This window comes from Ammospiza caudacuta, chromosome 9 (assembly GCF_027887145.1).
Source record: "Ammospiza caudacuta isolate bAmmCau1 chromosome 9, bAmmCau1.pri, whole genome shotgun sequence".
NCBI lineage: Eukaryota > Metazoa > Chordata > Aves > Passeriformes > Passerellidae > Ammospiza > Ammospiza caudacuta.
The window spans coordinates 14,015,298-14,142,506 of record NC_080601.1 but is presented as its reverse complement, the minus strand read 5'-3'; the positions used below and the strand labels follow the sequence as shown (position 1 = coordinate 14,142,506).

Sequence of the window (127,209 nt, the reverse complement as noted above, 5' to 3'; positions counted from 1 at the left end):
CTTTGAAGGGTCATGGAGGGCCTCCTTCAGTCTCCATTGGAGACTTCTGCTGAGAAACAGATGGGCTGATGTGTTTTGTACTTAGCCAGCACAAAGCTGGCCTGCAGTGTGCAGTGTAAGCACAGGCTGTGTTCCATACAGTGCAATATAATGTCCTGATGTGAGCAAGGAAGCGTAAATAGCAGAGCAGGAGACAGTGCATTCTGCATATCTTTTTGAACAAAGGAAGTTCTTGGAGGCTGCTAGCAGTGTGCCTTTTAATCTGATAAGGTTAGATCCCTGCAGACACTCAGTGAGCTGTAATTGCTTCCCAGGTTGAGCCTGCTGCCTGCCAACCACGTATACCCTGTTTGTAGCTGAAAGCCCAACCTGAAGAGCTTGATTACTGTTTTGTCAATGAAATATACTCCAATTGAATTAGATAGCACAATCCCAGGGAGAGGATGGTGAGTAACCAAGAACTCTGTTCTAGTTAACTGCAGTGTGTGGGAGTGTTCTGTTATCATCTTCTGCCCTTCCTCTGCAAAGTGTCTCTCTTCAGTGGCTGGCTTAGGAAACACTGGTTGTAGCCTTTTTAACATGTTTTCTCAGATCAACTCTGTCAAGGAACCTTGGCTTTTTTTCCCCGTTTGATTTATTTTACTCACTATCATTCTGAATTATTTTAATAGTGGATGCTTTATTCTTGAAAAATTATGATGGAACTTGCCAGCTTTTTGTTGTTGTCTTGCTATTGTTAGTGTATTAGTAGCAATAAACATCAAGTACATATTGTTCTACATACTTGTCAGACCTTTGTAATGCAGGTCAGAGTTTGGAATATCTATTATAAAATTGCAGAAAAATCAAAAGGACTGTCCTTTCCACTCAGGTTCCCAAATCTCTAATAAATTGTGCTGAACCTTGAAGGCATCACAGGTTCCAGTGTAATTGTGTGTGTGACAGCTGTGGCACGGAACACAAAGGCATAGCCCTAAAGTAATCTTGCTGGGTAGGATTGCCACAGTGCCAGGCAAAAATAATCACTGATGGGACTTCTTCTGAAGGGCAGGTGGTGTTGTAGAGTACAAAACTAACCTTGGGAGACTGGAGTAATGACAGATGGCTCTGCTCTCTGCAGCCCTGGACTGCAAATACTGCTTTCCCTGAGTTAGTGCCCATCCCTTTTCTTTCCTTACTGTCAGTGCTCTCTATAACTGTGATTGTCTGATTTCTGTGTGTAACTGAGGAATAACAGATTTGAATTAAAATAAAACCAAGCAAAACCCATCTATCTGATGAGACTCCTGCCACTGTAAATCTTCATTGCACTATTTAAATCCCCTGTTAGCATCGTTTCACTTGCAGCTGTAAGACTGACAGTACAAGATGTATTTTCTCATGGATTGGTTTGTAGCACTCTTGCTGCATTTAATTTTGTTAAGATGAGGTTTTAATCTATCTATTTAATTCTTATTTTGCTATGCATATCTTAATTTTTTAAATTTTCCTTTTCTTTGTCGTTAACATAGTGCCTTGCAGAAACAGCAATCTTAAATGAGTACAGAGAAGATGAAGAGCATGCAAAGCCTGCCCATGTTCCAAAACATACTGCAGTCTGATTTACTGATGCTGGAGCTCTATTGAAGAGGAAGGTCTAGAAAAACATACCCTCATCTTTGCTTTATGTGGTGCTTTGTAATGGAATAGCAGCTTCAGGAAAGCAATCATTCTGACCCAGCTGCAGATTGTGCTGCTGAGAAACTCATTTCAGCCCTTAGAGGGAGCCACAGACTTGACTATGGAAACCGAGGAAAACCAGGCAGGTTTTGTTGTGCCCATCTGTGATAGAGGAGGTGGGGAAGGGATGGCTCTCAATTGGTTTTTGGTTTTTTTCTAGCTTTTAATTAACAGCAACTTCAAATCAGACATAAGGCTAGTTCGTGGGGAATGCCAAAGCACATTTGCTTTTGTAGTGACAGATTTGTAGGGTTTTGGAGACCTCAACCAAATGTTAATTTTACCTTTCCTCTTTGCATGGTCAGCTCCCTCCTGCACCATTCTGTTCCAGGTTCTACTGTTCTTCTTCTGATGCTGACACAGCAGGGCTTGAAAAATTAGGATACTGCATGCTCCTTCCTCCTAAAAAATGAAAAATTTTAAGACACAAACAAGAAATTGATTAAGACCATGAAGTTCAGAGTCTGGAAAACATGACTGCCACATCTTTTTCTTTACTGGGTTTTTTTCTTAATCATATTAAGAAAATATTTTTTAAAATTAATATTTTCTTAATGACAAATCTTTAAGGAGAGAGATGCATTACTGCCATCTCTTCCTCTGTAATGTGTAGGTTATAGCACAATATTTTTATGTAAATTACATGACTAGATTATATGGCTGTGTCATAAAACACAAATGCTGCTCTCCTGGCTCAGCAATAATCAGCATTGCCAGTGAGCTGTTCAGTTCAGGGAATGGAAGATGCACATGCTCAGAGGAAAATGGATGAAGAGATTTGCAGCCCTTAGTCAATAAAGGACTTCCCCTTAAAAAATGAAATGAAAATGTTTTTCTGTACCTTTTCCTCTCCCTCCCTCCCCTTCCCCCAACAGATGATTCTAGTGGCAATGTTGAGAAGTGCTTAGCCAGAAAGATGCTACACCAGAGGTGGGGCAGAATGTGTCTAGTCCCAGAAGATGCCATTTAAGATGAAAGGAAACTCCAAGCTTAAATTTTAAACACCTCTGGGCTCCTTGCAGAGACTGCTACTAATTAGAGCATCAAGTTTGGGGCAATTATTGTAAGGTAATAACTGCCATTAATAGCCACTTTTATTTTGTGCTTAGGCTGTTGAGTTGTGATGTTTCTGTAATGATTTTAGCTTAGCTTGGGCCATGGAACTAGGGGTAACCAAGGTGGAAAAGCAATGGAGAGTTCATTGTCCTCCTAAACTATTCAAAATACTTCTCAGAAGGGTGGAAAGATGAGGGATGGCCAAAATCAGGAAACAGGCATCCTTAATATAAATTCCCCTGCTCTTCCTCAGTCATTAATTTATCTATATATTAATTTGGCCTGGGAAAGGAATGGGAGAGAGAATAATTATTTTGCAATAAAATGTTTATATTTTGTTTTGCCTGAGTTATTTCCTATCCCCGAGTTTTTTGAATCTACATGGGTTGGAGATGCAAAGCTCATCACTTTGCAAAATACGAGCTAATCCTAGAAATAGAAAGAGTTACAGTAGATTTGGTGTTTCCTCAAGGTTATTTTGGATTTCATAGATTTGCTTAATTTTCTGAGCAGTCAGGAGAGATCATGATAATTTCTTTGTGATAATTCCATCTATGTATTTGGAATATTTGTGGAAACATGAACTGCAATGAGAATCAGTGTCTAATAGGTTAAAAATTAATGGCAAAAGTTATGATGTTTGTTTCTACTTCTGTTGGATGTTGGCTTACATCAGGTGGCAAGTTTTTTTATCTTTCTTCTCCTTTATATTTCCAGTTTTTTATTTTGGGATTGCTGCAACCCAAAGAGAATCTATGAGAAGGAAGTTGATCAGGTTTGCTGCTGTGATTAGATGATAACTCTTCCACATGTGACTTTTTACTTTGTTAAAAAAAAATAATTCTCACACAGATGATTTCTACTTGATCATTTGGTTACCATCTTCAAATATTTTAGTTGAATAATCTTCAGGCAATGGGTTTTTCGTGAAGTGTCATTTCATCTATTTGCTCTTGCTGTTTTTCTTGTGTGGTTGCTCATTGAACATGACAATGTTCAACATTGAACATTGCCTATTTGTTTGCATTCTGTCTTGTATCTCCATCCCGAGCTGCTTCTGCAGCTGAATGCTGTTCAGAGAGGGTGCTACTTGTAATGCTCAGATACACATAATCCGTGATGAAGAGTTTGTTTTCTGCACCATGATAGCTTCTGATCAGGATTTAATTTCTGGTCTGTGAAGTCAAGCAAAATAAAATAAAGAATGATGACAAATGAGTAAAAGAGTGAAAGTGCTTGCCCTGAAGCCTTTGCAAAAGCGAGTCTTTTTCAATTAGTGCCAAAATGTGGAGGCACAGCTCTAATATAATCGAATAGAAGCAAAGAAAAAAAAGCCAACCCCCTCAGGGTCTCCCGTTTCTATACCTGACTAAGTAAAATAGAGAAGCACAATAAAATCTTTCTTACTCTAGGTTTTTTCTTTCCAAGCTGAATTTCTTAAAAAATAATAGTAATAATAAAAGCATTTTGTTTTAGGAGACAAAATCTGTCCATAGGACCAATACTGAATTTCAGAGTAGCATGTGGACTACACTCCTTACAGCCCATACATGACGGGTTCTGAAATCCTGTTTCAGCTGAAGGCCTCATTCCAGCATATTTGGCATTGTGGTTCCAGGTGATAAAATGTCTTCATCAGAATTTTGGTTTCTATCAGTTTGATTTTCCATCTAAATTAGGGCAATAGTATTTTACATTCCTCAAATGAAGGGCATGGGTGCATTAGCAAGATGTTTTTGAGTATGAGGTCTTGGAAGTCATACAGGGCTTTGATAGCTCCTTATCTGTAAAGCAGGTTTCTCGTGAGAAAACATAGACCTGCTCTTTCTCTTCCTTCTTGTATAAAAATCAAGCAGTGGGATGTGGCTCAGCCTGTGTTTTGTTGTGCCTTTTAGTGGCCACACTTTGGTTTGTCTCACAAAGCAGCCCCCTCCCACAGCGTGCCCTCCCTCCCCAGAGGACCTGAGCCCCTGCACAGTGGAAACAGGCTCCTGAATCCAGAGGAGGTTTGGGTTTTTTACATAATCAAGTGGCTGTTGGGCCTAGTGCTGAAATATTATTTTTGCTGGTTTTGATGAAACTGCGACATAGTGAAGAGCTATAATCTCCTGGAAGAGCAGCATTGTAACTTTCTCCAGTCACCAAGCGGAAAATGAATTAACATCAGGGCTTGCATAGCCTGCGTGAATTGCTGAGAACTTGGTCTTGTTTTAATTCATATTGATTTATTTATAAAGTGATAAAAAGATTCTTGTGGCATTTGTAACATCTGCTTTAATTTTAGAAGCATTTTAGTCAATTTACTGCATGACAGTATTTGTCAACACCAGATAACTATGACCTCTAACATGCTTTACTCTGTTGAGACTAGTTAACAGGCTAGACTGAGAAATAATATGCAAACTCCTCTCTTATCAGGGGAGATCAGTTCCCAAAGTGACATGGATATTGTTGGTGTAGGTGATACCTTTAACCATGACATCACTTTAAACCCCTGGGCAACACTCATGCCCTTGGGAGTGTATTGCTGCTGAAGGGAGCTGCTTGACCTGAAACTCTGAGACTCTCTATGTTGAATTTCCTTCTGCTCAAGGGAGCAAAGCTGCTGGGTTCAATCAAGAATCCCTTATTTTTACTGGCTTGCAGTCAGGAGCACTCAAGTGCCTTTTACTCTTTTTTTCCCAACCTTTTCATTTTATGTTTTTTCACTAGCCTTTTCTGTTCATTTTTCTTACATTCACTTGACACCTGTCCCTACATTTGGAGGATGAGATAAGAAAAGAACTTTGTCCCTGTCAAGCCAAGGAGCAGAATATGCCTGCACAAAAAGAGCCAGAGCTGGAATCAAACCTCTCCTGGGCAGGCAGGTGTGGGAGAGCTCCTTTGCTGCAGTTTGCCTTCTGGAGTGCCATCAGTGGGCTTTTGTCACTGTAGTGGGTATAATTGGAAGCAGGTTTCTCTCTCTTTTATTTTTCCTTATCTTTTTTATTTTTATATTTTTGGAGTCATCATGCTGCAGCAGATTTTGCGTGACATGTATATTGACCCTGAGCTGCTGGCAGAGCTGAACGAAGAGCAGAAGCAGATCTTATTCTACAAGATGAGAGAAGAGCAGCTGAGGCGCTGGAGGGAAAGGGAAGAAAAAGCCCGAATGGAGGAGGCTGTGCTGAGAAAGACAGCAAGGCGCAACCAGAGTAAGATTTCTGACCTCCTTCTCTGCTCCACAGCTGGGGATGGTGGGCTTGCAGCTGGCTGTGGTGCAGCAGGCATCTGGAAGAGATTGCAAGGATGAGTGCCAGCTGTCCCCATGGGCAAAATGACAGTCTGGCACTGCAAAAGCTACGTGTTCCTGCTCCTTGTATCTCCAGGCTGCTCCTTTGTTTTGGGAGTATCTTAATGATGGAGTAAGGGGAGTTGTTTTAAAGTGCCGGTTTCAGTCAGGAGTCACTGCTGATGTTCTGTCAGTGGTAACTGATGTATCATGACCAAGTTTCTCCTCCCCTACTCCTAAGGCTTTTCTTTTATCACCTGACATCCTCATTCTAGGTCAGGCAAAAGCCTGTGCTGTTGCAGTTTCTTCACTTGGCATTAAATATTTCCATCAGGCTGTAGTAGGAAATAATTTTGAATTTGAGCTTGTTATGAAAGGCTCTTTGTGAGTAAATGTAATACCAAAAGAGCCATACTATATGAGACTAAATTTCCAACTGTATTAGTAAATAGTCTCCAAGAGATTGTTTAGGGAATAGGACAATAGTGTGGCAAGCCAACAACCAAAACCAAAGAGAAGGAACCAGAAATGTGTTTGCATACAATATATAGTTAAAACACGGAGCTCTTCCCAGAGGCTGCTATGAATGCTGAATGTGTGTGTTGACTTGAAAAGTGAATAGGACAATGGTGGAAGAAACATCAGAAAATAACTTCTCCAAATGTCTTTTCCTATTGCCTGGCCTTGGGTCCAAGTGATTTCAAGTAAACAGAAATACTTAATTCCTTGCTCTTTTTGCTGAGTTAGTGCCTTTCCAGCTCTTTCCCCCATCCATAGGATGAAATTGATAGGCTGGTGTAAAATAGAAAACCTTTTCATCTTGGAAATGTAATTACAGTGATTCCTCACTCAACAAGATGTCACAGGGATATGTAAACCACCCATTTCCCTGCCAAAGATCTTATCACATCTTTAAATCTATTAAAGCTTGAATATTCAAAGTTTCTATTAACTTTTGGTAGCTGATTTTGAGAAAAGTCTGTAATGGTTATGGGACTGCAATCCCATTTCAAATGTTTCTTATTTGAACACAGCCATGGTAGAAACACCTCAATACAGAGATATTGTTGGATTCAGTTGTCAGACTTGAAATATCTAGAGCTTCTGAACCTCACAAAGTGCCCCTTAGATAGTTATAAATTCAAAGACTATTATTAGAAAAGTGCTTCAAATTAAAACTATTTTCCAAGACTCACTTGAAGCACAGACCTGCATGGAATGACTGGAACAAGTTACAACAGTAGCCTTAAAATGAGGAGGGAGCGACCAGAAGACCCTAGTCAGCCATAGAAGAGTTGAAAATGACCCCTCAGAGATGGCAAGGTGAATGTTGGAAAACGTCATTCTGTTAAATATTTATTTTTTTCATGTTAGTGCTCTCACTGTGAATGGCCCTCTTGAGAGGGATGGCATCAGAACAGCTTCTCTCATGCAGCACAAAAGCCTTGTTCATTTTGATTGATTTGTAGCTGAGGAAAAAAATTAAAAATGCAGTTCAGCTCCACATACCAAAACAACATCATATCATTGAGATAATCTGTATCATGCTCATTCTTTGAGGGAGACAGATACAGAAAACTCTAACTGCAAAAATATTTATCTGATGGATTGTCACAGTGTTGACACCTACCTTTCCATATATAAATTATACATTAAACCTGTTCAGCTTCCTACTGCAGGAGACCATTTTCTGGGTAAGTAATTTTCTGATTTGTAAGTAATAGGAGAAAGGAGAGCAGCAGAGTACCCTATAGATTATATTTGCTCTGACAAAGGTAGTCACAAATGCACATTGAGTTAAATTTCATAAAAACCCATTTTCATTTTACCTCCTTAAATTGCCAATTAAAGGTATTGCTTAGGTTTGACTTTTGCCCACTGTTAGGGAATTTCTACTTTCTTCAGAACTGTAGTGAAGAACTATTGGAATCAGATTTGCAAGTCAGGCATCTGGTTCTGCTGGAAATATATTTTTACTTTCATGAACTGATGTGCACCAGAGTTGGAAAATATAACTTCTTTCAGGTGTGCTGATCATTAACTGTACAGATACTTGTAATTGATTTCTACTGCATAGTTCCACAATGTGATGTTAAATGGTCTCTCAGTGAAGATGGTTTCTGGCTTAAAACAAAAAAGATAAAAAAGCCAACTGCAAGTTATGGATATAAAATAGTAATTACTGTGCAATAGTCTTGCCCATAGACTCAAGTAGAGTAGATGACAATAATATTTTTTAATCTTAAAATATTTTTTTCCTAGAAGACAATTGACATCATAATTTTTGGACCTTGAGGCTGCTTAATTTTAAGTTGCCCTTAATATATAAATGAATTTCCAGACCTTCTTCCCCTGCTACATAGTGTAGAATGTAGAGTGTTTTTGGTCGCGTTTTAAATTAATTAAATTAATTAAAGTGTCTGCCAAGAAATGCAAAGCTACCCCAATTACATGTTCTTTATTCCCTTGAAACTGAGGGATATGAGGTTTTTCACCTGTGGGTTTGATTTTGACTCTGCTGCATGACAAGTTTTATGTTCATGCTACCTTTTTTAGGCCAGGAGTTACTCTGAGTTTATAGATATTTTTGTAGCCTGAAAGAGTAAAATAGATATGAGACTTCAATATTGCTAATGTTGTGCTGAGTTTCTGAAAATGTGGATGTTGTTTGTGAATACAACATAGCATTTGTATAAAATAATTTTATTCTAATTTAAGTGGAATTATCTTTATAGCACTGCCTTTCAAATCCTTCTGCTTTCCTCAAAGTTTGAATAGCCACATAAGAAAACTTTTCTTCCCATCTCTTTGGGATGGATATAAGATTGAACAAAAGCTGCTAATGGACACTTCTCCAATTCAAATGCTCTGAAAAGTGCCTTCTGCTTGATCTAGAGTTCTATATCCCAGCTGCTGCAATTCCCCATGGATTCAGGAGCTTAGCTACCGTGGGATGTGTGCACTCAGCAGCACAGCAAAAGGATTGGATTTTTCAAAACAAAGCAGTGATTGTGAGTTCAAGTTTGATTTCCTATGGTGACTTAAGGATGAATTGGTCTTATGTTTTAAGTGTGCTGTCCTATGGAAACTACAAGTGCAGAGCTGGGGGCAAAAGGATTGGCATTTGCAGGTCAGAAAAGGCTAGACTTAAAATCATCCTCAGACTTAGGGAATGATCACTAACATGATCATTTTTTAATTGTTTGGAAGCTAACTACCAAAGGCCCCAAATCTGCATTTTTTAAAGCGGTGCCACTGAATGCAGGTTGTCCATAAATGTCCTATTCAGTACCATGAAATTTGCTGTTTAGAAAACAAGTCCAAACCATGAAAAAAGATGTAAGTTGTTGAGAGTGTTTAGCAATCCAAATAGTGCACCCATCTGTGTAGCCTTATTCCTAATTTCTAAAAAAAATATTAGTCACCCGCAAAATGTAATGCTAAATGGTGCCTGCTTCTTTATTTGGATTGTTTGGTTCCTTGTGTCTTGAGGAAAGGTTAAAATTGAAGTTAGTATCAGAATGAGTCAGTGTTGAAGGAATTATTTCATTTTGAGGGTGAATGAATTATGTTCAAATTATTGATCAATTCTAATTTCTTTGCCAATTAAAAACCACAGATTGATGTCTAAAGGGAAGCAATGTATAAACATCACTTCAGAATGAAGTATTTCCTTTATATTTATTCCTATACTGAATAAATTGCTCCTAATTTCTTTTTTTTTGCTATTTGTACCTTGCCTAAAATTATTAGTAGAATTTGGGCATTATATGGGTCCTACCAAAGCATTTAGTGAGCTTATTCAATGTAAAGGAAATCTTTTGTAGCTTTAATTGAATAATGACTGCTGGCTGGTGCTGGAATAGCATCACAGGTGAGCTGAATTCTTGGAGGTCCGCCTTCAATTCACTTACAAATTGCTCCTGGGCAGATGTTTCAGGAACATACTTCATTGTAATTAAACACTTTGCTTGTTCCTACTGTGCTAAAATCACTGAGAGAAGTCTCCTCAAAATGTCAAGATCCTTTGGGATTCTCTGAGATTTGAGTGACAGGCAGCTTTGCAATTTGCACAGAAACATATTTGTGTGATTAGGCAGGAGCTCTTTAGCCACTACAGCTGAGCTGGGAGGAAGCAGAGGGCCCTGCCAATTTTGGTTTTGACACTGATGCAGTATCCAGAGCTGCCAGCATTCCCAAAATGAGATCTCAAAAACTATGGAGCATTAGGTAGCTGAAGGACAGTCATGTGGGAGGGGAGACAATGCTGGTCTGCTGCTGTTATTTCTGCCATTTATTCATTGTGAACTGCAGCTGGTGGTGCTCAGATGGGAGCTATTTGTAAATGCTCTTATTTACCTGTCCTTAACAAGAGAAGCTGGGAGAAAATAGGGTAAGCTTATCACAGCATGGCTAGAAAATAATTTATCTATCTAAATGACATTTGTGTTAGAAAGGTCATTAGAGAATAGATGATGCTGTTTGGAAGCAAGTATCTCAAATATACCAAGTGGATGGCTGGAGAATACATCAGTGTCAGAGGAAGGCCAGTGAGTGAGCATGTGTTTCAGTGGGTGGACATGCAGTGACATTTTTCTGACTTTGAACTTGGAAATATATTCCTTATTTATGCTCAGGCCTCTACAGACCCTGGAAATACTTAGCTAAGATTTTATCTCCCATGGAGACAAGCTCCTGTCAGTGTTCAGTGTCTCTTTCTCTGTATCACTGGATATGGATCTAACCAGGGACGTCAGACCTCAGTATTTCTGAAATTTCTGGCATTATGTGATCTTGAACTCTGAACAGTCCTGTCCTTTGTTTCCAATTCAGATAGAGATGGAAAAGTAAAAAGAGAACAGGTGCAAGAATGTAAAAACAATTTTTGTTAGGGTACAGAGCCACCTAATTTGAAGTCATTGGACGAGTTTTAATGTAACACACCATGTAGAGCAGCTTGAGATGTGCTGCAGCTTTGTTATGCTCTGTACCTTGGGCCAGAACTGAGCTGCTCAGGGCCTGTGCCTGGTGTGGCTGAGTGCTGAGGTAGGGTTAGAGAGCAGCTTCTGAACTCAGTTCTCTGAACCTGGGGCTATCAAGAGACCTCCAGCTGCTGGATGACCTAGGTAGGTACCAGATGGAACAAATCCCGAGGGATTTCTCTCGCCTCCTATGATATGCAATAAGTCTGTGCTTTTCCGTTTTCTCTCTTGTCCTGCAGCTGATTTCTCTGTTTTGCAGAAAAGTGACAGCAGAATATTGCTGCCTACCTGGGGCCTTCTCCTGCAGACATGCAATCCTCAGTATTCCTGTTCCCTGAGACATCTGGCATTAGGCATTCTGTGAGAGGCTGCTGGGTTAGTGAGCCTCTGGCACAGAGGGCAGTGCTGTGTTTCTCTGCAGTGTCATGTTCCTCTGCCTGTCTGACACAGCAGTGCTGGACTTTCTCCCACATACTGTGCCTCAGTAATGATATGAGGTTGTGGCTGTCTGCAAACTCATGAATACTTGATATGGAAAGAGGGCAGAACTGTGGCCAAGGGAAGAATAGGATTTGCCCAAGCTAATTCAATATTTTCTTGCTGATTTTGCCATTTTTTTACATAAATGACTAAAACATTCAAGGACAAAGGAACCAGGTTTTGAGAGCAGGATTTGGAAGGTACAGGAAAACTCAATGTGTTTGAGTCAGCAGTGGATTTAGCCAGACATTGATGGCAGTTCAATAACCTTTGAGTCCACTTGTTCACTGTGGTGCTAAAAAGCCTCACTGTAGGGTAAAGTTCTCCCTGCTTCCCTGGTCCTGTGTGCCTGACAAAAGGAGTGAGTGCAAACCTGGCACGCTGCATTAATCAGGAGAGCCTGGTAGAGAAAATGATCCATAGCTCCCTGTTCATTCTGTGACACAGAACCCTTATCCTCCTGCTTTGAGTCTCCAGCAGACCCTGAAGCTGCCATGCAGACTTGGTTTTATTTTCTCAAAGGGAAAACCTGGAAGCTTTGTGATAGGTCTCTGAGAGAAACCAAGCCTTCTATATGGATTTTACACTTTACAAGATTCAGTTTGGATGAAGAATCAGAAAATATGGTTCTATGTTTTTGAAATTTTTTAATGAAGAAAAAAATCTCAAATGAGCAATACTGATGTGAATGATTTTAAAACCTTTAATTTTCCTCTGATGCTTACCTATATTTTTATGCTGTTTAGAGTGAGAAGGTCAGCCATTAAAATGGACAGACAAGAGGCTGCCTCTAGATTGTACAAGGAGTTAGAACAAGGTCTTTAAGAAAGAGTTTTGAATGTTATCTCCTAGTTGAAATTGGCCAATTACAAAATTGTTACATGTAACAGTGTGCCTTGGCCAGGGAGCGACAAAATTGTTTAGAACATACTGGGCAGATGCAGCTTAAATGGTATTTTATTTCTGTGTTTCTTTTTTCTTCTTTTTGGTTTCTAACATGCAAACCCCTGTGTGTGTGGTACATATATACATACCATGTCCTCATGCAAACCCACTTACCTTTGAGTGTTGTGTACAGTTATCCCTGCTACATTTCTTAATTACCAGAGTCCTGTGTGAGTAACTGCTTCCTCCCTTAATATTTGCTCTCTTCAGTCACTCTTGTTTTATTTGATGCTGCAGGGGTTTATTGCAGCATAATTATTTCCATGGTAACAGGCTGTAATTCCATAAACAGAAGATTGAGTTTGTTATATGATCAGGAAGCAGCTGGAGAGCCATAAAAGGCTGATTTTTCAGCAATGCTGAAATCCTGCAACCCTCATTGATATATTAATGTAATCAGCTGAATTTCTTTCTGCCTTTGCAAATCCTCCCCTCAATGGAAAGGCACATAACACAGTATTGAAATTCAAAGGTGTGTAAATTGAAATGTCAGGGACAGAATTTCCCCCCATTCTTCTAAGAATTGAAATGAAGGGGTTTTTTGAACGTGTTTTGGGAAGAGAGGGATTCTATGCTCCCTAGCATAGAATTAGCAGAGGCAGAGCACAAATTAATTGTAGATCTTCAGTTTATTGTGAGATGATGTTATTTTCATTACTTTCCTCATTACCATCTAGTTCTTCTCTGTATATTTGAATGGATTTACAGCAGTTATTGTTTTGAGAAGTGCATTCTGTCCTTTGAATAGCCTCTCAAAAACATTCACAGTAATTTCCTAGGTTTTCTCCTTAGAAAGAAGTGAAATTCTGTTCGTGTGTTTGTAAAAAAAAAAGCTAATTCAATTCTTATGTTGGCTAAGCTCAAGGAGTTGAGAACAGCCTAAAGCTCACATGCTCATTTTCATCCTAATCAATGAGCTTCTAACACATGTCCTCTAGCTAAATGAAACTCTGAATGGAAACTCATCTACCCTGCAGACTAGCAAAATTCATGCCTCTACTTTAAAGAAACCATAAAAACTAATTTGCTTGGAAAGCCAAGAAATCTCAAGTAAGGGACATTGTGCTTAGACCAGAGTATACCAGATATTTGAATTGCAGAAGAACAAAAAACCACAACCCTACAAACACAGGAAACTCCATGAGCTATGGTTTAGCTCTCCATGGCAAAAGCTGATCAGGCTGATCAGCTTTTAATGCACATGCAGCCAGTTTCAAATGCCTAATGAATTTCAGGAGTTTTTTTCTAACCCAGAGAAAGAATGGAGATGTTTTCTGTAGAGAGTCAAAAGACTGCAAAGCTTCCCAGCGGGTGAGGAAGGACAGTCAATTGCTATTGCAGAGATTTGTAGCTTCCAAGCAGGAGAATTATGGTGGAAAGCCCAGAGAAACAAAGCTGTTCATGGAAATAGCAGATTCTTTAGTACATCATTCAGCAGAATTTGAATGCTGTCCTGTGGTTCTGAGATTATAAATCAGTGATCACAGAATTTGCTGAATTTACGCCCTGTGGTGTTTCCTACCACAGAAAGGCAGGAGGGTGCTTGGTGCTCTCTGTCATTTTGCTGGACTAAGCCTACAGACTGGGGGATGGCACAGCTGGGAATCCTGACACCAAATCAGGCCTCTAGCCCCTTGGAATAGCTCCTGTGTAAACACTGGGGATGGATCACAAATGGAGACTGCTGGGGATTCTCTAACTGTTAAAGCAATGATGACCAAGCTTGGAGAAAGGAAGCTGACTCCAGCAGTATTGTATTTGCTCTAATTACCATTATTTCCAAAGCCATTTTATTTGGTGATGTTAAAAAGGAGGCCAAGAACCCATAAAACTCCTAAACCCAGTGAGTTGCTCAGCTCTTCTGCTCCAGCTGGCAGAGGCAGTGTGGGGCTCTGGTCTCCTGGTGTGTCTGTGTTTGTTCCAAGCCTCAGACACAGCGTGGAGGTCTGAGCTGATAGGATTGGAACCCAGTGAGCCTGAGGTGGGATTCCCTGGTGCTTCTCTCTGTCCCCAGGTGTCCAGGCAGTGTCAGTGCTCCCTGGCAATGTCATGGCAGTGACAAGGTGACAATGCCCTGCTGGCCCTGGGGCAGCTCAGAGGCCAGAGCAGCCTGTGGTGCCCCATGGCTCAGCTCTGGTAGCACTCCAGCACTCTGCGGGTGGGATCAGGCGTGCTGCTGGCAGAGCCTCGTAATTCTTATAGGTGAGAGCTCGACTTTCCAATTGCTCTCCAGGGCATTGTTTTACACTTTCATTGCTGTTATAGAATTGGCTGTGCAAATAACAGACAAATAGAAAACATGATTTGGTCTTATTTTTGATTGTGTGCATTTATATGTACAAACTTGAGTTGCTGTTGGTTCTGGCTTTAGGTCTCCGAGAAAGTTTTTGCTGTGGTCCCTTTGTGCTGCAAATTTGAAAGACCTGATTTTGCATTTTCTGACCTGGTATTTGTCTGGAGTAAGGAGCCAGAAGCCAGTTTATTGGTCTCAAAGCAGTATGAGTGTAGTTTTAGGGGACCTCCATGTGAGATACTAATTAATGGATGAGCTTCAGGTGAAAAGAACTTCAAAAGTTTATATTGTCTTTCTTTTGGTGCTACAAGGATATTTTAGGTGAAAAATGGCAGAAGACTAGGGATGGCAAAGACCTAGTAAATTATTCACTAAGTTTTCCTAATAAAACATTGCTTGTTTCTAAAGTACTTCCATTTCCACTCTCCAATCCAGACTAGCTTTGATGTCCGCTGCTTCCTAAAGGTTATTATTTGCAACTTGTCACAATCTCTCCAAGAAGAAAAAAGTACTTTTGTGGTCAAGGCACAAGACTGGGGCTCAAGAGGTTTAATTTTTATTTCTTGACTCTGCATTAGGCTCTGTGACTGGGCTCAGCAGCCTACTACTGACCAGGAAACATGAGCCTCTCTTGCCTCCTTCTCATCTACATTTCAAATTTGTTTAGTCAGGACTTGTCCCCTTTTACATTTAGTTGAATTTTTCTTTTTTTTGGTGTTTTTCATTTGGAAGTAAAGTGTATTAACAAAACATCTTATTTTGCAGAAAAAATTTAATACTCGAGAGGCATTTTAAAGCAGGAATTATTTTGTAATAATCAGCCCTAAATAGTAGTAATTCTCTGCTTGCAAAGCAGATAACACTAGTCTCCTGCAAGTACTAGGGGAAATTATTTTCTGGACTTTCTTGATCTTGCCATAGGTTCTGCAGTTTAAAATATCATTAGCCTAGAAGAGCTGACCCTCTCACTGTGAATGTGATTCTGCGGGCTGCAGAGGCTTTTTGTACGGCAGAAATTCTGCTTTCACAGTGCCAGATTTTCTCCCTGAGGTGCTCTTTTTTTTTCCTGCACAATCATTTTTGATGTTATTTTGTGCTAAGAATCTACTGAGTTTTATGATCAGATTGTACAGTAAAGCTCAGCTGCAGCTTTATAGGAGCAGAGGTTTAAGAAGGTTTGCATGGGAGTAATTTCTTGAAGCAAATTCAGTGGCTGGATGTGAAAAGGCCTTCTTTTCTTCTAGAGAAAGATCTGAATTAGACCATCTGTGCTCAAGCTGAATTATTTTAAAATTTTATATATATATATATATTTATATATATGGGGGTATGTCTGTTTAATGATGAAGGTTAAAATTGCCAGGTTGTTTAATACACAAATCTTTCAGTTTTGACTATATTTGAACATGTACTTTATGCAAATACAGTAGTACTATGTGTAGTACTGAACCAACAACACTGGTGGTTTCAAAGGAGTTTATACATCTACTGGCTAGAACTTTATAAAAAAGATCCATTGTTTTAAAAGAAGAAAGAACAATTTCTCAAGACACATTGACAAATCAGCTATTTCTTTTATTGGGCTGGGTTGCATTGGGTTAGTTGTGCCTCTGAGAAACACATTAATAAACCTTTGGCACAGAAAACCTTGAGAAAAGCAAAGATAAAATTTGTCTGCTTACCTGAAAAGTTATATATTTTTTTTTTCATTCCTGGTTCCCTCTGGCAAGCTCATAAATTAATAGAAATAGTGAAATTGTCTCAGAACTGGAGTAGTACTTTGTATCCACCAGTTATGGTACACATCAATTAATACAAGGGGTATTGTTGTCTTTTCCTTAATGTACTAAATGAAGGAGAGACACTAGGATATTCAGATTCCTCACAAGCAAGATGATGTGCTGTGATTTTAAAACAAACAATGCCTTTAGTTTTGTGGAATTAGTGTTCCTGGGAGTACTCATTCCATACTTCTCAAGATACTTTACCAGGAACTGCAGTAGGAGAAAACCTTGGAGTCAAGTAGTGATATGGCCAGTCAGGTCTCAGCAGATGGTATTCCAATGCTGTATCCGAAAATACAAGTTCAAAATAAATGTTGTGCTGACAGGAACACAATGTACAGAATAAGAACCACAATGAAATACATTCACATTTATAACCTGAGACATAATCTGATAGACTGTGAAAGAGAAAATGCTTTTGAGGGTTATTGAAGGAAAACACTATTAGCTTAAATTTCCACCCCTCTTTGAAGTTAGTACCGTTAGGCCAACGCTGGGGATTCGTATAAATTACATTTTCAAATTTGATATGGAATATCAGCTTTCATGGTGAGATCTGATCCATTCATTGCCTTCAGTCTGGATTGTCAACACTTGTGATTGGGGGCTGGTGCTGACACTGCTGCTGTCAACAACCCCTCCCCGCTGCCTCCTGCAGTTTTCTGCCTTCAGCCTGGGATGTCAGAAACACTTTATTGATTTTGCATTGGGAAACTTAATCCGGTTAAATGGATATGTCCTCACACAGAACAAGTGGTAGCTTAAGGTGAGAGTAGCTAAGCTGATGCTGCTAGAGAGAGATGGAGGAAAAGTGGAAGCAAAGCCTGCCTGTTATTTGGCAGGCCTGTTATAAATAGGATAAGTTTCTTTTGACTCTTGTGGGAACACTGGAGAAAAACTCCTTAGGAAAATGGTACTCTGTCCATTTCCTCATGTTTTCACATGAGACAAGGTTTCTTTTAGAAGATAAAGATTTAGATGTTTCCTTTTGTGATGCACAATTTTGTCATACCAGTGTTTGGGTAAGAGGATGAAATCTAGGGGACTAATATTCAGGGAATGATGAAAACTGCTGACCCTTTATGTCCTTGTAGTCTGAATTCTTTGAAATAAATCCAGTATTCATTTGGTAAACATCTTTGTGGCAGAATCTCCTTTTGTGGAGGACAGTTTCAAGAAATTTGCAAGAAATGAAACATAAAAATTGATGCATAAGAGGTGTTTCTACAAATTCCTTATTATGAACCTCTAAAATGCTTATAATATTTGACAGTTCTATTTATCGAAGCAGAAGGAAAAGACCAAACCACACTAAGTCAGGTAATGTAAATAACTATTGAAATGGGTTCAGGTAGGATCCAATCTAGTGTCCTTTGTAGTCCTACATTTGTACTTGATGGCTCACCAAATGCAGTCTGTTTTGTAAAGAGCTTTTCAGGCCTTTTGTGGTGTTCTTAAACTCACTCTGTCAACACAGTAACCATAGATTTTTGTGTAGTTTGTGTCATGAAAACTGAACCAGAAATTTAATCCCTTTCAATTGCCTCTGTGAGCAGAATAGGCTCTGCAGCACTGAGTGGTGTGCTCTGAGCATGCAGGCTCCCTGAAACTCCTGCTTCACACAGTGGGAACACGAAATTCCTGCATTCTTTGAAGATGTTCCCATGAAGTTTCTCTACCTGTTCAACACTGGACATTCTTTGTGCACAAAGCATTTTTAGTCACATAATATGACTGGTCATTGCCCATCTCTTTTTCCATGCTCTTCATTCATCCCTTGTTGAGTGAAGTGAGCAAATATAGCAATTAAAAAGGGATTATAATACTGGAATTCTGGGAAATGCATGCCTGAATTAATAATTTTTATTTTTGTGGGACAGTGAGTCTTTAAAGATTGGGTAATCCGCAGCATGAAAACCTTTTAATTTTTTTCCCCGGCTTTTGGCACAATTTGGTCAAATCTGAAGATTTCTTTGGACCTCTGAGCAATGTTTTCTTCTGAATTGTAAATGGCAAGCTTAATGTTTTCTAAGTTGCAGATTCCCCACCCTTTCCTGTGTCTGTGCAGGATTTGAGGCGGTGTTTACGTTGTGGTGTGTTCTCGGTGGTGTTGCAGGTAACGGCAAGCGCGTGCAGTGGCTGCGGGGCCAGGACGGTGAGGTCTGGGTCTGGGTGATGGGAGAAGCCCCGGGGGACAAACCCTACGAGCAGATCTCGGAGGAGCTCATAGCAGAGCGGGCCAGGCTGCAGGCACAGAAGGAGGCAGAGGAACTATGGTGAGGATTTAAGAGTCTGAGTTCAGGGTCCACTTGGCCTAATGGGGAGGCATGACCTTGTAGAAAGGTGGGAGGTAATGGTGGGTAAAACTGGTAAGTATGTTTTGTGAGCGTTTGCTTTCACTTGCTTTTTCAGGTTTTCAGCTTTTTAAAAATGTCATTTTGCTTTTATTGAATATTGAAAGCCAAAAACCCTATTTGCAAAAAAAGTGGTGCCAACTTTTTTCTCTGTTGGGAATTTAGCTAAACCATTGACCAGCCTGCAAATAAAGAAGAATGAAGCAGTCTGGTTTTGAGATGATTAAATTAGATATGTTTGTTATATCACAGTTCAGAGCCCACAATGGGGGTTTAGTACATAAAATCCTTTTTGAAATTGGTTTTATTTGCAATTTGCTTGTATTAATTTTTATTCCAGCAGTTCAAAACTCATTATACAAAGTGCCATGTGGTGCTTCTAGCAGGGCCTCTTCCAGGTTTGGGGGACATTCAAAAGTGTTTTGATGATTGATATTCTTAGAAATTAGGCCACCTGCCTCACACACTTCCCTTTGTAGTGCAGCACTGAAAAGTGACTCTTTAATATCAGGTTATTCTGTGTTATCCGTTTTCATATGAGATTATTCTTGCTTTGAGTGCTTGCATATTTAAGCAGGGATTGAAACCTTCAACCTGTCCTCTGAATTCCTTTTACATTGTCAGTATGAATAAACAATCTAGCATAAGAATTTGGAAGACATTTTTACTGGTATTTGAAAGATAGTAAATTCCCAACCATGCTTTGCTAGACCAATAGAAAAATATAAGGTTTGACTTAAAGACATCCAAGAAGTACTTGTCTAACTTAGAAGTGCCATTTTAATTAATAATTTATCAAAAATTGTAAATTGTCTGCTTTCTGGATGGTTTATTAAAATATGATTTGTGCGAGATCTCTTGTTAAATACATTTTAGTTCTTTGCTTGCATCTTTCCATGAAGGCTTATGCTAATTATCTATTGCAACCAGTGTGTAAGCATTGATCCTCAATTTAAGAAAATTAGTGCATTAAATTTTTGTTTTCACATCCTTTTCTGAAGGAGACAAAAGGAAGCTGAAATAACAAAGAAATTCCGTGATGCTATGGCTCAAGAAAAAGCCAGAATAGTGGCAGAAAAATGGAAAATAGAAATGGAGGATCGGAAAGCAGCCAAACTGGAGGAAGAAAAAATTCAGGAGGAACTAAAGGTTTGCATAGAGAAATTTAGGTGGTTTTTATAGTGTTTTCATATAGATTCACAGTTTCTGTCACCTTCAGTGCATGCTTATTAATAAGCTTTAAAATCCAGAGTTGTAATTTTTCATTCTGGAATATACAGATAGCTACATGGTGTTCAGCAGAACAGCTGGGTGAGCGATGAGAAAAAATTACAGGTCTCATTCAGAAGTGCCAGAACAATCAAACTGGTTATTCAGCTCACACATTAACAGAATTGTTCAGTCAGCTGTGCTGGATGAATCATCCGGGGGAAAAAATGTACAATTGGGAAAGATCTCATTTTAAGTTAGTTTGTTTGAATGTATTCTGTGTATCTTGGATGAGTTTGTTCACATAATGAACTTCAAAACTGTGCCACTACTTCCTTCAAAATAATAAGGGGTGGATCCTTCCCCTACTCCACATATGGGAAAAGTCCAGTTGGCTTTTCTAGGAGAAGTTAATTTGCTTGATTTTTATTGACTTTACAATGAACTTTTTATGAGCTCAGTTACGATATTTTAATATTTGTTGGAAATAATATTTTTCACATTTTCTAGTTGCAAATAGCAATTTCAAAACAAAATAGGAAACACATCTGTCCACCCTTTTCATATTACTTGATAAAGATAAAAACTTGTTTAAAAATGAGAAAGTAAATATAATGGGTTCATGTAGAGAAGTCATGACAGTCCTCTGAGAATGGGATGTGCATGCTGGGACTGCACATGGTTGGTGAGGCTGAGTTTCCATGAAGAAGGCTTTAGAAAATCTGACTCTGAGGATCCAGTAACTTCCATCCACCCTCCTCTCCCCTGCTGACAGCTTGCTGTGTCTCTTCTTCCTTTCCTGGTGCAGTTATTTAAGGTATGGAGAGAGGGGACAGATTTTTCCCTTTGGCCCTTTGTGATGGGAGGGATGCTGAAAACTTAGTGTTAAGTTTATGTGGTTTGATTGCAAATAGCAAATTTCTTGTCACTCTGCAGACTGTGGGCCTGGGATTTGAGGTGGTTGTGGAGCACAAAGCCAGGGCAGTTCCTGCAGAGGAGGCTGCATAGAGTTGCTGATTTACCTTTGCACAATTAATTTGAATTCACAGGAGAGAATGGGGCCTTTGAAATGTGATGTCAATGAGTAATGAAAGTATACCTTGCTGCTTTATTAATGTATGAATAATGAGCAGAGCAACTAATTAAACACTCTTTCCTCTGCTCTCTGGAAAGTAAAGCCCTCTTGAGCAAAGGCTGACAGTGTTCACTCACGTCTATGTGGCTGACTCACAGGACACTTGATGGGGAAAATGTCCACAAGCTCACTGCTACTGTTCTGTTTCAAAGAGACTTTTTCAAAGAGTAGAGTGAGCAACTTCTGAGACTTTCAGTGGCCAGTATTCATAGCTTTCTATTAAGGCAAACTAGTTGTTCAGTTGTTGATAAAATTAAAAGGAATGGCACTAAATTCTGTTCATGTTCATATTGATGGAAAGGCAATGTCACAGTGATCTGTGTTTCCACTGTTTCCCAGGACATGAGCAGGTGTCCTCCATCCAGCTGTGTGCCTTGTAGGAGCACTGCTGGAAGTGGGATGAGATTATGGTTCAGTTTCTGCTTTGAACTTCAGATACTTAACTTCATCTGGGATTTCTCTATCTTCCTAAAGTTGCCAACATATTTGTTCTGCTAAGGAAGTAGAAACCCTTTCTTTCCCAATGGTTTCTCTTAAATCAAGCATTTGAAGATACAATTTGCAAAAATTTAAATAAAAGGACCGAAGTTTTCAAGACAAGACCCAGCTGAAAGGAACTCCTGACTTAAAGAATTAGTTTGGAAACCAGATATGATGTAGTGATTGTTTCTTTAAATGCCCTTTATCAAGTGTTCCCCATAATTTCCTGTATTAATCCAACAATAGAGCCTAATTCCACTTTCAGCATAGGTTCTTCAATTAGGTCTATAATCTGAGATCTGCTGGGAGAGACTTGGTCTGGCATAGGGTTCCACCAGCAGAAATCCAAATGCAGGACTGATTCCTTTGACACTCTGCTGCTCAGAAAAGCAGCTTATCTGTTACATGCTCTTGAAAGATCAGATCTTGTACACTGTGCATGGTGCATAGACAGGGAAATAAAGTTGTGTTTCTGGCATCCACGTCCACCTAGAAGGAAGGAATACAACTAGGGTTCAGGGAAAAAGATGAATTAATGAATCTACTGATGTATGACAGAAGTAATTGATAAAATGAAGAAGAGGGTGTGGAATTTGATGTAGATCTGTAGGCAAGATTGCCGCAACAGATTTAAAATATTTAACACACTGGTAATCATCCCTCTGTGATGATGACCAGGCCATGTTTAAAGAGGTCTCCAGACTGAGGTATGGAAAGTCCAGTCTCTGCTAATGCTTCATCCTCGTGAAGCACTTAGACTTGGGAAATTGAAACTGTCTCCTTTCTGCTGGCATGTTTAATTTCTAACCAGATTGTGTCACAAAAACTCCTTTTTAAAATGCTTTTATTCCTCTTGACCAGTCATGGGACGTTAGGGCTGTCTGCACTAGATAAATGATATCTTACATATCGAAGTGAGTGATGATCCCTATTTCCTTTTCCAACACTACTCCAAAAGTATTGCTTTCCTTGGTGTTTCTAAGCAGAATTGACTTTAATTTACGATGCTAGAATGTAACATTGACTACTTTATTTTTGCAGTTTAAGGACAGCTATTCTTTTATGCACCTCTTGCAAAGGACAAATAAGAGAGCCAATTACTATCATTAATCTTTTTGCTAATTCACAAAGGCTAGGAGCTCATAGGCATAATTTTCTACGGTTATCAGTAGCTGTCATTAAGAGTCTGAACAATGTGCAGAGCTAAGGCAAATTGAAGATGTGAGTGTCATCCAGCCAGGGGTGGGTATCCTTCAGCTACATTTAGAAATAAAAGAGATCTCTCAGTTCAGTCTTCATGTGGTCTACATAAAGCAGGAGAATATTAATAGCAAAATACTCTCCTTATGACAACATCAGATACCTGCCAAATTTAATAATATAAGCACAGTTGACAGCAGAGCTAGATTGCCTCTTAAAAATTCCCTGGGAGATGAAATGTGTCTCATCAAAGAAGATAGGTTCAGAGAACAGAACAATTAGCACTTCTGTTCAGGAAATATCTAATTAACCTTATGCTTAGTAGAAAGAATACACTTTCCATTGAGCTTGGATAAGCTTTCAACACATGCCTGCATGCTTAACTGTGCCCCCAAGTGCTGTGGACCTGATTCTTCAGAAAATTGCTGCCAGATGTAAAGTTTAGGAATACAGTGAACTGTCACCATTGCCATTTGGAGTACTGTGGGCTTCTTATAATAGAGCAGTGAGCATTCTGTCTTGATCTGAAAAAACTCTTTTCTCCAAGTAAACGTCAACCACTGTTATCTCCAAGTGCAAATAAGCTGTAAGTTCAGCTCTGTGCTTTGCTGTGCCAAGAAATCATTGAACTCTTTCCCAAAACCAGCATATATATAATTTAGGAACATGACAACAGCTTCTTGCTGGGGTTCAGCACCCAATTCATTCTGGAAGTGCCTTAGTTTGGTTGTTTCAATGGCAATTACAATAATTCATTTTGCTTCCTTTTGGGTCACTACAATTCAGTAATTCTTTTTTCCTCCAATGCTGCTGTCTCTTGAACAATGTTGTAAATGAGGAAGTTGTTAGTTTTGGTTGGGAACTGAGTGTTCAGGTTCTATCTATCCTACTTGTAATTGATATTAATTTTAAAGGAAAATATCTTCCTCAGTGACATCAGTAATGATTGCACTTCTGAAGCCACTATCTTCAGTCTGGATTGCTGGCAAAAGCTAGCAAAGCTCAGGTGTTTTCCATGGGTTAATGGCAAAATCTGAACCACTAATGAGGGGAGCTTACATGTTAGGAATTCAAGCTGTGAAGAGTCTCTAAGCTCCAGAGACAAACTTTAAGTAGATGGTCACTGGATCTATAGTAAATTACTTGAGCAGAGCCTGTTCCAGCATGTGCAGCAAATGTCAGATCTCTCCAACCAGGAGCAGTCCTTGGCTTTGCTTTCCAGCTTATGGAACACAGGGTCTTTGTGATCAGAGTAGGCTGATACCTCCTTGTATGTGTGAATAGCATGTCCTGGGACACACCCATGGCAGAAATCTCGTAGCTTCTGCATAAAGCATGAGTGCAGTTCATATGTTTGTCTCTGTGCAAATACATGCACAGTGAAGTGATGCAAAGCCTGTGTTCCTTTTGACACACACTGGTAGTGGAGAAAAAAATAATGCCTCAGCAAACACTTTATTTTCTGATGCAAGTGAGAGAATTTTGTCAGAAGAAGTCTGGGAAGGAGTTGGACATATTTATGCCTTTACTCAGAGCTCTGTTGGCACCTGTCAGGTGGGTCTGGAGAGATGTCTCATCTCTGAACACAGCTGGCTGTGTCAGCCTTGCTGAGAGCAGCCTGTGCTGCAGCTGGTGACCCTGGGGTTCCAGATTTCCTTCCTCAGAGCAGGGTGTCCCTGAGGGCTCTCAGCTGTGTTTTAGGAGCCCTGACTCTCTTGCCTGGCCCAGGTGGTTGCTGAGTGGGCTCAGGAGGTTCAATGCAGCTGTAGTGCATCCGGCTGGCTGCAGCTTTCAGGGCTGCCAAAGACGCTGCCTGCCAGCCTGAAGCCCTGAGAGAATCCCCGGTAGTATTTGCTTCAGGGAGGGCTGTTGTAACAAGCACACCTTGTGGGTTTTGCCCTGATCAGCAGGAGGGTGGTCATTCAGCTGCCCTGCAACATGTAACACTCCCCAGAAAGACTCCAAGAGCTGTGGTAGCCAGAAACCCAGTTTTCCTCTGTAAAAACCCCCACTGCTCTATTTTACCTTTTCTTCAGTGTATTTTTTAAATCTTTCTGCAAAATTTAAATGATGACCTAACTCCTCTCATCTGCCTTGGACTAAAACATTAAAACTTAACCATGGCTAATATTAAATATTATTTAGAGCTGCTCATAGTAAAGCTGTCAAACATAGTGAGATACACATAGACAGAAACAAGTTGGTGGTAAATTCTCAACTGCCAGAGGATATATAAGATCATTTAGCATGTTCAAATTCTCCAATGGAGTAAAGGCTGGAGAGGATTACTGCTGCCTGTCGAATTGCCAGTGAGATTTGTTTCAGCAGCTTGGTATTTCACAACAATTTGCAACTCTGAACAGAATTGTCACTTCCTAATTATTTTGTCAGAGCTAAAAGGGTCAGGCAAAGAGTACAATCTCTCTCAACTGTCAGGCAGAAGATGGTGTTTGTAGATATTACAGCTCTTCACTCCCAGCTCTGATGTGCAGGATTAGATTCCTGGGGAGGAGCACACAAACTGCTCGATGTATTCTTTCAGTGTAGTAAATTAATTCAATTGTTGTTAATTTTAAATACAAACACACACTGTTTAGTTGTACTTGACAAAGGATGACTGTTCTTTTCCTGTGTCATGCCAGCAAGGATTGTTACTTCTCACACACCACTTGAGGGAGTTGGACAATATACCTGCACATCTCTGCACTAATTTAATAAATATAAGTTAAATCTCCTCTTTCTGTAAAAAGGAAAATGATGTGAAAAAGATTTGGTGAATTCAGAATCAACTGCCCATGTTAAGCGTTTGCTATCTCTTCTTTGACTTAAATCTCCTTTTCTCTTAAAAAGGTAGGATTTTCTTAGTTTGCATTGTTACCTTCCATTAAGAATGTAAACTGAATTCTAGTTTTTGGTGTTGTGTGGGGGTGCTATTTGTTTGCTTTTCTTAGACCCTTCCATCTTTTTACTAGAAATGTTTCAACAACAGCTGCATTAAGAAACAAGCCCAAACTTACAACAAAACTCTTGTGTGATTCAGGGAAACTGCAGTGAGATTGATTTTCCCCCTCCTCTATTTTAAGTTTACCTTGTGGTTTAAGATGTTGAATAGAAAATATTCTGATAACCCAGGATTGCTTCTGTGTCTGTCCATCTTCCTGAAGGATAGACTGAATGTATTGAATTTTTTTAGGTAGTGAAGCTAAGTGAATAAATATTCTCCTCATAAGAATAAAGAATAGTTGATCTCATATTTTTTTCAAGAAGAGAATAGAACTATTTACTTGCAGCTAAAATGTGCAATCCCTAATTCTATATTAAAAAAGATAATTATTTTTTCTTAGGAAGTTGCTTGGCTTTGAAATTAGCATTGTCTAAAAGCATTGACTTCTCAAAATTACTGAACTGTCCACTCAGCTCATGTTTTTAGGAGCTAGGAAATAATAATGGAAGGATGATGCTAGAAATAATCCAAGATAGTAGCACTAGAATTGACTGAAGAACAATACTAGGCTTTTATTTCTTAGAAATAGTAAGAGCAGTCTAATCACAGAACCATATAACATTAAGGGCTGTACTTTCAACCTTCATCCCAGAAATTTCATAGGAGTAACGTTTTGCAACAACCTACTTGGGTTTCCTGTACTTACAGTTTAGGTCATGTAACTAGGATAGTAATTCAGGGGGATTTTACTTGGGGATTTATAAAAAAAATTCTTACCTGTATGTTTGTTCCCATAAGGGTATAGTGCTGGTTGCATTAGAAAATTAAATAAAAAACTGGTTTTATTTGTTATTCAAGTTATTTCAATAATATGAGTAACACTTAATGAAGTTCAGTTTTGTGGTTTTTGTGGGCTTCAATTAAACAATATTATTTAAATCTACTTCTTCACTACCTAAGGGATTTGGGAAAACTCATTGGAAAACAGATACAGATTCCTAGCTCTGCATTAATTGAGCTCCTATGTTATTGAAAATGTGAAGAAGGCCAACTGAAGACAGTCTTCCTCAGATTTCCATCTCTTTTAAGGCTTTCTTGGAAGGGAGCTTTTTTGGCATGTTACTCTTAGCTGCATTTTACAAAGTGACTGTTTTGTGCTGAAGGATCTTCCTTTTCCTCCAGAATGCAATGATCTTAATTTTTGGAAATATTATTCCCTGTGCTGGTTATGATGACAAACTGGGACAGTTGCTAAACCAAGAATAGCAATAAATCAGTTCCTGAATTCTAAAGTTCTGTGGATGCTGTGTGTAGTGCTTGAAGGCAGCATTATCTTCAATGGGGGTACACATGGACTTAAACCAAGCTTTCCTCACAGTCTGGAGAATAGCACAGGCTTTGGTGCCATGTGATAAAATGTTTTCTGTATAGTTTTCAGATCTTAGATGATTACAAGTTCCTCATTCCTTTGATACCTGTGGTCTCAAAATGTACCCTCAGGAATTTCTAGGAGGTGGGAAAATTCAGTGATGCCACTTGTGAGAGGCGAGAAGTCCAAAGTTAGAAGAGATGGTGATTTGTCCAGGGTAATGCAGCTTCTCTGTGATAGGAAACAACTGAAGCAGTGTCTCAGCTTTTGGCACATTCTACCTCTTTAGTCACTTGTTGCTTACTTCATTTTCTCTAGAAAAGAGAAGAAGAGGAAAGACAGAAAGGTGAGGAGCTGATCAGGCAGCAGGAAGAAATCCGGGCAAAGGAGCTGTACCTGAGCCTCAAGCAAGCTCAGCAGCACAGTCAGCACAGCGACGACGACCAGGAGTGGGAAGAACAGTGTGAGTAAAACTACTTTCACAGCACTCACATATTTCTGAAAGCAGGTAAAAAGACACTTGCAGAATGGAGATTTTGTGGCCAAAAAAACTTCTACCTAGAGCAATACAAAGTGCTGTATTATTTTGGTGGAAATTGCCAGCTTAAAATTACAAACAGGAGTTTTGGATTTCTTCCTGAATCTGTGTCAATGTCTTATAGAAAAGTTTTTGTGTACAATGACTGAGATAATTAAATTTTGTCTAATGTACTTAATTAACAGTTTTGGCTTAGTAATAATAACTCAGGGCATAGTTATTTTGACAGCTTGTCCTCAGCTATCGTTGAAGAGATAGAATCTGTCTTCATCAGTATTTTAGTTGCTTCCATATGGTAGTGGGGTGAAGCTATGGTATCAATGCTGAAACTCACTTCATTCCAAAAGATTACAGTAAATCATACTTAGATTGTTGCTCTAAAAAAACACCTGATGATGATGATGATCTCATTCTATGGAAGTACTGTTCCTTTTAGATAGCCTGAAATTCTTTATGAATATCATAATTGTGATTAATTTCAATTTTCTTGGTGATTTTAAAAAGTGTATAAGGAATAGAAAAACTATATTATTATACAGATGTACACATTAATACCGTAGACAAGTAATGGCCCACATTATGAATAAATTTCAAAAGATACAATTAGTTTATTTTATGGCTTTAGTCATCACTTCATTAATTCCTGAGGACTAATTACTGTAGTGCTATTACCTGGAATTGATCTGATAATGAATCACTGTGTACAAGATGAATTAAATCTATATGATACACTGGTGCCATTTTCCAAGCTCATAATAGAGTATGTTAATTTTGATCAACAAAACCTCTGCATATTACACTGTCAATAAAGATAAAGTAATTATTTTCTGGAGAATTATCTAAATCCAGGTGTACATGTTTATATGGAAAGGAAAACTAACTTTCTGTATTTTGGGTATGTGAGAGTAAACTGAGTTGAGAAAAAGTTGCCTTTTAGGTCTGCAGAAAATCAGCATCAGCTGGCAACCCAACATAGAGGATGGTATTATGTACTTTAGGATTTCTTTGATACTATATAAGGAAAGAAAAAACATTTCAATCATAATATTAAAAGAAAAAAGTAATCCAGGTTACCTTTGCATTGAAATAAAACAAAATACTACAAACACTACTAAAACCAGGTATCATTTTCTTACTATTGCATTAATGAGGTAACTGATGTTTTGAATTTTTGCCTCTATTTTCTTGAGGAAAACTACTTGTGCAGGGATAGACATCAAAAATGCTGTAGAATAATTATGGGAGAGGGGAGGGAGAAAAAGGAATAAGCTATGGAAAGTCTTGACCAGGAGTTCTGTAATGGCATTTTTGGTCTGTTAAAACACTTGTGACTGCATCACATGCTGGTGGGGATGGTCTGCCACCAGTACTTTTTCTTGTGGAAGCTCTGGGGTATTCTGTATGCTCTGGAGGAATTCAATCACCTCGTCTGTCTGCCTTCAGGCCTGTCCCCTCAGCCAGAGGTGGCTGAGAGCAGCTCAGGTGGCTCAGAGCTGCTGAGCCTGGTCACCAGCAGTGGTTCTGCCTCAGCACCTTCTCTCCTGCTGCTGGGTTTGCAGCCTGCTATAAATTGTGTGCTGCCAGAGTTATGCTGTTAGCAGTAATTGATTTAGCATTAAACTAACTGCAGACTAATGACTGGAGTGTTCCATATCCTTGTTTATCCTCTTACGCTTATCTCAGAGTCTCAATTTGTCCCTGTTGGTTTGAGGGCTCAGAACCATGCTCCATTAGCAAATGGGTGCAACAGCTGAAGATAGGAAGATGCAGTGTTCAGTGCCTTATCTGAGACCAGTTGCTGGCTGGCTTAGACTGTGCTATCAAACTTTGTACTGAGTTTCCTCAGGTGTATTAACATCTTCCATTTCCTTAACTTTACTGCAGGAGCCAAAATGTGTAGCAGATAGCAACAAATATTTGGAAGTGGGAACATCTAAAATTGCTATGAAATTAGTTAGTACCTCAGGCTCACCAGATTTTTCATTTTTTATTTCAGTTCCAGACATATTTTTCTTTTTATGATAATCCTTCCATTTTGTCTGCAATATTCCTGTGGGGCACTGAGAGGAAATTTAGTGAAGTTAGGCAAAGCTGTCCAAGAGTCAGCTTTTCTAAGCAATAAATAAATGCATGAATGCATAAGAGAATTACAAGCAGATGTAGTATTTATATTTTTTGCCACTACAAACCTGCAGTGGAGATCATATTGTCTATTAGGAGCAAGACCAGGCTCCTTTGGGTCTTACCTCCTTGAAGTGAGCCCTGCCCTGTTCCACAGAGCTGGGGCTCAGTGGAACAGTAGTGCTAGAGCAGGTATTGGGGAAAGGAATGTAGCAATGATATTGATGACACTACTGATTTGTTTAGTAGATAGAATTCAGAATGTGATGGGGATTCATCTCTCCTCATCACATTATCCCCCAGCTGTTTATTGCCAAGGCAATAAGCAAAGTGATGCTAATATTCGTTTCAGTTGTTCATTTCAGTTAGCTTCTGCTATTTGCCAGAGAACAATAATGGCCCATAGAATTACTGTGTAAACTGAAATACATGATTTTAGGGCTTTTAGTATGCTAAATAACAAGTGTAGAATAATTTGGAAAATCTGTGCTAAAAGGGAAAAATTATGTTGTAAGAGCAATTACTTTGATTTAATATAAAAGATATATATTGGGATATTTTAGAGGGCAGTTGTAAGTTAGCAAGTTGAGCAGGGATATTGGTTGGCAGGATGTATTGTGGAAGACTTATTCAGAGAGTCTACTGTTCAAAACTCTTATTTTTGAAATTGAAAAGCGAAACTAAACTTGGATAGTAGAGGGTACATATTCTCATTAGTTTTGGACATTTCTGTGTGCTGTCCATTTTTAGGTTTCTAGTTTATTTAAGTGTGACCGCTCTTTGAGAAAGCAAAAAAAGTGTCTGTGAAACATGATAGGAAAATCTGTAGCAAAAATATTAATCTGATTGAATATTGCAAAAGGCATTCTGTTAATACACTTACAAAGTCCTACAAACTGCGTCAGGTAGGGAAGTGCTCAGATACCGTCTGACCAGCTTTATTCATCTCCAGAAAAAAATTATTCCAGTAAAAATGAAGACAGAGATGAGTGAGTTGATCTATTCTTTTGCCTTTCCCTGAGCACCTACTTTTGGTCTCTCTTGGAAGAAGGATACCAGGCTGACTCATTATAGCTTCTTTTATAATGTTGTATTTTTATGTTCTTCTACGAATGTGTCTATGAATTTAATTTTGCCTAACTTTTAAAGGAATTCATTGGGTATTTATGTTCCCCAAAAATTCAAGTGAGCTTACTGGCAGGAGTGTTGATAAAATGCTGAATTTTAAAGTGAGTGGTCCCCAGTTCAGCTATGCATTAACTAAGCAAGTGCTTAACCTTACATATATGTGCCCTCTGAACTCCAGTAGGTCTCACAGTGCACAGTGAATAGGAATGAGATTATTCATGTGCTTTCAGATAAGATGGCTGAATTGAAGCCATATTGCAGAGTATTTGTGGGAAGTTATATTTTCTACTTAGGAAAGGGAAAAAAACACTGAGTGATTTGTATGTGCACTCAGAAAATCTGAAGATTGAATTTTATCTATTAGCTAGTCATTTTTGAATAGCTCATAAACAAGCTTCCAAGAATTTTTAATGAGGGAAAGTTTAAACAAAAAAAAATAAAAATCATGATGGATATTCATAGCATATGTTTGGGCTTTTTCCAGCTTTCACATATCTGACTGTAAATCAAAAATAGATTGATTTAGAAAATAGATTATAGAAAATGGAGAGGTCCTAGTCTTTCACAAATTATTTGATCGCATTCAGCAGCAGCATAGTATGAATTAATCCTCATCTATATCAAAATATCTGGTATTAGAACTTTGCCAGGACTGCTAATAGGGATTTCCCAATCCCGAGAAAATATAGAAGACAAAAGGCACCTTAGGTTAGCATAAAGAAAGAAGAGATTTTCATAAACTGCTCATGGAAAACAAGGTGATCCCAAGCCAACCCCTCTAGGACCCAAAGAGCACCTGCATACCCAGCTTTTTGAGCAAATAATCAAAGTCACTGGCATCAATAACCATGTTTGGTGACTAGAAATAATATTGGGGATAAAGCCATCACAGTCAGGAATCTACAGAAAAGTTTTCACTACATACCAGACAAAATGATATATGCCACATGAACTATCTTCCCATACTGACACTTCCTACAAATTTATCTATCTTGAGAAAGTAATTTAGAGTCTGAAGATAAATCTGGGTGTATTTTTGTAGAAGGTTTTTCTTACACTAGAATTTCATTACTATTAATAATTTTCTTTATGGCTTAGAACCATCTCACTAGGAGGGAGGGTTCTAAGCCACAAAGAAAAATATGCTGCTCAGAGAGGCGTGTACCATTGTGATTGCAGCCTCAGCACAGCAGGTGAAAAATGGGTGACCAAGCCCTCCTGGAAAACTGGCAAATACATCCAAGACTGGTCCATGCTGCCATCATTGGCTGGTTGTCATTAGTAGAAATGAACAGTTCAAAGCAAGCTCAGAGATGTCTCTGTGACGTGTAGTGTGAACATCCTCTTACCAACAAAGAGCAAACCACAAAGCTCCAGGCAGCCTGCCCTCAATGTGAATATTGTGATGGTGGCAAACAGTGGAGGGTTTCTAGATGTCTTGCAAAGTTGCATCACACTTATCTTCCTTGCAGTCTCTCCTTGTGCTGCAAGCACAAAGTTCATTTTTAAAGTAACCATTATGTGTGGCTTTATAAAGGATAAATTACAGAAATACTGGAGCCTTTGAAGAACTATATGTAAATTATGTTATCTACCCTTAAAAATAATGATCTCTAAGATAAATAGTGAAGACTGCTACTTGTGTTTCCTGTGCTGTGCATTTGTTTGTTACTGTGTTTAGCCAAAGCTGCAGGGTATGTAGTTAAGTAAAACTGAAATCCTGCCAGTTGTATACATGTGGAGCATCTATGACTCGTTCATTATGCTATCTTGATGAGCTTTTAGTCCTGCATATCTTCCTGCTTATGGTAATATTATATAAGTCTCAGCTTAAAGGTCTTTTCCCTTTCCCTCATTTGCCCACAAGGTTTTATTTCATTTCATTTGGCTTTGAGTGCTTTTATTTCTTGATTCCATTAAACCTTCTTAGAATTTGGGAGTTAAATCCAGTTATACTTCAGCTTGCTTTAAATTGGGAGTGTAAACCAGAGAGATGCAAACAGAGTAATGAAATGCAGCTGTCTGGTATTATATCATGCATTCCTAGCCACAGGTACAGTCACAGGGGAGTTGGAAATGGAGTGCTCACTTTATGAACTGGATATGATCTAAGCCAGGATAGTCATGGTAGGATTGATAATTGCTACTGGAGGCCATAGCTAGCTTCTTTAATATTTGCTTCACTGCATGTTTAAAGGTTTGTTTTGCACTGGAATAATTTGCCTGCCTGCAGTTATTTGTTCAAAAACATCATCCAAGTAGGGCTTGAGGCACCAGAAAAGAGCCAATAGATGACAAATATTTGCAGTAGAATTCTTGGTGCATTTAAGTTATACCATGTCAAAGACAGGATTGTTGGAACATTAAAATGAAGAAGTTTAGTGAAAGATGCCTGAGCCACAGTGGCCTGAGCAGCAGTCTCATTGCAGGTTACAGAAATGGGTAACTCCCTGGCAGTGCCCTGATTAGGTGTGTATTAAATCTTCCAGTACAACTTCTGGTTCTCCATATACAATTTCAGAGACTGAAGTGTGAGGCAGCCCCATCCATAGCATCAACATGCCCTTTCCAATGACTGTTAATTTATCCATTGTTACTGAAACCCTTTTTAGACTGTGAATTTCAAGTTGGAAATGTCTGTGACTATAAGTACCATGACCAAGATAGCATAGGCCTTTCAGAAACAAACAGTACTGACAAAGTGCAGCCTACATGTCAGTTTTTATAATGGTAAATTTTGGGAGTTGACTCTTCAAGTCTAGTTATGTTCATAGCGGCCAAGAACACTGTTAGATACAGACTTAATTTAAAGCAGTAATTAACATCCTTTCTTGAAACATAGAACTTGGTGCACTTCCAGGGGAAAAGATATCCCCAAGCAGAATTTCTCTTATTACAGCCAAAAGAAGTGTCAGATTTAATCACAATATGTAGAAGCTCACTAATTGCCAGCAGTGGTCAGATCATTGATAATTTGAGGCTCCTTCTAGAGGTGGGCCTGTGTTTGAAGCATCAGGGAAGCCTTCCAGTTATCTGCCTTCTGTAATGTGGTGCAATTTATACACTCTTAAAACAAGCTCATGTAGGAATAAAGGCACTAAGCTGCTGTGAGCAGAGGGCTCCATGGCTGTTTGTGATTCTCAATCTCTCCTCCTGTTCACCCTGCCCAGTGCGCCGCTCCAAGGCTGCGGACGAGGAGAGGAGCCACAAAGCGCGCAGGGCGCGGGACGAGTACCGACGGCAGTCCCTGCGCGCCATCCAGAAGGGAAGGGTGGCTGGCCTGAGCCATTTGTTCCAGGGGACAAACCTGAGCAGCGATCAGGACATCAAACTGAACAACAACAGTGCGACTCCTTTGTCTCCTGCAGCGTCCAGGTTGGTTTGTGCTGGAGTGGTTTTGAAACAGTTTTCTCTTGGATTGCTCCCTCTCCATTTCAACAAGCTGTTCTTCAGGTTTGGGGAGTCCTCAGTCTTGCTATTTCCTGATGATCAGAAAAAAAGAATGTTTTAAGGAAAAGAAAAAGAGATTTGATGCAAACTAAATGTCATTTATTTTCAGGCTGATTTCTTAGAATTCACACAGATACGACTCCTTGAGAAGACAGTATGAGATCAGTATGTGAGGCTGAAGTCAAATGGACAAATGTCTTAAGCCTCAAGCCTAAAATAAATTGCCTGCTGTTTAACAGCTTTTGTTTCTTTCTTCTTTTTTTTTTTTTTTTTTTTTTTTTTTTTTTTTTTTTTTTACAGACAGCAGTCCTAAGTTTCAGAGGCTTTGTTTTTTGTGGCATTTTTTCAGGCAAAGCCAAGTATCTAAGAATTCAAACTGGAGGATGATTCCTACTAACTAAAACACATAAAAAGTAAAAAGTAGTAGAAAGAGTAAGGCAGGCTGTCAAGCAGAGAATGCAAAGGAAACATAAATGTTTAAACTAAACATTCCTTCTATTGTGCTTAGTGCTTCCTGCTTGGAGACACAGTGTATTGTAGCTGATAATGATTTACATCTTTTTGCCAGTAAAAAGGAGTATACTCAAGGAAAAAGAGTTGCTTGACAATATTTACATTGGAATAAAAATGAGGTGGAAAAGGAAAGCTGACTGAAATGTCCATTGTGGTAAATTGTTTTTCCAGTTTAAGTTGTGTAAGAAAATGTTTAAGGTGCCATTGCAAATATAAAAATCACACTACTGTGGTTTTCATAAAAACACAAAGTAAATGAAACAAATTTTAAAAAGTTATTCAGTGAGTTGTACTAGCAGAAGTTACGCTGACCATTTTGCAGCTGTATGCTTTGTCAATATGTAAAAAGAGGCCATTATTTATGGTGTCCCTTGTTTTCCCACCCTGCTGTGCTCTGTCTTTGCGTGCAGTAACATCTGGGAGCGCCCTGCTCGGCCCTTCTCCCGCGACGTCATCATCCGCTGGTTCAAGGAGGAGCAGATCCCTCGGCGGGCTGGCTTTGAGAGGAGCACCAACAGGATTGCTCAGTGGTTCCATGGTAATTCCCTGATCTCTCATTTGATGTATAACAGGGCTGTGAGCATCTGTTCAGGAAATTAATCTTGACAGCTTCCATCCCAAAAAAGCAAAGCCTACTGACTCGGTGAAACCGAGTGCCTGTTAAAACAAGATTTTTGCATCTTTCCTACAATTAGCATACAATCTTCCTGTTTTATTTTTACTAATTAAGCAGACTAATGTAGGACTCATATCACCAAAGTTTTATTCAGGAATATTTGGGCCAAAATATACTTACTGCAAAATAGCAAGTCAAGCGAGAGTACTGAAACAAAGATAGGATTAGAAGAATTCCAAAATTAACTGGAAAATACAACAATTATGTGGTAGGTAGATGAATGATGTTCAAATTTTTGATTTACCTGATTTGCAAGAATGACTTGAACTCATATCTTTTAAATCACTGTTTTACTTTATAAACTGAAGGAGCATTTTTTTCTTTCTTGCTTTCTTTTGAGAACAGAAGTTATTATTTTTTTTCCTCAAAAATAATTGAGAGTATATAATTTTAGGCAGTTTTCCTGAAATAGGACTTGTGCAGATCCAAAATTTGCTGTCTTATCTGCTGGAGTTGCTAGCATCTCTGAGACTTTTGCTTTGTATAGTGTTTGCAATACAGCTGAATCTTTGATATCAAATTCACAGGTAAGATGTCTTATTTTCATAGGTATTAGCAATGATCCTTATATTCAGTATTCTTAGACATTAAAAAAAAAGTTCTGGTTTAATAGCTGACATAATTGAGGGACCAGCAAGACTTTAAAGTTAAAGATTTTAAAGTTTTTTTTTTATTACTGCTTTTGATGAGTCTATTGCTTTGTTCAAAGCACTAAGCTGACCCTCATGTCATTCATGATTCTCTAAGGCTAAGATGAGGATGTGTGGGTGTTTTGAAGTGAGTCAGGCAGGGAAGATTTCTGAATAAGTTTAATGTTTCATGTATTGCAGATTTCTGTTTATGATACACAAATCATTATGTGTTAAAAGACATCAACAAGCTGCTATTTTCATTGGCTTAATTGGTCAAAGACATTGAAGTCAGTCATGTACAGCTTGTAAATTCTAAATACTTTCATTACTTAGGAACAGTGATGCAGACAGTGTTATGTGTTTCCTTAGGGAAGACATTAGGTGTGGTTGCTTTCTGAGAGACAAACTGATTAAAATTTAATTTGTGGACATTTGCCAGACGTGCTTCCAACCAGGATGTTTCTGTATAAGTAGGTATCTAGGCTTGAGCCAATGCACGTGCAGTCCTTCTACTAATTTTGGTGGCTTTTGGATTAGTTTGTTAATCACTGAAAGAATTGAGACCTTCTTGATCATTCATTAATTTCCCAGATCATGCTCTTCATATCTCAAGAAACTGAATGCAATGACTTATAAAAGTGAGCAAAGTACCTAATTTTTCCTTCTCTCACTCAAGGAGCCAGACAAACACAGTCAAGTTACACTCCCAGCCTAAAGCTCAGTTGTTTTCTTTGCAGGAACTCCTGTGAGTGCTGTTTTGGTACCTATTTGCTGCATGAGTTGTTTTGGCTTTTGCAGCTCTGGTCAGATTAATTGCAACAATTGTAAATTGCGAAAAACTCAGCTGCCTTGTAGCTCTTTTGCAGTGGTGAAATCTAAAGAGGCTATTACAGGTGCAATAATTAGTGTTTGGTAGTGTTAGCTGGTGTTTGTATTACTGTTTGTAATGGACAAAAAAATCTGAGGAAAGCCAAACAATCACAATCACAGACTGCGCTGAGTTGGAAGGGACCCACAAGGATCATGGAGTCTGAATCCTGGGCCTCTTGTTATTTTGTATTGTGTTCAGGGAATCAGGATACATTATGAATTATTTTTTTCTATGAGCAAATATACAGCAGAATATATTTGACTTGTATGAGAAATTGGCAGTACAAATGAAAGCCATTCTGCAAATGGCTTTCAGCTGACAACTCGAGCCACTGACTCACCTCAAGCATCTCTCACTGCAGGTATAATCAGGTCCTTCACATCCTTGAGCAATTTCTGTATTTTCTTATATCTCAGTTTTGGACCACAAAATGGGAGTTTAATATTCTGCCTCACGTTAAGGGTTTTTTGAATGCAATGCACTAAGAGAGCTATTGCAGCAGTACTGAAGAAGTAGATACCAGTTTATTACAGAATTACATGTTTTTGCCAGGGTCAGTAGAGCTTGGCTGCCTGCTTTGACTGTCAGGCTGTTCAGCTTTTTAGCTGAAGTTAAGCATTAGCTGATTCACTGTCTTCAAATTGTACTGTGGACATATAACTTATTCCAGTTATGCAAAGATGAAGCTTTCAGACAGATGTGTGTAGCTAAAGTAGCAAAGTACAAATCTTAATGCAAGCATCTTTATCCTCATATATTTGGCTTATTTTCCACTTTAAGTCATCAAACCAATCTGGATTCTGTTTAAAAATACACATTGTCTGAGGCATTTTCATGGTACATGGAACACGGTAACATATGGCTTGCTTAATGTACCTGAAGTTTTCCTTTTGTCTTCATTTGAAGAATCACTACAAAATGTTCATTTGAAGCAGGGTAGTAAAATCTGTAGTAACAAAAGCTCTTTCAAATTAGAACATTTCTTTATTTATTCACAGGAACTTAAATAAATATCAGCTTCAACTTCATCCATCTCTATCTGTCTCTTGAAATTATCATCAGTTATCTAAATTTCAGCAGATGTTTTTTAGCTCATTTGAAATAGGCTTTACTGTTTTCTTCATTAAAAAAATTGATGTTAAGGATGCAAATTGTAACATACAGCTGAATTCTGGATGTAAATTTAATTATTTTTTACTCTGTTTGAATAATAGATGCCTGCCAAAACCCAGTTCATTTGCCCTTCCAATCTAGAATGATTTTCTTAAGTTTGTGAAGAAAAAAAATACATATCTATTTTCAAATGTTTTATATAAATTAAACTCAACTTTAAGTCTGTCCTAAATCATAAAATTATGATATGACCTTTACTTGTGAAGCAATGAACCATTTTTTAAGTAGCTTATGCCCACTTTGTGGCCACAGTGCTCAATGCTCAATTATCAAACAGCTAAAATGAAGAGGAATCAGAGCCAGTGATTAAGGTGTCACCAGGACCATCTTGGGATTGAATGTAATCAGTGACTATTTATTTTGTATTGTCTAATAGTTGCCTTAGGTTTGAGTGAAAAGAAATATTATTTAATTTTGCTAACTATGAAAACTAAGAAATTGGTCTAAATTTAAGTAAAGGTAAGTTCTGTACAGTATGATAACCAGAAAGTTAGTAATTGTATTCTGATTTCCGACCTGCTAATTTATGACTATAAACATATTAGTCAAACTTATATGGGCATCCTAATGTTGTATCAAGTTGTATGAAAGGTTTTAGTTAATTTGAAATAAGAGCATTCTTTGCCAAGATCCCAGTTGCTGATATGCTTTGAAAGCAGGGAAGTAAATTGGTGTTTAGGATGGGAGAACTGTCTCTCAGGCTGGAAAGAGGGACACATTCCTTGTTTTTCTAAGTTTAGCTTTGAACAGGATTTTTCTTTTCAATCTCCTGTGGGACCCATGCCTAGTAAAGGGAAAGTTATCGGTCTTCCCCTCGCACATATTGAAGAGTTTTACCAAATTATCACAGACATTAGCAAATTGTGCTTTTCAGTTTATTGTAGGCATAAGGCACTTGCGATAGAATTCCATATGGCAGCAAAACTAAAGATCCTTCCTTCCCTAAGTATTTAACAAAATGTTGCTGGTAGCTGAAGTGTGTATTATTTCCATATTTGCTCTTTCATTTGTCTTTTAACCTTTCTCTTATGGTTGCAATCTGCTTCAGAACTTTTTTCTTCCCATTCCAATTAGTTTGTCAGCTGTTACTTTTGACAGTTTTGATATTTTTAACTTCAGATGTTAGACTGTTCACCCTCACGTACTTTGTTCTGTGTTTGGTTATTTTCTGTTCAGAATATAGGGGTGCTGGTCTTTACATCTCCAAATATTTCCCCAGGTTTAGTTGTGAGCAATGTTTTATGATTGTTGCTGTTTACACACAATACAACAGGGATCTCTCGGGTGTGTAGTTTGCACAGTACAGAATTTATTCATTGCCTGTCTGTGGGTGGCTGAGGGCTTGCTTGCCAAGCATCTGCTGCAGCACTATCAGATCTCCAGTTGCCTTCAGGTTGAAAGGAAAGTTCAGAGGCTGATATCACAGATCTGGAAACATGAGGTAGTTGCCCTAAAGGCTGTACCTTTAAAATGTAATTGCAGGAGCATGGGCGCTATTGTGGAGAACCGTTTCGCCAGGGCAAGTCAGAGTGGTGGTGCAGTTAAGGGAGCGGGAAGCTGTGGAGGAGTTGATCAGAGCAGATCAAGGGATGGATTGAAAGAATTCTCAGAGATGCAGGAGCTGAATAATCTCTGAGGTCAGGGGAGCCAGGAAATAAAATTTTCAGTTTATCAGGAATGTGTTCCAAACGTTTCCAGATTAAGGTTTAACCCAGATGGCTAATGCTGTTTTCAGGAAGAAACTTGTTTCAAGAGGAAAATCTAGCACACCAAAAGAGTGATAATAGTTCTGCAAATCAAGTGTTCCCAATAAAGGAGATATTTCTGAAAGTCTAATTATTCTGAGTCCTTGAACAACAGCGAGGGCACTCAGAATATTCATATAGCTGAACCGTAGGAAATATAACATGTAGTCTGTGTTGTAATGTTTTTAAAAGACACAGAAATGGCAGTGGTTTGTTTGAAAAACATCTAACAGTGAATAAAGTTTGCTGCTTTGAGCACAAATCATGCTTTTTCTTCTGCTCTTGAAGAGGAGCTTTTCAGTTTTTCAATAAATGCATTTTAGGAAGATGTAAAGCAAGTGTTGTAAATCTAGCAGAAGTACAGCCTTCTTGATATTAATGATCTATTTTTGTAATTCACTGCTTTATCATTATCTAGGTTTTACATCTATTTGAGAAAGTGTGCACATAGACTATTTGCTTAAGTAAACAGACCCTAGGGGTCTGGGATTTTTTTTATCTTCTAGAATTGTAGCTGATGATAAAAAGATACAAACTTTGTTAAAAATCTCCTGATTTCCCTGAGAGCTTTTCACTGTCTTCCACAGGATTTCAAGGATGCAAACCAATAGCTATATGCAAGGCTTGGTATCTGAAACTTTCTGTGGCTGGGAAACATCTGGAAGAGAATCAGAGAATTCCTGACTCAAATGAAAATTGTGACTATCAATGCACCTGTTGCATACATTTGCAGGACAGATCCAGTTCTCTAATTTATGCAAGTAATGAAGAAAGGGAAGCGAGATTAAAAAAGAGGGTTACAGAATATAAAAAAATTATTTTGAACCATTGTCTGGGAAAGATAAAAAAAAGTGATACTTTCAAGATGATAGATTTAGAAGAGATTATGTCTTACTTCCTTTATTAAAAAGAGAGTTCTCTGTTCTCTGCCAGTCAGTTCTGAGGATGGACACAGCTGTGATCAGCTGTTCAAATATCTGTAGGCTTTGTGGCTGCTGCAGGGATACAGCCAGGTCAACACAGGCTGCCAGATATTGCCATCTGGTTGATTTTGTGTAAAATAAGTCATGCCACACTCAATTAGTATCAATCAGCATCCCCAATCTGTGTGGTTTTCTCAGAAAAATTAGGTAGGGATGGAAGTCACCTTTGCTGGGACTCTTGGCAGGAAGAATAGACATGTAATAAGTTTGGACACCGAATTACACTCTCATCACATAAACCTACATTAGAGAAGTAGTGAGGCCTGAGTGGGAAGGCAGGCTCAGCTGTCACCTCTGCTGTCCCCAACCTGTGGTTACACAGAGCACAGGAGATTCCAAGGCTGCTTAGTCCTTTCCCCCACTGCTGAATTAAGGCACAGAAGGATGATATTCCTGTCACAGTGGTGCTGCAGGATGAAGGAGAGCCCTCTGATGTATTGTACAGAGGGGTTGCTAAGCCCTTTGTGAGGCTGGAAAATCTGTCTTGCATTTCGAGGACTGAGGATTGGCTCATGTTTAGTTTGTACCATTGTCTTTAAATAGTAACACTATTGTAATTTCACTTCAGAATTATTATAAAGCAGTAATTTTTATAACCTACACATACAGGTTTTAATGCAGCACCAGACATGAGCCAGTTTGTCCTTGCAGTTTTATATATATTCTTTACATGAGTGGATATGAGCATGAGAGCTGTTATTAGAGTCATGACAATCTTTTACTTAATCTTTTACTTCCTGTGAGATGGAACATTCTTTTTCTGTATTTCCTGAACATATTCTTATCAAGCATTTACTGGATAGTATTTTTTAAAGATCACAAAGTATTTAGAGTTAAGTGTTGAGGTCCTATGGTGGATTCTGGTACTGGATTATTTTTGTGCTAAGTCAGACCCATAACATGAAAAAACCCAAATGCTTCCTCAGCTTCAATTCAGCTCTTGGCTACATTTTAAGAAATGAGAGGTGTTTTTCTGTTTTCTGAGAAATAAGATGATCCTTCACACACTAATTCATTCCACTTAGGTCATAATGATTGTTTCAGTCTGTCAGTTCTTTTGAAGGCTTTGGAATTGTTTTTCTTACACCATTAGAGTTCCAAAGTGTCTATGCAGACAGGTTATTAGCAAACAAAATAAATGTTTTAGACTCATGGCTCCTCTTGGAAGGGAGCAAAGTATCAAAGTGAGGTAATGTGAGCTGTAACAGGCTGCAAGGAGAAAGGAAGCACAAAAGAACAGCAGGGAAATTGTAGAATGAGGCAGTTGAATAATTAATGTAAATAGGCTAATTGCTAATGTGAAATGAGCTTTCTTATTCTTTTACAACACATTGTCCTTCTTGACTGCTTTTTAACTGGAAGCTGTATTCTAAAGATTTGGCACGTTCTGAAGATAGAAGGCAGCAATTTTTCTTGGCAGGTAAGGCAGACATTTAGAATGAGAGATAATAAAAAACATGTGAGCACAAAGAGGAAACAGGTGTGGTGTGCTAACAGTTTCACTGACACAAACAGGTCAGGTACAGAGCCCAGACAGTAACAGGGTTTGTTAAAAATAATATTTTTTTTAAAAAGAGGATTTTCAAGTTTATCAGGCAGTTCTTGACATAAGTGAAGAATATTGAGCAACTTTTTCAGAGAGTTTACTCCCAGGTGAATTTACTGAAAAAATATTGAAAATCAAATACGTTTACATTTTGAAGACCTCTTCCCCTTTCACTTAAAACCCTTTCAAGATTTTCTTCTCCATCTGCTACTGTTAGAGCATGCCATTGTGAGGAATTATGATTTTGCTCAGTAAGCCAACATGGTAGCTTACAGTGTTTGCCTGTATTTTTTCACTACAGTTCTGTCTCCATTTTGAGCTGGTCTGTGTGTGAGTACATTTCTCTGTTGCTGCAGCTCCTTCAGGCTTTATCACACTGCATAAAACAAAGAGAGGTGTGTCTGGACAGAAAGCTCTGCTGTTAGTGCTTAGATATGAAGAATAATTTATAAAATCATGTCATGTAAGAGCAAGAGTTATTTGGAAGAAATCATATGTGAAGACATAAAGTCACATTTTACACAGAATAAAGAGTGTTACACACAAGTAAAAAGCCCAAAGGTTGCTTACAGTAAGACTGGAAGGAATTCTGATTATTTGATGGTAACCAAAGCAAATGCAGAAGGCCTTATTCATCTGTCCAGCAGCCTGCATCTGAGCAGTGTACCCTTTTCCAGGTACTGTAGTCTGGTCCTTACCTGCTGGACCATGATTTCTCCTTCTAGTGGCTTTGTGGATGTGTCTGTTGGAGTTTTTATGCACAAGGCACTTTTATATACCAGTCACTACCAGCACAAGATATTCAGCTCATACTGTGCACCTTTAAGTGCTGCATCTGTCTGTTTCCTGATCACCGATCACCCCCTCTAGCATACCACAGGTATCCTGTGCAGAACCTTGTTAGTCCCGGATGAATTGCTCATATCCTGCTCATTGTTATCTATATCTGAGTGTCCATCAGCCATGCCTGCAGCTCTTGTTCCTTTGCCTGCATGCTTATAAGAATGTGCCTTCTCCTTCACAGTCTTCTGTATATTTTTTCATCAGCTTACAACAGACTGAGTTATATTTATTATTTTATCTATTTAAAGCCCAGCAAAGACTTGCAGACCTGAGGTCAGTAAATTTCCCTGATTTCCCAGAAGCTGGATGCCTTATTGGTCCTTCTTCTTGCTCTGCTAAGCATTGAACCTGCAGTCCTATTGATCCAGCCTCAAGGGAAAAGATTACAAGTTATTAGTTTGACAGCTCCTCTGAAGTAATACTATTTTCCTGCTAAGCAAAGACAACTCTCTCAAACAGAGTACTAGCAGGTATTGTGTGTAGCCATGCAGGGGGGAAAGCGTGGGCCTGAGAGACAATGTGTTGTTGGTTTAGCTTAATTCCAGTTCACCCAGTTAGAAGCAGATCAGGACACTTGAACTGCTTTCCCTGCAGGAGGTAAACAGTAGGAGATGGTAGAGAAAGGAAGAGAAGGGATTTCTGTGACTGAGGCAACCGACCTGTGTGTGTCACTGCACTGTGTGCTGCTGGCATGGAGACAGAATGGGGTGGAGTGAGGGAGACAGAAATTTGCCTTTGCCTTTCAAATATTAAGGGAATGACAGCTTCTTCCCTTTTCAATTTCAGAAAGGTCAGTTCTTCCCTCTTTTCCTGGCCTTTCAGTGAATGGGATTGTCAAATCACAAACTCACGACTCTTTTGAAAAGCTCCAAAAGAGCAAGTTGGCACACTGATTGGCATTGGCTCTGACTGCTTCAAACCCTAGCTCTCTATCCAAGATTAACATCCAGAATAAAATACACAAGAGTTCTTAATCCACAGTGGAGAGGACTGAGATCTAAATTGTATGTAATTCCATGGCCAATCTGCCAGTGCTGCTACCACTGCTTCTCACAATTAAACACAGCATGGATATTTCATGAATGCACGTGGCTATTATAAATTCATTCCAATATGCTTGATAAATGTAATCTTTTCAACTTGAGGTGTGCTATAAACATTTATAGATACTCAATCCAAAGTACAAGAAAGTATTAGCTCATTAGTCATGGGACAGAACACCCTTTCCTATTTTCTCTCTTAACCATGCTACTGTTTACAGGGTGGTGACAGAAGTTTTGAGAATCTAGACAGTGGGAGGAACAAATTATTCTGCACAGTTGCTGTATGAGTGGAGTTTCTTTATCATGTTTGATTAATGAAAATTACTGTAAATGAAAGACAATTCCAGACTTTGGATTCAAAAATTTAGTAAAAATTTGTGCCTGCTTCTGTTTATAACTTTTTTTGAGATGAAGTTGGTTCCTCCACTGAAGTAATTTCTGTTTCTGAGTAGTGGTTTCAAATCCCTCATTCAGATTCTCCTGCTGTGAGTTTGAGCCTAGCTGCTGGTAGGAAATGAGGCAATTTAGTGCCTGGTTTTGGGTGGCTTAACTGAGAACTGTGTCGGACCCCAGGGGATGTCCAGAACTGGGTCAGTGGTAGAGCTGCACATGGGTCCTACACTGCCACTTGTTAGGTGTGAAGTTTTTACTATCCCAATGTTGTTCTCATTTGACTTTCAACAGTGCTTCAGTGTCTGGCTCACTTTATTGAGTGATTAAAGGTAACTTTTCTCCCTGAGGACCAGTACAAGAAATCAATGCTCAAGAATGCTGCAAGCTGATAGAAAGCACTGTAATTAACAAAGCTAGCCTAAGGTTCCCAAATCTAGCCAAGTGTAGGAGAAGAAAAATTAGTTATCAATATTATGTCTACATTTACTTTTCTTTGAGCTAGATAAAGAAGTACAGTTTCTTAAGCAGTTACAGAAAATGCTATGTAGAAATCTATCTGGACCTGCTGCTTTAATTTGAATATGGGAAATTACTCCAGATATACCATGATTTAAATTTGTACCCCTTTTAGCAATAAAGGTTCTAATAATTACTTGATTAAAAAAACATGTAGAATGATTTCTTATGAGATCAGTGATGTCATCTGGAAGCTTCTCACAGTTAAAAATAGATTTCAGATTGCTAATGTATGTAGAAAATAAATGCATTCTTAAACATTACACAAAGGGAATATATTTAAGGAAAAAACCATTTTCCTTCACCTGGGAGAAAAGCATGTAAAGCAAAGAACCCAGTATATTTTCTGCCTAGTTATCTGTTGAAACATTCAGCTGTAAAATTTGAATTTTCCAGGGCTCCATGTCAACTGTGGCTTTTGTTTTTCTCCTCCTTTTGAGTGAGCTCTGCTGACACTGTGATTTACTAGTACACTTGTCATTTAAGTTTATGGAAAATGTGTCTTGACAGCTTCTTCAACACCCTTGAGATTGGAGCATTCTAGGTGAGCTGTAAGATATATGTGCTTTTAAAGACCATTGTGAGCATGTGTTTCTGGTTATATAATCAGGATTTTGTACTTTTTGGATCTATTAATTCAATTATAGAAAGGACAAGGACTCATCAGTAATTTTTGATTGTGGGCTATATTTTTTGTTTTAAACTGAGGGCTTCCTTATTAGATAAAAGCAAACTGAGAATGCATTCCACTACTTTTCTTCTGTCTAATTAATGGCCAAGAAGGGTATCAGTAAAACCTCCTGGAAAGCTTCCTTGCCTTGTACTCACACACTGCTGTGGTGACTGCAGAGCCAGTTGCACCATGTGACTGCCTTTATCAGCTGGTATCTGCTCAGGGTATTCGTGAGAAGCTATAAACTGTGGGCCAAATCTGTGGCACTAGCCTGGGTTCTTCCTGAAATTCAGAGTTTCACTTGGGAGCATGCAGCAACCCTCAGCTGTGTCAGGAGGCACGTGGAAAGACAACCCATGGAGAAATGGCCCCAGGATCTAAAAGCCAACTCTTGCTGCTTGAAGTCAAACTAGAGGTCTAAAGAATTCTGTTGGATGCAAGAAGCCAAACCTAACTTCCATGTAGTCATGTAAAAAGCATAGATACATCATTAAAAATCAGTATCAATATGTAAGGGCCAGTGAAAAACATTAGCAACTGTAGCAAGTTAGCAGCTTGTCAGAGGCTGTAGTGTAATATTTTGTTTACTACCATGTAACTCAATTATCTTCTAGACATTGCAGTGTATGTTCATTGGGCAAATGCTTTTACAGTGAGACTACTGAATTAAGTTTTATTCATAATGCATTCCCTGTGTACTGAATAGCAAATCAATATTAGCATTGATTTAGCAAAGAAAGAATTTAAACTAGCAATGTAGAAGGAAGGCTCCCAAAGAAGGCTGAACATTGATAATGCTCAAAAACAATGACCAGCTGAGGTATCACCTCTCTGTTAGTAATCAGTAGAGTTACAAAACCTTTCCTAGCCACGTGTATTTTGTGTTACACTATTCAAGACATTTGTTCACAGCAATTTGACATGCGAATAAACCTTACTAAGCATGGGTGTCTGTGGAGAGCTTTGGGTTTCAGTTTACACACAAGCAGATTTTGAATATCTAAGAATCATTACGCATGTCAACATTTTACTTTGCTCTTTCATTGAAGTCATTGTGAAGCTTGTTTGCTTTAGGGAGTACAGCAGATTAATTGCCTTTATGGAAAATAATTGAAAAATTCATTCAGAGATGCATCATACAGAAAATTATTTCAATCCATCTGCCAGTCTAAAGCCAATGCAGTTTTCTTCCTCTTGGTAAACACTAACATGGTAACTTTTCTTCAGTGTTCTAAAATGTGCTTTCATTCGGTACATCTCATTTATTTCAAGATTTCTCCTAAACAGGACTAGGACATATTTTCTGTTTGCCTGAAGCTATAGTCTGTATTTTGGTTGTGTTGTTACGTCCAAGTAAAACATGTGAAACCTCTGATAAAGACAGTGAGTTCAGTTTCTAAGTCTGAATCTGAAGTGTTGGGATTTATCTTAATTCAACAAAATCATGAAAAACTGGAATATGTATTTAAAAGATTCTTAAACATACTTTGTATAATAAAACATTCTATTGCTTTTATACAAGACATATTGAAAAGCTTTATAACAATGTGAAGAAGGAAAGAATGCCTGAGAATGACCTCTTTCTAAAATTATTTTCCTATTTTTCAAGAGATGAGCTTGAGAAAGTGGCACTCTTGTTTTCTCTGAGTTTTAGACCCTAAAAATTGCAGGCTTTTTATAATTTGGCTCATGACTGAATGCACTGCTTTTCCCTCCAGTTTTTAGTTGTTTTTTTGTTTTTACCTTTTGTGTGTTTTTGTGTGAGTGGGTTTTTATTTTGTTTTGGTGGGTTTTTTAATGCTTAGTGGAGATGACATGATAAAGGCAGAAATACTCATAAAATGTAGTGTTACAGACACATCTGCTTTGCTTTTGTTTGCCTTTTTATAGTTTGTGTCATGTGGCTGCCATGATTTCAGAGTATTCTTGTCCGTTTTTCTGCTTTTCACTTGGCTTGATGAAATTTGCCAGTAGCTTCCTATTACCTAAGCAATTAATTCCTTTTCTGCATTTAGTAAATACAGTTACTTCCTCTCCTAGCCATTTACAGCTATGGCAATAGTGGCACAGGGAACTGCACTAGGACTTAATGTTGCTGTCTTGTTAATTTTGATAGAAAATCAGAGCATGTTACAATCCTAAGTAACTTATTGCTATTATTATTAGAAAGCTTTTTGGCAGCTGATTGTCTCAGTCCAATCTGTGTGGACATGGGCCTGATTTTTTAATTTTCTTTATTTTCTGTACTTAATTACATGATGGGAAAATGGGTATAATGGTTCAAAACCTGCCTCAGGATAAATAGCTGCACAGTATACAAGGCGAAGAAGTCTAATCAGGCCCAAGCTGTTTTGCCAGAGTTTATGCTGATTTATTATATAATTTATTCAGGATAATATCAGCCACAGTGTAGATATTATGAAATCCATGGGTGCTGAATTAAATCCCGTTTTTCTCTACAAGCGGTATACTCATGCAAATGGTGGGGTAATGTCCTGCTTTTGGCTGGGATGGAGTTCTTTTGTTCTTAGCCCACAGCAGCCTTTCTAAATGAATGCTCATTATTTACTGTGTCTTCTATATATCTGCAAATGTGGCTGTGTTTTTAGAACAGGTTACACAAAGGAGCCAGTCTGCCTTGCAAACTTAAATGTTTGTGTGCCTAAGCAACCAAGTATTCATAATTCAGAAGCATCAAAAATAATTTATGTATCAGTGAAAAAAATATATATTTGGTGTCAGTATATAGTATTTTTCTTATGTCAAAATTATTTGAAGACAAAAAGAAGCATCTTACTTATTAAGAAACATCAATATATTAAATGTGTAGTGCAGAAGCAGAACCTGGTGCTAAAATAAGTAAATATATCCATTAACATTTAATTTTTAAAATAATGATTATGGATTTACGTGTCCTGTAAAGTATTCCACACGTCAGTCAGCAATGCTTATTTCAGAGATAGTAAAATATGTAGCTGTTTTAAAAGACTGCACAGCTGAAGTTTTGTGCTTGACTTGTCTTTCTTGAGATTAAACACCTATAGATTTGCAAGTACTAGTATTTCTTCTGACATTGTTTTTAAAAGAAAATTCTCGTGGTTACATGTGCGTACAGCCTTGAGAGAAGGAAGATGCTGCAAGTAAATAAAAATCTAAGGAGACAAGTTTTTTTCCCAAAACAATCCCTGAGACTGACAGTAGTTTTAACACTTGGAGTTTTTCACCCTTGTCTTCCACTTGCAGGCAGTGGGAAATGGTAACATCTCCATGCACTGAGTGAGCAGTGGGTTGAGTTCCAAATGCAGCTTGCACAGCAAGTCACGGAACTGGCACTCAGTCCTCGTCGTGGTGCCTTCAGTGAGTGAAGTGTTCAGTGACTGCTGAGTTTGAATTGCAAAGAATTTCTGCTTTTACATATTTCTTTAAATTGTTTTTTAAAGGAGCCTTTGATTCCAGAAAGAATTACCCTGAGCTTCACAAACTTTCCTTATTCTCTGTGTATTCAGAACTGTGCCCCCATGCCCCTACTGCAACTGCCCATCAGCCAGTGCTGGGCTCTGAGATCTCTGCAGGAAAGTCATCCCAGCTGAGGCTACCTGGCAGCAGTGCTGCTCCATGCACTGTTCTTGCCTTTGGTACACGTGCTCCCCATGGCAATGAGAGTCACCTGGCAACGTTGCCTTGGAATGAGTTGTACAAAGCCAGGAGGGTTCTACTAAAAGACTAATTCGTCTACTTTAATTTTTCTACTTCTACTTTTCTCCTTTATTTCCTTTGTGCAGAAATTCAAAGTAAACAAGAATCTCACTGTGAGCTTTGTTTTGTTTTGTGCAATTGGTTTGGTAAAAGCTCAGTCTTTCATGTTTGCTCATGTTTGTGTTTCCCTCAGAAGTATTTAGGAGAAACAAGAGCCTAATGATGGCTAGAGTTTTGAAAACATAAATAGGTCCCAAGAGGGCTTTTCCTCTTCCCTCTTCTTGCACGTATCAGTTTTCTCATCTTTTTCCTTGATTTAGATCTAATTTGCATACTAGAAGGTTTTTCTCTGTCATTTTCAAACTCAGTAAACTTGGAGAATTTAGATGAGCAGTAACAAGGTGAGTAATATAAACAAGTGAAATGCTTGCAAAAGATGACCACAAACTAGAATTTCCTGTTTCTTGCTTCGAAGACCAAGAGTGAATAAATGAAACATTCTGTCTGCCTGGAGAAAAGATGATGCATACTGCCCACTAACCTTTTTAAAAAAGCTGTCCCACTCTTCAATTTGCACACAAAACACAGTATCAGTGACTATTGTACCAGGACAGAGGTGTTTCAGTTTACTGAGCGAGGATCAGAGCATAAATCAGTTTCTTTGCTCTGTGTTTATTACTCCCCTGTACAATTTCTAACCCTGTCAGGTTTTAGTTAGATATTTGTGTGCTTTATTGATTAAGCAAATTTCAATGTTTCAGTACATAATAGAAATAAAAATTCCATCTCATCTGTATTGTAAGGAGGTGAATGCATCCAGCAGGAATAATATTTGTAACAAAATTCCCTACTTGGATTAGTGTACTGATATTTTCTCAAGTTTGAAGACATCCTCATGCATATTTTTATTTCCCATCCTACTTACATGGCAGGTAATGGCAGGTATCTATAACAGAGTGTAGAACATTTATACAGGCCTGGAAGTATTTGCTGATTTAAAAACCCAACCAACAAATGCAAAACCAAAACCCCAATCTTCCTGTTGTTGATCTTCCATTGAGTTCACTGGAACATTGAGGCATCTGACTTTGAAACACAACAGTGTTCCAACAGTGAAAACAGTACAAAATGAAATATTCTTGACCCATACTTTCTGACAAGTTACTGATCATACATACTAAATTACGCACAGGATTTTAGTTTAAGAAGCCACTGAAATTGAATGGTTAACTGTTCCATCTTTTAGCATAAGCTTCTTTTCAGAAGAAAAGAAGAGAAAACTCACAAAAATTAAAGGGTAGTAGCCGAGATTTAATGCCGGGATTTCACGTCAGAAGAGCCTATATCTAAAGCAAAAAAGTTATATATATATATATATATATATATATATATATGAGATAAAAGGTTAAAAGTATTTTGTGCTATATTTTTCTTCTGATACATGACAATAATGTAAAAAGAGAAGAGAGAGATTAACTTGTTTTCCTCCCAGCTAATGCATTCTATAGGCTGTTCTAAAAAGAAGGAAGAGAAACCAAGACAAGGTTTTGAGGAGACATTAACAGAAAAATTTACAGCTCTATTATACACTGGTATAGTCAGACAAGTAATGCCAACACCTGTCTTTTATGTGCTGCACTGCTTGCTAGTGAATAAGGTGTAAATGTTTTGACAGTGGGTATAAAGGGTTTTTACAGTATTTGATAGTTGGATGTAGAATGAACTCTGAAGGAGACAATTAAGAAGTATATTTTCTGCAGAGTGCATAGGGAATGAACTGTGAGCTGCACTGGCAACAATGGATGTTACACACCCAATTTTCTGTAAACCTGAAGAAAAATACTCTTTATTACTGCACTATTCATTTAGATGGAATTTTTTAAGATTCCCAGGGAGTAAGATATCTATTCCTTTCAGAATTTCAGTAGGTTTTTAATTGCTTTAGAGAATCTTATTCTTTGGGAATTAAGAAATCTTCTGAGGACTGAGTTTGCTTTATTCTAAGAACTGCTGTGTCTTGACAAAACAAGGAGATGAATACACATTGGAAAAAAAAACCCAAACCAACCAATTAAAAAAAACTACAAAAAACCCTTTTAAAAACTCCACCCAAAACAAAACCAGTCCTATATATTTTTACCTGTGATACTTTTCCTTGAATTTCTCCTGTATAGAGATTCAAGATATGCATCAAGTCTTCAAGGAGAGCTCATTTAGCACATGATAGATTATCAAGGTGCCTCATCCTTGCCTAAAGGGATCTCTTGCCATCAGAAATACATTATTCCTCTGGGCCTTGGTTTGCTATACGTGTCTATGCATAGCCCAGGGCATAGTTCCTATAGTGAGCAAGGCACACTGGAGAGTTGGCTGAATCTCACTGAGGTGTTGCTTCCCAATTCTGCATACGCCTGAAAAGTGCCAGGGTGGTTACAAGGGAGAGGAATGGTGAAGAATGGCTAATGGGCTCCTGCTCACCTTTCCCCAGCACAGAATTATCTCTATGTGAGGTTTGTTACTGCATGCTCAACTCCTGAAATTGTGCAGAAGAGGTGGTGAGTGTGGAGCAGAGAAAACTTTCTCCAGAGGCTCCCTAGATAGTCTCACTTTGCTTTGCCAATGTAGCTCAGAGAAGGCTGGCCCCTGAGTGCCAACAGAACTCATCTGTGAGTTTATTCTAATGTGTGTTTTACCTGTTGATTTCTAAATACAACCCAGCTTTGTCGACCAGTGCAGTTCTATGGAGACAGGAAGGTTTTATTTACACATATTTATGTTTTGCTTTTTGTGACCTTAAATATTACTAGTTACTAGGACTCAGATTACGAACCTGCAGCACAGCATGCAAAAGCTGCATTCTTACTAGCTGTAAATAACAAAAGCATTGCATAAGAATTCAGAACCCCTTTGCTCTTGGGTTCTTGCCATCGCACTTCAAGACAGAGTTTTGAAAACAAACAAAACAACAAAAAATTCCCCCCAAACCTCAGCAAATCTACCCATCATTGAGCTGTTTTTTTGTTTGAGTTTTTAATTGAATTTTTGTTGTTTTGTTATTTGTTGTTTTTATTTTTTTACTAAGCTTGACCATTTATTTCAATGTCTAAATGGAAACAGAACTCTTTTGAAGATCTAGTCCCATGTGAGTTTGTTCTGCCTTAACAGCAGATGGTGAATAGCTTCAACAGCTTTGTTTCTATTACCAGATGTCTTTGATTTACTCCCTTGCTTTGCTTTTTGGCCTTTATTGCTTCTATGCTGAAATACAGAGGCAGAGCTATTGTTACCTCTCAGCTCTAGCTTTTCCCACACAATACTATTGATCTCTTCTTGTGGCATCATTCAAAAAAGCATTGTGACTAAAAGGAAGGAGAGGGTGAAACCTCTTCAATAGCAGTACACTGTGAGATCCTATTGCTGCAAATATTTGTGCATGTATTTAGTTGTGCATGCTACTCCTGCTGGAAACACCAGAGAAATGACAATGTATGACTTTTTATGATTAAAGGCAGAATGATCTTTTTATATAGACATGACTATTATATGTGGTACTTTAGACCCTTTGTTATTTTTTGACTCTTTCAGTTGCAGCACAGTCCATAAACCACTGTACTGATAACAGCATTCTTTAAATTGTGTGCGACATTGGCAGTCTCAAGGATGACATAAAGTATTCAGTCAAGACATCACCCTGCTGTAGATTAATTGTGACCTTCCCAATGAACAAGCAAAACTATATTCAGTCAGTTTCAGAGTCCAAGTATAGACTTGCACCTGTGGAAGAGAATTGAAAAAGTCAACCTGAGGAAACTTGCTTTGAGTGGTACTTTTCCTTGAGAGTATAAACCATAACTGCTCTAGTTCTTCCACTGCAGGGAAGCCACTACTTCATCTTCCCTGATTTTATGCTTTTGGTCTTTCTGAGTGGCTGAAGGAGCTGGGTTTTTCATCCAGAGATGGTAGCTAGTGTCATGCATTTGAGTGTTTGTTTCAAGTTTTTACTATCCACCTTATAGTGGGACCTCAAAAAGTCAAACCTTTTCTAAGTTTTAGTTCCCCAGTTTCAGTTTTCATCTTACCTTGTATCGGCTCCTCATGAGCATCTTCATCTTCTGTGGGCTCTGGAAGCTCTGCCCCCCTCCATGAGGTTCTCAGAAGCTGCTCTTGCTCCTCCTGGCAGTGGTTTATGTTAACCCTGCCATGTGACACAGCCTGTCAGCTCCTCTGAAACCACACTGGCTGCACTTGGATCAATCCCTTCTGAGTTTCTGTTTACTTCTCTGATTATTTCCTTCAAAACTGATTGCCTTCATTCAGATTTTGGCCCCAGGCAGGTTTGATCTTTACTTCCAACTGTGTGATTTTTTAAAGTCATAATGAAGTAAGGAGAAAAACATATAATGTATTATCATCTCACTAAACCACAACTTTTGATTCAAAATGCCCAAGACCCAAAACTCTGTTCTAAACAAAGTTATTTCCTAGCTTCTATAGTGGTATTTTTTTTCCTGACATTTACTTCAGCTTTTTTCTTTTTTTCATTGTGAAGAGTAATCCAACTTTTGACTTTCAAATTAAGTCTTGAAGAGAAGTTGATTTGGAAATTTTTGGAAAAAATTTGCGATTGGGGACTTTTTTATTCTAAATGCTATTTAGAGTAGTATGTCTACCTAGCTTAGTTTTTCAGTTTGAAAAAATGCAAGGGTTTGTCTGATGCTGGGCAAACTGCTCCTTCTCTCCTATGGCCATTTTATCACTATGTTTCAAATGACATATATTCTTATACATTCATATCTTTTCTGATTAGATCTGCCTGTATAATTGAACAAATATAGTCCCAAATATAGTCCTCCTATTCAGGAGTTATCTGCTAATTCCTCATAATTCCTTGTGTTTATTTACTACTTACACTTGCTCTCAGTGTAATGTATTTTTATGACCTTTAGCATGTGAATCATTCATGTAATGATTGCCAGGCATATTTGTACTCATTTGGCTTTGATCTAATCCTATTGAAAACAAAGAAGATGCTGGTATTGGCTTCTCTCTGCTTTGGATCCTGATTAGTGACCTACATCACCCTGGTTAGATGTCTTCAGTTGTATTAACAGAATGGTCTCTTTCCTCTGCATTTATTACATGTGAATATTCATAATTGTTCATCAAATCAATTTTGCACAAGCTAGAAAGCTTTTCATAATGGCTGTGAATTCTTTTGCCATGAATTCTTTCATTACATTGTTCTAATTTATTCCTGCCAGTATTTGTAGCACTTTTTCTGAGTAAGACCTCATGCACTGGAGTGTTTGAGGTCAAGCTGATGGAAAAAAATACAAAAAGAGAAAATATCAGCTCAACAAATAGCTTCTATTGCAAAATGGTAAATGAAAGCTTCTGGGCTGTGTTTGTACCTGCTGTCCCTCTAACCTTAGCTGGCCTCTTGGCATATGCACATATATTATAATATACATGTATTATATATAATATTTATTTTATATATATGTGTGCATATTAAAATATATTGACCATTAAAGACTAAATTATCATTTTATATGGACATGACTATTACATGTGGTACTTTAGAGTCTTGGTAGGTCACAGCAAAGGGTGTGATGTTACTTTATAATCGTGAAAAAATAATTCTAGACTTTTATTACACTGTCTATCTTGTCGGCAAAATTTATCAGCCTTTGGTTCATGCTTGGTGTGGCATTTTTCCAACAAATACATACATACATCTTGAGTCTCACTCAAGGATATATGTAGGATAACCCTGAAAGTAGAGTGGGAAGCTGAGGTGTCATTGCAGAATATTGCAGAATAGCACTTTTTGCTGCTGAGGCTCCTGTAAACTTGGAAGGCAGCATTAGGATTTCTTAGCTGGGCTCATAAAACTAATAATGAACTCACCACTTTTCACATGAGCTTAATACATCCTAAATGTTAGGATGTTCTTTTTCCTGTTTGAAAGATTGGTGGCAGTAAACAGAACATAATTACAACAAAAATGTTAATATGTGCCTATCATCATCTAAAACTTGTCCTGTATTTTAAAAATGAAGCTGTTAGTTAGGAACATGTCAGTTGATGATGAATCTTCTATGATTTGAAATAACTGTCTTAGAAAATGTTATTCTCTCTGCTAAGAATCCAAGCTGCTAATATATATAAGCATCAAAAACTGGACTGGGCTTTCCCCTTTTTTAATCTTTTTAAGAGATTAGCAAGAATGAGAGTGAGGGGAAATTAGTTTTCAAAGCATCAGTGGTTTCTATTCAATATAATATGTGTCATTAATATCCTAACTAGCACAGATAAGAGCATTTGTGATTCCATACCTCATATTGGAGCCTTGGGAAACCAAAGACTCTTGATTTTAGTTAAAACAATTTTAAATGTAGGCGTTTCACAGATGTTGTCTGCCTTTCTACAATCATCTCAGGAGTGAACAGTGCCACTCTTTTTCCAATTGTCTTGAGAACAGGATAATGTTTTTTAAAGGGTAGTGGGAAACTTTCATTGCTGTAATAACCATCCTCTGAAGAATTGAACTGGAGAAATATAAAATAACCGGGAGGTAAGGAGAGGGAGGAGATGGTAGGGAGAGATGGTTTCTTGTGAGCTATTAACAGAATCAGGACAGCAAAAGGGAAGAGAGTGGCTGGCTGATAATTTATTACACCATCTTTAGCAGAAAAGAGAATTAAAACAAAAAAAGAGAAAAAAGAACTTGGCTTTGAGCAATGCAGCATTTCTTACCTACTCAATGATATGAAGTGTTTAGAACACAGCTAAGGTCTGGCAAAGAAGATGGCATTGTGTGGAAGCCTCCAGTGTTTTAGCTCCACTGCTGGGAATTGAGAGCAGATGAACAGATTCTTTGCCATTAAACTAATGAATGCTAAATGAATTTCATGTTATTTGCCTGATAGAGATTCAAACCCTAGAAATATCCTAATAGTGTTCACTGTATAATACAACCACTCTTTTTTTATATTTCTCTATGTTTTACAAATTCTCTACATTCACCAAGTCTGAATTGTCAAGTCTACCTCATTCCCTGTCAGGTCTGCATAACAATTCTGGCACTGCTTGGAGAAGGGATAGTTATAACACCCTCTTCCTCTTCCTATCTCAAAAGTTATCAGCATGCCTTCAATCTGGAACTACAGTGTAAATACTGATTTATGGTAATTAATGTAGTATTTGCTGGTGATGGCACTGTTTATCCTTTCCTGTCATTAAATGCTCTGAGACTGGTAGTGTGGCTCATCTACATTTATTTCTAGCAGAGATTTGTCAAGGAAGTAGCCATTATAATCACTAATATCACATTTCATGCATACTTAAATTAGGCCAGTTTGAGAGAAGACTGGGTTAACAGATACTGTGATTTCAGAATCAGTTTTTGTGTAATTCTTAGGTATCTGGTATTGGGATTTGGTGGTGCAACTTCCCATAATACGTTTCCAATAATATCATATGGATTCATATTGGTACTGTCTTTTCATTTGAACAGAGTTCAAAAAAATTTAATAATTCATCTTGGAACACCTCCAATAAAAGTATTTTTAATTTTGGAAAGTGCATCAATTGACAGTGTTGCTGAGCAGTTACTTGCTGTTTCTAAACAAATGCTTATGTTTGGACTACCTGTTTTACACGTCTGGTGCAAAGATGATGCAATATCCTTCATAAAAGAGAAATGGGTGTCATTCAGCAGACTACATATGTGTACATTTCTTCTTAGTACTAGGGTATTATCAAGGGGACCTTGACCTCCATTGAGACTCAGCCCTTTGTCACTTCACCAAGTAAAATTGTAAAAGAAATTCATATTCTCAAAGTAGACAAAAATTGAAAGAAGGAGATGTTTTTCTACCTTTCCAAATATCACACAGTGCTTGCTTTTAGTACCCAGACCTCCTCAGTCCCTTCCTATGTCTCCCAGATGCATAATTTTCCTTAAGGACTTAATTAGAGCATTCCAAACTTTCAGATAAACCCTTCTCTGTGCAAACTGATAATCCCTGAACTATGTTTGTTATTACACTGAAACAATGTGGCTTCATGGAACTCTCTCTTGGACAAGTGTAGGTTTCTAGGATGACAAGTAGTTCCATTAAATATTACATGCATTGTTTGGAGAAAGTTATCCCCACAGAGAGTAACTCTGGAACATGTACATACATTATTTACTGACGTATGTGCCATGTTCACACTCAGAATGGCCTAATTCAACATCTGCTCCTGATGAGAGTGAGCATCTGGTGTTTCACAGATAATTGAGACATGAGCTGACTGTCCTCTAGGCCGACCAGACAGACTGGAACCAGGCTCTCTGGGTGCATGGTAAGACCTGGTTCAGTGCCAGGTGCAATTCTGATCACACCTTTGTTATGGGTTAGGATAAGAATAGGTTTTATCTTTTATAACCTCTATGCAAGCAGAAGTACTAGCAACTTCAGTGTTGTGCTCCAGAATCAGAAGGAACAAGAGAGATGAAGATTTTTCCAACACAAAAGAACAAAATGGGGCAGTTTTTGAAACTCTACTGCCATTAAACCTTTTCATCCAATTTACCTATGTGCATCTATGCATGTGTATGTGTGTGGATGTACAAAAGAAGAGAAATTCTTTTTCTCCTGGCACTTGCTTTACATTCCTTTTGTAGGACATAAAAAGCAGTTATAAGACAACAGAGTCTGCAGAACTGCAATACAATTGCAAATATCAGCAATGCATTGCAAATTCCAGCTGCAATGCCTAGCTGTGCTAGTCTGCTTAAATGACAGCTTGTCCAGAATTTGCTGGTTTGATAGGCCAATTGTATTATTTATCCTTTGAAAAAGAAGTAAGGATGGGAAAAAGCAAGTCCTAATCATCAAATTAAAAAGCATATCCCACCAGACTCCATCAAAACCCTTACAGCTATCCTTCCAAAGCAAACAGCATAAACATTGTCTCCATCTCCTCCTAGAAACAGTCCAGCCTTCAGAAGTTACACCATTGTGATTTCACTTCTGTTCAGTGTTTGGTGCATTTGATTGCCTCTGGCAGACCTGTTACCTGCATAACCATGGGGTTTTTTCTGGCCAGGCATTATCAGCCGTCAGGAAGCAGAGGAGCTGTTGATGAATAAATCTGAAGGCGCGTTCCTGGTGCGAGTCAGTGAGAAAATCTGGGGCTACGCCTTGTCCTACCGCCAGCAGAACGGCTTCAAGCACTTCCTGGTGGATGCTTCGGGGGATTTCTACAGCTTCCTGGGGGTGGACCCAAACCGACACCCAACGCTCACAGACCTGATTGATTTTCACAAGGTAACACTTGCTAGGTGGAGATCAATAGCTGAGTGGAATGGATTAATAATTTAATGAGCAGCCATGTAGCTTGAAACCATGCTGGAAAATAGGAATGACCACAGTGGGAAAGAATATTGTACACTAAGCCCAGCTGTAACATTCATCCTTCTGTTGCAGTGAATCACAATACTTTTCCCCTTCTTTCAAATGCTCCAGTATGTACTTGTGTCCCTTTATACAGTGTGCACTCTCCTTGGCTACAAATGGCCTAATAAGGGCTGACAGATGTAACACTTTCTGAGCCTTTTGGCTGTGGAAAATTGGATTTGAAATACCATAGAAAGGTCTTTCAATGAAATTTCAGCATTTTTCTACCTTTGATGTGAGAGCTGTAATGTGCAAAAGCAAGAGAGTGTGACCCTGCACTAAAGAAGGGAACATGGAGGGGCTCTCTTTTAGGGGTATATTAAGGGTCACTTCTTATTACCCAAAACAATCTTGCAAGAAGAATTTACTATTCGACTTTAGATGGGTTTGAATTACTTTACCTCTAGGTTCTGTTTCTTGTTGCCAGACTGTAACTAAATAGTAGCACTGTTTCTGAAAGCATAAATTGTTTTCATCTGGCATCTCCCTATCTTCATCAGTTTTAATTCTGTTTTTTTCTTAGCCACCCTTATAGTTCCTCTTATCCTTTCTTTTCTAGTTCCCCATCCTATTTTATCTTTTTCTCACACTTGTCTCAGAGTAATTCTATAAATTTTTTGCTCCTCCTTTTCTTCACAGCTTTTAATTTTTTAAGTATTCAGTCTCAGGTTACTTTTCTTCTAAATTCCCTGTCTTTTAAATCTTGCTTTTATCTCACTTGTTTTGCAGTATCTGTTTAGTGTTGCCTTAGTGTCCCCACAGAGATCATTATGATATTAAATGTCCACAAATTATATTTCTACATGGGGAGATGGTAGGTGTCACATTTGACTAAAATATATGTTCTCCCCTAATTTAAATAAAACCTTTCTCAGTGGCCACCTTGGAAGCTCCAATCCCTGACACCCTTCTTGTATGCAATGTCCTTCTGGCCAATTTGGGTTAACCAACTGGGCTGTGTCCCCTCCTACTTCACCCTTATTCCCAGCCTATTCTACCAGCAGGGCCTGAGTGGGAAAAAGAGAAATCCTTTGTGCTGTGTAAGCAGTGATTAGCAATAGCCAAAACTGCAGTGTGTTATTAACACTGTTTTAGCCACAAATTCAAAACATGATGTCACAATGGAGAACAGGCAGCTGTGAAGTTCCATCCCAGCCAGCCCCCGTGCACCTGGAAAGAGTCTAACCAGGGCTTTGGCAGGGAAAGAAAAGCAAACATGCAACACCTCAAATGCAGATTATCAGGTGTTGGATGTGGAACCCCTGGCTAATGTAGTTTCCCCTCTGTCCCTGGTGATGGTGACAGCCAATTCCAGCCATCTGTGCTCCAGCCATGTTCCTATATTTTCATCACAGCTCACGTTAGGTAATCTCTGTATTAGGAAAACATCTATGTACAGACAGCAGTAGAGCACTTGTCAGAGGCAGAATGGCTTTTAGTTCATGCCATTTAATAAAAGAAAAAAAACTTGCTTAGGTGTCCCATGATAAGAATTAATAGCTGCCCCAGTAGTAAGCCTATGAGGGAAACCAGTTCAGCTTTAATGCCAACACACAGTTCTATTTTCCCTGTCCAGCTTATGGCTGTATTAAAACTGGCACCTTTGGCAATCACCTCAGCAGGTATTTTATCCTGTCTGTCACTTGGTTTTCTTAGAGGCTTTTCTGCCTGCCCTCTCTGGTGAAGTACACTGTCAATTGTTCCAAAGCCTCCTGGTAACCCCAAGCAATCTGTATATGACTGGTTGTGTTGTGGGCACATTTTCCCTTGCAGCTATTGCTATATATTTTGGAAAAGGTGCTGCTTTCCTCATGACTATTTTTAGCAAGAGTATACTTCCCCACCCCAGAGGTTGCATGGAATTTTTTTAAGGGCCTGAGGAGGGCTGGCGTAACTGATTTTCTACTTGCTTGTACTGATTGACTTCATTTTGTTTCATTTTGATTGAAAAACTGAGAGGTCACTCAAACAACTCAGCTGGCAGACACAAGGGAGTGGTAGCCATTAGTTGGAAGAACAAACCTTATAGAATGTGGTGTGAATGTGCATCTTCTGTGCATAGTTGCTGTGAGTACAGACTGCCTTTTCGTAGCAAGGGTGATGTCTTTCACCTTGCTGTCATCAGTCAGAAAGCTGTTACTGTTGTGTGTGAGCTCACTAAACACTGAGCTCCTGCTCAGTCTGCCTGGGGGTAGCAGCATGGAAGACTGGGCATGGTAAATCTGTCGGTTCAATTAACCCATGAGAATACCCTCTATAAGCATCTGTAGGTGACTTCCTAAATAGTGCAGCAACTTACAAGTAGTACAAATCAGTGTCTCTTGGATGTGCTGATTTCACTGCTTGATAATAGCACAAGTTGCTACCAGCATAAATAACACAAACAGAGCATGAAGAAAATGATTAACCTGTAAAATCCTTTTGCTGGTCTGTAATTATTTTATCAAGTGTTTATCTATAGTTGCTAGCTAGTTACAGAGGAATGATGGTCTTCATTGCTATACTTAGAAGGTAGATGCAGTTTATATCTTTGATATTTTAATTGGTTTTATCATTCCAGGAAGAAATCATCACGTCCTCAGGTGGGGAGCTACTCCTGGAGCCATGTGGACAGCAGAAGAATCCACCAGACTACAGCCCTTTATTTGAATAACTGATCCAGGACCAACAGGAATGCATTCTGGATAGCTGTAGTAATAGATAGCTACAAAAGTAAACAATGGGAGTAGTTAACCCACTTTCAAAGCCACTGGTCTTGTGGCCAAAAAGTATCCTCATTAGGAGGCCTAAAATATTTCTGGTTTGCATCTGAATTATCAACATCATTATTCATACTGCTAGCACTTGAAAGGTGAGAACTTACCAGCAAATTGCAAAAGAGGACTACTTCCAAAAAGTTTTCAAGGGGTTGTAGCCAATTGCATAGAATGCTAAGCTCCTGTCCTAATTTTCTCATGTTTTATACTGCAATAAGCATGGGCAGGAGCCATTCACAGAGCACTGTATGAGGTATCAGTGTTGGTGAACAGATTCTGTGTTCCAAAGCAAGGTTTGACAGTTTCTGTTGACAATTTCATTACCCAATGGTGCACTTTGATGACAAGACAAGCAGCCTTCAAACATCCCTGTGAAGTTTGTGATTGTGTATGTAATTACGTGTAGTTTGAAAATTGCCATTATGCTTTTGAATTCAGGCCTACAAAGTTCCCCACAGCAGAGACAAAGGTCAAACACATTTTATTTACACTTTCATGAAGCCCAGCAGCCTTGGAAGGAACTTTTCTCCTGTACAGTAAGTGGTCAGTTTATTCTAAAGGAAACTGATTTGCTGCAATTCTCTCACTGGCCTTGTCCTGCTTTCCACTTTTAGATGTGCAAGAGACACAGTGGATATTGCTAGATTTACTTTGCTATAGGACTGGGTATTTTCCTTTTCTGAGTTATGAGAAAAGGTGGGGCTGGTATATTTATATATAGAAAAGGTACAGCTAGTTACATTATCATCATGCTATGTTATGTGTTAAACCAAGATGCACAAAATGTGTTCCTGATCCATTTACTATAAATATTAACCCTATGAAAATTGAACAGAAGCCTAGATCTGTGGGGCAGTTGCTTAGTGCTTGGACTAGAAAAATAAAAAAATCTCATCACAGTATACATAGGAAAGGCACACTGAGCATATTTTTATGAGCTACTGCTTTGGGCAGTCTCTGAACCCTGTGGGGTTCTATTCAAAATCCAGGTGTGACCTCTCCTGAACCTCCTGTCTCCTGAACCCTTTCTCCTCAAACAGTCATTTGACTCTTGATTCGCTGTTACCTTCTGTACTCTGTCTGATCTAGATGGTAAAGTCAACCAGGAGAAGAAACTTGTCTTATCCAAGCCAATAAAGCACACTAAACATTTCAGGTGCTACAACAGTAAATATTTGTGGTGGTAATAACAGTATTTTTTTATAATTAATTTTATGGCTAGCTCATATTAAAGTACAGATTTTTGTACACAAGCTTCATTCTTGGTCAGGAACCTTTTCTTCTGTTGACATTGGGTTTTGTGTGATTTAATCCATCAATGTTTGTGGCCCATGAAAAGAAAATTCTATTGAACTTGCCACAGAGACAGCTGGGCAGTTTCTGTACTAATCACTTGGCACACTGGCTCAGGAGGTTTTAAATAGTTACTGTTAGCACCTCAGAACAAAGCAAGTCAGGACACAGCAAATAAGCAAAAAGATCTGCTTTCTCTGAGAAAAACAGCTCTGCACTTTCTCCCTCCTTCAGAGGCATCTCAAGAACCACCTCAGCCTCAGGTTATTCACAGCTGCACAATTTTTTCATGGAACAATTCGACCTTTATTTAAAGGACAATGGAAAAGGACCTTTAAAATTATAAAAAATATAAGTATCCATAGACAATCCTCTGAGGTCAGAAAGCAGTAGGTGACTGGACAGGATTAGACACCTAGGGGTCATTACAGACCAGTCTTGTGCCTTTATGCACTGAAGAAAACCCCCCAATAAACCAAGAACAACAATAAAAAAACCCCCAGGAAATGCTACTTTTTCTCTGGAAAAGGCACTAGGTATGCTAGAAGACATGCAAATTCCAAAGTTTTCGGAAGATTACTCAACACAATGCTGTGAATGTTTATAGAAGAATACTGAAGAACTTGTTCCACATGCAATTCATATTCAGAAGCTGATAATAATACTGCTATTTATTTCTTGTGACACAGTTCCCAGCAACTGCTTGTGTTTTATTTAGCATTAAGAAGGCCTAGAAATAATAGCTCTTTAGCCTATGTGGCCTTTTGCCATGTAATTAACATTATTTTTACTTCAGAGCACACTTCCTAATTCTAATTTTCTAATTTTTCGTCTGTCATCAATTTCTCACTCTGTTTCACCTAGCTTTAAAATAAGGTCCTTCTAAGTTCCCTTGCAAAAGGTATTACTTGGAATACTACAATTTCTCCTGAGAGTTTTACTCTACTAATAAATGGTAGAATTCACAAGTAAAGGAATTGCTTGTTTTTTCTCCCTTAAGCCCCACAGAAATAATAAAAAGTATTCAGCCAATTCATAGAGTTACCAAGAAAGAAATCTAAACAATATAAAAGCAGAAGCAGCTGCAATGAAATACTGTGCACTTGGCTGAAGATAAGTTTTGAAGGAAACAAAAGGAGATCATAGCTAGCAGGAACTAAGAACAGCTTTCCTTGTTAGGGATGTGCAGCTGTTGCCAATATACTTGAGTGAGGTACAGGTGTGGAGATGTTTTCTAAGTTAACAGGTGCTTCTTGTTGCCTAAGGGGGCAAAAGACAATAAGGGGACTATGAAAATGTAGCCCAGTTAGTAGGAAAAATAGGAGATAAAGCAGTGAAGGAGTAAATATGGAAAATTAGGAAAATAAGAAAAGGCAAAATGTGCTTATGCTGTTCTTTAGAAAGCATTTTGGATTTTTGCTGCTCTGGGAGGAAGACCAGGCGCTGCTACCTCTTTTTCTCTCTGCAAGTGTGGAAGATATAATCTTTGAGCTAAATCTACCTTGGAGGTAGATTTGGCACCCTTGAATCTGTGAGAGCGGGGCTGGTCTGTGCTGCAGCCTTGAATGCTTCCCTCTGTTGCCTCTCCATGTAGTGCTGCCTGCAGCTGTTCCTCACTGGCTGAAAAAGTGTCCTGGTGCTGCCATTTCCTTGGCTGCCAGGGGGAGATTTAGCTCATCCCCTTGGGACCTTCCAGTCTTGTTTTCCTACTGGTAACTATTGGTGAGTTGTAAGAGGGGCATGTTATGGAATTTCCTTACAAGATTCCCTGTCACTGTTTCTTGCTGATGCAGCCACCAGGAGTTCACTGAGAGGTCTGCTATGGTAATTGTGTTTCATTAAGAAAAACGCCACAGCAGTAAGGTAAACTTTTAAACTTTAAAATGAATTAACTTTTCTCGTATCTGTTGCACACCAATAAAATATGGCACACAAGGTCCAAAGCTTGTTTGCAGGTTTCTTTGTAAAAAGCATCTCTTGAGGATTTATTCTTGCTTCTTCACAGATCCACAGATTCATCTGTTCTTTTGAATTTTGTTTTAATCTGTTATTGCACACAGATATCTTCAATTTAATATTGCCCTCTTCTCTAAAAAAGAACAAAAACCAAGTAAAGAAATTGACAGTAATCATGGATGAGATTTCCAAGGCTACTCAAAGAAAGTAGATGCCAGTCTAACTCTTGTAATTAATGGAATAATGATGTAGTATGAGTTTTGCATACTAGTTTTATAATAGATATCCTGGATTATTCTTTTAGGTAATAAATCCCTATTGTTTTGATCAAATCCTAAGATAAATAAAATAACACCTCCCTCAAGAAGGAGATACCTAAAAATTGTTTTTAACACAGAGATTCATTTTCAGACTGAGTAGCAACTATTTCAAAAAACTAGATTCAGAGGGAGAATTTCCACTAGAATTCAGTTACCTTGAATCAAATTAAACCTATTTCTTGGCTGAGGTGAGGCAGTATTAATACACTGACTACAGTAAAAAACTTCATTTTTGTATGAACTAGGAATCCTCTTCTGCTCAGACTTCTCTTGAAACACCAGACACCTGAATATTGAGCATTAATGAAGTTATACCACATTTCACTGCAGTCTAAATTCTTCCATTTACCACAATATAAACCCGCTAGACTGTGGTTGTTTACAGTGGGAGAAGCTTTTCTCTTTCTATTAATAAATTTGTTTCCATAATTTACAGGTCAGAGCTTATTTTTCAGTGATTTTCAAGGACTGGCTTTCTTTTATATCTTATTGTGGCTTTGCTTTAAGATTCATTTTTCCCTTCCCAAGGGGATGGGGTAAGTGACCTCTCTGAAATGTCTCCCTGGCCAGGCTATCAATTGCAGAATGAGGTGTTTGCACTTGACCAGATGCTTGCTTTGTGTTTCCTGAGATGAATCTCCTGGATACATACTGTCAGATGATAATGATGCATAATTGATTTTTATAGCTAATTTCTTGCCATGCAAGTGCTGTGTGAAAGCATCTCTTCAAATATTTGTTTACTGCTAGTGATTAATCCTGTAGCTTGTATATTTACATGATGGCCCGTAGCTAATGCAAATTTTCTACTAGGCTGGAGTCTTCAATGCATTTGGGTTCTTCTCTCTTGGAATTTCTTCCAGTAGTTTTAAATGAAGGTAACATTTTATGGAATCTTTATACAACAAAAAGTGTCTTTTCTTATGGAAGAGAAATAACCTCAAAAGAGACTGGACATTTAGTTTGGTCTTATTTGTGTCCTTGTGATGGATGTACAAAGAAAACACTTGGCATGTTAATGTCTCCTTTAAAGTTTGGCTGCCATTTCTCCCCCATTCTCAGTTTTAATGAGAACGGTGGGTGGGAGAAGGTCCCAGGCTCACAAGTCACAGAGTGAAAAGAGAGGAGGCAAGACTGATTTATTCCATACAGGTTTTCATATAACAGCAGGCAAAGCTTGGATTAAGTACTTCCTGAGATGCACAGGTTTTCTTGCTTACCATTCAAACTAGTGTGGTCACTACTTTTCCCTCACACAACAGCAACAGCAAGCAATTCCTAGTGGTAAGAAAAAAGCCCAAAGTTGTTCAGTAAGTGCATTAACAGTAACATTACAGTGCCCCAGGAGTGATACAGATGGAGTGTGGATCAAGAACACAGTGAAGACATATTTTGTTTATGGGTGTGTAGAAGGGGAGTGATTGCAAATTCTTGTTTGGTAGAAGTGAATTCTTTTAATGATTGTTGTCATTAATGGTCAATGCATGTGAAGGTGCGGCAAGTGTAATGTACCTTCTATTCCACAAGCTGGTAGAGCATGGACTGCCTGAAAGGAAAATCAGACATAGTTGTCTTAGACAAAAGTTACTAAGTATTCTTGTAGTTTATTTGGGGCAGAAAATTGTAAAATGTATAATGCATATCAGGATTTACAAATGTAGAAACCACGTACTGCTTACCACGTGAAATATGATGAGTTTGCCAGTGTAATTTTCACAGCACTTCAAAACTCAGTGAAGAGTAAAGGTATCCCTGGTTATTCTGCCCTCCTGTAGGAAATGTCAGCATTGTAAACAAGAAAATATCTTCCCATCTAGGAATTTAATCTTAATAATGGACTACAGCAAGTAATTTCTGAGAGCTGTACAGTGAACACTGCACTGCAATTAGTAAGACAGCCAGCCTGTTGCACTTATGTCTGTTCTTGATTCTCAAAGTCTTTTTGCTCATGATAGCCAGATGCAAATGTGAAATATGTGTTTTAGGAAGTCATTAAAATCCAATGTAATGAAGAAGTGTTAAAGTATATCTTTCATTACCATTTTTATTGTTGACATTTTCTCTCAAGGAATCCAAGAAAAAAATAAATTCTAACAGCAATGCATAAGTTCTGGTCTGCCTTCTAGAGAATATTTTGCTACCTATTATGTGCTGCACTCACATAATGCTGCTTCATTTATTTTGAATTTCAGTAGTCTATATGGTACATTGGAATCTATCTGATTTTTTAAGTAAGAAAGCAGTAGAGACAGATGTAGGCAAGCAAACCATTCTGTGGGACAAAAAAATATTCACTGAATTCCAATGCTGAGCTCCCACATCATTTGCTGGAGTTCATGTGGCAATCTTTATTTGATAAATATGAAATTTTTTTTATCAGGGCTGCCTGTTAAAATACCTTTTCACTTTTCCCAGAGTTACTCTAAAATCTTCCATTGACATGGAAAAATCTTCTATTTAATGGAGAAATGTTCTGTTTTCAAAATACCAAGCTTCAGGAAATTGTTTCAATTCCTTAGAGTAAAAAATAAAAAAGAATAAAATTATCTAAGGGCATTTTTAATTGCAGAAAATATGAAAAATGTGCTCAATTTTAGCACAAAACAATTTTATATTTTTAGTAATCCCTAAAATAAAATGTATTACATTATGCTCCAAATTCAATGCAGATATTCAATGTTTTTGACATTTCATTAGGTATCCATTCTCTCCCTTAATGCTAGTTTCCTTTTAAGGGAGAATTAGAATACCCAGGGAACAGTTACTCAAAATGTCAAGCCCATTAAATATCTGATCTGATGACTGAAATAAATTTGTGAAGGTTTAAATATGACCCCAGATAATTTTCTCCAGAAAAAAATGAAACTAGGAAAGTGAGTTTAGAAAAAAATGTATGGATGCATCTTGTCCATAATTTTGAATATGTTGTGTTACATGCTTGGATCTTTGGAGTGTGATTTACATTTATACACTGCTAAAAAGTCTGAACATCAAAAAGTAATTAATTTAAATTGAATAATAAATAACATAAAGGAAATTAGACCTACTGTTCCAGTTTCTCTGAAAAAGGCTAATTCTATCAGTGGTTATGTAAAAGACCAAGCCTATTCATGAACATTTGTAGGAAAAAAGAATCTAATTTTCCAAACTGTCATTGTGATCAATCACAATAGAAATCTCCTTCTGGATGAAAGTTTGTGATTAAGAAATACAAAGTTCAGACTTTACATTCAAATACCAAATGGAAACATTTGCAATGTACCAGCTCCTTGCAAAGGTGAAACATCTCACAGAACAGCTGTACTGGTGTAGCAAAAATGAGTAGCTTGGATTCCAGTTGTTCTCCTCGGGCTGGGCTAGAGACAGGCGCTTCAGAGTTCCAGGTCAGTGTTGTATCAGCTCCTCTGCCAATGACCACTGATTATTTGAGAAGGCAGGATCAGGAGAGAGTGAGAAAACTTGTGAAACCTTGAAATACTACTATGAAAGGAAAAAAATCCCAAAAAGTTCCCCTTCCCCACCCTAGATAAGAATCAGTTTGTAATGGGGAAACAAGGAGGCATTGTGAAACTGGCAGACTTTGTTTCCTGTTGGGGAGGAGACGTACACAATTTGTTGAAGTCAATGAGATGGAAGTGGGGAATAAGGATTTCACAGCCAGGTCATTTTTTATTCATTCTGTTCTACAGCAGTGCACATACAGCCATGAAGTGCTTGGAGTGCTAACCCATCTGTTCAGTAGCAGCTCACATCCAGTGGGCTAAAAATACTCGGTCTGCCAAGGAGACAGTCGAGGTACTTTGAGAAGTCTTGGATGCTTTTACTTTGGGCCACAGATAAAGGTGATAAATTAAAAGGCACTGGGGTTCTTTTGTTAAAATCTCTTTTCTTCCCCCAGACCTATTAATAATGAAGCAAATTCAAAACAATGAAGGAGAAAACTGGCTGCTGGCTAAGACTCTGTTCGTAATCCTGGGTCTGCACCTGCCCGCCGTGCTAAAGTTCAATTCAAGTTACACTGCAGTAATTGATGATCACTTGTCATATCCCTTTATAAAGCTTTTTCATCAATGTCTCTTGTGGTTCATTTTCTATCAGCAGCAAATCAATGAAATTTTAATGGAATAGAGAGCCTTCTTGAGATTGAATTATGTTGCTTTACCTGTTTTAATATCAAGTGAAGTTCTCAAAGGCTCAGCAGATAATAGTTTTTCAGATTTTTTCTTTGATAACTTTGTTTCTGCAGAATGGTGGCATCTTTGTAATCCGCTGTAATCAAGATTGAAGGCATTAATGAACTGTACTGTTAGAGACAATAGGAAAATGTGGGGCTTGAAGCTGACAGGCAGATCCTTATAAATGCTGCAGCAGTGTAGTAGGGAATGCATTAACTCCTGGATGTGGTGATTCAGGGAGAATCTGAAATGGTTTAAAAATCTCCAGGGTAATGCAGTAATTACCCAGGCACAGGGAAGTACAAGGTCACGAACTGAGCTCCCTTCTTGAAAACTGCAGTGGGAGCTGTATTGCTCTCAGAGCAGTCCCACCCATCGCTCCAAGCGCAGAGCTGCCCCGGAGCCGGGTCTGGAGCGGGGTTGGGCAGCACTGAGGCGGCCCCGCGGAGAACATTCGAGACAAGTGTCAGTCAAACAGCACATCTCGCTTTTCCTGGGGTAAAATTCACTGGGTGGATTTGAGCCCGCTTGAACCGGTCAGGATTTGTTGCCTGGCTTTGCTGTATGTCGCCGGTTCGTGTCGCTCCGCCCGTGTCCCGCTGCGGCCGGGAGCGTGTGAGGGGCTTTGGGGGCTCCCTCAGCCGGCACCGCCTGCAGCCTCCCGGGCTCTGGTACCGCTGTACCCTGCGGGCCCTGCCAGCCCATGGCCTGTGAGGGCCCGGCTCGCACCCTGAGGCTCTGCCGCAGATGGCGGAGGAGCGGCGGCCGCAGCCGTGGAGAAGGAGCGTGTGGGATGGAGCGGCCCCACACGGCTCCGCTCCGCAGCGAGGGCTCGGGGCTGAGGGCCCGGTCTCGCAGCTTTGCTCCAGGAAACTTCCCGAGCAGTTTTCCTCAGCCCAAAGCCTCATGTTCACCGAGCCCTAATCAGCTACCGAAATAAGGGCGTGATAAAGTCGTGCCCCGTGGGCTGATGCCTCCCAGGTTGAGCAGAGCAGATAATTTACAGATGGACAGGATGAAACTGACATGAAATGCGAAACTCTCCTGGCTTTTGTCCTGGTTTAAGGACTCTTCACCTGCTGGAGGTTGGGAAGCTCCAGGGAAGGAAGCTGCCCTTTCGTCCCCAAGATAAGGGAAGGAACCCTCTTCTCCAGTAATACTTACATGATGGAGGCAGACCGATAGGTAAGATGCTTTTTTTTGCTCTAGTTTGGCTTAGCTTCCCTGAATTGCCAGTGTAACAGTGGTGGAATGCAGGAAAGGTACCAGCTGATTGCTGAAACAGGAAAATCACCCACAGGGACTGCTGAGGAGGTCAGTGTTCACTGCCCCAATTTGTTAACCAAGTCCAAAGTTTGAGTCTGATGTAGAACAAATCTAAAGGAAAAGTTTTCCAACATGTTTGGATCTCCATGAAGCACTGAACACAAATCACATATCAGTTAAGTATCAAGGATGTTTACAAAAATGTGATGATTTCCAATTTTTCTAATGGGTCTTGGGTCAAGCCTTGAATGCAAAAGAAAATAAACCTTCTCATCTTCACAGTCACAGCTGGGGCACACACTATCAGGGCAGTTTGTGTTTCCCTTAATGGAACTGTTTCTATTTGATGAAGTAACCTGTATCATTCTCTGAAACTGTAAATTTAAATATTATTATTACCACCTTGCTCCGGACAGCACTAAACACAATTTCAGATACAGGAGAGGGAAAACTGTCTGAAGACTTAGAAATGTCCAAAATAAGAAATGTCCAAAATAGGATTGTGCTAGAGAGTGGAGTGGCAAACAACTGTGTTCTGGTTGATTTGATGTAATGCTCAGAGATGTAATGCAATAAAGCTTTTGTATAAAAAGGAGTGTAAATGGCCATCAAGAATGCAATGTTGCCTGGTTTTGACAATGAAATTATTCTGTTTTGATTTCTCTGTCTGAAGTAATCTCTGTGCATCCTTTTACCACAGAACAAGCTGGAGAACATCTAAACAAATTTAATGCTTTCTTAAGTAGTTCAACTGATATGTTTATGCTTATTTAATATTTTGTGAGTATTTTTCACGGTAGTTTAATTTTTAACAAACCAAGGAGTCCAACAGAGAAAATAAAATGTAGACTTATGGCACTGTAATTGTATTTGATGAGAAGAGCAAATAAAAGGTGAAGACTCTCCTGGCCTCATTCTACATAGCACAAAACTCAGGTAAAGAACTTTTGTGATATGAAGGAAAGGAAGATGCTTTTGACTCAGCATGGATGAATTGTGGCATTTTAGAATAATTTGGGATTTTAGGTGTCTTTGGAAGTCATGTTTGTACTAAAATTTTAGGATTGTGTCTCCTGGATTTTAATGGAATTCACTTAATTTTCTTTAATCTTTCAGCATCTGGACTTTCATTTTTTTTCCTTGTCATTGCACCCTCTGGAGGACCATAGCTGTCTAATTTATTAGTCCAACTAACAGATCTGCCCTTATATTTTTATGAATGTCTTTCAGGCTGTCATTCCTGGAGCTCATTGATCAGTGGAGCTTTTGCTGCACACCCATTTTTTTTTTTTAACTTTTAGTTTTAAACTACAGTTTAGATGCTGGACTTTGTTATGTGTGAATATGGGCAAAAAGTTCCATTGAAAAGGGTGAAAAATATTTTACATACCCTAACTTGAAATTCTTGCCCATCTATTATTTTTGCACTATGAAACTTCTTTATGTATAGTCATAGAGCAAGAGGAGAGTTGTTGATTTTGTTGTTTTGTTGAGGTTTTTACCATTGGTTTTGTATTTGTTTTATTTAAAAAAAGAACCTGTGATGGGATATGAGAGGATTTGTTGAAGGCTTCATGAAATTTCTTCTTAAAGTTTGATATTTTACAGTGATTGTTGTTGCTGCATGTCTCATAAAATGCCTTTGCTTTGAGTTCTGTAACAGCTATGGACATGACTGAGATGTTGGGAGGTATATGGGAAAAAAAAAAAGCAGCCCATTTCTAACTAAAGAATGCGAGGAAACAATTTGTCACTGCTGACAGCAGGAAAATGAATAAATATTGCAATAGATACATGTATAGACAATGAATTTGTACAGCATCCGAGTGATGTCCTCTCTCAGGAAGGTAGGCAGACCAGGGTTATTAACTTCCTTTATGGAGAGATTTCCTTTCAGGCAGGGAGTCTGTGGTGGAAATCAACAGCTTGGTTTTCCTGCATTCTTTCTCTTTCTAAAGTACTATGCACGTTATTACACTACACTATGTTAAAAAACCCCAAAAAAACCTGTTCAGAGCTAGGCTCCAAAATTCACATTTTGGCATCACAATAGAAATGGACAAACTAAGAACTCTCAAATATTCTATGTAGCTGTGCATGTACAATGAATGTTTAACATACTGGAAAAATTGTGATTCAATATAGTCATAAATAAATTTTGAGCTAGGTTGAGGCACAGAAATTTCTGGCAGCTCCTGTCAATATATTTAGGCACAGATTAGGAGTTCCTTATCAGTATTAATCATAAGACTATAAGGAATGGATCATGTCTTCTAGGACAATAAACAGCTAATAATTGTAGCACAAAACCTGTGAACTGCCTCACTATTTCTTCATTATTTTTACTTCATTTTTCTTGTTGCTCAGTTTTAGAGGTCCAGGATCTTCTGCCACTTTGCTTCTTTCACAGACATAGGCATCTCCCCTTCTTGATTCCCACCTCCTGCCTTTTCTTTTCTCCTTTTTTTTGTTTGTTACAATCTAGTGTTTGTCAGTGAGTTGTCACTTCAGTGCACCATTAAACTGCATATCATATTCCTTTGGCAAAGGTGCCAGAACAGTTAGTATAGAAAAGTTATTGTAGAAGTAGAAGAGAAGAAAACCTTGGATAAACCATTTAGTTAAAGAAATCAGAACTATTTCAGGCAAACTGAATTCATTCTGGTTTTATAGGTAACCATAACAGAACTCTCTTGAAGTTTAAGAATAGTTCAGTGCTTCTACTTCCAGTCTCCCTTTAGGGCCTCATAAAGTTCCTGGTTCTTACTAGTTTTGATCTGAGTGCTAAAAGGATGCTCTGTGAGTGCCTGCCTGATCCCAAAGTCCTGAAACTCCATGCAGGCTTGCCTTTATCTTCCTTTTACAACCTGTTACAAGAAGCTATATAAAGAATGGGAAGTCTCAAAAGACCACCTTGATGCATCCCAGAGACCTCAATTCCATGAAACACTTTCAGATGAAGCTCTGAACTCCTGTTCTTCATATTAAAGCATCTGAATTTTTGAGAAGAGATAATCTCTAATGAAAATGTCCTTATGTATTTTTTAATCTGTTCTGCTATTTTGGATGCTAAGTCCTTTAAAAACTCTTCAGAATACATCAAAATGTCATATTGTGCTGAACACCCACTCTTTTCCCTCTGGATCCTAGCTTAAAAATGAATGCTGTAGAATAGGAGATCATTTTGGATTACAGAACAACTTCTCAAAATGTCAGTTGTAAATAGTCAGCAAATCCCTCATTATCAATAAAATGGCACTGATATGCAGTTGAAAAGTAATTTGTAATACTTCAAATCCATATCCTCACAAGCCATTTATCTTGTAGCAGTCCTTGCAGCACCAAGCAAAATACAGTTTAATGCATGAGGGATCTTGGGGGTTTTGCATGCCTAATGAACTAAAGGTTTTAGAAACACCTGCTGGACAAAGTGATTTTAATAGTGATTTCAATAGTGATTTTAATAGTGTTTTAAATGAAACCACTCAAAGTTGGTTTTAAGTCATCATCTTTCATCACTGTAATGGATATAAAGTCCTTCAGTATGTGTTCAGATACCATTCATTTCCTGGATAAGAGTCATTATTGTTTATGAAACTGCACTGCTCACAATACAAGCTTGGATGTTACTTAATTAATATTTTTGAGGTTTTTGATTTCTGACTCGTGTTTAGTTACTTTATCCATTCACTCATATTCCTTAAAAGGTCTTTATCATGTGTGAAGAGAAAAAACCACCTCTCTAGCGTTACTTGTGTGGAAATTGTAACTCAATAGGCCTAAAGCCAGTTTTTCTTCAATGTAGGTCAACTGTAAAAATCCCATTAACTTAATTGGCAGAAGAGTTAGACCTGTATAAGATGCAGAGAAAAAAAACAAGTCAGTGGAAAAATAGTATGAAAATTTTATACTGTCAGAGAAACTGTGGTGATGTTGAAGGCAGAAAGTGTGAGCACAGTGCTAGGCATTGGTGTTGGATTGCAGAGTGCAAGCTCATTTAACCACAGTGCTGGTCATTCAGCACCATGTTACTGCAAATTCACCTTGTTTCTGTAGATTTTATGGCTGGAATTTTACTCTGGACTTTTGAGTTACCTGCTGAGGTTTTCTGACTGCTATTTAGGTGGCTGTTTACCCATTAATGTAACACAGCTCATCTTACATTAACATCTGTAAGTGAGCAGCCTGAACTGAGCTCTCCTTGAATAAATGACTCCCAAGGGCAAGTCCAGGTGTCTGGTTCCAAGCTGCTGGACAGTCAATCATGTGTGAAGTATTAGGAAACTTGTAAAATAGAACTCATTAAGAAAAAAAAGTTTTTCAGGAGATAGATGGATCTCTAAAAATTTTGCTAAGAGAAATACAAGGAAAATAATCTTGTAAAATGCATCTGTTACATATGGTTGCTTACCAGCAAATATGCTTTCAGTGACATGCAGTATAAGGTCTCCAAATATAGATATTTTTCAAAGGAAAAATTCTGAAGTCTTTGAATAAAAACTGGCTAGATTTGACTTCCAGAAATAATCCAGTCTGAGTAAAATAGTGCCACAAATGTGTGTGAGAATAAGTTTTTCTCTAAATACCAAACCAATTTAGAATCAAATTCATGATTGGTAGCTAAGTTTCAAACATATGCATTTGTTTTTAAAACATGATACTCACATGCTCATTAGAAAAGTTTTGTAGACCTCTAGTTGACTTCACTAAAGCCTGAAATACCTGCACAGCTTTTCTTGTGGTTCCTGAAAGTATTTTATGAGTCTTTATCCACCTTCTTTTTTCTTCTCATCTCTCAATGTTAGTTCATAACTGAGCAGCCAGCAATGCTGACAGTGGGCTGTGTACCTGAATCTCAAAAATGCTTTCTGCAGGAGTCCAGACTAGATTATTGCAGTGTATTCCCTCATCTAACATGAGCTGGAAACAACTAAGGCTGAACTTGCTTGATTATCTCCATCCAAAAGGATGGAACATGTAAGCTCCAGAGAATAATCTGGGCACTCTTCAAAGTGTAGAAAGTAGAGCTTTTAGAGGTAAAAATGTAGTCTAAGGTTTGGGGATCATCACGACAGGTCCTCTGAGGTAAAAGTAAATGCAAGCCTTTTCCACAGTCAATACCTTGGGTGTTTTGATTTTAGAGAATATAACCCCCAGCTTCAATTCATTCCCCACATGGGAATGATGTTTTAGATGATTTTCTCCCCTTCACATTGCCCAGTCCTCTTGTCCTATCAGAGAAAAATTCAGCCCCACTCAGAACAGCAGCACACAGCCAATGCACATCTCAAGTACTGTTCTGAAGCTTCCAATCAGCTGTGTAGGGTGACTTGGTATCCTGGGAAAACTGTAATGTTGCCTTGCCATGAAGGCAGTGTTTCCACAGCCTGTAGGACAAGGCAGCTGGATGTGGGCTGGAGACATAATTGGAAAGATTATGGGCTACATGATGGGCTGAATTCCAGTGGAAGACCACCACAGCAATAAGGTAATGATGGAAGAACTTCAAGTCAAACACTAAATACTTTCATGCAAAATGTTAGGTACCAAATATTTGCTCACTGGGAGGATATATTTAATGCTACACAAACAGTTTGTGAAAAGGTATGTGCTGCCTAAGGAGGAAAAGTGCAATTAAAACCTCATTAAAACTGTTCTAAAGGGAAGTGCTTTGAAAAACTGACTCTCTCAGAGGTTCAGAATTACTAATTTCTTTCCTTTTGAACCTAGAGTACAGGATCTGAGAATGAGACTATAGTCTAAATACTGTTATTCACACAGATGTGAGTGAAATCTTTCACTTTGCATATTCCTGCTGCAAGCAGACATGGAAGTGTTCTTGTTGTGCTCAGAGATCTGAAGTCAGTGAGCACAGTGTTGAGGCAAGCTGAAAACCCTGAGGCAAATGAGTGCATATTAACTCTGATATTTGTTAAGCCTAGCTCATAAATTTGGGGGCTCACTAGATGATCATCTATAACTCATAGTGCTGGAGTCAGGAAACTTCTGATGGGCCAAAGCTGAAGGAGGAAAGCCAGATCAATTTCTTTCCCATTTGTTCTAGGTATAATAGGAGATCTTTAAGTAACTGATATCATCCCCTTCTATTGGCTTTAAAAATATATGTATATATATATTTATACTAGAATAAAATCTTTCTTCATATAAGATAAGGAACCTCCTGCTGCAATATGCCAGGATTTGACAAGGGTTTGTAACTCATCATATATATCTGTGATGAGGGTAGTTTTCACAGGCATGGAGTCAAGTAGGTTGCATTCAGTTTTCTTCTGGACATTCACAATTAAACCTTTCTCAGGATTTGGCAGACACAGCCAATGTTTCAGATCACAGTAAAATTGGAACAGGCATAAAATCCTCCTTAACTAGTGTGTCCCTGTCACTGCAAAAGGCCTGAGTTCTGAAATGTCAGTGAATTCACTTTCTCATCACCCTTCTACTTAGAAGACAAGCAGACAGCAACTTCTGTAAAAACAAATATTTTAATAGCATTTGGTTATTTGGCTTGCATGTGGAGTTATGCCTTTAAAATTAAAGACAGAGAGCAAGACAGAATGGAATTGTTTTATAGAAACAGTAGCCATTTATGGACCAGGGTGATTATATGCCCTTCCAAGAAATACAGCAGACAGGGTTGATCATTTTGGCAGCACTCTGCAGTTCATATATTTGTATCTCAATTTCAAGCACAAGTCTATGTCTATGGGGAGGTTCTCAGGTTTTGGTGTGTTCTCCTGAGGTTTTTTCCCCCACAACTTGAGCAAGAGGTTCCTAACTGAGAAAAACTTAGGTCATGAAGTTGGTCATGGTAGTAAGTAGATTTGTAACATATCACAGCCCAATTTTTCAAACATGATGAATAATTTTGTATTGCCTTGTTGTGCTAGAGATATTTTATAAGGTTTTAAATTTGCTAGTGCTCTACAGAACAATTCTTTCAAATGAACTTGGGAAAAAAATTGAGGCATCCAAAATCAGTCATTTTTTGAACAATCTTTCTTTCAATATTATTTGATAAAATCCTTCTTAACAGTTCTTGATTAGAACTTCTAAGAAAAATAAGCCTCTGAATATGGTTATCAACAAGAATGATCAACTGCTGAATACTTTTTATGTGTGTTAAATATAGTACACAAATGCAATGCTGCAGCCCAGCCTAATTAAGAGAGTGTTTAGGTCCTATCTGTCCCACCACTATCTCCTTGAGAGGATGTGGGGATGTGTGGCCAAAACACAAAATGCTGCTCCTGATGTGGTGAGGTGTAGAGGAGTTTGTTTCTGCAGGAACAGAAATGTGTTTGCCCTCAAAGGAGGGGCATGCTAAGAAATACTTCAGCCCTTTGGGCTCACTCAGCCTCAGGGGGATGTGGAGCAGCTGGAGGACAGCAGCTGCCCCTGGTCCTCAGGTGAGAGTGGTGGGAAGTGATGAGAGCTCTCTTGCCCCACCAGGCCATTGGGATCTCTGTGGGTTCATATAAACTCGGGACATCCCCTCATTCCCTTTTCACTTTGATGGGAATGCATGGGAAATTTCAGTGCAAGGTAAAAAACCTCACAGACTGAAATGAAGTGAAAAGAAAATCAATCCCTGCTAGAAAGTGCCTAGGCAGTAGTTAATCTAGGAGGCAGGCTGTCCTTCCCTCATGATTTGTTGTTGGTGCTTCTTCTCTTCTACATTATCACTGCACAGAGTTGTCCTTCTGACTGTGGGAGCTCTCAAGGTCTCCAGGTAAGTGCTATTAGGAAACTTATGTTGGCTTTTTTTTTTCATTAATTACAAGGATGGACTAAAACTATGATTTTTATTTTGATATCTCAAATTAAATTTGGTATTTTAAAATTTTCCTGAAAATGTTGAAAGAAGTTTACCCAGAGTTTCACAGCTGTGATGACTATAAAAATTATTTGCATTAATGGATACCACTGAGAGCCAACTTAAAACAAGAACTTGAATACCAGTCTCTTATATCAGGTTGCTGCTTAAATAATTTGCAGGCTTTTGACTGTCTTGTCTCTGTTTGTCCCTTCCTTTTCTTTACTTCAGTATTCAGAGGAACTGCATTTGTGTAATCAACCTATCTTCTTAGTGTACCTTGCAGCCTTCTGGCTGTGCCACCAGCACTGGATGGACACACCAGGAATAGATTTGTTGTTTGAGGGGGAGGAGTGTGTCTATGGGGAGGTTCTCAGGTTTTGGTGTGTTCTCCTGAGGTTTTTTCCCCCACAACTTGAGCAAGAGGTTCCTAACTGAGAAAAACTTAGGTCATGAAGTTGGTCATGGTAGTAAGTAGATTGTTAAGATTGTTAAGGAGTCCTATTTTTTGGGGATGTGGTTGTAATACACCACAGCACTGCCAAGGCTAAATTACAGACATAATGGCTTCAAGAACACAGCACTATTAGTCACATTTACTAATTAAAAAAATTGCACTATTCCCACAAAATATCATTAGAGAGAAATTATACAGTATGGACATTTCCATGAGAAATCAGCATTAAAACCAGCGTTGTTGTCCTCATTAAGCAAGTCATTAAATGAGGGATAAAACAGCACCAGCACACATTCCATGGGCTTCACACATGATAACAAGGGATGTTGTGAACTGGGATTTAAAAGAGAACATGTCTACTGTGAATACTTCATCTCTCTTTTACCCAATTTTTCTACAATACACTAGGCAGATTTAAAATATTTGTTTTGAATAGCAGAAAATAACTTAGCTGTTACTTGAACTCTTTCAATGGCTTAAAAAGAAGCTTAAAAAATGAACAAGCTACTAATGGTAAAATTTTCTATTCAGGGGTGGCATACACATAAGCCTGGGAAAAGTTACTGTTACCTATCATTCTTCTGTAAAGCTGCATGAATGCGTACTGTGCTCACAGCTTGAATGTGCAAAAGAATGTACTATGCAGAACAGGTGATGATCAATGCAATTCAAGCACTTCAGGGACCATCTGGGCCTTCAGTTATTTTAAGATGGAGAAAAAACAGCTTGACATGTTTACTGTGAAACTGCAAATACCAGCACTGTACAATATTTTTCAGTATTTTGTTTTGTGCTTTTTAGCAGAAGAATGCTTACAAATCTTGGAAGTGTAGCACTAGAGAGGGACCTTTTTATCCAGCATGGCTCCTTTCAGTGAGACAGCATTAATGAGAGATGTTTTGTCCCTTACTGTCTAAGCAGTGACACAACTTCCCTGGACACTAATGATAGACATAGAAACATTGTGAATTAGAAATTTCTTTTCCAGACTCCATATGAAATCTCTTCAGCAGGCAAAGTTTTTTTTGTTTTTCCTCCTCCCTGTGAGACTGGGGAGCAATTTATTGCTATAGCACTTTTACCAGCTTTCACATCATAGAACTATTGTCATGTTACCTGTGAAATCCCTCTTCTCTAGACTAACCCTGCTGAATTCATGGCAGCCTTTCCTTTTAGTTCACATTGTTAAACCTTTGACTCTTAATGTTCTCTTCAGGATTTGGTAATTTGCTTTTGTCTGCCTTAAGCAGACAGGCCAAGCTACAGTCAGTGTTCTAGCCAGGCTCTCACCAGGATGCTGAAAAGCAGAGAATTCCTCAATTTCGGATTTAAATATTTCTGTTAATACAGTTCAGAATAAGTTAACTCTTATTCAGGTTTAATCTTAACAACCAGAATTTTCCCTGGTAAATTCTGATGGTTTGTTTTCCTTCTTTGTAGTTACACTCTTTATTTCTCTTTACTATGGGCAGTGCTTTGCTCTGGTCCTAATTTAATTCCTCTTACTGTCTCTAAACCATTCTTTCTGGCTTACCAAGATTATTCTACATCTTAGTATTTTCCTTCAATATGCTTTTAAATTATCCCAGTACATGGTGATGTGTTAATTTTCTGCGTTATTTAATTACTCAAATAATTTACAGGTATTATGGCTTGAATAGTAAAAAAAAAGTAATCACAGGGCAGACTTCTTAAAGATCTCAAAATCTCCTAGTCTGATAAGTCATAAACTGCTAATTTTTGAGATTGTTTCACTGGCCATCTCCAAATGTTTGCAGTTTGTTGTAATGCCAGTGTCAAATGCCTCACTAAATCTGAGAGGTGGCCCAACTATTGCTTAACCTTGTTCATTAAGCCAGCTGGGGGGAAATTCACTTGCTCTAGTGAGATGTTTTGTTTACATCATGGAGGAGATTATTTTATTTACTTATCGCTGCAATAATGCTGCAAGTCTTCCAGGATCTTCCCAAATCTCTCATTCAGCTGGGTGAGCTGTAATTCTCAGGTATTTCTTACACTTTTAAAAATAGGTTTGCTTTCCTCCCTCTGCTTTTGCCATCTCAGTCATACTTTTCCCTCCACATCAGGACCAGTTTCTGATCTCAAAACACAAGTATAGGTACTGTGTTTCTGGGGGAGCTCCTTCCAGCTGTGATTTTATTAATCTTGCAGGCTCACTGCATTTCATTGCTGTCACTCTGTGCCTGCATGCATGTATTCAGGCACTCCCAGAAGTCTTTGTGTGAAAGAAATGAGTTCAGAAAAAGTAGGCTAGAGCCCACAGAGAAATAGAGTTTTTTCAAAACCTATCTCACAGTATCACTAACTAACACTATTAGAATAAAATCTAATCTAATCTAACACTATTAGAATAAAATCTAATCTAATCTAACACTATTAGAATAAAAATATACATAAAGGAATGTTTTCAAAGATGGAAATTAACTTGTATGCTATAAAAAGGGTGTGGTGCTTGCCAAGATTCCACATTATACATAAATGTACGTGAAAAGTATTGAACATTGGATAATTATTTATTTCCACATCCTAAACTTATGAAGGAAATTAACAGAAGTGTCTCAGAAAATTGTGAGTTATGGCCCTTACTACCAGATTGGCAGCGCTCCTTCTCTGAATTAGGGCATGGAGACAATATTGAAAGGTGTTAGTACAGGAAAACCATAGTCCCAGCATGAATTCTAGAAGATTTTGTTTATTACTAAGCAAAACTAAGTCAGTATGTATAAATGAATTTGTGATGCCAAACATACCCTACAATCCCCACAGAATCAAAAATATTCGCCTGTTCCATAATGGAGGGGCAGGGAGAGGGCAGGGGCACAGGTGTGCCTGTATTTTTAGTAGTTATCACACATTGTAAATGTACTTGGATTGTAAGTTACAAGGCAGTGGGTAAATGATGATGTTTTTAGTGAAATACATGTTGTAGGAAGTCTCCAATTGAATGAGATGGTGGAAAATGGTAGCAAAATAATAAAGTATGAATTAGTACGTTGCAAAAGCTGTCTTTGCTCCATAATTTTCAGTTTAACAACAGACCAACACTGTTGCATGGGTAGTTATTTTCTAGTATTTAATTATGAATTGAAACAATAGTGCCTGCACTGTTAGAGCCTGCATATTGTCACTGGAATGTGCAAGCAAATAAAGTCAGAGCAAAGGTATAAAAAACCAATTCAGTATATTTTAGCCTGCTGCAATTGTTTGGAGAAGTTGATTAGAGCATATGAAAATCCTCAGGGTTTGTCAGGGCTAAGCTGTTAGGTGTATGGCACAGGGTTTGTCAGGGCTAAGCTGTTAGGTGTACATAAAGCACATCTCTGAATTCCATGCAAGGACACTTCAAAACAGAGGTCCTGCATGGGAGCTCAGGGAAGCACTATGCTGGGTGGAGATGGCAGCCCTGCTGGATGGTGCCAAGGTGCTGTTCCTGAGGTTTTTCTGTGTGCTGATGCAGCTCAGCTTAGTAACCAGTTGAATGTAGGAGCTTTATGTTTAATGTGCTCAGATTACAAAGAGCATTATTATGTTGGAATGGTGATAATGTGTGCCCTTGATGAGCTCTGGTGATAAACCTGTGGCTCGAATTTTGCAGGTGAAGCGTGTTGGTTTATAAGAGGATGGAGCACTCCATGTGGGGTTTTTTTCTGAGGTATTCCTGGGAACTGCCTCACTTTCAGTGAGAATCTTTGTTGGAGCCTGAGACTGCTGCAGGGTTAGGGAAAACACTATTCAAGAAGGAATTATTTTGAGGTAAACCTAAATGACTAATTAGTCATTGATTAACAGTTAAAGGAAGACAGCTAGGAGTAGTCAATACTCTCTTCTGAACTGGATTCTGTATCTCACAGCAGAACAGAGTTTTGCAAATTCTCATAATCAAATATAAACCTTCAGTACAGGTTGCCCAGCTTCCATAGGATCAGTTAAACTGTAGCTGTGTTCACCAGCTGAGATTCTCTCCCATGGAGCTGTAGCAACAGAAGCATCAACACTGAGATAAAATTGGCATGTCAGGTTTCCTTTTTGGGAGCTACAGTTTATCTGGGAACTAAATTCGAGCATTACAGGGGAGAAAAACTCTTTTAAAAATGAAAATAATTAATGAACATTAAGCAGCAACTAAAGCAAACTTGGAAGTGGATAATCATGCCTTTCAGTGGTAGTTCAGTAGTTTTTATTTTTCTTTCAGAAAAAAGTCAAAAGGATTGAATTAGGGAAAGTAAGATAATTATTTTAATTGTTAATACAGACTTCTACATCAAAGACTCAATTTCTGCTTTTAGTACCGAGTAGAGAATGTTTTGAGGATTTAACATCTTTTTCCTAAGCCTGTGTTTTGTTCAACTCCAGCAGAAAAACTGATTCCACTCGCACGATATGTGGTCTTTCATCACACTGTTAACTCTGAGAAAAGTCTTTCCAACATTTCAGAAATTCTTTAATAGAATAAATGCCTACAGTTGCAATAACTGTTTCTTCTGACCCATGGGGGTTTGTGTGTCTGATGGCTGAGAAGCAAACATCTTTTTAAGTGTTGAAAGGGAAGAATGACACATTCAAGCTGCAATACATTTTATTTCCTGAGACTTCATCATGTGCATTAGGCCTTGAAATTAAAGCTTCTTGTTAACCAAATGTGCTTCTGCTAAGATTTGCCTTGATAAAAGCAGGAGTTGCAGTGAAGACGAAATGACTTTGTTTGTTTGCATTGTTTTAGTAATATTGAGAGTTACAAGTCACATATGTTCATTTTTTCAGCTAAGTCAAAAGCTGCTGTTTAATAAAACATTGACACAGCTTTAGTGATAGTAGATCAACATGATAATTAATTTCCCCCTGTTCTCTAAAGGACCTCCTTCATGTTGGAGCTGTGGGACAGAAAGCCTTGTATATGCATCCTTTGTGGCTTCTAAGTTCCTACTGCAACTTTGTGACTTCAACTTTACAGCATGACTTGTTTCTTCCTCATAAGAATATGGAGAGTGAGAGCTGAAAAATTCTGGTGCTGAATTTTTACAACATCTATGTCTGAATCAGCCAAATTCTCAGGAGTCCTTTCATTAATTTCAGTGATACACTGTCAGAGGGTTTTAAGGACTGATTTGGTGACCTGGGACTATAAAAGGACTTCAAAAATTCTTAATGATATCATTCTAAGTGGTGTTACCTTTATGAACATTTGAGGTATTCATTCGTTTTTCATGATTATGAATCTATCTATCCCTAAATGAATATCGGTGCCATGTGTCCTCAAAAGTATTTGATACGTTCAACAAAAGCCTTGTAGGGTGATGGTTTTTGAATTAAAAATTGCTTTTGATTTTTTTAAGCAGCTGAGATGAAGAAGGTAAAAAGGAAAGGAGAAATTAAAAAAAAAAAAAAGAGTGATATATAATTTTCCATTTTGTAGCAAATTACCTGCAAATTTTCCATTAAAGCAAAGTAATTTTTTCCTCTTGCTGTAGTTTTGAATTGCTTTAAACCAGAAGTAGTAGCTCAAAAAGGAATAACATTAGGGCAGAGAAGACAATATTGAGTACATTTAGCTAAATGAATAAACTGTGTCCCTAGTGATTTAATGTAGCACCAAGATTTTCTGTTACCACCTTTTATTTTTTTTTATTTCTAGACTTATGCACACAATTGTTTGTGCTCAAGTGTGTTTGCACAACTTGCACAATGTTTTTCAATGTATATATTAAATCACCAGTGATAACCATGGCATGTGTTTGAGGCACACAGGTGGAATTATTAATCTTGTTCTCAATCAGAGGTCTCTAATAATTAATCTTGTTCTCAATCTGAGGTCTCTAATATTCAAAAAGAGCAAGGTACATTGTGTATGCCTCAAAGTGAAACTGGTGTCTCTTAATCACAAAATCAAACAGGGAAGAATGTCCAAAAAAGGTGTTAGTAGCTGATGCAGAAAGGAAATGGTGTATGTGCAACAGTCCCCATAGTAATAAAATAGAAGTTCCCTGCTTTAAATTAATCCAACATGACTAGATAATTTCCTTATCCCTTGCTAAACACTTATTCAGAATGACCTGAACAAATAATCATTCAGAATGATATCTATAGATTAATAACATTCAAGAACTCTTTGGTTAATTTTTTGGTTGACAAATTGGGAAGCTGTAGAGATGTACCATGAAACTACTGAAAAGAAATAAATCATGCCGGCTCAGTTGACGTTAAAACCTGGAATGAACCTGTACATGACTTAGATACCTTAAAGAATCACCTTTTTTTTTGTTATATACCAAAGTCATTGTGAGTTGTAACTTCCCAGGAAGCTCCTAGTGCCATGCAGATGCCTGAAATAGGGGCAGTGGAACCTGGGTATTTATGTTCCCCTGCTTTTGGAGCACATGCTTACCAGTAACTATTCCGAAGTTCACAGCACAGTGTCAGAGTTGCCATGTAGAGAGCGAGCTTCATGCTGCTTCTGCTGTGACTGGAGCTTGAGTGGAGTAATAAAGCTGGTTTTGCTGTTTCATCTGGCTCTGACACCCCACAGTTAAGGGTCAGGACCCTTAATCAATTCTCTGGGAGTCCTGTGTTTCTGATTTCACACTGCCCTGAGCCCTTCCACAGATAATTCTTGCAATCTCTTGCCTATTTCTATTACCATCAAGAATTTCTGTTGGCACCTCGCAAAATGAGGTCAGGAGAACCGAAAGCAAATCAGGTAAATTTTGGTGCATTTTAGGTAATCAGTGTTGTACTTCAGTAGAAGTAGGGACACAGAAAAATCCAGTCTGAAGAGCACTAAGACAATGCTGTTTATTTTAGCACTTCAACAAGAACAAAATGGCAATCTTTAAAAAAGATATGGCAGAAAATTAAAATACACCAATTACCCATAGATGGGGGAAAAGGCTAAACCTTCATGATAGTTTGATTCCAAATTTAGAAAAAAATCTTTCCAAAGGTGTTTGGCAGACTGATGGTCATTGATGAGACGGAGTATGGGAAAACTAGAAAAAAAAAGAAAAAAGGAGAAATCCCAAATGCAGACTCACTAGTAGCTTGCAGGTAGCTTTGAAGATCTTGATTTAAAAAGACAAGAACTTTATTACTGTTCCTCCTGTTGGTGTAAAGCATAAATAAACTCACTGAGTCATCTTGGCTGCAGATCATGGTGCTCTTATCTTGACTCATTCATTCTCCACATCTTTACTACCATTCATGCCAATTTCCTACACGTAGTGTGTAGGCTCCCATCCTTAATGTGCTCTTCTGACAGCATTCTGCCTTTTTCCAATCAAGTATTAATTTCACTTATCCAACATGGTTTTAAAAGTTATTTTCTATTCTAATGTTATTTAGGAAATTTTCCTGTGACAGTCTTACAACATTGATTGTGATGTAACAAACATCAGTAAGTTTAGTGCCTGAGGTCTTAGAGAAAATTTATTAAGGTTCATATAGAATTTTACAAGAATAAATGTTTCAGATAAAATCCCAAGGACAAGGCAAACAGCATTTTAATAGAAAATCAGGTTTCTATTAAAGTTCTACAGGGAAAGCTCACATTTGAAAGCTCTTGTTACCAAGGAAAATGGGTATTCTTACTAACTAGTCATATATTACAGGTCTGTTTGCTTTTTTTTGCACAGGCATTGTGTGAGAACTGAGGTGATGAAATCTGCCTGGAATCTAATTGAGTAAGGTCAGCCTTATCAAATGTTTGGTACCTCTGCCAGATTACCTGGGTTCTGTGGCTTGGCTCTGTTTGCAGAGTGGCAATAATGCTCCCAGGCGGCAGCCCATGCTGTGAAAGGCTGAGCAGGATGACACTGAGGGTGCTCTGGGTGCCCACCCCTGCACAGCCCTGGCTGCTGCTGTGGCTGGGATTGCTGCTCTGCACTGGAACATTATCTGCTCTCCACTGTAGTGTTGTTCTGTGAACAGCCCTGGCATCCCCTGGCTGTGCATCAGGCTGCTCATGTGCCTCACCAAGACACAGCACTGAAATTCCATAGAGAGAAGCTTCTCATTCCCTCTGCCAGCACCATCCAGAGGCAGAAAAAAGTTATCTTGAAAAATGAATGAGGTTTTTCTGTGCAAAATTTTGCATAAATGCCCCTCAGCAGAAACATCTTTCCAAAACCAAGAGATTTAAAACATTCGCTCTGATATTGTTTTGGCAGTTAATGAGATCTGAAATTATAATGAATTTGAGCTCAAACAAATTGATATTTTCCCCCTTAGAAGTATAAAGGAAAACAAGGTCATAAATAAAAAATATTATTAAGGAGTTATTTATATGATTATCTGTTTCAGGTTATTCTGTCTGTCCTCATTGTTTTGGATATGACTCCCTTTTCCCTTTCCTTCGTTTCTGGCTGAATTATACTATGAAAAAAATAACACTGACTTCAAGTGTCGGATTTGAGGGTTTTTTGGGTTTGTTTTTAGGTAGGATGTATGTCAGGAAACTTTAACACATTCTAGCCTGCTTATATATCAAGGATATATATCAGGGGTATATCAATAAATCAATATCAATATCAATAAATCAATATCAATAAATATCAAGGATATGGCTTCCACCTTTACCTTCCTACTACACAATTTATGCAGTATAGAATTCACTAGTTTGTTCTAGTTACCTCTACGTGAAACTGAATGGATATTTTGGTTTATTATTTAAGATAACACCTTACATATGGCATTAGTGGTTATCTGCCTAGCTGGTCAATTCAATGCAAATGTTCCACATGTTCTTGTACATTCACTTTTACACAAGCAAAATTAAAGTCAACTGACACTGTCATCTTGCTTATAACTGTAAGAAAATTTTCTCATCATTTGAAAGTAAAGGGAAAATTATATTTTGACAGACTAATCATCAGGGTAGAATTAGTGCAGATTGAAACACGTCTAGGAAAATTAAGTAAATTCACTTGACAAATATATTCATCTTTCTCCAAAATAGCATTGCATTTGCTAGTATACAGTGAAAGAAATCAAAAAACCTGTGGTAAAACAGGACCTATTTCTCCTTTGGAACCATTTGCTTGTAGAACAAGATGTCTTGTATGCCCTACTATAGACAATAAAATTCAAAATACTTATGAAAATAGTTCTGCATGTCACACATGCAAGCTTCCACATACATGCGTTCCTGTGTGTACCCTGAAAGTTCATGTCACAGTTACACAAAGGAATAAAAATGGAAGGAAGCCTGGGATAATACTGTGATGCTCAATGGTAGTGAGTTGATATAAATAGTTCACACACTGTTGTTATTTGCTATTCAGACTGTAATTCATTTTTCATTATAGAAAAAAAAGAGAACTCCCTCTCTTCCTTCCCCCTGCCCTTCCTCCCCAGAAAGGTTTTAAGAAGTGAAGGGATGGCCAAGTCCAGAGCACCCTCCTATAGCCAAGTCATGTAGGAACTTGTGATCTCAGGCATCATCAATGGCATCATTGCTGCTTCAGAACTGAACATTTATGTGAAAGAGCTCCTTTGAATAGGGGTGTAAACTGTGTCCATTTAAAAGTGTCGCAATGGGGAAGGGGTTTTGGTGTTATGATTTCTTGGAACACAGCATTTGAAAGAAAAAAACCACCACAACTACACAGAAATGCCTTCATGAGGAAGCTTGGTGCAGTGTTCAGTTTTCATTTACTCAAAGATCATGAGGATTAGAACAGAAAATTCAGATAAAACAAAATACGGTGGATCAAACCACTTAATTTTGTAGTTTTATGATTATTTAAAATTACGATAGATTTCTTTCATGGGGTCCAATTAATATCCTTTGTAATGAAATATGAGTGGCAAGCCTAAATCATCAGATTTTTCTCTCTCTGTCTTCCCTGCCCTTTATTTTGTTTTCCTCAAGTACCTACAAAGACTTCAAGGATAATCCTTAGATCTGATATAGTGGCTTCAGTGCAGTGGAAACCGGGTGCTTTCTAAGGGCGTGTTTTACATGATAGGTCTTGGCAGTTGACTGAGGTTGCCAGTTTCACTTTAAAACGTGTGGGTCAAGATATCCTTCTTTGCTATGCCTCTGGACGCTGTGCACTACAAACTCTGAGAGCTGCACTTGATTTTTCTCTTCAGAACACTCCCTGAATTAGACTTGCTAACAGGTTATTTGTGCAGGCTTCACTTCCACACTAGGAAACACAGTTGCCCAGCCATGAAACAGATGACTCTGTTTTTCCTTCTTGATGCTTCCATTACTTTGGAAGATGATGTGTGGTTTGTGGCTTTCCCCCTTATTTGACTTGGCCATGAGATGTTGCAGGGAAGAAAAAGCAAACTCATGTGCTTCAGTTTCCTGAATTTTCCATGTTTCAGGACTTGGATGTGAATGGTGATGCTGATTATATGCATAGAGGGATAGCAGGCTATGCCTTACAAATAATAGTCCAAGTGTTCTGGAGATGCAAGATTTCTGTTGCTTGGGCTCCTTTCAGGTGCTTGAGGACATCTCCACCCCCCATTTCTGTGCCACTGTGGTGAAGTAAATCCAGTCCCAAAGAGGATTTCTCACCTCAATATTTGCCCTTTGTCAGATCTTGACCCTGCTTGTGAGAATTTTGTTTTGAGGGTTAATAGGAAGGTTGTGTTACCTGACACAGAAGCTGAGCAGCGTTGACACAGAATGAGATTTTTTGACGTGAACATACAGAAGACCTGTAGTTTCTTCAGTTTTATGAGCTTGACAATAGAAACTATGTTTTGCCTGCTTCCTTTCCTTCTTTCATACCCAGTGTGGTTTTATGTCTCTCTGAAATATCTTGTAAAAAAGAAAAAGAGCTCCTATTGCATAAACTACTAGGGCTGACAAAAGTCTGATTAAGCTAAGGAAAGAGACCATATTAAGAATAAATGTGGAAGGATCCTTTAAGATGAAGATGGATCCTTTAAATCCACTGTTGTAATCTGAGGAAGAGACAGATGGGCGATGCTCACCTCCTAAACCACGCAGCTCATTTGCACTTGGGCCGAGTCTGATTTCTAGACGGCTGCCAGACGGAGGCTGTCGCTGACGGAGTGCGGCCACCTCTGAAGGGGAATAAAGGCGGCCAGGGGAAGGAAGGGCGGAGGGAAGGAAGGGAGCCTCGCCGGGCGGTGCGGCAGCGGGCAGGCGGGGGAAGGCGCCCCCCGGGCCGGGCGCGGGAGCCGCTCGGTGCCCCAGCCGCGCAGCGCTCGCAGCAGGTGGCGCTCTTGAGCCGGCCAGCCGGGCCCCGCTCCTGCCGCGCCGCGGAGCCCCCTCCCCTCGCTTTTTAGTGAATTATTTTCCTTTAATATCATGGTGATGATGTCTTCCGCGTGTGTCTCACACTGCAAGTCATGGCAGGGTGGTGTTGTACGGCTTTAAATGCAGAGGGCAGCAAAAACGCTGTGCAGGAACGAGGTTTTGCCCTTTGTTCCCGCTGAAAGTCCATTTCTTTCTGCAACCATGATAGAACCTGTTCTGATCCTGAGTTGTGCCTACTTGTATAATGTTTTTAAAGACCAAATTTATTCCTTGGACAGCAATGGACAGAATTTAGGATGTTTCCATCCTCCCAGCATCCTGGCCTGTGCACCAGATGCAAAATGAATCCTGTGGGGGGATATCTATGGAAGCTGGCCCCAGCATTGTAGGGAATTGCCTACCAAGCATCCTGTAGCTAATACTGGCAGTGCCATCCTGCACAAGTATTAATGTGTGAAATACTTTAAAGAATTTTAATGTAGCTGCATTTTTAAGTTTGCCTGCACCTGTGAAACCAGTTTTCAATGCTTGAATGCTCACATTTCACCCCTGCTGCTTCCCAAGCTATGGGATCTTAGGACTGTCATTGATGTAAAATGGAACATAATGAAGGTCTAATCTGCTAAAGTTGATTTGTATTACAGCAAGGTTTGGATTTAAAGGAGATAACAATTCCTGATTCATTCTTGTATAGCTACTGTCTGAATTACATTCTTCCATTTAAATGTATGCTAATTCAGAGCTGTATACTTTTTTTTTACTTCAAAAGAGCAGCACCAATGACAGAAAATGAATAAGAGGAATCAGGAATAACAACTTAGAATAAATACCCCTGCAAAACCTCCCTCAGTCTAGTTTGTAGGAGATACTCTACATTGACTCAAGAGGAAAAAGAAAGATAACAGACTGTGACTAAAAAATGCTTACAACTGGAATGTTAGTATTCTTAGCAGGTAAATAATAGCATCCTTCATACTTCCTCATTTATGTGTTAACAGGTGACAAGTTAAAAGTAGATTCAACAACACAATTAAATGTGTCTCTGTCACACACCAAGGGGTTATTTCCACTCTTTTTTTATGTTGCTCCCACCCAGTCTGGGCTAAACTCTCCCATAACACAACACAACACAGATGTGTTCGAGTTATTCCTGTTCCATATGACACGTTCTTTGCCTCAGTCTTTAATAGCGCGAGCATTTGTTCTTTGGGTGCCCAGCCCCCTGAGATGGAAGACAGGCTGGAGAGCAGGATGAAGCCCCATGATACAGGGGAAATGGCCAGGGTCCTGCTGAACCACTTGGACACACATACAAGTCTGTGGGCACAGGTGAGGTCTATCCAAGGATGCTGAGGGAGCTGGTGGAAGTGCTCACTGAGACATTTTCTGCCATTTACCAGCAGTCCTGGCCAACCAGGGAACCCCAGTTGGCTGGAAGTCAGGAACTGTGACTCCCATCTGCAAAAAGGGTTGGAAGGAGAATCCAGGGAACTACAGACCTGACCTCAGTGGACTAGTAGATTCTCCTGAGTGTCATCATGAGGCATGTGCAGGACACCCAGGGGACCACACCCTGCTAACGTGGTTTTAAGAAAGGCAGATCCTGCTCGGTCAACCTGATCTATGACAAGGTGACATGTTTAGTGGCTGAGAAAACAGCTGTGGATGTTGTCTGCCAGGATTCAGTACAGCTTTTGACACTGTTTCCCACAGCATTTTCCTGGACAAACTGGCTACTTGTGGATGAGATATGTTCTAATACCCAATCTAAGCCTTCTGTTGAGCAACTTGAGGTCATTTCCTCTCATACTGTCACTTGATACTTTGGAGAAGAGAGCAATTCCCACCTTAGCACAAATTCCTTTCAAGAAGTTGTAGAGAGCAATAAGGTGCCCTCTGAATCACCTATATTGGGATGTCTTAGTCATTATTTTTAATACCTTTAAAAAAAATCAGCTGTATTCCTATACACAATTATATGGAAAGAGAACACTTTGTATACTATGTGTTCAGTTTCCTCAACTTTGTACAAGCAAAGAAGAAATGAAATATCACTGAGGCATGGTCCATGCCATTCTGACTGTGGTCTGTCCTTAGCTGCTTGAAAAACTTGGGTGAGGCCATGGTATATTAAAATGTATTATGAACAACTAGAATAACTGACTACTTTTAGCAAGGATCTTGGTATTTTCTTCAGAAACCACCCAAAAATCAGTTTCTGTCCAAGTTTTACACTTCATGAAAAAGAGTGTGTTTCTTTACTCATCACTTCTGAGACACTAGCAGCTTTCCAGGCAGGTATTCCTTCTAACTGGAGACTCAAAAGGCATTTTGGAGCAGATGTTTATGCAACATCTGATATGACTCATCATGGGTGAGATGCTGCTAGAATACCAGAATTTATCCTCTCTTAAGACCAATAAGAAATCATTAAACTGCAGAGACGGTGCCCAGAGGTATGAAACATGACATGTTTCAGAGATGTGTCTCCAAACCTTTGTTGCTCAAAGGACATATGATGCTTCTAGACAGAATTGTTTCCCAACACAGCAGAGAAGAACATCAGCACTCTCATAATGCACAGCTGTGGATCTTGTACCCTGTGGAGCTTAGTCTCTGCTCTGGAGAATTGCTTACATGACATTGCCATCTGGATGCATGCAAATTATTTTGTTCTTGGTTTTATAAAAACATTACCCTTGCTGCTGAGGGGAGGTCATTCAGGGTGTCTTTATCTACATGTACATAAACACATCTTCCCTGCCCAACTGTGTATAGTTGCAAGGACATAAGAATTTTGTGATGCTATGGGCATGTAAAGAATGTACTGGTTTGCTTACTTTATTCCGCTAGTGGAGACTGTCATTGCAGCAAGCCTCTTCTAGTTGTCTTTCCCTTGTTGCAAACTACATCTGATCTGTGGCAAGCCCACCTTGCTGGGTGTGGGATGAAGATATCTCAGACTGTATATTTTGATCATCCTGTGCTCTTACTTGCCTCCTGCTGACCTTGCAATTGCAAGACATCGTCCTTGTAAGCATAGTGCTTGATTAATCACAATTCCCCTTCAGCCAGGCTTCCAGCCGAGTAGGTGCCCTGCTTATGCTTCTTCAGAGCTTAGGGCTGTGTTTGCTCTCTGTTTTTGTGGAGTCCTGAGCAGATAGCACCCTCTTTTTTTTTTTTCACCCCTATTTTGGCTGGATGTGAATTAGCAAACTGACTGTAAAAAGGATAAATAAAGTGTAATTCAAAACAAATTGTATTGTCCATTTGTTTTATCAGTTGGTTTATTTTTTGGGGAAGGGTGACTTATTTAATTTTCTTTTAAGAAATGTCTTAAATGGAATAATGTGCTAGGACATGTTTGTATGTGCAACGCTTCAGGAATGTGGCAGGTTGTGTGTGCATGCTGAGGTGTTTGCCAGCCTCAGAAAAGAAATTGTGTTTTCTTAAAGCTGTTCTTGGAAGAAGTGCTCTTAGAGAAGGAGAGGATAAGGAAGAATATTTCTCAGGTGCTGTCATGCTTCAGTCATTTTAATCTCTGTACTTCATGCACTGTGCATGAAATCTATTTCCATGCTGGTTCCCCTGGTTCAGAGTACCTGACAAGTGAGGTCTGCTTAAACATTAAGTGATTTCACCCTGGGCTCAAATTAAGGTTTAAATTCTTGAAACTCTGACACCAACATGTGACAGGTTATGAAGTTAAGATCAGCCATGCTTCTTTACTTAAAAGACATTAAGTAAGAGAGGTGATAGATTTGGGGTACCTATGTGACCTTTTAGAGGCTGGAACACTGAAACTTTCCTGCTGTTTTAGTTTTTAGAATACAGAACAAAAGAAATATGTACAAAAAGATAGTTGATGTTGCTTTTTAATACCTCATAATTTTCTGTATTATTTCATCAGAACAAGAAATTATGGTGTTAATATATGGTATTAATTTTTCTCTTTGTTCTACAGGAAATAAATAAGTCATCCAAGTGATTTTCTTTACCCATAAGAGTTCCCTTTAGTAGCACAGCATTTCTGCTCAATACAATTCAGTTATCCCTTCTTTTTGTAGAAAGGTACTAAATTCTGTTTTGGCCAGAAACTATGAAAAAGGAAATCACAGTAGTAGGAAAGATTTCTTTGGCAGCCTCATGACAAAGCATTTCTTCTGTTTCTCCCTGTCCCTGACATATCAGCATGTTGACTTTTGTAAAACATGACTGCCAAGAGTATTTTATGATTCTGAGGTGAAATTATTGGAGATTATTGAGGGCTTTAAATTTCTGCCCTTTTATCGGTAATTACTTAAATAACTGTGCCTGATCAGAAAATTTATTTGATCAGTTTAAAAGGTGTGGATGGTGAGTATTAGAACTCCATATGAGTGTCTATTTTCTCTAAAGTGATGTGTTGTACAAGAAACACAGATGTCAGGGTGGGTAAACAAAAATGAGCTTTCAAGAAAAAGCTGTTGAAAGAGCTTTAAGGGAGTCCTTGGCTGTTTACAGTGGAGACTGGTGAGAAGGGAAGGACTTTGATCTCTGCTGCAGGTAAGAGTGATACTGAAATTCTGTGTGAAGTTGCAGAACTCATGCTCTTCAAAAGATGGTTGAAAATCTGACAGTGTAAAAAGGAAAAAAAAATCACTGTGTGGATGAATTGGAGTCTATTATTTATAGAGAGACAAAAGAGGTCAGCCTTATTAGTTGACCACCAGGCAAGATGTTTCCATCTGTTAACTTTTTTTTGTATAATTGAGAAAGTTATACATTTCCATCTGACCTTCATGATCAGTGACTTTATATAGCCTACGCTCATTTCAGCCTACACTGTAATTCAGTAAAGTTAAAATATCAATGGGTTGAGATTTGGAGGGAATGAGTGCTGCCTTCCTGGTTTGTTTGTGCGTGGAAACCAAAGCAAGGTTTCTGTGTCTCAGTCAGAGGACAATGACAGACTCTGCTTATTAGTCTGAAGGCAATACAGGGTCCTCAGACTCTGCCATGCCAGCAGATATGAAAATATGAGGAAAAAGAAGGCACACTTATTTAGCATTTTAACGCGATAAAATATTTCTTTTTTGTGACTGTCTTCTCCAATGACTACCAACACTGCATAATAAAACACCTAAATTGTACCTAGGGAGTCTCACTGTTCTGTAACTGCTGCAATGAAGGTGTTTTGTATGCTCTGATTGCTTATCTCTATGCTCCTTTCATTTGGGAGACACTGAACCTCTTCCACAAACAAATTTCCATCCTGGACTGTGTTTCATAGGCTGCACAAGAGATAATACCTTTAAAAGAGCGGGGTCAGAAGAGGGAAACTGAGTGAAAAAGTCAATACTGAGAAGCATCTAAATACTTTGTCACACCAAGAGTAAAGCAATCTGAACAACAGCTGGGGCTTCTTATGATGATTTCTTGCCTTTCTCTCTTTGAATTGTAGACCAGCATGCAAGGTGCAAGCTTAACTACAGTGCTTTACTTCAGAGATGCTCGTAGGCAGTGGAGCGTGCCAGACTTTATTGGAATTTGAAACTGCAGTCAATGGCATTTTCTGCTTTTCTGCTGCTCATCCTATTCAAAGAGTAAATTTGCTATCTAATCACAAGTTGCATTGTCAGTCTAAACAGAGTAATGCAAGGCTTCGAGGCAAAAGGTAATCCAACAAGAATGGCAGCCAGTGGAATTACTCTTGTGTTTGCTTTTGCATTATGGAGGAAGCCTTTGAACTTTCAAAATTGGTGGTCTTATATTCTTTGGGCCTTCCCAGGTGTGTGAGTCTAAGTTATCAGACAGCTGGTCAATTACTACTTTCTAAGGCTAAATAGTGCAATTGGACATTGATGAAAAGCAAAATGAAATATTGTGAACACTCTGTAATTGCTTCATCAGAGGCAATAGGGCTTTCACTTTGGGCACTTGCACACAAAGGATCTGTAATTGACCCAGGAAAAGAGTTCATGGTCCATGACCCAGTGAGTATTCCCTACTCAGTCATGCCCACTGTAACATTTTGTATCCTCTTGGCTCAAATTAAGGCTGGCACAGAGGCTTAACAGCCCTGGAGAATGGCTGATGGTGTTGCTGGGAAGTCATTATTGACCTTTTAATCTTGTGCATTATGCACCCTCAGGGACACCCTCAGGTTAATGGCATTTTAGAATAACATCAATATTTTGACATGACAACCTTGCAAGGACTGTAATAGAGACTTAAGTCAGGTTTTACAAACAATTCATGTACCGCCAGATGCAGAAGGGGTATGCTTAGTATTGGAGGCCGCACACTGTTCTGCATGTTATTCCTTTTGCATGCTTGGTCTCAGATTTAATGTTGCTGAAATAACTTATAAAGTACACTTCTAATGATTCATGTAAATATTTAGAGGGAAGAGTAAACACAATAGGTAAGACCAAATTTTGCTGAAAAATGTAGCTTTGAACTTATCCATTCCTCCCTCATACATGTGATCTGATATTGGTACCTCAGAGTAAGATGTGCTTATCTAGATGTTGAGAAAAGTGACTTAACATACTAGACACCTGAAATTATAGTAATCTAGAAATTTATTCAGTTAATTGGAATGAAGAATTTGACATTGTTTTCCTATTTCTGACACAGCCTTGCCTGGTGACTTCATTTAAATAACTTAATCTTGTATGGTATTTTTGTACTAGAGACATAATAACTTCATCAGGAAGAAATGGACTAGAAATGAATTTTTTCATGTCTTGTGCATTTTTCATGATGAGAGCTTTTTAGGTATACCCCAAAAATGCACATTTTAGAGATCAGTGGTCTCCCTTCTTGAGGGCACAGTTTACCCTAGCAGAATGCTATGCAGAAGTGGCTGTCTGAACCACTGCAAAAACCACCAAGTCGGGGTATGCAACACTGCACAAGAACAAGACACAATTGGTCCAAGAACAATAAGACTTAGAGGACCAAGCTTCTCTGTGATTCCATTTCAAGCCCAACACATTCAGGGAGATTATACTTCCACTGTTTATGCTACACCTGCCCTGAGGTGTCTGAAGAATTTGTGTTCTAGAGCAGTTCATGTGGCAGTTCTCACCCAGGAACAGGCTCCTGGAAACCAAACACCTGATGGTGGGAGCACCATCAAGTTTGCCTTGAAGAGTGGCCCTGCTTCTGTTCAGCTGAGCTAAGTGAAGTTTTAGACTGAGAGATTTCTCTGCTGCCACCCAGAGCTCAGTGAAACCCAGCCTTCTTTCTCCATTTCTTAGTGCCTCATCCATGGGGTGGACACATTCAGTGTCACCTTCAAGTTTCCTTACAACCATTTTTTTTAGTATAATCTGAGATCTTTGAAATAACACACAAAAAAACTATGAATTATTATAGAATATAATTACATATATATTTAAGGTGTTAATGCAATACAGACCTTGGGTTATTTGGGCCCTTACTGGCCTGATTTTTAGAAAATTGCATACCAAACTAAAGCTATTTTTTAAGAGTCCATTAACTTTTAATGCAATGACAGGTTTCTTTCTCTTATGTGAAATAAATCAAGGCTTTAACAAAGGCTGACACATCCTACAAAACTAATGTTTGCATGACGAGTATCAGGAACAATGACAAAAATAAACATTGCTGGGAAACTGATTTATGAGGCTTGTTTTTTAATCTACCCAAATTGTATTAGTCTGGACCTTTTACTCAAAAGCTATTACCTCATTTTGTAACCCTAAAGGAAACTGAAGAGAAGGACAAATATTTTAATACCAGGCTGTAACCATTTATATTGATGTGCTTATGTACAGCAACAAGGTTTTGATTTATTTGATAGAAAAACAAACTCATTATATAGGAAGAGAGGTCTAGTGGTTAAAACCAAAGATGTGTTTTTATACTTTTCATAATTGGTTAGGTGGCACTTCAAAGAAATTACCCATCCAGTAGAGAAATGACATGAAAGATCTAAATTTAAGCAAAAAAAAGCCAAGAAATCTATGCATTTGTAATTTAGCAGAATAACATCTAGCAGTATAAATCATTTCATCTTTTTCTTTCTCTGAATTCCTCTTAATTTTAAAAACTACATGCAATTTGAAATCCTTGTCCTTTGTGCCATTAATGCTTAAATCCCCAAAATTTCAAGAAGAATAGGACAAACAGATATTTGTCTAGCTTACTGTTATAATGCTTTGAACAACTTTTATTCAAGATTCTTGGAGAGTTGTATGCTGGCAAAACCAACTTTTCTGTCTGTCCCTTGGGAAAAAAGTTCATATAGATACATTTTTTCAAGTGGATTTTTTTGATGGCTAAAGCTACAAAATGTAAGCTGTTATGACTTTTAACATGTTTTTTTTTTTTTTTTTTTTTCCACAGAAAAGGTGGAAAATAATGCTTTTTATATATTTTTTACAAAATGGTATAGAGTTTATTGTATGAATATTATCGCATTGTAAGAACTGTATTTGGGAAAACAGATGCCTTCTTAGCATCTGCTATTCTCTGCTAATCAAGCACAACTTCTCCTTAGACTAAAGAGAAGGATATTTCACAAGAGTCATGGATTTGTCACAAATTTGTGATTTCTTGACTTACTCACATGACAAAAAAGTAGCTTTATTTAAGCATAAACTGCAGTGCAGAGTTTTAAATGATTACACAAAGATGTACAGGTATGAAAGGCAGAATTGGTTTTTATAACAGATAATGCTGAGTGACAGCTGAAGTAGCTTATAAGAAATACACAATTATTGAGCTCCTTCATTAGAATACTGTGACAGGATCCAGACATTAACTTTCTTTTGTTGTGGTTGTTATTGTTGTGGTTTTTATTCCTCTAATAATAGCATCAATTACATTAGTAAAAAACTGCCTTGAGTATGTGTGGGAAGTCTCCTCAAAATTTCCTCGTTGCTTTGTTTATGGGATATGTGATAGAGGACAGGCAAAGAACCCATGCAGTTTTTCATGAGTGATGTTAAAGGCTGGCTTCTACCTGTTCAGCATGGTTTAGGTTTCCTGTCACTGTGGCAGATTCCTACAGATTGGTTCTCTTCCCATACTCCAGTGGCTTTAGGGTCAACATAACTCCTTTAACTGGTCACAGAATATTAAAGTTTCTCACTGTAATATCCTGCCCTATGCCATTTGAGCAACCAAACCTCTAATGGGTGGCAACCTGACCACCTGCCACCCTCTCTTTGCTTTGTAGTATATAATGTGTAATATTGTCAGGTTTTAATGCCTTTCTCCAAACATTTTTGCCCTTTTTGCTGTAGCAAGATGGGACATGCATTGAAGGCTTGTCCTTCTGTAGCAATGGAAGTTCAGCAATGCCAGCCTCTAAATAGGGTGATGCCTCATGTTAATTATTTACAGATTAATTGTGTGGAAAAGGAGATGATATCACAACCTCCTGTATTTCACAACCTCCCATCCTGCTCAGACTAAGTGGCAGTGACATCTGCAAAGTAGAGCCCGTGGACTAAATGATGTAAAAGGTCTCTCTTCATAATTAGTACTTTTTACTTTTAGCCAAGGATACAGAAAACTAAAGGAGTGACAGCTAGACTGAAAAAATATCTCAGAGAGTGTAAGAATATGGATGAGAGTTGGTAAAATTTCAAGATGTAGTGATGTGTTTTCACCTGTTGTCCAGGTGCTGTCTGCTTCTCCTTCTCTTTACTGGTGTGAATCAGCTCGAGATACTTAAGTAATAAAAGACCAGACCAACTGTTTTCTATGGAATCACTGTAGTAATTTCAACACTATCAAACTCTTCAGGTATTCAATTAGATACAATGCAGAGTTCCACTGTAATTATGTGTAACCTGTCAAAAGTCATAAATGTCCACCTATATCCTTAAAAAGTGTTACAAAAGGATTTTCTTATCTTCAGCTACAACCAAGACTCTTGAGGATAGTAGCTCTAGAAGACCATTGACACCTGTATTTAACTTGTGTGGGATAATTTGAAGAAAATATTTATTTATACTGCACAGCTGTGAAATCATTTGTTTGTTTGCTGCTAAATAATGAACAGTTATTGCTACCCTGTAGCATTAGTGAGAGCAAGCATTTCCCAACAAGAAAAGAAAAACAACCCTGAAAGAACCTCACACAGCTTTGTATTTTTTGATTTCAAGAGCAAAAAGTACTGTATTAACTTCCTTGAAGCCAGAGTGCCTGGTCTATGTTATATGTCTTTGTTAAGGGATTGAGGAGCAATAACTCACTCCCTTATTTCTGTGTGACAGCTGGCAATATTTATGGTATATCTGCAGAGCTGCTGCTGTTCCCCCAGATAAATCATAGTAGGTCCAAACATTTGAAATATTTTTAAACAAAAAAATAAATAAATCCTCATTTCTATTTATTTTGTACATATTTTAAAATCCTTTCATATTTTAGAGAGTTTTCCATCACCCTGAAGCCTAGCTTTATTTTTTTTTTAATTGTCATTATCACATGCTTCAAAGATGAAGCACTTTCAAGGCAAACAAACCATTGCAGGGTCTGACACAAGAGTGGAGGAGGGACAGGACAAAGCCAGGCATCCTCTCTGAGCAGGCACTAGGGAAACTCAGCTTGCATTAGGTCTGTGCAGCACCACCCTTCAAGGGCAGGGAGGCAGGCCCTGACTGTCACTGCTCATTTCTCACTTTCTTCTCTCAAAATGCTGAGTCCTCACAGAGGATGTGCAGAAAATGAAGCAGCAGCTCAGTGTGTTCCATCATAACTTCAGAGAGCTACGAAAATAACCTTCCTTGAAAAGTCACCATTGTGTTGGGGAAGGTGAGAAAGAGGTGTCACACCATGTGTGAGAAAGTGAGAAAAAAAGTAGTTTTAGGAGGAATCTCTTATATTTCCCATTGAAGTTTGAAAAATTTCCAGTGCTCTGTGGCATTGTTGTACCTATTTGTCAGACAAGAAATGTCAGAAACTTATAGAACTTGCACAGATTTGATTATTTGCCTTTTTAAGGTATGGGTGTTTATGTGAGCACTTCTTTTGTTGGGAAGGAACTGTGGAAACTGAATGTTTTGTTTAACGTGTCAGTACTTGTTTTGAGAAAGGCATCCTTAGCAACATATTTTTTTTTTTTCCCCAGGACTGACATAAAGATTTTTAGGGTCCAGATCCTACTGGTTTTTTCTGTCCCTGTTTCTTTGAAGATATGCTAATTTTTCTACACCAGGATACATCCACAGGAAACCCTAGATTCAGATTTTTCAAATTATTGGACTTAATTTTATATTATAAATTAAAAAAAAAATATTATTGATCTGTTATTTTTTAAGCAGATTTTTCCCTAGGGTATTCAGATTTTAAGCTCACTTTCTATCCCACCTCAGCCTCCTGAGAATAACTGTTTCTGAATTAATTCAGCTAAAAAAAAAAACCCGAAACCAAATCATTTTTGCTGCCGTGGAGTGGCTTCCAGCAAGCTATGAGGGCTTGATTTCAGGTTACTTGCCAAGATATTCTTACTTGGAAGCTGATTTAATCTCACAATGATTGTATCCTTGGTGCACTGTCTCCCAAAAGTTGGTTCTGTGAGTAGTTTATTTCTGCTGTTGGTTCCCACTGTGTGTGAAGCATCTCATTCAGGATCAGGCTTTTTCTTGGGGCTTTTTTTGTGAGTGCCCAGCCAGGCTGGCTGTGGCGTTGGGGTCAGGATGGTTCTGACCAGCATGGCTGCGGAGGGGATGTAAAGGGAGAGGCGCCTGGCAGTGCCTGGCACCATGGAATGCTGCAGTGAGAGCTTTGGATGCAGCGGGGCAGGATGCAATTGGAGCCTTTGAGTTGCTTTGAGCTGCTTGCCTCACAACCCGCTCCATCCATGAGGTTGGTAAGTGGGCTCCTGCCTTCCATCACACTCTTACGGGTGAATAGAAACCACTTCAGTCTCGTGAGGGAGAGAGGGTTATGTTGTCCTCAGTGTGTTGGGAGACCTTGTGCTGCTAATTTATGTTATAAGGTAAATTTAAACACACATTTTTATAAACTTATATAATTGTATGTCTAGAACTTCAATGATTGCCCATAATAAATTAAATGCTTTTCTAAGAATACGATGAAATATGGAGTCACGCTAAAGCACTTCCTCCTTCTGTAGATGAAGCTATTGACAATGTTCTAAATTTAATTCTCTAATCTCCCAAAGCATTCTAAATTAAATTTTCTAAACTCCCTTTCAGTTGGCACTTTTTTTCCATCTTAAAAGGCAAGTACCTCAACATTAGGACGAAAGCCTCATCCAGTATAGAGTAATTGACCATGAGATAAAAATGAATCTTTTAAAACATGAGATGAATAAATATCCCGAGTCTGATTTGAGCTTTAGCATTGCTGACACACCTGCTGTTAAGTCCATGTCAAATAAAGCCTTGTGTGTGGCTGTAACTTTAACCTACACAACCACTGTGCAGTGGGTATCTAACATACATTCAGGCACTTTATCCAGTAGCAATAGCAGCATATAGAGGAGCAGGACATAAGTAACATAGAAAAAGGGTAACAGGCACAGCTTTCCTATGATTTTAAACTAATGAGCACTTTGGAAATGAATTGTCTGTGAAATGTTCAAAGAGTGGACTTGACATACATAAACATGGAGAGACAAAGGAATTCCCATTCTGCCCTCAGCCTCAGCACTTTCATCTCACTCTTCAATCTTCCATTCATAAATGATAATTATTAATTAATTAGAATTACTAAAAACTAATTCTATTTAACCAGATAAAAGCTTGGACTAAGATGATTTAAGATATTTTTACTTGGAAAGGTGAAATCAATAACTGTATCACATTCTAGGAGATTAGTGGGTGGTCTCTGCATTCTTCTGTACCATAGTTTACTTGGAAATATCTTTGCTATCTCAAAACCAATATTGTCACCATTAGAGAAATCAATAATACCTTGTGGTGTGTTATCTCATCCCTCATTTGTGGGAAAATGCAGAGCAATACAAAAGTATTAATATTCATTTTTGTATTCATTTTTAAAGTTTAAACATGAAGGCCTGGGAGGAGGAAGAAGTGCTTCAAATTCTTAGCTAGAATCAAGTCTTTCTTAACTTACTTATGGCTGATCAGGAGGGCCAAGATTTCATTTGTAATGATGATGTATTTACACTACTTTAGATAAAATCTTAGTGCATTCAGGGAAATGTTTGCTGTCTGGATCTGTCTCATGAGAGTTGGTTGAGAGCAGTATTAGTGGATTAGCTAAGACTTTATTGGCCTTCAACTCAATACTAGCATTACTACAATGAGTTTCGTAGATTTACGAAGTCCTCACTCAATACTTAGAAATCAAATAAAGTGGAATGAATTTTAGAATTTTTCAGAAAATTCAATGAAGGAAACAGTGCCCTTAATTATGCCTTTTACAGCCATGGGCCATTCATATTATCAAAGAATATTCATCTGTAGGTCAGAGTAGGTCATCGAATATTCATCCATAGGTCAGAGTAGACAGAAAGATCTCTCCATAGACAAGGGAGAGGAAATGAGAGAGTCCATGAAGTCTCAGATGGCTTTGCTGCTTTCAGAGAGTATCACCAGCAAAGGGACTGCCATGGGCAGAGTGACTGTGAACAGGATGTACTGTAGAAAAGAATTATCATCTTTCAAGATGATTATTATCTATCACAAGAAGCAGCACAGAATTAACATTATTACTGTTTTATGGTAATGCTGTTGCATTATCAGTCATTGTTTTTTGTCACTGTCTGTTCTTATAGGACTAAGTTCACATGTGTCACTTGTCACCTTTCAGGTACTTGGGACACAAAGTACCAGTTCCAAATTTGCCCTGTGTTTGGGCCATAAAAGATATCACAAAACTTGAAATTTTGTTGCCTTCTAAAATTTCATCGCTTGCTCTTTTCTTCCTGTATAAAATTCTAACATAACACTTGTGAAGGATTTGTAGAGTAGGCATCCTGTAAAATGCTGTATTTGTTTTAAAAGAAAAAGTCCTGTTTCTGACTTAATTCTTTGATACAGAAATTGGATTTCAGGGAATGAAATACAGTTGTAGTAAAAGCAGCTAATAACACACTCTTTATATATCCATGGGAAAAGCTACTTTTTTTTTTAATCCCATTTTAACATTAGATTCCATATTTTGCTCCCACCACTTCTTCATGTCAGGAGCTTTTTATCCTTTCTTATGACTCAGTTTTGAGGTTTTGGACACATCAGAGAAACCAGAGCGTTAGAAGATCCAAAATGCTGTCTGAAACGGGCTTCAGAAATACTGCATTGTGTTTGCATGTCTTTATACTTTACTCTTTTGTGTATCAGTCAACTTCTGTTTGTATCCAAGCATATTTCCCAGTCTGAGTGTCCCAGCCTGTGCTGTAATCTGTTTCACTCTCTGACAGTCGCCACACACTTTCATTTCACGTGATGTGAGTGACTTTCCCTCGGATCCACAAAAAATACATTGAGCTTCTTTTATGTGGTGACATCACTGAATTTAACTCAGGGCTCAAAAGGGCAAAAGCTTTCCTAATTATTTATTGTGCCTCTTGCTGAAACATTGACTAGAAAATGTCTGCTTATCAATCTGCTAAAATTGCATTTTTATGTGCTGTTATTGTGTAACCTTTTCACTGCTTCCCTGTGCCTTACATTCCTGATGTCTTTTTCAGATGTTCTGAAAATGTCATAGATCAAACCTTTCAGTAAAGATGTAATACAGAACAAACCTCACTTGTTACGACCTTAAGACCTGATTTGTTTGAGCTGCATTATTTGTGTTTACAGAGCATGGCTTCTAATCTGCATAGGGCAATATTTTTTGGTTTTGGTTTTGTTTTTTATTTTGCTTCCATGTGTTTGAACTTAGCATAAAAATTCTTCTACCCAGTGGAAAGAGCACTTCTTGCATAGAAATCAACCTTCTTCTTAAATAAGGAATGAGTACCAAGTATGGACCCACCTGACACTTCCAGGGAAATACCTTCCTCTAGTCCCTCCAGTTGCATTTACACTAAGAAGGCTTCACAGGAAGAAAAGAAGTTTGTAATTGGTTTGTGTATTTACATTTTGCCAATTACTCTGGCAGGCCACTGAAAATGCTTCCTCTCAGAATGCTGTTTTCAAATCAGCCAAATTCAATTTCAAACAAGCTCTTTTACCAACTGCATCAGTAACAGACTAAAGAGAGCAGATTTTAGCAAACAGGATTATTCCTGTCAGTGGTATGAACTGCTCCACTGTCACTTGTTTGGGTTTGGTTCTCAAATACTTGAGCCTTGACTGTAGATTCTAAGAGGAAAGCTTGGATACAGAGGGAAAGCTGTGTTTGGACTGAGGCACTGCAGTTAATGTAGTTTAATTGGCTTCATTGATTTTCTCTCTTTTTTGCCATTGCAGCACAATAATTGTGAAGCACATTCTAGATATTGTCCTCAGCTGTCATAACTGTCACTTCCCTAGAGAAAAGTGCCATTGTAAACATAAACATCCACATTGCAAAATGAAAAAATAAATATTGTGTGTTATACTGTGCAGTATCTGTGAAAAGCAAGAATTGTTTTTACATTATTCATTTATTTAGAAAGTGCAGCAGGCCTGCTTCTTCTAAATCCTCTAACATGCCTTAGGAATGTCACACTCAGATTCCATTGTAAGAAATCTTATTGCAAAATTAATTCTTTATGGTCACCTATGCAGACACTTGTAAAGAGGGTGACAAAAATGTCTCTTACCAAGCACAAATTACAAGGGAAGACTTCTGAGTCATTTTCCAGGACTAACCTTTCCCAACCACGAGGTTTTGCTCTGGAAAACTTTAAAGTACACCATGGTGATTTTCTTCCAGCTGGAACCTGGGCTGTACATACACCTTAATCTGCTTCCTGGTCATGGTTTCAGGAAAGGACTTGGTTTTGCTGGTGGTAGTTCCTGACAGTTAAAATGCCCACTGTGAAATTCCAATTCTTTCCTTAGAAGCCAGAAATATCTTTGCAAGACATGATATATGTGCAGAAGCAAAAGCAACCCACAGCTCCTCTACCACACTCCCAAAGCAGAAGGGTGTCGTGGCACAGTCCTGGGAGCAAATGCTGTGATCCCTGCCCCAGGAGAAAAGGAATTCTGATTAAGCCATGAAGAAGTCTGTTGGTTCAGTTCTTGGCAGTTTGCTTTTACAAAAACCTTTCTCTGGGAGGAGTTATGAGTTTTCGTTTTGAGAGAGCTGAAGGAATGTAAAGAATTTTTTTCCCCCCCAAGCAAATTGTACTCTACTAGTATTTGGGTGGAAATAATTAATTTGGATGTAATCACAGTAAATTTTGCCTATACGGCTATAAGCATTGTGGCAGTCAATTACAAAATCACTCAAGTAGTTGTTGTACTGAAGGAACAGTATGGGAGAAGAGTATTAACATAGTAACCCAAAATTAAATCAGCCAGGAGGAAGAAAAATAACCCAAAAAAACTCTGCTGAAAAAAACCTCTTTCACTTTTTCAAAAATTTATTCTTTTCACTCTTTCCCAAGTACTGTCAAAAAGTTTTCTAGACAACTCTTTTCCCCCAGAAATGTAATTGAAAAGGACATCTCATTTGCAGATGAACTATGTCTCTGAATACATTAGTGAAAATTTACAGCAGCCAAATCACCAAAGGAGCATGTATAATGAAGAGATTGTCATCAGGTTCTAGAGTGATATCTGTTTGTAAATTCATGTGTTTCAAGCTTTGAACAACGAACAAATCTCCATGTCAGTCAAACCCATGGTACCTGTTTGATTTCAAGTGAATTTTTGAGGTCCACTGAGACCATAAAAGAGCTTCCCATGTTGGAAGCAATTTCCCAACCAGGTCAAAAAGGCAGAGTTCACCAGGGTGACAAGGGGCTTAACATAACTTTTCATTTTACAAAATTTATAAATCTTTGTTCCCTCTGGAGCCCTCAGGTCAGTGTGGCTGCACATTGTCACGGGCCACTGGGTACTCTCCTCTAACAGGTTTCTGTCCAGTTTGGGGACGAATAAAGAGCTTTGATCCTTGGGTTGGGACCCCTGAAATGACAGCAGTCAGGTCTCAGTGTGTGTGACACATCCTGTTTTGTGAACAGAATTCGAGGCTGGATAAGAATTTAGGTCTATCAATGTATGTGTGGTCTAATAAGGAAGTAATGGCTTTCTTGTATCAACTTAATCTTTGCTTACCACATCTACAATGCCATGTATGGTTTTCAGTGCTAAAGGTGTTGGTATGGGAAGCCTTTGTTTCAAATTGACTATGAATGATACTTAGAAAAAGCCAAAAGCATAACACTTCTTAATACTGTACTAAGATTTAAGAAGTTTATTGTTTATTTTCCTACTCTAAACCAGATTATTTTTCAAAACAGATAGTTACATAAGAAACACAATTTGTGAGAAGGAAATGTTTATGTAGAGGAAGAAAGCCATTAAAATAATTTCTGGCAGAATATTTGTAGCTGCAATGAGACTGATGTACAGTAGGAATTCTCATGGAGGTTTGATTTTCATTTACAGACCATAATGAACTTCAGGTGGGGTTTTAAAAGGTCTGTGGTGCTTGGCAATCCTTTTGGTGGTAATCCCTTGGAAAAAAATGTGGAAGAGAATGCAGGAGTTTTACAAATGGAATTTATGTTCATAGAATCAATGTATTACCTATGTGTGAAAAAATCTTATTCCTTCCTTTCCTTTTGCCTTGATGTGTATTGATGGAGCCCCAAAGCAGCAGAAGGATATTTCAAATTTGGGTAGCTGTGGCAGACAATGCAGTGAGCTGGTGCAAGGTGTCAGGATGATGAAGCAGCAATTCACCGTGCTTCATTTGCAGAGCAGGAAGAAAGGAGCAATGCTGGAATGAGCAATAAGTGGGGGCAAAGGATCCCTGTGGTCATAGATCATCAGCCAGGGGACACGTCATGGGATGAGCACCACCCTGAGTCCTCAGCAGTGCCCCTTGTGTGCTTATGTCTATCCTTTGTGAGCTGTGGGAACATTCCACCACCTCCAGTAACCTTGCAAAAATCCCATTTAAATAGAAATTGCAGAAGGGACCAGTAGGACACTAAGTTAATACATGTTTAAAAATCTATATGTTATAGTAACTATGATGCTATTATCAGGTGGCAATCCTTACACAGTTTAGGATGCTCCTTGAGATCCATAATGTCTTCCACTGCCTTAATTATTACTTGCAAAACAGGAAGGAAGAAAAGTTTAGTTTTTATTTGCTTTCTCTGCCATAAGGACAATTACAGGCCTTAACAGACTAGGTTTAAATCAGTTATTGTCAATTTTCTGGTGAAGACATGAAGTGAGCCAGTAGTTGATAATTTGAAGTGATCAAGTAGCAACTATTGTTCTCTGAGACATTGCTGAAGAGCTGAATTACTCATATCTGAATTACAGATAGACCAGCTTCTATCTTTGTTGGTTTGGTACTTCTTCAAAATCTGTTTGTATTGAGCAGCTTTGATATTATCTTTGGGAAAGGAATGTGATGAGAATTCCTTCCTTCCAATTTTCCACTGTGGATTATTTTGCTTTGCAAAACTAGTCATAATCAGTCCAATGCAAGAGTTTTTTCATTCAAACTTCCTTTTTGCATTACTTTATGATATAGTAACATTGCACACTTTTGCACACCCGATTCATCATTTTCTTCAGTAAAAATAGTAGGTTTTTAAAAAAGGTTGAGTTTTCAGATGCATAGTGTGCATTGCTTTCACTTTTTGATTTGAATGGTGAAGCAGCACCTGTAGCTGAAACTTCTGGGATATGTCATAAACTGCAAGGCATAGAATGGATTAGAACTGAGACCAGCGGTGTTTCAAATTTGCTGTGTCTACTTTTATCTATTGTATAATTTAGATCTATCTTATGTTCTGCCTGAATACTAAATACTCAGAGCAGTGGGATCTACAAAGTGTGGCTAAAAACCTCGAAAAAGTTTCTGTTGCTTCCTCTGCTGAAAGAAAATAAACCCACAAAAAACCCTCCACCCTTCCAAAAAAAAAAAAAAAAAAAAAAAAACAACCAAAAAAACCTACCAAAAAAAGCCCATAAAAAACCAAAAAAAGCCCCAACCCAGACATGTCCCCACCCTACCCCTCCCCATTATTTAGAACTCCCCATTTTGTTTCCAGAAGTGAGTACTGTAAGCTTCAGTTCCTAACAATGCTGTGCTTGCTCTCTCTACTGAAGTCTTGGTCAAACTCAGTTTTAACTCACACAATTTAGACTGAAAATTGTGTTGAAGATCTCACCAGCGTGTGCTAGAGTCAGAAAAAAAATTTTCTAGGCTTTGTTTTCAAAACTTGCTTGGGTGTGTTTGGCTACAAATACCTCATGCTGTTTGAGCCTGTGGATGTTCTGCTAATGGAGCTCCCAGAGTGAGGGAATCACACCAGGCTTCCTTCTCAGCCCTGTGTTGCAGACCTGTGAGAATAAATACTTGTGGACAGTGACTTGCAGGTGCTATTAAATAGATCCATTCTGCACTGCAGTCACCATGCACTTCTGAACTACCTTAGATTCACAATGCCTGTCCTATTAACTTTATATTCATCTTGGAAACGCTGTCTTCTGAAAGCTCTCCTGTAAGAATGGGATGAGCATAAACAGGACTGTACTAATAGCTGAGACTGAGCAATTGCTCACAGCTATTGAGGTTCCCAGACCCTCCCTCTGCTTTGTTTAAGGAAGGCAGACATAGGAGACATCTATGTGATCTGTCTCAGCCTTCACCCCTGACAGCTGTGTGAAAATTTTGTCAGTGTGAGACATAATTCAAGAAGAGCACACTGAGTTTACCAGACTTGTTATAATTAAGCCTGTCCTGTCTTCAGTGATAATCAAATGTGATATTTTGTGTTGTAATTGTAGGATTAAGAAGTATGCTTTTCAGTGTGTGGGAAAAATCCTAGTAGTAAATCCCATTTTGATTTCATGAGAATTGTATTAAAAGATGTAGTGTGAGAAGCAAGTGTGAGTGACAACTCATCAAAAATGGAATAATTTTCAACTCTGAAAATACACTGTTTTAATAGTAGTGTGTATTAGTAGTGTATTACTGCAAATTAAATAATCATCTGACTCAGGAAATGCTAGATATGCGGTATAAAAAGAACAAAGGGCCACCTTATGACACATCTAAGAGTGATGAATAAATAACCTGAAGGAAACTAGAAATAAATTCTATTAATTTGAAATTAATTAACTAATTAAAAATAAGTAGCTCTTAAATATTTGACATTTTCATGCACTTAAATTGTTATTGCAATAACAGTTGCAAAAAGTGAAAGTCACATAATAGAAGATTGATGTAGCAGCTCCTACCCCTCTGTGCCAGAGGCACAATGCTCTGAGCTGTTTGGGTATTTCTGCACCAAGCAAAAGTTGAAATTTCACAGTCTTAGAGCCCAGGGTATTGAGGTAAACCGAGGCTACCCTCTGGGTTTCTGTAATACATCAGGCTGTAATTTGTGGTTATTCAGCTGCTGCCACAGAAATACTTGCACTTCCCTGTAGTCAGCTGGAGCAGGACTGCCGGATTGCCACCTCAATGCAAGCTGTCCTTAGTCACGAATCAGAGCCCTGGATATTTTCAAAAGCTAGGATTTAGCAAATTATCCCCATTACTCTTATTTCTTGACTAGTTTTAACAAGTTCTGTGAACTGATTAATCTACTCAGTCATTAAATGAGGGAGGCAGCAGACTTGTGGGCTGTTCTGGATTGAAGAAGACAGCTGAAGGGTACCACCTTTGGAGCTGAAGGTAAGCAAGTGTTCCTGCATCCTCCTCAGTGGTGGGGAGACTGAAATCATGGCACTTAAATTAGTTCAGAGAAATCCCTAAAACTGAACTGGGATAGATTTTCTCAGAAAGATTACATAAGATATGTTACATATAACTAGTATAACTCCAGAACTAGTTCCCATTCAAGAACCTGGAACAGTCTTCACTTAAATGCTCCGAGTTGTCCACTGCAAATAGAGTTAATAGCTTGAGGAATACATGTGGTGTGGTGGTGGGAGCCTGAGAGAGAAACTGTGAACTGCTTTGGGGACCTGGTGAGGGACACTCAGGGACACTGCAGGAGCCCAGACTTTCACACACTTAGACTGTGAGGGGATACAAACTCAGGGCTTCCTTTTTTGGGGTCCCTCCTTGGAGGCACCAGCTCAAGCTGTAGTTTTGTTATTTAGTTATTGCACCAAGAAGAAACCATTTGAATGATCTGGATGTCTGATACTCTGCTGTGGGAAACCTAGAGTAAAGAAACCTGGTCTGACTGTATGAGCAGGGGGGTGCAGCTGCAAAGGGGCTTTGGTTCCAGTTCAGGATGTGGGAGTGGGACTGCAAGAGTGGCTCCTGGATGGTCAGAGAGGGAGGTTTCCTTAACACTAATGATACTTAACTTTCCCTGGAAGTGTTTGGAGCAATAGCTAAATAATTTTTCTGGAATTGTGAAAAAGTGTAAAGCTAGTTACATGATCGTCTGTAACAGATGGAATTTAGGGATTGCTTGTTCTCAGGTTTCAAAGTAACCTTGTGAAGTGTGTGGTATCATGTACACAAAAAGTGCCACTACCACCAACTGAAAACTTTTGACCTGATTTTTCTTTTCTTTTTTTTTTACTGGTATGAGTTCATATCTCATATAAACTTTGTCCAGCTGCTATGTCATGGAGAAAAGAAGTAAAATATTGAGATATGTGAAGCTGTACTTCACAGAGCTCAGATCACATATTTTAAACCAAAATCAGGATCAAACCACTTTATGGAAGACTTAACAACATGTAATTAACAATCAGTTAACTATATATTATGAATCAATATCAGATAATCAACAAAACCAGACATTTACAAAATGTTAACAGATGGCCACAAATTTTGAAGCACCCTTTGTAACTAATCCTACCCTCAGTGTTGGGCTCAGATCCCTTTCCCCTCAAGCTCTCCACCTTCCCTGAGTGATGTGTAGCCCCTCCAGGTTTGAGTACCTACTTGGTGCCCCCAGGGTCTCTCTCCTGGTTGCATTGTGACTGCTCAGCATGTCTGATGATGAAGATGCTCTGAGAGGCCTTGGCAGAGGCTGTGCCACTTGTGTAACCACCTGTGGTACCATCAAAACACGTTTTGGCCACCTCTGTGTCAACCTCCAGGTCTCCCATCTCTTACAATGTTCGTGCTTCAATAATTCTTTTCAGGCTTGCTTCTTTGTTTCAGAAGTCTCTGTAATTCCTCAGTTGTTTAATCCAGATGATGGTTCTCTTTCACTTTAATATGAACTATGTGGGGCGAACGTCCTCCCAGACAGTTTTGTGTGATATGAGTCACTCACGCTGTTTACTCCTGAATTTCTGCCATTGCAAGTGTTATTCAGGACATTTGTCAGAGGTGGACCATGGGAGCACTCACATATTATGCAGTTGAAAAGAATATTTACAGTAAGTGTTATGAAAGCTTTTGGTTAGTTCTCAGCTGTGGGTGGAAGGAAGCATTGTGTTGAAAATCGCAATTCAGATGTTTAAAGAAAAATGTGAACGCTTTGGAAATTTTCACCCTGTCATAGATTTGTCATGCACTTGCCGATGTTTTTCAGTCTTAGCACAGTTCATCGCTCTGCCCTTAATAGAACAGAACCATATTGAAAAATCTAGGATAGATCTAAGCAGTTTTGTGTGTCCTTGATAATAAATACATATATATGACTCCCTTCATGCCTATTACGCTGTTACGTAACACAGCTCCCAGTTTGCTCTTTATATTCATTTATATTTTCCAGTGCGTTAAGGCACTTCAAGTCTTGCATTATGATCGTATAATAAACAGTTGATAAGATGAATTATGCTTCATTCTTTTACTTATATGGATTAATGAACATTGTATTTTCTGTTGGAAAGGACATTTGCTCTCTGTTCCATCTTTACTGTGTCTGCTTTGTAGTGATATTTTGTAAAAGCTTCAAAACTGAATCTTACCCATGTGTTCAGACATGTGTTGTGGTGATATCAAAGGGTGGTTTTTTTTAACCTTTAAGTGGGATTCCTCTTAAATCCTTTGGCTTAGCAAAAACATACAAGGGCATTTAAATGCTTGGTCAAAATTTGCACTTTTGTTTTACAAGTTTGTTTATATGAAAAAGGTAAATAGGAAAGAGCAAGTAGAAATCATGAGAACATTTCTTTCTTCCTAGCTTACCTGAAGAGAACACTTTAAAGGATAAATGCAGATAAACAGAGATCCATTTCTGTGGGTTTTTATCTCACAGATGAACAGAGATTCCATTACTGTGTTTTTTATCTCCAAGCCTTTCCTGCAGTACCTAGAGTAGAATTTAGGTGTTATTTGCAGTGTCAGTAGTCTGTAGGAGTGAATAAACTTCTCATGTTTAGCAGAGGGCCAAGTACATTCAACACTCATGACAATGTTATAGCTAAAATTATTACAGGACTTGGTGAAAGTAATTTGCATTGTTTTGGTTGAAGACTGAAAAATTGCACCTGCAATGACATAGGCTCCAAATTGTGGAGAGCAAAGCATAGTCATGGTTTCTACAATCCAGGACAGAGATTCTTTCTTTTCTCTATAGCCAAAGAAGCAGAAAATAAGAGGAATGTATTTGTGCTGCAAAAGTAATTGAAGTACCTTGGTATTGAAGAAATCTGCTCTTTGCAGTCCTGTCAGAAGAGGGAATAATGAACCTTGCTACAACCAGGTAAGTACTTTTTCCTTTTCCTTCATGGCTGGCATTTTGCAGCAGTGTGTATATCATTGGCAGAGACTTGATTATGGTACCAAAGAAGATTCACACATTCTAGCAGGGATGATAACTTCTGTCTTCTGGAGACCAGTCACTATTATTGCTGTGTATTTCTTGTTTTACTTTAGGTAAAGCCTCTGATATCTTTCTTCCTCTTTCCTACTCTGTAAAATGGATTTTACAGTATGTCCTTTTTCTTTTTCTATTACAAACTCGTATACGTATATGGGTGGGCTGTTGGGTTTGGCTTCTGATCTTTATTTTAGTATAAATGATGTTAAAAATCCAGGAAGAAAGAAACAATGTTTATTACTTTGATTTAGATTTATTTTTTTAATACAGCAAATCTGTGTTACCAAAGGCCATCTTAATCAGCTTCCAGAAAATTTAGTGCAGTGGGTGTCTATGCATCACTGCCCAACACTGGGCTCATTATAAAGTCTTTTCTATACAAAGTAGCTTATCTTTAACAAGTAAATCCAGCAGCAAGAGTTACAGTAGGTATTAAAAGCTGAGGTAGATAATATGTCTAAAACAGGTAATGCAAGAGACGTAGCTCAAAACTCTATTGCAACCCTCATCCTGCAGTTGCAGTTGATATAGGAAGAACTTACCCTTTGTCACAGCAGCAAATATTGACAAAGCCACAATTGCCCACATTTTCTCCTTTTATAACAATGTGATCAATGGCAGCTAACTATCACAGCTGCAGAAGTTTCCATGAGCTACAACATCTCCTCAGACATATGGAGAAGAGAAAATATAGTAAATTGTAATCTGAGCCGGACATAGATAACTGAGAATAGCATCTTCTAAGCATTGTGTGAGCCAAGGGGATGTTACATAGTTTTCACTATTGTAGGTACACCTGTAATCCAGAACTGTATTCTGTATATCTCTAATTCTTATTCAGAATCTCCACAATCATGGATTCATAGAATAGTTTGGGTTGGAAGGGACCTTTTAAGGTGATTATCTTCCACTCCACATACAGTAATAAATTGATTTACAGGTGTTCCTTTTGCTAAAAGCCATGCAAAGAGAAAAGCATGTGGCAAAATAATTTCATTAGTTTTAGATTAACACTTCTAGCCCTGCAGCTGAACTGTGTCATGAGTCTTGGTGAGGGCAGTATTTCATCACCAATACAAAACAAACAAACAAACAAATGAAAAAAGGCAATAACAGCAAAAAAACCAACCCAAAGCTGATTTTGTTAAACTTCTTCTTAGGATGAATACTTGAACATTCAAACAACATCAAAATTCTCTACTTTATTTTGACATTTTGAAATATATTTTTATGTACTTCGTTTGGTATGGGATATTAACAATTCCATGTAAACACAGGCTTTTATATCACTCCAAGAATTCTGAGGACTTCAGTCTTCACTGACAGTTTTGAATTAATATGTATTTTTAAATCCCACTTTTTTAGTGAAACTGCCATTTTACCCTCTGTACATTTCTGGTTATGCTCCTCTCAAGGCTATAAAGTGCAGAGTGGTTCTTGATGATGCTGTTGGAAACAGTGCTTAATTTGTGTACAGAGATCTGTAAATGCAGTTTCAGCCCCAGTAACTACTGAAATGAAACACCTCCTTTCTTCTTGTTAGTGATCCTCCTTTTTTTGATCATTGCCTTTTCCATGACCACGTGGTAGCTTTTTCTGTACTTCTAGATTGTACTATAACCGTGGCAATTTGCTCCAGGGTAAACAGAACATGTGCAAGCAATTTCTATTTTGTAGGCTCTTGAATTCAAGGCCAGTCCAAAGACAATGTCAGATGTGAGCAATGTATTCAAGACAAAAAACCATGAATCATTGCAGCTGGAGGAATGGCCCATTTTCAGAGCTCACCACTCTTTTCTTCCCTGCTGTTATTGCTCTGGAGATGTGGGACATATTTTGGATCATGGTGTTTATTCAAAAGCCTCATCTCCCTGTTCAGGATGGAGTCTGAATTTCAATTCTGATGCACTGCTGACACTAGAAACAGATGGCTGTGAAGCCACTGGAGTAAAATAGCTGCTGAGAGAGGTTAGCTGAGTTTGTGTCTTCTGTTTTGAAAACAGAAATGTCAAGAGCCAAGGAGATTTATATTGAAATGAAAGGGTTTAGTACTTGCATTGCTTATTTTGATCACAATCTACGTTTTGAAGTCATTTAGACAATCCCTTCTGGTGGTATTTCTCTGAGAAACAGTCTGGAAGAGGTGAAAAACTGATGCCTTGTGTCTTATGACAATCAATACATCCTCAGGCTTTTCAGAATGGTTTGAGGCTAAAAGCTCTGGCTTAAATCTAATTTGTATCTGAAAAAGGAATGTGATGTCATTTCAATATAGATAGTGATAAACATTGGTTTTTAGTAATATAAATAATACAGCAACTAAACTGGAGGTCAGGGACTCAAAAACCTTAATTTATACCATAAATCTTTGTAAACTCTTGCTGGGAAATTTTTCAATTCTTAATATTTATTTATTTATTTAATAATTTGTTGTCAAAAGGAACAAGGATGCATTTGAACCACAGGGAAAAATTCATTTCCTGGGACTAAATGATGCTGGGAATTTATGCCAGGGCAATACATATATTCCAGAACTATCCATAGGCCTCACCTACTATCAAGATTTCAGAACCTAAGAAGAATGTATGAATAAGAAGGAGCCTCTCCCTCAATTGCCAGTCAGCACAATTTAATTAACAACAGAGTGGATTATGTAAAGGGAGAGGATTCTTTGTGAATGGATGTGCTGTCTGGAGGTTTTCAATTGCTCATGTTACTTATCATATTCAGCTTATCGGCTGAATTTTGGTGAAGGAGTTAAATAATCTAAAGAAATTCTGCCACTGCCCCATTTTGGCAGAGTTCTGTGGCTCTGTTGCCCAGTGCTCTCTCCTATAGCTATATTGATAAGCTGCTTGTTTTCTCACCTGATCTTAATTGCAGCTCTGGTTATTTTTTCATGGCACCACTATGAATAAAAAAGTTACACTGTGCCTCAGTGGAAATTCATTGAGGTTCTTCCCGTTTTGTTATTTGTTTCTGTTGAAATGATTATGCACAGTGGATTTAAATGAAGTTCCAAAAATGTCCTGGATGTGCTTCCAAGTACCTGGAAATCTCCATTGTTCACTGCTGTCCATTGGCCACAAAGGCCCAGTGAGCCCTTACAGCCAGAATTCAAAAACATTCCTAGCCTGGTTATTTCCTTCTTGCTGGCATGTGCTTACTGAACTTATGTTGCCATACATTAAATAAAGCCCTCCAAAACACTGAAATGGAAATAAAAATGGTTAAAAACAAAATGAATAGTGGTTTAAGTATAAAAGAATTCAGCAGCCACTGTACTGGTTCCCAAGCAAAATACAGTTTTTCTACCAGTTGTAATTACAGCCAAATAGTGGTAAATGCACAACCTTGTTTCATACAGTCATGCCTTTAACAAGGTTATTCCTCTCCTTTATCTTTATTTAACAGAGCCTATTGTGTTCTCATGTATGGCTTGATGCAAAACCAATGTACTCTCTAATAGCTTTTGAAGGAAACTTCTTTAACAGGTACCCACAGAAAGACTTGTGGAATCAGCATATTTGCATTTCAATACAACCCTGTTTAACTGGCTCAGAATGAGGTCGACTGTCCCACAACTGGTATCTCTGTAGAAAGGCTATTTTTAATTGCTTCTCTCGGCAATTCTTTCTACTTTGCAGTGCATGAATGCTCTTACAGTCTGACCCCTGCTTGTGTGTACATTGTATTATTAATTTTATGAGGCAAGTGGACATTAGTGAGAAGCAGAGGACGACAAAAACAGTAATGTATGGCTCTGAAAATATTTTATTCTTTTTAAAGGCTGTTTTGATTCAGAAAATATTAAAAGCTGTAATTTTCATAAAGGCATTAGAATGCTTTATTATTTCTTCTCTCACCTGTGCACACACATGCATGCCACACACAAATTGCACAGAGTAATAGCAATAGCAGCAGCTCCCTCTCATCACTGGTATCTGCTTTAGTGTTGGAAGAACTGATGATACCAGAATATCTTGTCAGCCTTAGGCAACTGCTTATTTCTCTTAGAACTAGACACAGCAAAAGCCAGACAGTGCTGCAATGTTACTTAATGGGTATTTACCTCCTCTGATCATTTTTTAGATGGTAGATTTTGTCTACATCTGCTCTATTAGATATGCAGGCAGTCTTCCCACCAGTGTTGGATGGTTTGAGGTTTTTTTCTGAAGTTTTTCGGCAAGGTGTTTTTGGTTGGTTGGTTTTTGTTGGGTTTTTTCTTTTTTAAATCTATGTCTATTGTTGAGTTTAGAAATTCAGAAAATACTCTCTGTACCTTCCAGAATGTTATTTTTAGTTGTGAAAGCACTCCAAGTCTGGTATAAGGAATCATGGAAACATTGCTTTACTTTAATCACACAGGGGAAAAACAATGGGGATATGAAACCCTAATGATAGAAACAATGGAATAATTCTTGCAGAAGTGCAAATTACTCAAGACAGCTTTGTACTACATTTAGAAGGACTTCAACCTCTTAGGCCCTGTAGTAATGGAACATTTGATTCAAAGTTACTGAACTTCAGCTTTTGTTTTATGGAAAGCTTATAGTCTAGGCATGGCTTAAATGATGAAAAGTAGACAAAGAGACACCTTTGTTCCTGTTCTTACCTAAAAAATACACCTTAAAAGGAATGTGAACTGACAAATCAAAGCTAAAGAAAAAATTAGCATCAGATTGGTCTTGGATGGAAAGAAAAACACAAGCTATAAATATAATGGCACAGAGATGTGTATGTGTTTGAGCCTTGAACAACTGGTTGTAGCAGATTAAAGAAAAAGATCAAAAGGAATTAAGAGAAAGTGTGTGCAACTTGAACAGAATGCTGAGCGCTTTGTCTATTTATAGTTTGTAATGCTGGAGAGATCATTGCAATTGCCCAGTGTAGCTACTTGTGCAACTTCTAGTCTGAAACCTGGTAGTTAGAAGGAATCATTGCAGACCTGACTGACTGCAAATTGCCCTTCCTGGGACTAGCAGTGCTCTCACTCACTCACTGAGCACAGCAGGGTGTACAGGGACCTCTCCACTTGAGTACCTCAGCATTGTCCATCTGCTTATTCCCTCTTGTGACAGGCAGCTGAGCTCATGTTTGTGCATGTCATGAACATTATTTAACCCTAAAAACTTTTACCTGATTTAAAAAGAGCTGTCCAGCGATACCAGAGACATTTGTGAATGAGTTTCTTTTTGTTTATAACAGAAAGTTGTCTTGAATTTACAGGCACATACGAGTATATGCATACACGCAGGCACAAATGAGAAACATGAACTCAGCTGGTCAGAGCATGGTGCTAATAATGCCAATAATACTCTAGGTAGCTTTACTTTCTATCTCAGCCTGAAACTGTCTGGATGCATGGTTCAACCCATTTCAAGATTCATGGAATTTTAAAGGAGAAAAACTCCTTGGATATTTAAAAATAGGGGTTTTTTTTCTTTTAAAGTCATTCCTTACTATTGAGTTTGCTTAGAATCTAGACATCTCAACGTACATAATTCTCCTTTGTTTTCATAGTGCTTTACACTTCTGATGTTCTAGTCTAAATTTTCTATCAGTTTCTATCCTGGGAAATCACAAGTTATTGTATAGTCTCTTTGTTGATCATTTCTCTGTCTTGTTCTTAGCCTACCTTTTTCCTCATTCTTATCTCTAAAGGAGCAGGACAAAGCAGAGCTTCTTCCAGAGCTCCTAGCACGTAAGAGATCAAATGTCAGAATCACAGGAGAAGAGTACAGTACCTGTTTTCTGTGGCAAAGGGTTTCCAGGCCAAAATCCATGTGTTGTCATTTTTTAATTCCAGAGTATTTGGAAGGAACATCCAGCAGTTTGTGCCTGCAGGCCCTGCCCTTGTAAGTGGCCCTGCTAGAAATAGCAGATGAGGGAGAGAAGTGTCTGTGGTCATCCTCTCTGAGCCTTGTTCTGCTTTCCAGTTCTCCCAGCCCTGGCAGCCTGTCTGGCTGGTTCTGGGGTGGGTATCATGCCCTGGTCTGGCTGGTTCTGGGGTGGGTATCATGGCCTGGTCTGGCTGGTTCTGGGGTGGGTATCCTGACCTGGTTTGGCTGGTTCTGGGGTGGGTATCCTGACCTGGTTTGGCTGGTTCTGGGGTGGGTATCATGGCCTGGTCTGGCTGGTTCTGGGGTGGGTATCATGGCCTGGTCTGGCTGGTTCTGGGGTGGGTATCCTGACCTGGTCTGGCTGGTTCTGGGGTGGGTATCATGCCCTGGTCTGGCTGGTTCTGGGGTGGGTATCATGGCCTGGTCTGGCTGGTTCTGGGGTGGGTATCCTGACCTGGTTTGGCTGGTTCTGGGGTGGGTATCCTGACCTGGTTTGGCTGGTTCTGGGGTGGGTATCATGGCCTGGTCTGGCTGGTTCTGGGGTGGGTATCCTGACCTGGTTTGGCTGGCTCTGGGGTGGGTATCATGACCTGGCACTGTGCTAGGGAGCAGGGCCTGTGCCACGCTGTGAGGGCAAGGAGCTTTCTTTTCATGCCTCATTTATGTACTGCATCTACTGAGCCCATGGAGCAGAGGCTGATACTGAGAAAATGCAACAAAGCTAATGAGCAGGAGAACCTTTATCTGTTTATTTTGGATTCTCAGTACAAGGAAATACATATGGAAGTATGTTCACTTTTGTATAGATTTTGAGTCTTTTCATGAAGAGAAAAAAACCATAAAAGTTACAGGCTGTAGCCTGTGATGAAGATGAATTAATTTTTCAAAATACAAAAAATCAAATTTTTCAAATCAAAATATGATCAATATCCACTTCAGGACTTGTCTAATTAAGTGTTACTTGTGTCACTGGGTAAGAATTCTTATTGTATTAGCTGAGCTGAAGATTGTCGCTGCTTCCATCACTGGGAATTCTGCTGATGGCCTGGTTGGGAACAAGACTCTCCCTCCTTGCATCCTGTGATGTGTTGCAGACAGATCACATCCTGTGTGCAGACAGCAGCACATTTCCTCTGACTACAGAGATTGCCTCTATTCTGCTCCAGGGCAACAACAATTTGCAGATTAAAATGCCCAAAAGTTGCACTTGTGTCTTACCAGTGATAGGAAGATCAGCACGCTCAGCCTAAAGCCAGTAAAATTTTTGTGCTGTTTTATGAATTACTGCGATATGTGGCAAAACACAGACCAGAAGGTTTGTGCTGTTCTACAGCCTCTAATTATGGCCCTGTTTTTAATTGTCACTTTCAGAAAACAATTCAGTTGAAGAAATTAGAAGGCATGACTCAAGGTTTCCCTCCTAGAAAAAGCTACCTGACCCCTACCGTGGCTTCATTGACCATTCTGGCCTCCTTAAAGCAGGCTCATCTTCTGTCTGTGTCTTATAAAAATAGAGGGAGAAATTTACTTTGAGAACAGGATTCTACATTCTGATTCTGTGTTGGAAGAAGGGTCTTCTTTCAGCCCTCATTCAGGCTTTATTTATGGCTTCACTGGAGAATTTGCAGCAAAATAAGTAGGAAAAAGGTGAAACTGTTTCATGATCGTTATGTGTAGAGATCTTTACCTTTCTGAGACAGAGACCCAATTCAGTTGTTCCTTTTTAAAACAAGAAGTTGTGCTATGCTTTTGATGGAAGTTCAGTGTGGTTCAGTGATAAGGCAGGAAGAAATCCCTTCTGAAATATCATACCTCTCTCCCATAATAAGGTACAAGTCTGCTATTTAGTTTTAGCTGAGCAAACTAGTTGAAAAATTTGCATATAGTAGGCAAGACAAAACTATTTAACTTTAAAACTTAGCCCTTTAAATTAAAGTCTAGTTTCCTAAAACATACCGCACTGGGGATTTGTTTTTAAAAGTCTTTTATCTCGAGTTACTGTAATCTATATTTTCATTCAGGAGAGATTGTATAAGGGAAAATACAACTGAGTGTCTTTCAGACACCCATTAGATGCAGCAATCACTTATTTAACCTTTGACAGTTAAAGCTGTGGGATTTCATCTCAGATGTAGGCTTTAGAACAATAAAAGTTAATAAAACCTTATTGTCAAGGTTGTATTATTTTCTGTGGTGAAATCATTGGAACTTGAAAATTGAGCTCTACAACAGAAGGAAAGTAAGGGAGGGAGAAAAACATTATATACAGATGAAATATAATTCAAAGGCAAGAGAAATTTAGAAAGTCATACCCAGTTGAGCTGTCCTAGTCTATTTATTGATTTATTAAGCATAATAGTTAACTGGGAAATGGTTATGGAAGATGCAATTTTTACAGATATTCTCAGTCATGAAAAAACATTTGTTATGTTCAGCTCTCAAAAGCCAAATCTGTAATACAATGCAATGATTTTGAGGAAGAGGAATGTCTTAATATTTAATATGTTTAGCACAACAGCTCAGAGCTTTTGCATTCTGTGTGTGTATATGTAAATATACAAACCAATATTAGCACTGTGTAATTTACGTGCTGTGTAATATGAGACTTGTTTGGTCACAAAGTCACAAATTTTGGGGAAAGCTGATGACCCTAAGTGGTGAATGAGATGATGTAAATGAGAAACTTGTAGTAGCTCAACAATTGCCATGGGAAGGGTTGCACCACCCTTACCTTTGCAGTAAGGTAACACAGTGTTACAGATCCTGAACAGGGTTACATTTTGACTGAATTACTGAATTAACGTCAGAGCTGTGTTGTGACAATGATTCCTGTAAAACTGCACAGAGGCTAAGCAAACATGGATGTCTGAACCAGTAGATTAGACATGTGTATATCCATAGAGAAATTAAATATATTCCTACAGCTCTAGGGATGGTTTGTTACAAAATCATCATTCATTGCAGGCATTTATGGTGTGTTCCATGTATCCATACATGCGTTTTTGATGGTAGCCTGAGACTGGAATGCCAGGGGTTTGACTAATGAGATAACCTTTGCTGTCCCTAGCAGCAGTGATATTTTTTACATAAATTCAGGGTGGCATTTTAAAAAAATATATTTGCAAACACCGAACAAATATATGCAGTTATTGTTGAGACCTTTGTGCAGGGAGTTCTGCAATTTCACCTACCCCATTTTCTTAACCATTCCTTGGAAGATTTTCTGTTTCCTTCTTTTTCTCCCTCCATTCATTCAAGGGCTGTTTTAATTTTTCTCCCCCTTATTACATGCCTGCTAATCATGAAAAATATGTAAATAAGACACAATTAATATTCAGACCCACTCTATGAGCTAAATTAACCTATTTTGTTTGGAAGATGAAATTGATTATCTTTTAGCAATGGTTAAAATCAAGGTTAGGTAATTAAGAGTTTCCTGTAGGCTCAGGAAATGATTTTAGTAAAACCCTCCTGAAAAAGTCCCCTGAGTGAACAAAGCTGGAGTTAAGAATGCAGACAACCTGAAGATGATTACTGTATTACTAATACTGCAGCTTGTTTTTCAAGTCTTCTTTAGAATGTTTACTGTGATGGTTCAACCACACACCACAGTCAGCAATGCACTACAGCTGATATTTATTTCCTCATTTTAAGCCCATTTTAAAAAGTAGACAAAACTATACCTTGGTTAAAACAGAAATATGCAGTTGTAGTGAATAGAGCATTTTTGAGTCTGTATAGCAATAAGGAATAAAATTAAGTTCGTGCTGATAGCTCATAATTGGAAATTGTTTCCTACAAGAAGAGAATAATTGTCCTTCTAATTTTTGTTCCTTAAGAAAACCACTCTTTTTTTTTAAAAAGAGACAAATTTTATTTTTGTCCCCTTCCCCCTTTTATAATTTTCTTTATATTTTTTTTTCCTGAGAGTGATCCTCAGATCCTTAATGGGTAAATTGAAAGAAAAGATAAAACTGTGCTGAACTTTTCATATTAGAGGAGGTGGCACCCATACAGCTCTTAAGTGTAAATAGGAGTAATCACCAGCATAACATGGTGTTACTTCAGTATAGGTCTTATATTCCTTTTTATGGTGATAACCACAATTTTAGCAAACATTTTGCTTCATATTTCTGAAATCAAGTTCTTTTGAAGCACGAGAAAGGTCTTGATTCTAAGAGACCTTTTGAAGATCATAGTGCAGCTGGTTGTGCACTTGGAAAATGGAAATTCCTTTCTAATAACAAAAGAAAAACCACAAGTTTTCCTGGAGTAAGATACTCAGTTTTGGTTGTGTTAAAATGGAAGGTAAAAGAAGCATTGCATGACAAATTTTTGTATGTGTGATAGAGATTATACTGTGTTTCTTTCTTAAAATAAATATGATGTCTTAAGATGGCAAAAATGTGGGCAGATCCTATGGGTAATACAGGTGAAAAGAATGTTAAATTTTTTACATCCCAAGAATGCTCAGGTGCCATGGGATCATTTAATATCACTTCCTATGAGTTAATTAGACCTCCAGTTAGAGAAATATTCTGCAGCTCTGTGTTCATTAGCCTGACAGTTGCAGATGAAGTGCTTACACTTCATGCACTGTTTAATCCCAGAGCTATGGAAATGTGGGAGTGTGGAGGAAAGCCCTCCTGCCTTTGTGTGTTCAGAACTTTGGCAGAGAAACTGTCTTGAAGGAATATTGATGCAGCAATAACAAAAGTTGCCAAAACTTGTTTTTCTGCCGTTAATGTGGCTACTTGCTTTGTGGACAATTCATGCAACTTTTTATTTATTTTGTACAAGATAAATATGTTCCAGGAAGATTGTGAATGCTCTCACTTCCAAGCTATTTTCCTGATAAATGAGTGAACCTACATTTTGGATCCTAACAGAGCAAAAGTGTAAGTTTTGAAAAATTGGTCCTGCATCTGGGGAGGTGTATTGGGATTTGAAGTGACCAAATGTCCCTTCTGAATTCAATCACACCTGATCACACCTTGTGACCTTGAGAAAAGACATCTCAGTCTCCTTCAGTTGGAAATGCAGGAATATTTTAGTTTCAATACTTAGATGAGTGAAGCCATTATTTTTTCAGTTAAATTTCTCACTGACTAAATAAGGACTGCATTAGTTCCTATCTCGTGTGCAGGCTGGTCAGTTCAGTAATGGTTATGGGATTCTATTAAGTCATGTTTCTAAGAAAAACTAAAGTTAGTTTGTACTGCAGCAGTGAAAAAAAAAAGATATTGTTCAAGGGCATTGACACAATGAAGGTCAGCACATTGCAGGCTGTCAGATGTGCCAAGTGTAATATTTTGACAGAGCAGTTGACAGCATCTCTGAATGGGTTTTTGCCTGGGAGTTCATAAAAGATAATGGTGGTGAGCAGATGTCAGAAGCATAGATGCTTTTCTGAGAAAGGGAGAAGAAACACTAGGAGAAATGAGGAATACATGAGAACAGGTGATCACAAAATTAGAATGTCTGCAGGCTGACAGCCACAGGAACAGATGGAAACCTTGTTCAGAATAAAGTTGAAAGGAAATACAGAAAAAGAACAGATTGTCTTAGAGTAGTATAGTGCACATATGATCTGCTGTACTATACATATGTGGGTGTTAATGCAAAAATAAAAGGCAAAACCATGCTCCATACATATGAATAAATCTGTGGATTTAAATGTTGCAGAACTCTACAATGGTAAAGTAAATTGGCCCAATTCTTACCTGTTTCTCACTTTTCAAAGTGGACCTTAAACATTACTATACTGTTTTGGTCTGATGCCTTAAGTTTTAGCTTTCATATTTTCCAGATTCTGTGCGGCATTAGTGTGTAACTCTGAACTTCATATAAAGTGTTAGCAAGTTCTTTTCACAGTTTAGTTAGACAAAACAATCCTTTTCCAGCCTGGGAACCAAGGACACCATTGCAGCTTCAGGCCCAAAAAGTATTAACAGTGGCAAATTGAGGAGAGCAGTCTGGGAGGATGGGACTTCATAACCTGAAGCTGTAACTGGACAATTAACCCCAATATGTAAATGGACCAAAACTTATAAAATTGTGAAAACTTGTAACTTTGCATCCATCTTGTGGTAGCCTCAGCCAGGTTCTTGTGCTGCCCAAAGTGTATCCTTTGAAGGCCTTTTTATTAAATCCCTGCTTGTTTCCTTTAACACTGTCTAGCCTCTGTTCCTGGTAGCCTCTCAAGGCATCAGGTCCATTAAAAAAGATTACTTCTGAAAGGGCAAACAATGGAACAATAAAAAATTCAATAACATGTCCACATGAATGAGATTTGCATAATTGGAATTTTGTTCAGTATCTAGTTCTACGAGGAAAGCTCCCCCAAGCTGAAAAGTTACTTTTCAGGGACATTAAATGAAGCGACTAATAAGAGTAAGGAATGGAGAGGTTTGCCATCCTCCTTGTAGGAATGATCCTATAGACATGAAACATTGATGGAGCTGCTGTGTTAGTGGGACTCAGCTGTGGGAAGAGAGCTGAAGGATGCAGGCTACCAGAAAGATTTCACTGCCACGACGTTCTGATTCTGTGGTGTCAGTAAGCCAGGTGCTCAGCTGCCTCTGATCTGCAGGATCAGGCTCTCCTGGTACAGCAAAGGCAAGGGGCAGTCATGCTCATTACAGGCTACAAGGAAGGTGTGGGGATAATATGGTAACAGGAGACATGTGGGTGCTTTTCTTGCACTGATTGTTACCACCTGGAAATTAAGAGAGAAACTCATGATCCTCTCACTTCTCAGGGCCTGTTTGGATGAGTTTGTGGGCCTCAGTTGCAACACAAGTGCATACTACTAAAAAACCTTGTAATGATTAGTGAGTGGCCTCCATGAAGACTCAAGAGAAAGGTAAGGATTCTTGTGTCTCACTTTTTAAAAAATCTGTTTGTTTTTTTTTTTTTCTCTGCTAGAAGTGTGCTAATGTAGAATCCTTTCAGCAAATTTACTTTCATTAATCCAATATGAAAATGTCTCTGTGTTAGCTGATTTTCTGTGTGTCTG

The 127,209-nt window shown here is 38.5% G+C and overlaps 1 protein-coding gene across 2 annotated transcripts; it reads left to right on the top strand.

The window, feature by feature from the left end:
- The first annotated feature begins 5,785 nt into the window (after positions 1 to 5,785).
- Positions 5,786 to 61,863, top strand: SH2D4B (SH2 domain containing 4B). 2 transcript variants are annotated; one of them, XM_058810778.1, is made up of 8 exons: positions 5,786 to 5,969; positions 18,647 to 18,806; positions 19,886 to 20,033; positions 27,540 to 27,684; positions 34,179 to 34,377; positions 35,382 to 35,509; positions 58,861 to 59,081; positions 61,771 to 61,863. In XM_058810778.1, the coding sequence occupies exons 1-8, from the start codon at positions 5,786 to 5,788 to the stop codon at positions 61,861 to 61,863; spliced, it is 1,278 nt and encodes a 425-aa protein (XP_058666761.1). The 2 variants fall into 2 exon arrangements, with proteins under 2 accessions (XP_058666761.1, XP_058666760.1); XM_058810777.1 differs by having other exon boundaries at positions 34,179 to 34,383.
- The last annotated feature ends 65,346 nt before the right edge of the window (positions 61,864 to 127,209 follow it).

What these genes read in the sequence shown, in the direction of transcription:
- SH2D4B (XM_058810777.1), top strand. Translation starts at nt 5,786, where the DNA reads ATGCTGCAGCAGATTTTGCGTGACATGTATATTGACCCTGAGCTGCTG. An exon ending in GACAGCAAGGCGCAACCAGA is followed by an intron (nt 5,970 to 18,646) that starts GTAAGATTTCTG and finishes GTGGTGTTGCAG; the next exon opens with GTAACGGCAAGCGCGTGCAG. An exon ending in ACCTGATTGATTTTCACAAG is followed by an intron (nt 59,082 to 61,770) that starts GTAACACTTGCT and finishes TTATCATTCCAG; the next exon opens with GAAGAAATCATCACGTCCTC.